Below are 144179 nucleotides of genomic sequence, written 5' to 3' on the forward strand. Positions count from 1 at the left end.
GGAACATCACACACCAGGACCTATCAGGGGGTAGGGAGGTAGGGGATGGATAGAATTAGGAGAAATACCTAATGTAGATGACAGGTTGATGGGTGCAGCAAATCACCATGGCACACATATACCTATGTAACAAACCGGCACGTTCTGCACATGTTTCTCAGAACTTAAAGTGTAATTTTTAAGAAAAAAGAAAGAAAGAAACAAGAGTGAGGTAGAAATGCCAAAGGGAAACAGAGACCCACTTCACTAGTCTCCACTGGCCAAATCAGGGATAATTTGAGCATCAAAAAATTATAATAGCAACAGATTATAACCCATTGAATAAAATAGTCTATTCTGAAATGAATAAACAAACAAATTGAAAGCTTGATGAGGAACAGAGTATTTACATAGTTTCAAAATACCTCCCCAACAAAATGCTTATAAATTACAAAGAGAAAAGAATAGCTTTGCAGTGGGAAAGCCTGGCAGACACTACCCTAATCAAGTGATCACAATGACCATCATCAACCGAGAACAATGTAAAATCTTGTGCTATCTGATAAGACACAATGAATAGAACACAGAATCACTCCTCTCTTATTTCTGCCAAAAAAAAGGCACAATCTGAATCTAATCATGAAAGAACATCAGACAAACCCAAATTGAAGCACATTCTACAAAATATCTGGCCAGTATTTCAAACGTGTGAAGGTCATGAAAATGAAGGGAAGACTGAGGATGTGGTAGTCTAGAGTCAACGAGACTAAAGAGATATCACAACATAATTCAACATGTAATCTCAACCTGGACCCTTTCGCTATAGAAAACGTTGCAAGGACAAGTGTTGAAACTTGAATGGAGTTGGAAGATTAGATGGTAATCATGTGCCCCTGTGACTGTCGTGATTTTAGAGATTGTACTGTGGTTATGGAGGAGAATATTTTTATTTGTAGGAAGGACACTCTAAAGCACTCTGGAACGATGGGCGTTCTATGACAACTTACTCCCACATGTGTCAAGAAACAAACTTTATTTATATTGCACTTCATACTTTTTCATATGTTTATCACTGTTGCAAAGTATTTTTAAAATCTAATTAACAAAAGAAAAGGCTGTGAGCTAGCTCATGAGCACCCAGAAGGGTAGAGACCATGAAAATTCATTCTGACCAGTACCTGGCACATGTCCAGTCCAGGTGAGTGCTCAGTACATACTTGTTGAATTTAAATGTTTGGAAAACTCTCTGAGATACAGAAGGAGCATAACAAAAGGGCTTCCATCAAGGTTTTTGTATTGTATTCTACAAGTACTTGTAGGGTTTACTATGTGACAGACATTGTTAAATATTTTACAAATAGCTCTATGATATTTCCACCTTACGGAGAAGGAAACAGAAGGACAAAGAGGTTATGGAGCTGCAGAGCCACTTTCCCAGGCTGCCTTTCCAAGATTCCACTGGCAGAAAGTTAAAATTTTTAACATTTTTCCGTTCAAAATATTTGATTCTTGATTATAAAATTGCATTCCGTATATTCTAAATTTACAAAATAATGCCACATATTTTATTTCATAATGGATAGAACCAGCCTGAAAGAAGCCATTCAGAGCTAAGCACTCATCTTTGTGAGCAGTGCTGGTCACCAGCTTTGGTCTTTACGTAAGTCTTAGTCACCCAAGCATACCTTTAGTTCTTATTATATCAACAATAGTTTATGTGGCCCCAATTTTTTCAGATTTTTATCTCCTATGCGTTTCCTTTTCTCCTATTTGCATCCGTATTTTTAAATGGATTAATATATTTGTGACACAGCTTATCTTCCTTGTAGCAAGGAAAATCTCACTGGCCACTGACCGGGGCCCTGCACTACAACATGGCACCATCGTATTTCTGTCCCTCACAGAAGGGAAAAGAGGCATTGACTCAAACACACCTCCTAATGGAATGAATATTTCCATATCCCCAATAAAACAATTGAAGATACTCTGCCTCCATGCAGCCCTCTCTGCCTCACTTTCTCCCTCCTGTGAGATTGGAAAATACATTGTTTTATGCTCATTTATGTTGCGGGGAAAAGAAGAACACAATCAACACCAAGGGAAGATGCTCGTTAGACTCTCCTTTGTAGCAAATGGCTCATAAAGTAAACCCAGTAAATAAATATTGTTCTTTATAATTCAGTGTAGCTAGTTGCCTAATAAAACTATAATAGGCATGACACAATGAGCTCTAGTTCGTGAGCATGGTTTCATGATTTTTGTGGCCTATGATGTTATCACAAAATGTATCACAAGCTTCAGTTAGGCTTAGAGCAAGTTCCACGTTGCCAAATAATTCCTGTTAGCATTTTTATCTTCAAATAATATTTAGTCATAAGAACAACATCTTCCATTTGCTACATCCCATTTCCAAAAGGGTGAAAGCAGTACAGATGAAACAGGAAGAAGGAAACTTATTTCGTCTTAAGTACTACTTATTTTTTCTTAAACAGAACCATAACCTTTTCCTATTCTTCTCTGTGCCAATTTCCACCCATTCAGGTATCATTTCCACAACAAATACATGCAAATACACTTTTTATATACATAAATATATGGGTGTATGTCCTCTGCTGTCCTATCCCCACCATAAATTCCTTTCAGTTGCAAAATCACAGTTGCTAATGCTATCAGCACACCACCCGTATCCACTCGCCCTGACCACATCTACCCAAATTTCTGAGAACATCTACCAAAATTTCAACTGCCAGCATGAGTCTTTCTTTACTTGAGTGTTTTCTTGTTGCCTAAGCCCACTTTGCTGCTTTGGAGACAAGCAAAGTATTGTGGAATTAATGTCCTCATGAATAGTCCTCAACTCATGACTAAAAAGAGTTGGTGCTCCCTTGCCCCTCAGGTGGGATGACTTTGAGTGAGTGTTTTCCACACTGGCTGCCAGATCTTCCCCAGAGGGATTGACTCCCAGTCCCTCAGGGTGGTAGCTGGCTTGATGACACTCTCCTTCATGCCTACCTTCTCACTTTCCTGTCTCACTTCCCCACTCTCCGACCGCTGTTCCCTAAATTCACTCTTTGCACTTTGATCTTTGACTTAGCATCTTCTCCTGGGGAAGCCCCAACTAAGCCAATCACTCTCCAAAGAATACGGAAGTTGACCGAAAGCCACAAGACAAGTAGCTGTTCTGTCTTCTATGAGGGAATTGACAACAATTGCCAACAATTCTCCCATAGAAGAATTTCGAAGCACAATTCATATCCAGTCCTTGATACCGCCTCTTATATCCCTCCTTTCCCCCCACCTTCTACCAACATGCAGCATCCCAATGATAGGCTTTCTCCTCCCCAGTTATCGACAGCCCTTACTCCAAAGTTTTACTTTCCTGTTAATCTATTGTCAGAGATGTCCACTGTTTGTGGCACTGACTCCTGTTTAATTGGCTCTTACAAATAGTGTACTTATTCTTCCTCTGTGAGCGACAGATAGAGCCTACCATATGTTTATTTCCACCGGGGTCACCCTGCCATCTGGACGATGGAAGCTTATGCCCGAGGGAGACGGAGCCATAAGCCAATTTACATTAAGACACAGATTCTAGACATACAGTCTAAGTTTGGACACAGAGCTGACTCCAGCTGACAATGCCACCAGACCCTGATTGATTTCACCCACAATACACAGAGGTTTCTGTGTCTCAGAGTCAGAGGCAAAGACTGTATCTAGGTTGCTTGACTAATCTGATTGTTTATTCCCTTGCTGTACTCATCTTTATTTGATTTGAAGACACCAAGTTCAGGATAATAGTTATTTTAAGTATATTAAGATGCCATTCCCCCAACCCTCTTCAGTGCCCTCGGGTTTGGCCTGGAAGGGACCGAAAGACATTGTGCCTAGTGATCAGCATTTTCTTTAGGGCTGTTCTTGGCATTTCCATAATCATTAATATTTTTTAAAGATTAAAGGGCCGGTTACAATCTTAAAAATAGCTTAGCACCAGTTTTTCACAATGTCTCTCACCACACCTTGCCCCGAAAAACACAATAAAGTATGTGCAGGCTTGATTTTAGTAACCTTCTGTCTATTGTCCAAAGCAAAATTTATTCTACTTTCTCTTATTTTTTTTATGACATTGGGTATAGAATGAATTGGTCAGTATTTTCAGCAGTCATCTCTCTTCCCTACCCTGGATCTTCACATGATATTATGGAAAATGTTCTTTTGGAGCCCAGAAGAAGGAAGGAGTACCCTGCCCTATCTACAGCCACCATCTGCTAGCTGCACTTTCAGAATCCTTTCTGCTTTGGAGTCTTGTGGTGAGGAATGCCAGTATTCCTTGTGCCTTGGTATGGATAAGATACAACTCTTACTAGCATCTCATTCTTACCACCCCATAGTCCTTGGCAGCAAAACTCTTAGGTAAAGAAGCCTGAGGCTGGCAGGCTGGAATTTGGGCAGATGTGCACAGAAGTGGTCAGAGTGAAGGGATCCGAGTGGTGTGCTGATAGCATTAGCAACTGTGATTTTGCAACTGAAAGGAATTCATAGTGGGGATAAGATAGTAGAAGACACACAGAGCCCAAAGGCAGCTTTGTTGATAGGTTTTCACACACACACACACACACACACTCACTTCATTTTTTAAAATTAGCTGGAAACTTTCACAAGCTTTTTCCAAATCAATCTTAACAAGGACCCTCCAGGGGGTCTTCTGTAGCATTAAATACGTCCTTGGTATCCAGTATAGTACCTGATGTATAGTAAGTGCTCACTAAGTATGTATTTCTTTGTCTACTGATCTACCAATATACCTATTTAAATTAGACATTAGGGCAATTCAGAAATATCCAGCAGAAAAATTCCACTCTTCAAAAAAAGCAAAAAGAAAAGATTACTTTATGAGAATTGCTATACTAAACAAAATATAGAATTAATATCTTCCTTTTCTCCCCAAAGCTTGATTTTTTTTTTCTTTTTCTCGCTCTGTCACCAAGGCTGGAATGCAGTGGCACAATCTTGTCTCACTGCAACCTCCACCTCCTGGGTTCAAGTGATTCTCCCGCCTCAGCCTCCCGAGTAGCTGGGACTACAGGCGTGTGCCACAATGCCCGGATGATTTTTGTATTTTTAGTAGAGATGGGGTTTCACCATGTTGCCCAGGCTGGTCTCAAACTCCTGACCTCAAGTGATCTGCCTACCTCACCCTCCCAAAGTGCTGGGATTACAGATGTGAGCCATCATGCCCAGCCAAAGCTTGATTTTTTTAGAGAACTTGTCCTTCAGGTCTGAGGTTAATTTAAGTATATTAAGATGGCTAAGAAAATCCACTCTATGTTATTTAAAATACAGTCTAGAAAAGAGACAATTCAGTTCTCTGATGATTTTGTGTGACAATTTAATCAGTGGGCAAGAAAGCTGTACTTCTCTAATAAGAACGGAATCTTGCTCTCATAACTCCATGATTATAAGAATTTGGGATTTCTTTGACTACTCAGGTACTTGGAAAAGAGACAATATTGATTTGTTTTTGTATCACCTGTGCCTGGCACAATTCTCATGCATAGCAGGCACTCCATGGAAGTTTGTTGAATGAATGAATGAATTGGCCAGTCATAGGAAATAACCATGTAACCTGTGTCAACAAGTTTTAAGGGCCAAAGCACTTACTTGGACAAAGTGGCTTTTTCATAGACGGTCCTCTCTGATTCTACAGTGGACTTAAAAACAAGCTAGAGGCTCACGTCTGTAATCCCAACACTTTGGGAGGCCGAAGCAGGTGGATCACAAGGTCAGGAGTTCAAGACCAGTCTGGCCAATATGGTGAAACTCCATCTCTACCAAAAATATAAAAATTAGCAGGGTGTGGTGGTGTGCAACTATAGTCCCAGACACTCAGGGGACTGAGGCAGAAGAATCACTTGAACCTAGGAGGTGAAAGTTGCAGCGAGCCAAGATCATGCCACTGTATTCCAGCCTGGGCAACAGAGCAAGACTCTGTCAAAAAAAAAAAAAAAAAAAAACTAGAACTTTATGAGGAAAGCCCTTAGCCAATGACGGAGGAGTTAGGAGTATGGATGCCTGAATTCCTGGCCTTGGGTTGGGCACACTCTAGGCCCAACACTCTAGGTCAATTTGGGCTGAACAAACTGACCTGCAAGTTCCTTTCATGATCAGGTTGAAGTCACTCTCCAGGGAACTTTTCCTGAAATTGCACTCTTTCCTGTCCTCCTCTTCCCTATCATGCTTCTCCCACTCCCATACCAGTTCCTCCAGAGAACACTCCCTTAATAAATTCATAACACAGAGAAGGAAAACCAAGTTAAAAGGGTGGATTCTGCATTAGGAGATTATACGAAGCCTATACATTCCCTAGAAGCACCCTGCTCTAGGTCAGGGACCCTTCCCTGGTCAGGGAACACCTGTTCTATCTAATTTTTGTCTTCTAAATCTCCTCCTTGAGTCCACTCAGTCTGTGTTTCCACTTATTCTCCCCCAAACTGCACCACTGCTGCTTCCTACACACGTTGCCATGCTTGAACTCTAACTTCTCCCCCTGACCAGTGACATTCTTTCCTACCACCATCAAACTTCTGTCACTCAGCTGGATGGATCTGGCCTCTCTGGATGGGCTGATTCTTAACCCCATTCTGTCTCTAGAGAAAGGTGGGAGAATAAAATGTACCTCCTTGGTGACACAGCAACCTATGTGAGCAGATAGACAGACAAATAAGGACACCTGTTAAGGAAAGGCAGCCCCTATTCTGTCAAATGCATGATACAGATTCAAAACAGGGAAAAGGCGCAAATGGAAAAGAAAACATGAATGAAGAGGTTAATGTTTTGAAATGAAAAGAAACAATGAGGCTATTTCAACAAATTTATTGAAAGAGGCAAGTTCACTCGGACAGATTCTAAGTTGTAAAACAGCTTTCTTAAGTCTGTCTCCATTCCCTTTCTGTACAAGGAGACTCTCCTTGTTAGTTTATGGAAGGTCCATGCTAGCTTAAAAGCAGCACATTGGCTGCCATTTAGTCACCTGAACTTAGGTGATAATAATTTCCCAAGCACTACAGACCCTGATCATCAGGAATACCATGGCCATACTAAACTGGTTTCGCTTATTTGATGAATTCAGCTTTGTGAGTGACTGCAGAGTCAATGATGATAGAGACAGACTCCGGGGCCCCTTCTTTCTGGGGTCACCTGATGCAGTCATGCAGATCCCTCCTGATTCACTCAGTCTGTTTCGGCTGCTGGGGTAGAAAGCAAAGCTGTATTAGAATCTAGTTTTCTTTCTGAACAGTGTTTAATATTCTTTTCATTTAGTACTTTATATTGATAACTGTAATATTTACAGGGAAGTGTAGCGAGTTTGCTGGTGGTCAATTTGCCTGCCGGCCATGTCTCTTTTAGACAGTGTGATCACCCTACCCCTCTGATTGAACAGCAGGCCCTGGGACTCTGGTCTCAAGTCACGTCATTTAAATCAGAAGTGAGCAACCAAGTCAAGCCTAGGCCCAAAAAAAAACTGCACTTGGAAATAGAGGGTGTCTTAGGGGGCTTTAGGAGTCTTGCCAGTCTCTCTTGCATGCTGAAACTGGGAAGTGATATAAAGTTGCAGTTGGGGCAACTATGTGAGTTCAAAAGAAAATAAAGGGGAGTTTTCTGGTAAGAGGCAGAAGGAATAGGCCAGCAGAGAGAGTCAGAGATGAGAGAAAACGTGGCCCCAGTGAGACAGAGTAATTATCCAACTGTACATGTCCCTCCAGATGCTTGCCCCCAGCTTCCATGACATACACCATATCTTTCTAATAAATTCCTATCTTTTTAAAAGTAACTTGAATTCCAGAAAAGAAAAAAAAAGAAACAAATTCATATCTATCATAATGGCCAGGCGCGGTGGCTCACGCCTGTAATCTCAGCACTTTGGGAGGCCAAGGCAGGAGGTCAGGAGTTCAACACCAGCCCAGGTAACATGGTGAAACCCCATCTCAATGAAAAATATAAAAATTAGCCGGGCATGATGGTGCATGCTTATAAACCCAGCTACTCAGGAGGCTGAGGCAGAAGAATCGCTTGAACCTGGGAGGCAGAGGTTGCAGTGAGCCCAGATCGCGCCACTGCACTCCAGCCTGAGCAACAGTGAGTGAGACTCCATCTCAGAAAAAAAAAAAAAAAAAAGATAGGGACAGAAAGGTATGGGGTCTTGGTTAGAGTTTGTTTGAATACCACCTCAAAGACAGGGAAACATTCAATTAACCGTTTCTGTCTGATTTCTCAACTTTACACTATTATCCTTTCTTGATAGATCAGGAAAATGGTCACCTACATTTAAAATAGATTGTGTAGCCTCTTGTCATCTTTGGAAATATTCTTAGATAATAGAATTACTGAATTTCCAGACAACTCAACAGGATCACATAGACTCTCAAATCAACATACCTAGTAATCATGACTATACCGTGTCATGAGCTGATAAATTCATAGAGCCTAAAGCATTACAGATGAAGGAGGGAGTGGAGAAGTGTGCTTATCTTCCTTGTGAGTTAGCCTCAATTTCAGAACAAACTCAGCAGTGCCAAGAATAACTGATGATTCTCCCTGTGATGAAATGTACTTTCCAACAATATTGAGTCCTTCCCACCAGTACTAGGTTACGATGTCAACATGGGTTAGTTATTCTCACGCCAACATGAAGATTGGCCTCATTATTCAGGTGCCAGCATGGGAGCTGAGACCTCACTGTCTCTCCCAGAAATGAGAGCATGACCACCCCAATAAACACGATACCCCCTCCTGCCACACATCCCTCCACAGGAGGCTGTGAACCAATTCCGTGTGAGCTGCAGTGCCGTCTCTTCCGGAACTCAATGTCGCATTTCACACATCTAAGCTGGTCGCCAGCCTTTGGCAATTTCCAAGTTTCCCACAGATGAATGAAAAATCCAGCTGTTTCCAACTATTTGGAACAAAACAATACGTGATAAAATGAGGAGAGAAGGGAATCGTTATCCAATTTCTCCAGCAGTCAGAGAGATTTGGAACATATTGGGAAGAAAAATTACAAGCTCGATTGTTCAAAGATTTAAAAAAAGAAAGAAAGCTTTGTATTAAATTTCTGAGAATGCTTTTTATTTACCATAGAGCGAGAGCTAAAAAGCTGTTCTTTGATTAATCAGGTATGAGCTCATTCCGCCTTCCTAATGCAGCCTGGGAGTCCTTTTAGTGAAAGGTGAGTAGTGATGGCTCCCACGAAGGACATTGGGACATCTTGGCTATAAATCTAAGTGGGAATGGAACTCGGGGCAGCAGTTAAAGGAAACTGTTGTGTAGGCCAGTCCTCCTCAAGCTTTCCGAGGGTCTGCCTGTGCAAGAATGACAGATACATGGAATCATCCATTATGTAGCCTTGGCTTCTTGGACTTGGCATAATAGATCTGAGATTCATCAACGGCTACAGAGTGGCTGTGGCAGCCAGGCCTCCCTTTTCAGTATCCAAATAAGGATAGAAAAAAAAAAAGAAGTTTCTGCTCATGAGACCCTCTTTTCATCAGGAAGGACCTATTTCACAAAAGCTCTCAGCAATGTGTCCTTAGGTCACTTTGGTCTGAACTGACTGTCCTGCTCATGTCAAGCTACGAAGGAGGCTGGGAAAGTGAGCAGTGGACATTATTTACCTTGGAAGGTGCCACCGACAGGAAGGAACCCAGGAGATGCATTAAATCTCTGTATTCCAGGCTGTCCCCTTCATCTCCCTCCTAGGCCAACAAAACTCACACTCAACTTTAAAAGAAGAAAGGCTATGAGTGAAGGAGGAGAAACAGAATACTAAGGAGAAATGGATCAGGAGGTATTCCAAATATATGTCTTTGTTAGAAAATCATCACTCACACTTAACCTCTCCGGACCTTAATTCCCTCATCTGTGAAATGTAAATGGGTATGCCAATGCCACAGTTGTGTGTTTCCATGATGAATTGTTCTGGGTCTAGAGAAATTTATTTGAATAGGACGTTTTGAAACAGGAAGAGGGCTTAGAATAGTGAGTGCCTGTGTGTCTTCCACAGTTATCATGATGCCTTGCCATAGAAATGCTTAATGTATACTTCAGAGGTGGATGGATGGATGGAATAAAATATCATCACTCTGAGTAATTACGGGTACAAAAAACAACTTAATTCTAGTATTTCTTCACATCTGGCTTGGCTTTATGGTTAGGTTGTTCAAAACAGCAACCAATAGTCACATACGCCTGTTAAAATTAAATTTTTAACTAGTTAAAATTAAATAAATAAAAATTTCATTGCACTAGGTACAAATTGCACTAGGTACATTTCAGATACTCAGTAGCCACATGTGGTTAGTGGCTGCATATTGAACAGCACAGATACAGAACACTCCATCATCATATTAAATTCTATTAGACAGTGTTATCCAGGGAGACTATGCTTGTCTTCCCATCATAGAACCTCTCATGCATGTCTCTGTGAGCATATTTCTTGTGCCTCGGTGATGAATTATGAGGAAACATGTAACTATGAACCCAACCGATCTCCTATTGGCCAAGGCCTTTCTTGCACACTGTGAATCCGTGAGGAGCTGGCCCTTTGGTGCCTGTTCCTACCTCACAGAGGCAGAGTAACTGCCTGCTCCACTGGGTCTCTCCACAGACCAAAGGTGCCATTGACATTTGGCTCCATTCAAACTATAAACATCTAACAAGCTCCAGATGCACACATAGTAGATTTAAAGTCCTGTCAATATGGACACTAGAGCCTGAAATGAAACACTTGGCATTCAATTTGACTAAAATGTTAAACTCACAATTTATTGGTTCAATAAAATGTGAATGCTAACAGCCAGTTTTTACATCGGAGCCTCCACATGTGTGTATGTGTGTGTGAATGTGTAAATGCAAGTTTTCAAGGCAAACCTAATAGCAGAGTTAAAAAACGGTCTTCAAAATAGAGCTTTGGCGATAATAATCATTTTTAATGGACCTGAAATGTTATTCATGATAAACGTGTTGCCAAGCAAAATCCTTTCCTGTGTTGGGAGATAAAACAAAATTGCTGATAAACTACAATGTCTATGAAGGGTGAAGACACAGACGGCAGAAGAAATGGGAGCTGTCAGAAAATATGAGCCTTCCCAAAGGCTGTGACATTATCTTCCAGTGTTTTCCTCTGCTAGCGCTGGCTGAAATGTGCAAAGCTACAAATGACCAACCTTGGTGAAAAATAAAACACGCAAGCTTTTGTAGCTGTAGAGGGAGTTTGGAAGGCAGTAACAGTTTTATTAAATGTTTGACTCAATAATGACAGATAAAAACAAACAAAACTTGTGTTTCCCAATCAATAGGAAGAAAAACATACTTTTTTCCCTGACATCAATTTCATCTCTCCCTTTCTGTTTAAAATGTAAACATGGGAAGGTGGAGTAGATATACTCTTCCCTATTCCTCCCACTAAGTACAACAGAAAAGCCTGGCCGTTACATATAAAACAAACAGAAGACTCTAAAAGGTGAAAAGAAGACAGAACTGTTAGGAACTGTTGGGAGACTGAAAAAACAAGATGGTGGGAAGTTTCCTTGGATGTCTTTTCGCCTCATATATCCAAGACTTGGAGATAAAGAAGCTGACAACCATAAATGCCATTGATCACAGGCAAAAAACAAAAGCAAAAACAAAACCCCAACAAAAGCTTGCTCACTTTAGCCAAAAGACTAGGAATCAGACAGCCTTGTAAGACAGAAGACTTTTAGACAATAACTACCCTGATACAACCACAGAAAAAGTATGTCCCCCGCTTCAGCCATGCCAACAAAGGCTTAGGGAAAGCCTAGATTTTTACCCTCTGGAGGCTGTTATGCGGTGCTGCTATAGCTTGAATCCACACATCCCAGGTGGTGTGGGAAACTTAATCCCCAATCCAACAGTGTTGGGAGTTGGGGCCCAATGGGAGGTGTTTAGGTCATGAAAGCTCCAACCTCACAAATGGATTAATGCTGATTATCAATGGGCTTGAAGCTGCAAGTTCCTGGTCTTGCTTTTCTTTGCTCTCTCTTTGCCCTCACACCATGGGATAGTTAATAAGGAAACCCTCACCAGATGCTGGCCACTCAAGGTCCCCTATAAGGATTTCCCAGCCCCTAAAATTGTGAAAAATAAATTTATTTTCTTTATAAATTACCCAGTCTGTATATTCTGTTATAGCAACACAAAGCAGACTAAGAAAAGCATGCACTAAGAAGGGAGCCAGGACTTTCTTCCCTGCTGATTTTTCACATGTCCCTCCCTTACTCCAAAATAGAGAGACCACATGGGGAACTTGAACTACTACCCTCACTCGGCAACAGTAAGGCATTCCTCTTTCCCTGATAGACTACTGTCATAGACCTGGTGGAGAGGCAGGATGCTCATCATTACCATTGTCACAAGTGGTAACAAGGCTACCTCCCCTCCTGTGCTGTCAGTGGAAGGCACATAGGGAGGAATAACAAAGCATGCCTACTACCCCTCCCAGCCAGGCAGTGTCAGAGAAGCCAGGTGGGGTGCTGGAGCTCCCAGGCCTGCCCAGCAGTTATGAGGAGGGATATGGTTTAGATGTTTGCCTCCTCTAAATCTCATGTTGAAACATGATCCCCAGTGTTGGAGGTGGAGCCTAGTTGGAGGTATTGGATCATGGGGGTGGATCCTTCATGAATGGCTTGGTGCCACCCCCGTGGATATGAGTGAGTTGTCACCTCTATTAGTTCATTCGAGAGCTGGTTGTTAAAAGGAGCCTGGCATCTCCTCCCCTCTCTCTCTGACTCCCTCTCTCACCTTGTGACATGCCTGCTCCCCCTTCACCTTCCGTCATGAGTAAAAGCTTCCTGAAGCCTCACTAGAAGCTGAGCAGATACCAGCGCCATGCTTGTATAGCCCGCAGAACCATGAGCCAAATAAACTCTTTTTCTTAATAAATTACCCAGCCTCGGGTATTCCTTTATAGCAATGCAAAATGGACTAACACAGGAGACCCCCCACAAGTGTTAATAGACGCCTGTGGGGAACCCAGACTTCTGTCTTAGTGTGTTTGTGTTGCTATAAAAAAAAATACCTGAAGCTGGGTAATTTATACAGAAAAGAGGTTTATTTGCCTCATGATTATGCAGGCTGTACAAGAAGCATGATGCCAGCATCTGTTTCTGCTGAGAGCTTCAGGCTGCTTCCACTCATGGTGGGAGGCAAAGTAGAGCCAACATGTGCAGAGATCCCATGGTAAGAGAGGAAGTGAAAGAGAGGAGAGAAGTGTCAGGCTATGTTTAACAAACAGCTCTCTCGGGAACTAACAGAGGGAGAACTCACTCACCTCCCCATCCTGGGGAGAGCATCAGTCTGTTCATGAGGGATCCGCCCCCATGACCCAAACACTTCCCAGTAGGGAAACCACCTCCAGCATTCAGGTCAAATTTCAACATGAAGTTTGGGGAAACAAACATCCAAACTATAGCAACTTCTCTCCCCATCGACTGGTAATGAGGTGCTTTCTCCCCTCTCCTTGTTTGAGTGGTGGCAGAGGAAGCCAGACAAAACACAAGGTTTAAAATTCACAGTCTCATAGCATAAGACCCAAAATGTCCAGGTTTCCATCAAAAATCACTCATGATACCAAGAATCAGGAAGTTCTTAAACTGAATTTAAAAAGACAATAAAAAGATGCCAACATTGGGTAGACAGATACCTAACACCTCTGTCAAAGAGCTTTATCTGACAAAGATTTTTAAGGCAGCCACCACAAAATGCCTCAATGAGCAATTACAAACACAGTTGAAGCAAATGAAACATAAAAGTTTTGTGAAGAAAACAGAAAGACACAGTAAAGAAATAGATGATATTAAGAGCCACAGGGAGGGTGTTTGTCACTTCATTGCTGAATTCCACTGTTCTCCCCTAGACACTCTATTTGATACGCAGTTATCTATGTGCTGTTTTGCCTTTGGAGGAGATGAGTGCTGGGTGCCTCTGGTCAGCCATCTTGATAATGCCCTTTCTTTCTGTTATTATTTATTACAACTGCATGTAAATCTATTATTATCTCAAAATAGAAGGTTTAATTAAAAAATAAAAACAGGTTGGATGCAGTGGCTCACACCTGTAATCCCAGCACTTTATGAGGCCAAGGGGGAGGATCTGCTAAAGCTAGGAGTTCAAGACCAGCCTGAACAACATGGTAAGACCCTGTCTCTATCAAAAGAAAAATAAAAAAGTAAACAGTGCACCTTCTAAGGCAAACAACTTCATAAATTATGACCAACTATCTAATGATTTTGGATGCCTTTTCCACCCTCCAATCTTATGCTCATTAAAGTACAATATTTACATTTAAAATTGTATTAACTGAGATAAAGTACAAAATTAATTCTCAGTTCAAGGAGACACAGTTCTGTTCTGTGGACAAAGGGCAGGAGAGAAAAACCTAAGAATAAACAACTGTACTATTTTTCTGGCTATTTAATTCAATTTAATGCTTATAATTCTTTAGGCATAAAAATGCTTAATCTTTCAGATTAAATTTATTAATTCAAATTCATTTACATATCTACCATATGGCCAGGTTTATATTTGTTTCATTTATTATTTTAGACCTTCTGGTAATAAAGGTCTCTCTGCCCAGAACTGGACAATCACTAAACCTCCTTCCTCTCCCACCCCCACCTCTAATATTAGTAACTCCAGGTCCAACTCCAGCTGTCATCTAAGAACAAACTATTATGAATAGAATAGTACCTTGTGACCATAACAAAATAATACCATGATTCTATCATTAACAAAATAATGCATTTTCCTTTATATCAACATTGCTGGTGTAGTTAGTACCATACAAAACCTAAGAGAGACACAGATGGGTTACTGGGCAAGGAGAAGATAAGAATTATTTGGAAATTACCGTTACTTTTTACTCATCTCCTACTCCCCAGAGCCAATTTGTGTGCTGTACTTGGGGGGAAAATGCTGAGTCATGGAAATTACTTTTTCATAGGTCTGGCAACTGTGTGAAAGACCTAGGGATGGGGAATAATGTTTTCTAAAAGAGCACGTGCTTTGTCAAAAGTTCATTTGGAGGCCGGGTGCAGTGGCTCATGCCTGTAATCCTAGCATTTTGGGAGGCTGAGGCAGGCAGATGGTTTCAGCCCAGGAGTTTGAGAGCAGACTGAACAACATGGTGAAACACCATCTTTACAAAAAATACAAAAATTAGCCAGGCACAGTGGCTCACACCTGCAATCCTTGCACTTTGGGAGGCTGAGGCAGGCAGATCATGAGGTCAGGAGTTCGAGACCAGCCTGACCAACATGATGAAACCCCGTCTCTACTAAAAACACAAAAATTAGCCGGGCATGGTGGCGCACACAGGTAATCCAAGCTACTCAGGAGACTGAGGCAGAAGAATCGCTTGAACCCAGGAGGCGGAGGTTGCAGTGAGCCGAGATCACGCCATTGCACTCCAAGCCTGGGTGACAGTGAGACTCTGTCTCAAAAAAAAAAAAAAATACAAAAAAATACAAAAATTAGCAGGGCACGATGGTGTGCACCTGTTGTCCCAGCTATTTGGGTGGCTGACGTGGGAAGATTGCTTGAGCCCGAGAGGTCAAGGCTGCAGTGAGGTGTGATGGTGCCACTGCACCTCAGCCTGGGTGACAAAGTGAGACCTTGTCTTACAAAGAAAATAAAAGAAAAAAAATTTATTTGGGGGTTTACCAAAACAACTGCCTCAAAGTCAACTGTGAAAAAGATGGTGAAAACTCACTTGTATTGTCCAGACCTTGTCACAAGAATCACGGATTTGGAATTGGGATTCTATCATAACCATCCCAAATCCATTTTTTTGAGTGCGGACATAAGGAGTGAAATTAGTGTGACATATTATAAAGAGAAATTCTCGTGAATTTCAAGGAATTCTTATAAGATATAACAGCTTTTAGTCAACACAGTTTTTGGATGAACTAAGTATAAACAAATATAAAAATGGCTATTAAATTTCCATTCAGATTCATGCACATGGGTTTAATATTAATAATTAAGAAAAGAAAGCTGACAAAACAAATGTAAAATTTAGCCAAACCCAAAATGCTTGAAAAATAAGTCAAAGCTTTCTGAAAACATAGAGCACTACTGGCTTACCCAGCCCTAGTGACAAGAAACTGAGAAATCGAAACTAACTCCATTTAAATATTCTCTCTGCTCCAACAGATGCTACAGTTCATTCCTGCCAAGGAGCCCAAGAGACTGGCTCTTTAGTGCCAAGAACAAAGCATAGGTCTTCACATGCCCCCCATTCTGTCAGGGCATCATGCTCAGATGCCACAAGGGTATTATTTTCTCTCTTCTACCTCCAACCAGATGACATGTTCTTGCTTTTGAGTCTTTCTTACCTCTGGTTCTTGAAAAATATATCAGCTCACAATTTGGAGTAAAAATAATTATCAACCCTCTGGAACCCTAGGCCTGTACCTATCCTGACTTGGAGTCCCTGCGGTGACATTACAAGACCTAATATGATTTCATGATAAGATTGATGCCCTGTAACTGCTATCAATTCAACACAGCAGGGCAGAAAAGGAGGGGTGGGGCAGACTTGCCATACATTGATAGGTGAGAATGTCGAGGGTAGGAATGTGTGTAGTTAAACCCTATCGATTCTTAGCCACACCTGCTTCTAACAGGGTTAACACAACTGTAATATGTGATATTGTATAGAACTCCACAGTTTATCAAATATTTTCATCCACATTATGTCATTTAATCTTCATGATAACCCTTTGAATAGAGTACTGCCATTCTCCTGATGAGGGGAACCGTAGCTCAGAGAGGAACCTTCTTAAGTCAGTAGTTAGTAAGGAGCTGTCAGGACTTGAACCCGGGGATTGCAAGTTCAGTGCTGTATCAGTCCATTCTCACACTTCTATAAAGAGTTACCTAAGACTGAGTAAGCATATCTTACATGGGGGAGCAAGAGAGAGAGAGAGAAAAAAAGGGAAATGCCACACACTTTTAAACAACCGGGTCTCATGAGAACCCACTCAGTATCACAGAAAACAGCAATGGGGAAATTCACCCCTATGATCCAATCACCTCCCACCAGGTTCCTCCCCTGACATGTGAGGATTACAACTCGACATGAGATTTGGGTGGGGACACAAATCCAAACCATAACAAGGACTTCGTCCACTACACTACTGCTGAGGTAGGGCAGAGCCCTACACGGCAGCCAATACACACTCAATGCTTTAAACACATAACCCATATGAACTTAAAAAACCACATGCTCTCCTGGAACTCTGCTGCTCAGATCCAAACTGCTAAGCCAGGAGCTCAACATTACCATGAAAGTGTTGGTATTTTACTCTTAGATGGCATGGATCAGAATGTTTCTATGTGAAGAACTTAGAATCTCCTATATGTTTAACTCTATTTTCTACCATACAAGATCCTAAATACTCCATAGATATCAAAGGCATCTCTGAAAAAATGTCTGTCAGAATGTTTTTAAGAAATGATGGTGCCTGATGAACTGAGGCTTTTATTGCATTTTTTACAGACAGAATAAAAGAAATATCTATCTGAATTTTAAAGAATTTGTGTAGTTTTTTTTTGTCTGTTTGTTTGTTTGTTTGTTTGTTTCCTTGAGACGTGATCTGTCACCCAGGCTGGAGCATAATGGCGTGATCTTGGCTTACGGCCAGGCTCAAATGATCCTCCCACCTCAGCCTCCCAACTAGCTGGAACTACAGGCATGTGCTACCACACGTGGCTAATTTTGTGTGTGTGTATTTTGTTGTTGTTGTTGTAGTGACGGGGTTTCTCCATGTTACCCAGGCTGGTTTCTAACTCCTGGACTCAAGTGATCTGCCAACTCAGCCTCCCAAACTGCTGGGATTACAGGCATGAGCCGCTGTTCCTGGCCTAGTATTCTTTTTCATTAGCCAAAAGATATCTAGTCCTCTCATTCAAACCTGGGCAAATAAATTAAGCTGAGATGCCGCTATATACCTGCTATAATTTGTATTTCATGATGATTGGAATATAAGACTATAACTCATTAAAGAAGTGTATTTTGTTTCATATTAACTGTATAAAATAGTTCCCTAGAAGTCATTTGAATGAGGAATGCACTAACTTAACCTTTATCCAAAAGCCAAACCAGCTGATTTTATAAGTATCAAAAACAGGTTTATTTGTATAATTTATGAAAATAGTTTTTATTTCCTTTCACTCTTGCATACTTTGGAAATATTTTATTGAAACTGGAAAGCCAAATGTTGAAAAACAACCAGAGTTACAGTTACTGTAAATTTTGGCCCAAACAAAAGCAGACAGATCAGCAAATTTCATGAGAAAACAAGCTCTGGTGAAATTTTCAGCTCATTAATCTATTTCTATGACAGAGTAATAGGCCCAGTAGATTGAAGAGAAGCAAATGACATAATAGATCTTGATTCAAAAAAGATTTTTTTTATTAAGTCTCACATAACACAAGAGTAACTAATAAGAAAAATATTCAGAACACAAAACTATTGGTAAGTACATAGGTAGCTGGAGAATTATATCCAAGAAGTAGCTACGAATAGGTCAATGTCAGCAAAACAAAAATATTTTCCATTTTAATCTATGGCATAAATATTTTACAGAAAAGCATGCTCACTAGGTTTGAGAACACTGCCCAGTAGACAGGGAAACCAGCCCCTTGAACAGGGATACCCCAGTGTGGTGAGACACAACCCTTGAGAAAGTTCCTGGGAAACACTGGAGAACAAGAGAGGAGGAAGAACCAGCAGGAGAAGGTGGGACAGGTGACAGGGGGAAAGAAAGATGATTCAAGCAAAAAAGGAGTTACTTAGAAGGGGAAAACATGAATAAGGAAGAAAAGGATCTTTGGGTCACAGTGGATTATAAGTTAAATGCAAGCCAATGCTATATCTAGAGGGGACTTTGTAAGGTCACTTGGCTCAGTATTTGTCAAATGCCAGTTTTTATCAGTCTTTGATGAAATGAAAATAGGACACCATAGTAAGTTGTTCATAGTAGGTGGTGCTTTGGTACTTTGTAAATGCTCTTACTTGGCAAAGAACAAATGTTAATAATCCTATGTCGGTCTCCAAAATCACTTTAGAAATTTTATCGGTCAGTGAAATTCAAAAATCAAGAAATTGCTAGCCAAGTCTATCCTTTGGACCTTTTCATTTAAGTAAATTAGTCTGTTAAGTATCCAAGTCCACTCAATTTGAAAGTTCTCTGGCAACTCATATAAAAATTCAGTCTCCAAATGTCCAGCTGGTCCAAGATTTACTCAGTGCCAACTGAGCCACTTGCCTTGCATTTTTAACTAATCGTAAAGGAAGGTGGTGTGATGTGGGTGTATTTTAGGTGTACCAGAGGACCTGGTTCTCACACACAATTGTGAAGGGAAGATATTAGCCCACATCCCTATACCAGAAACCAACAAATTAAAACAAGGAGAGTCCTGACCCAAAAAGGAAACATCAGGAAATGATTGTTTAGGATTAAGATTTTTGTTTCTAGACACGTGCAGTAAAATATTGTCTGGTTCAATTTTATTTGCCTCCTTTGACGAGGCCAAATTAACTTAAAGCAACTGTTAGAAGAACTGCTGGTTATGGACGCTAACTAATGTCACATATTCTAAAATATTCACCCTGGAGGCTTCTTGGTTAAAACATTTTAAAACCTCTTTGATAATTAAGAATCTCTTCAGCAATAATATTCATCAGGAATTACACCTTGGTAGGTTCTAAACTAATTACTACAGAAACTTCAAACAGAAAAGTCCTACCCAATTCTCCCCCTCCGGTCTCCCCAAGAAAGCTGCCTCCACTTCCAAATCCTTGGTTCAAATTAGTGAAGAAAAGTGCTAACCAGGGGTTGGGTCTCACTCATGTGGTCCCTTCCGGGAGCACCAGTCTACTGTGTTTCTCCCGCACGACAAGAGCAAAGAGCTTGTCCTAACAGGAAAAAGAGAAGGGAGACTCGTGATGGTGAATTGTATGTGTCAACTTGACGAGGCTAAGAGGTGCCCAGATAGCTGGTAAAACATTATATCTGGGTGTGTCTGTGAGGGGGATTTTGGAAGAGATTGGCATTTGAACCAGTAGACTGGGTAAATAAGATTGCCCTCACCAAGGTGGGTGGACATCATCCAGTCTGTTGAGGTTCTGAGTAGAACAAAAAGGCAGAGGATGGGCAAATTTGCTCTCTTTGCCTGGGCTGGGACATCCATCCTCTCCTGTCTGTAGACCTTGGCACTCTGGGTTCTGGGCCTTTAGACTCGGTCTGGAAGTTATAGCACTGGCACCCCTCATTCTCAGGCCTTTGGATTGGTACTGAAACTACACCACTGGCTTTCCTGGCCCTCCAGCTTCCAGACAGCAGATCTTCCCAGCCTCCATAATCGCATGAGTTAATCCCTCATAATAAATCTTTTTTTCTATAAACATATCTATATATATATATATATCCTATTGGTTCTGCTTTTTTTGGGAAACCGTAACACAACTTTTTAATTTGCTGATTCAGGTCACATTCAGGCAGAAGTAGAATTTAGCAGGTTTAAAACCCTGCTGATCCCCTTAACATATACTTGTGTGTAGACACATATACAAGTGCTTTTAATTATATTATTTTTGTATTCTCATTTCCCTCATAAAAGTCTCTGGCCTGAAAAACACATTGGGCTACATATACACATATAAAGCTGTCAATCACCCACACTGACCGTGGTGGTCAGCAGGTGTGTACAATATGCTGTTACACTATGTCATCCAGTAACAAGGTACCATTAAGAAGTAAAGAGCTCTGTCTGAACAGAGGGGACACTTTACCACTCAGCTCTGCCACTTGGTAGCTGTGTGACCTCAGCCAATTATTCACCTCTCCAGGCCTCTGTTTTCTTGTCTATAAAAAGACAGAAGTAGAATACTGGTGCTGTTAAATTCTCTTATAGCCATAACATTCAAGATTCTGTACAACTACAAATGACTTTAATCACCACCACCAGGAAAACCGAGTGTATGTATCCCAGCCAGAGGGTTAGCAGAATCTGTGGCTGACCATAGCCAAACTTAGACTTTAATGTGGGGTTCTTTTTACAGTTAGTTTTGGAATACACTCAAAAACCAAAAGGAAGTTGGATCCCAATCCCTAAGTCAGTCCAGCCGTTATTTTCCACGGGCAAAAGGCAGACCTGCAAGCCTTAGGAAGAGGAGGAGAGGTGCAGTTGTTGTGTACCAGCAGTTAGATTACACAGGAGTCCTAGGGATGGGGAGCCCCTGGTCAGTTATCCAGCTCAGTCTCTGAAAGCAGGCAGGATCAGGCACTGCTTCCTCATGGGCACCAGCTCAACATTACCATGAAAGTGTTGGTATTAAACTCTTAGATGGCAGGGATCAGAATGTTTCTATGTGAAGAATTTAGAATCTCCTCCATGTTTAACTCTATTTTCTACCATACAAGATCCTAAATGCATAACAGGGACTACCATATTACCTGCCATTCAGAATAAAGGCACACAAGTTCTGAGCTACCTACCCATCCTCATCCATATATTATGAAAATCAAGTTGCCCCCTAGACAAAGCAAAAACATCAGTGTTTATAAGAATACTGATGGGTTTTCAGAAATAGGCTTGCTCCCAGAATGGAAGAAAGCAGTTCTTTGAATAATATGGCACAGCTTGAGGGCCTGCCTGGGGTGAATGGGAATTAAAATAATCAAAATCAATGGTAATAATGTGCTCTAGAAGCAGTTCTGAAATGCAGATTACCCACTCAGTAGTCAACTCACTAATGACATTAGGTAATATGAAATACAAACAGGAGAAAAAACAATCTAAGCCAATTATGCTGATTATGCTTCTGACATCAAAAGGTAGGACAGATGAAGCTAAATTTCCATATATTAATATTTAAGCAAGTATAGAAAAGAAAATACTGCACATAATGAAGACCCACTAGATTTCAGTACACATAGCTAAGATCTCTAATCAAGCAAAAACAATTTTCTAAATGATAATTAGCAGTAATCATGTTCTTTAAGTGCAGGATATTATGGAGCACAAACTGCAATATTTAAACAAGATGCAAAAAGCAGAATTCCATGTATTAGCTATAGCTCAGCAAACGTAATAAACAGAGCATACAACAGAGCAGCCCTTTTCAGATCTTACCAATAAATACACCTCCAATCAAGGAAACGGTTACCTGTGTGATCGGTGTGACCAAAAAGTAGATTGATACTTACCAAAGAAAGACAACATTAACTAGGCAGTATGTTCCACACCAGAGAAAGAAAGGAGGAAAGAAGGAAGAGAGGAAAGGGGAAAGTAACAAGAATGGGAGATGGGAAAGTAACAAGAATGGGAGACAGGAAAATGAAATCTACACCTTCTGAAATGTCTTGCTGAAACAACAAACAACTCTGTCCAGGGGCTTACCTGGATCTTCTTTTTATTTCTCAATTGTAAGATTGTTTTGCAAATAATCATTTACATAGGGCAAGACAGAATTCCTACCAAGCAAGCAGTGAACAATATCAGCTTCATTTGTTTTAATACCTGTGTTCCTACTAGGAGTTAAGTAAACAGGGGGAAATGGATCATTAAAGCAATGACATACATTCACAACAACCTTACACACACATTTACACACACACATACACACCATCCAGAAAGTATTGAAAACTCTTGGTGTACAAGATACTTTATAAGAACAAAGCAGGTTTAGCATACATGAAATTTTAAAAAATTCTATTGTGCCAGTCTCATAGATCTCATGATTCCTTTCAGCTCTTCAGTAATGTGAAAAATGCTACTATTATCTGCAGAAGGAACCATGGTACAGGACAGAATATAACTTTCCTAAAATCCTGTGACTGGTCCCCAGGACCAACATGGGAGGTATAGGAGGACAATGTGTTTTCACTCACTGTTTTTAGGAGACACGTCAGATGAGCAGGAAATTGATCCCAGCCCAGGAACGAACACCAATTTGGAAAACCAGCTTTATTTTCTGACAAACATTTGATTCCTGAGGTTCCAAAGATGTTTTAACTGAATTGTCACATGAATGAAGTTCCCTTAACATCATATTTGATAACAAAGCCAGGTTTGATTTTTGGCTGTACAACTGTTACCACCACCACCACCACCACAATACCCTTTAAAAATAAAATCCAAATTGAGTTAGTCCAAAATTTTTAAACACAAATAAAAGTTTCAGGCTAATTTATACAATGCCAAGTGCCAATCTTTTCACTCTCCAGTTGCTTCACGGGCCTACGACAAAAAATCTTGAGGAGAAAACTCTAGTATCAAAAAATCCAGCTAAACCATGAATGTACTTGTGAGGGTAAATTTTAAGTGTCACCTGGACTGGATTGAGGGATGCCCAGGTGGTGGGTGAAGTGTTGCTTCTGGGCGCCTGTGAGGATGTTTCCAGAGGAGATTGAAGTGGGAGGCTTTGGACTGAGAGGAAGACCTGCCTACCATAACTTTGGCTGGGGGCCTGGCTGGAACCAAGAGGCAGAGGACAGGGAAGTCATCCTGTCTGCTTTCTCACTCGCTTCAGGAGTAAGACGCTTTTTCTCCTGCGCTTGGACATCAGACTCAGGTTCCTCCATCTTTGCACTCTGGGACTGACCAGCAGTCTCCCCAGGGCCGTCAGGACTGACTTGGAGCTGCACCGTCGGCTTCCCCAGTTCTGAGGCTTTGGACTTGGATGGAGCCATGCTGCCGGCTTCTCTGGTTCTCCAGTTTGCAGTCAACCTGTGGTGGAACTTCTCACCCTCTGTGATTGTTATGAGTCAGTTCCCCCTAATAAGCCCCTTCCAGATATTCTACTGGTTCTGTCTCTCTGGAGAAATCTGACTAATATAATTCAGGAGGTTCTTGAATAAGAATTCTTTGATCATTTTGATCAAAGTCATTTCATTACAATGTTGATGAGGAAAATATTGATTCCTGGCTAGGGCCACTGTTTGTGGAGTCTGCACATGCACCTGTGTGGGTTTTCTCAGGTACTCCAACCTCCTCCCCATGTCCAGAAAATATGCACGTTAGGTTTATTGGTATGTCTAAATGATCCCAGCATGAGTGGGTGTGGGTGTGAGTGCACCCCACAATGGGAGGGCATCCTGTCCAAGGTCAGTTCCCACCCTGTGCCCTGAGCTGCCAGGAAAGGCTCCAGCCACCCGTGATCCTGAACTGAAATAATCAGGTTGGAGAAAATGAATGAATGAATGATTACAAATTATTATAAAATAGAAAATTATAATTTATATGATAATCATACAAATGAACTACAATAAACAACGCTGTACAAAAGCATTCAGCAAGCCTACCTTATTTGTTCTTGTTTTTGAACTGTGTGGTGATAGGAGGTACTCCAGACAATTTTTGATTTGCAAACATTTATACCTTGATGTAACCCATCATCGCTCCGACTGCCGTCACTCACCAATTCACCAAAAATTGGATATATAATTTTTGCTTGCTTTTAATCTTTCTTTCTTAAATGTATGTATAGCTCACATTTGCTTCAACATTTAATATTAGAAGTGTTTAATATTAGAAGTTTGGTGATGTTTTTGTGACCAGAAATATGATTTAGAAACTTAACTCTTGTTTATATCAATTAACTTATGTTAAACTGGCTACATTATAGGTCATTTCACTTAAAGTCATAGTTTCCAAGAACCTATCAACAACATTAAGTGAGGACTTACCATACTCAATATCACTGAACAGGGCACTTAAAACGAGGCAGGTGGATCATCTGAGGTAAGGAGTTCGAGACTAGCCTGGCCAACGTGGCGAAACCCCATCTCTACTAAAAATACAAAATTAGCCAGGTGTTGTGCCGGATGCCTGTGATCCCAGCTACTTAGGTGGCTGAGGCAGGAGAATCACTTGAACCCGGGAGGCAGAGGTTGCAGTGAGCCGAGAATGCACCACTGCACTCCAGCCTGGGTGACAGAGCGAGACTCTATCTAAAAAAAAAAAAAAAATCATCAGAATGGTAAATTTTAGGTCATGTGTATTTTACCACAATAAAAAAAAAAAAAAATGGAAGAAAAGGTCATAAAAAGTTACACCTGTGGCTGAAAATAGAAAAGCCAAGAAAACAACAGCTGTTGGGAAAAGTAAATAACTGCACAGGATGTCAACAATGAATATCTCAGTGCTCTCTATTGGGACCTCATGCTAGTAAGTAAGCATATATTACTTGCTTTTTTTCTTTTTTCTTTCTTTTTTTTTTTTTTTGTATAATCATCCAACAAAGCTAGTTGTTGATTTCACAGTAAAATCTCTTTTCAAGCAGCTACATAGTGCTGCCCGGGACTTTTTCTGACCCATGGAAGTCAGACCTCTTTCGTACAACAGCCAGTCACTCAACACTGCCAGACCACAGAGCTTTCCTTCTCGTTTTACTTAGCTTTGCCAAATTGCTTTACTCACACTGTGTTGCCTAATTTTTCCAGTCTGTTGTAATGTTCTGTTATCTGTCTCCAGCCTGGAGCAGAAAAAGATAGCAAGATGCAGTGCTTACCCAAAAAAAGCTATTTTACAGATTTAAGGGAGACACAGCTATCTTATCTGTGACACAAAGTAGCAAGGTAAACTGCAACATGAATTGCTGTCTGCCTCTTCCTCCTCTCATCTGTTCCATCAAAGGTCCAGGGCCCCCAGGGCCACCTCGTAAGCATGCTTGGTATCGTTGTGAAGAACCAAGAGAGCCATGGTTGTTTTTTAAAAAATAAAATTCCAAATGTTTATAGACAATATTTTAAAATAAGAATTCAAAATGAGGCCAAGTACAGTGGCTCACACCTATAATCCCAGCACTTTGGGAGGCCAAGGCAGGTGGATCACCTGAGGTCAGGAGTTCGAGATCAGTCTGGCAACATAGTGAAACCCCCTCTCTACTAAAAATACAAAAATTGGCCCGGTGTGGTGGCCCACCTCTGTAATCCTAGCTACTCAGAAGGCTGAGGCACGAGAATCCCTTGAACCTGGGAGGCGGAGGTTGCAGTGAGCCAAGATCACACCACTGCACTCCAGCCTGGGCGACAGGGTGAGACTCTGTCTCAAAAAAAAAAAAAAAAAAAAAGAATTCAAAATGAGGCTTTAAAAATAGCCTGTGTATTCCATTGAGATTTAAGATTATATTTAGAAAGTTTACTCTCAACTGAATATAAAAAAGCATTAGGTTAAAAACAAAACAAAAAAAGCCAGGCACAGAGGTAGGCAGGGCAGGCAGTTCAACATGGGATATGGAATGAAGGTTTGTGAACTTACCAAGGGCTGGGTGCTTTTCATGGTGCTGTTATCATCTGCTCAGTATGACCTTTGAGAGGCCCAGTGGTTTCCCCATTTCACTTGGTGAGGTGGTAGACGCCTGTAGTAACAGCTACTCAGGAGGCTGAGGCAGGAGGATTGCTTGAGCCCAGGAGTTCGGGGCTGTAGTACACTATGATTGCAAATGTGAATAGCTGATGCACTTTAGCCGGGGAAACATAGCAAGACCCCAAGTCTAAAAATATGCATGTATCATTTTTTTAACTGAAAACATTTTTTAAAAGTCCTCCTGTTTTATGCAAAATTGCTAAGAAGAGCAATCTACAAAAGAAAGACAATTATAATCCCTTGGTATTTACAGAGCATCTATGATACATTCAGCAATTTGCTGGACACTGTAGATAATAGGGTAAAATTAACATGGCCAGGTCCCTTAAGGAATTCACCCTCTTTTCAGAAGACAAGCCTAATCCCACAAGTCTTTATTGATGCAAGATAAGATGTCATGTCAAACAATTAGCTTCCATTCTTAAGTAACGTGGGAGTTTGGCAATGGGAGTGGCCACTGTGATATTTGTCTTCCTTACTGTTGATTTGTTTGGCAGCATCATCAACAAAGGTGCTCATGCTATTTAACCCTGGGAAAGGGATGCATTTAAGGAAGGGATTGGTATATATTCACTGTGAAGTCTCAAATATTCTGACTGATTCAGTAAGTCTACCATGAAATCTGCGTCAAGTCATGCCTGCTGAGAAGTTCTATTTTTAAGTTGTATCATTCCCACAGCCTCAGGATGAGGAGGTAGCCAACACTCAGGTTGCAACCTCACATATCCTTCTTATGATCCTTCCTCCCCAAGAGATTATTTTTTCTTTTTTTTTTTCTTTTTTTTTCTTTGAGACAGAGTCTCGCTTTGTCGCCCAGGCTGGAATGCAGTGGCGCGATCTCAGCTCACTGCAAGCTCCGCCTCCCGGGTTCACGCCATTCTCCTGCCTCAGCCTCCCAAGTAGCTGGGACTACAGGCGCCGCCACCTCGCCCGGCTAATTTTTTGTATTTTTAGTAGAGACGGGGTTTCACCGTGTTAGCCAGGATGGTCTCGATCTCCTGACCTCGCGATCCACCCGCCTCGGCCTCCCAAAGTGCTGGGATTACAGGCGTGAGCCACCGCGCCCGGCCGAGATTATTTTTTCATTTATACAATAAGCATTTAATGGGATCTACTAGACATTATGGACTCAGAGATTCAAAGTTCTAATTTATAGTCTAGTAGGAAAATAGATGTGTTAATTACAGCACTATATGAAGCAAACTAAGAGAAAAGAAATAAACTTTTCATGAAATAGTGGGAAAATGCAATAGCTTTCTAAATATAAATGAAAGAAACCTTTAATGAGCAGGTGTGACTTAAAATTTGTTTTATTTATGAAGAGTTGTATCATAAACACTCACATATTTAACACCCATATTTAACAAATAGATATTTGCATTTGAGCACATAAAATGATGTAAACATCTGTCTACCAGAAAATACTCTAGGTAAAATTAAAATCAAACAATAGAGGAAAATCAGTTTTCAAACAATGTGATAAAGGTTTAATATTCTTAATATGTAAAGAGTTGCTATAAATTAATGGGAAAAACAGTAGCAACTAATGCAAGACAGATATATGCAATTAGATAATTCTCGAGAAAATATATCTGGTTAATAAATATTTAAAAATAACCTTACTAATTACCAGTCACTAATTATCATAGGTATGCAAATTAAAACTACAATGAGATACCACTATTAAGTACTAGTAAAAGTATAGAGAGATGTCTACTTTCATAAACTGCTGGTTTATGGAAGGTAAATTGGGTTGTCTTTCTGGAAAACAATTTTGAAATATATGCTTAAACGTTTAAGTACATACACTTTAACTCAGCAATTTTTACATCAAGAAATCTTCTCTAATGAAATAGTCACAAATGTGAATAGATTTATACACAAAAAGTTCATTGTAGCCTAATTTATAATTGCAAAAATTGGAAACAATTTAAACACTCAAAATAGAGAAATGGTTAAATAAAGTTTAGAACAGCAGTAAGATATGGCCCTGTAAGTCTGTGTAGACGTGAGTGATTTCTCTCTCTCCTTTGGAAGAGTGGGAGAAGTAGTGTACAATGTCACACAGTTGCCATCTCTGAGTAATGGGATTATGGGTACCTTTTTTCTTTTTACTTCTTTATATTTGTCTGTATTTTCCAAATTAATACAATGAACATGAGTCCTTTTATAAGCTGAAAATACTTTTTTTTTTTTTTTTAATAGAGACAAAGTTTCACCATGTTGCAAAGGCTGGTCTTGAACGCCTAGGCTCAAGTGATCTGCCCACCTATGCCTCCCAAAGTGCTAGGATTACCAGCATGAGCCACCATGCCTGGCCTGAAAAATATATTTTTAATTTTTAAAACATTATAAACCCTCTGGTGTGGGGAGGAGGTACTTATGACCCAGAAATAGTGTCAACTAATGGAGTGCTCAGGAAAGCCTTCCTGGGAAGGTCACTTCTGAACTGAATTTCAAGAATGAAATGTTTGCAAGATAAACAGCAAACGGGATGCCAGGCAGAACTCTAAGTGCCTCTTCCCCATAATTACAACCTAATCATAGATTGTATACCTCAAGCATGAAAACGTGTGTCCCTTTTGCTTCATTGTTTTCCCTCTGGTCATGAATTAAAATGTTTGAAACTCAGCAAGGCATTTTCTCATGTTATTCCCTTCTAGTCTCATAACAGCTCTGTAACACAGAACTTATTCAGGAGATCTCAGCCATTTCCTGCCTATCAGCCACTCCTTCCTAAGAATTACTGCCCGGTCCACACCATATTTCTAGGCAGCCATATTTCTACCCTGTGATCTCAGTTGCAACAGCAGTCACAGCTCACTGGACAGGGAATGGGCTCCTTAGCAAAAGGCAGCAGATCCATGACCAGTCAGCAATTTGTGTCCTAAGGGTAAAAGATAAGCTGGGCCCCATAGAATTCCTCTCTTAGAAATTTGAGCTAAAAGTTTAAAAAGAAAGCTTCAGTTGCTTTGGGAAGAGAGATGACACATCAGCATACTGGATCCTAGCGGTGTAGGAGCCCCAGTGTGAAAAACACTTCTGCTCCTGATCCCGAAAGTAGATTTAACTATAAAGTAAACCTTCAACTCCCGTCCCATGGAGCCCCTCTCAGTATTGTGTTGTTCCTGGTTTCCATTAGTTCCAATGTCTTCTTCCCTGATCTCCAGACCCCTACATCTAACCATCTGCTCATGGTCTCCATCTGGATTTCCAACAGGCGTTTCTATGTGTTGGAAACCAGACTCTTGATCTTCCACTTAAGCCTGCTCCTCTTGACGTCTTCCCCATTCAGTAAGTGGCCACCCTTCCTAGCAGTCACTCAGATCAAAAACATGGGTGTCTTTCCAAACTGCTCTCTCACACACGCTCCTATTTTATTTGTTGGCAAACTCTGTTGGCTTTTAGCTATGAAATACATACAAAGTCCCGCTACTTTTTCACCACCTGCACTACTACCCCTCCAGTCTAAACCATGGCCATAATGTCTCTCACCTGATTTACATGGATGGTCTGCTAATTAGCCTCCCTGCTTGCCTCCAACACAAAGATCGCGTCATTTCTGCTTAAAACCATCTCATTGCTTTTGATCTCCCTCAGAATACCAAGTTCTTATCTTGGCTTATGAGGCCCTACAGGATGTGGCCCCACTGCCCACCCCTGTCCCACTCCCCTTCCCACCCTCAGCTCTCAGCTCTCATTTCATACCAGTCCCTGCTGCGTACTCACATCCAGCTACCCTGGGTGCCCTCACTGCTCCTTGAACACACCAATCACACACCCACCTTAGGGTCTTTGAACTTATTGTTTCTTCCACCTGGGATGCTTCTCCCCTAAATGTCTGTAAGGCTCTTTCTCTAATTCATTCAAATCCCTATTCAAATATCACCCTATGAGAGAAGGCTTCCCTGACTACATTATGCAAAATAATACTTTTGCTGTGGTGGTTCTGTCACTTGAAGGGCTGCCATGTGGCTTTCAGGATATGCACTGCACAACTCCAGGGGCACCATTCACATCATAGTCATCAAAGATTTGTGTATTAATTAAGACATCTTTCAGCAGTAAAGTACCTAATTTGCACAAAAATGTTATGAAGGGTAGCAGCAGCCCTGCCCATACCCTGCCTCATTATCTTTGTAGTGCTCATCACCACCTGGCAGATGCCATCCATCTCCCGTCTGCTAAGCGCTGAGAGAGCAGGCACTTTGCCTGTTTTCGTTCATGACACTAGTTCCAGTGTCGAGAACAGTACTTGTGATATATATTGGGTGCTCAAGGTTTTTGAATGAATCAATCATTCAGTCACTTGATGATCAATTGATACTACGTTCTTGGAGAAAACCTCCCTTTAAGACTCTTTTGAATGAGTTTATCATCCTTGCAACTACACAAATCCAAAAAAAATTATAAGATAGCCTCATTTTATAGATCCATAAAATGATACCTCTAGATTTCAATAAATCATGCAAGTTCTGACAGCTAATAAGTGGTTTCCACAACTACAGAGGCCACATTTCTAAAACATATCCTGCCTCCAGAGAATGGCGTTTCTAAATACTACCACCAAATAATATGGAAGCTTCACATGTATTAAATAATGAAGCTTAACAGAGGAGAAAATTATATGCTTTAATGTTTTGTAGCAATGAATCACAATATTTATTAATAATAATTCCTTAATAATGGAGAATTACAGCAATTTGCCTTTTGACATTGCATCTAAAAGATAATGCAATAAACTTTTATTTTACATGAACTGATGAAAAAAATGTCAAGAAGGGTAGTATTTTTGGGTAAAAAAGAGTCACAGGGAAATTAAAATCCTAAAGCTTTATTTATACATTAAAAAGAAGAAGCAGCGGAGGAAATAAGCAATTACAGTAAGTTCAAATGAGATAATGGTAGATGCTTTTTCCAGCTATTTAATTAGGAGAATCTGCAGGCTAGGAGAGTTGTTTTGAAGCTCTGCATGAATACAAATGAGCACATCACATTACAGCAATGTCAATCCAAGAGCATAATATTTTAGTATTACCATTTTTTTCAGAGAGAGAAAGAACTGCTTTCTAAATACAATGGTGTACCGCTTATTAATATTTAGATGTCGTACACCCTCAGCTTTCCAGGGGAGCCTTGAAAGGGCATCTGACCATGAGTAGCAACCAAAACAGCCAAGATGACAGAAGATAGGCTGTGATCAACATACTCACTATTGCAAAGAAAGTGGCATCTCACTGCCCTGGTGGGGATGGCTATAAAAACCAGTATTAAAACCAATACTGGAAGGTGAGGATAAACTGGGATATTTTGCACAGAAACCAACAGTCCTGCCTGCCCCAGCCTTCTCTGAGCACACACCAAGGCACACACTCAGGATTAGCACAATAGTTTAGTTTTTCCCAAATCTGTAATAAGTGACTCTTAAACATTAAAATGTAATCTCAAAGAAAAATACATTTGGGAAACATTATATAACATATGTCCTCTTGGAGAGTCTCTTTAGGACAATAAAATCCTATAACAAACATTTATCTTTGTTTCATACTCACTTGTCATGGACTGAATTGCATCTTCCCAAAATGTATTGGTTGAAGCCCTAACCCTCAATGTGACTATTTGTAGATAGGGCCCTTAAGGAGGTAATAATGGTTAAGTAAGGTCTTAAGGGGTAAGGCTCTAATCCAACAGGACTGGAGTCCATATAAGAAGAAGAGACACCAGGAGTGTGCACACACAGAGGAAAGGCCATGCGAGGACATAGCAAGAAGGTGGCCGTCTTCAAGCCAAGAAAAGAGGCCTCACCAGAAACCAACCCTGCCTGTACCTTGATCTTGAATTTTTCAGATAAAAAATAAATTTATATTGTTTAAGCCACGCAGACAGTGTTTCTCTTATGGCAGCCTAAACAGATGAATACGCCAGTATTTCTCAAATTTATTTGAACACAGAACACTCAGGTCTCCAAAATCGTAGTAACAACTCTCTCTCTCTCTTTTCTCTCCCTTTTTTTTTTTTTTTTTTTGAGGCAGTCTCATTCTGTCGCCCAGGCTAGAGAGCAGTGGCATGATCTTGGCTCACTGCAACCTCCACCCCCCAGGTTCAAGCAATTCTTCTGCCTTAGCCTCCCGAGTAGCTGGAATTACAGGTGCGCACCACCATGCCCAGCTAATTTTTGTATTTTTAGTAGAGATGGGGTTTCATCATATTGACCAGGCTGGTCTCAAACTCCTGACATCAAGTGATTCACCCGCCTCGGCCTCTCAAAGTGCTGGGATTACAGGTGTAAGCCACTGCACCCAGCCAGTGACAACTCTCAAAACAGCTCAGAAAATGTTGTTCAAGGTAATTCAAAGAATTAGCTTACTTCTCTCTCTTCATACCTAGGAGTAAACACCTGGACTTTTACATAGAGTGTGTAAACATTTATATAAACTTAGAATAGGATTGTTTTCTCAATGTTCACTCTCTTTATTAAGAAGCCAAGTGAGAAATGTATCTATGAAAACTCTTTACTTTTTGTAACAATGCTTAAAAGATTTATTCATTTATCTAAAAGCCTCCAATATACAGAACCACTCTTTAACAACAGTAATATTAGTGCTTATTGTGGACACTTATTTAGGCACTATGTTAAGAACGTCATGGACACTAACTCATGTGATCTTCCCAACAGCCCCTGGCAACAGATGCATACAATAAATCCTTCACATCTGTAAGCTGCACATCTACAGATTCAATCAAGAGCAGATCAAAAATATTTGGAAAAAATAATAATTAAAAATAATACAACGGTAAACATAATACAAATTAAAAATACAATATAGCAACTATTTACATGTTATTTATATTGTAGTAGGTATCATAAATAATCTAGAGATTATTTAAAATATACAGGAGGATATATGTAGGTTATATGCAAATACTATTTTATATAAGGGACTTGAGTATCCACATATTTTGGTATCCATGAGGGTCCTGGAACCAATCCCCTGTGGAAACTGAAGGATGACTGTACTTAAAGAAACTGTGAGAAGGAAGAATGTGTTGACCAAGACTATACAACTAACAAGCAGCAGATCTGGGACTCAAATCCAGGTCCTTTAAAGCCACCGTCCATGTTCTTGCCCATGCTGCTCTATGCTGCCTTAATTCCTTCAATTCCTTCCTGGGGGAACTGATCTAAGTCAAGCTCGTCACTCAACAATGGTCAGTTCTTTAGGTAAACAGTGACAGCCTTCAGAGAGGAAAAGTGAAAAAGGATACATTAGGTTAGAATGAAAGCAATTTTCACATCAAATTGGGCCACCTATATGATATTGATTAGTAAACAAACACAAAAAATAGCCAATACAGCCAGTCCCTTAAAGCTGGGTAAGGTCTCTCTTCTTTGTCCTCAGGCTCATCAGCACACTCCTTGCATGAGAGGCTCACTCAGAGGTAGGCACAAAGAAACTCTAACAGAAGAATCAGCTAGACTCCTAGTTGGATCAGGCTCAGTAGAGTCCTCTGTGGGGCAGGGGGACATGTGGCCTGGCCCAATAGAGCTCTGCCTAATGCTATTGCACCTGACAGATTCTGATAAGTCATACTGATAAGGGCAATGGTGTCTGAAAAATCTCTTTAGCCAGCCAAGCATTTTTTAATATACTCTGTATCACCAATTTTAAAAAGTATTTATATTATTCTTTATGCTAATTAATAAACCTTTTCGAATAGATTTCTATAACATCTCACGAAGATGCTGTATCTGTCTCTGAAGTAGAGAGCCCTCACTTGGGTGCTTTGAATGATAACAACTACCTGTATTAGTCAGAGATTACCAGAGAAACAGAACCAAGAGGCATGCGCGTGTGTGTCATGTATACAGAGAGACAGAGAGAGGTTTATTTTAAAGAATTGGCTCATGTAATTGCAGAAGCTTGGAGAGTTCAAAATCTGATGGAGTAGGCCAGCAGGCTGGAGACTCAAGAAAGAGCTAGAGTTCAAGTCCAAAGGCAGTCTGCTGATGAACCAGGAAGAGATGACGTTACAGAAGCAGCTCAAAGGCAATCTGCCAGCAAAATCCCTTCTTGGATGGAAGACGTCAGTCTTTGTTCTATGTAGGCCTTCAACTGAGTGGATGGAGTCCATCCACATTATGTATACTAATCTGCTTTACTCAAACTCTACCTTTTAAAACTTTAATCTCATTCAGAAACACCTTTACAGACACATCCAGAATAATGTTCAGTCAATATCTGTGTACTATGTCCCAGCCAAGTTGACAACAAATAAAATTATCATGCCACCCTAATAATAACTATTCATACCTTAGACAGCTTATACTAAAGTATTTTAAATAAATTTCTACACAGTACTCATGAGACTAAACTAAGATCCTGTAACAAATACCGCTACACAGACACACTGAAATCCAGGGGCTTAAAGAACACATTTACTATCTCATGTAGCAGTCCAGGGTGAAGACTCTAGGTCAAGGGCTCTCTGCTCCATGGAATCACTGAGAGAGCCAGGACCACAGCAGCCATAACTCTGTACCAGCTTCCAAGACTACTCTGGCCACTAAAGCCCACAGGCATAAGGAAGGAGCATGGAGAAGGACGTATAGAGGCTCTGTTTGCCAGGCTGGGAAATGGCCCATATCACTACAAGTGAAACTGGGTAATGACATCAGCTGTGTTCCCAGGTAGGAGAATGGGAGAACTAGTGGTCTCCACCATACACACACGGTGTGTGTGATAGCTGGTGGTGGCAGAAAGTAAAAGTGCCATCAGTATATTAACTCAACATTAATACATTTCATTTTCTTCAGAGCACTTTTCTCTCTTCAAAATTATCTTTTTTGTGTACTAGTTTATCTGGTTTGCAGCGATTGGGAGGAGACAAAACAGCAGCTCAAAGTGTGAGCCATTAAAAATCAACTTCTTATTCTTTAAGCACCTGGATTTCAGTGTGTGTGTGTAGAGGGTATTTGTTACAGGATATTAGTCTACTCTTATGAGTACAACACAGATGCATGAGAGTCATCAGACTGTCTGGGGTTCATCATGACACCTCAACTTAGTACCTGTGTGACCTTGGGCATATGGTTAAACTCTAGGAGTCTCTGTTTTCTTGTGTAAAAATGGAGATAATACCATACTGAATGCTATGGGGGGCTGCCCAGACAGTCCCACTTCAGTGCTATTGCATCTATCCCCAACTGCTAGAAATAGTGACAGGTGATGGCTCTCAGCTGATGAGAAATTGTCTTCCCCATGGTAACACCTTCTGCTGGGGCATCTATATCTAATGACCATTGATGGGGTATGTGGGTGGGGAATGGGAATATATAAAAACCTACTCTCTTTGCCTCAAGAAGATACAACTCTCGGGTGGGTGAGGTGGCTCATGCCTGTAATCCCAACACTTTGGGAGGCTGAGGTGGGCAGATCATGAGGTCAGGAGTTTGAGGCCAGCCCGGCCAACATGGTGAAAACCCATCTCTACTAAAAATGCAAAACTTAGCCAGGCGTGGTGGCGCACACCTGTAATCCCAGCTATTCCGGAGGCTGAGGCATGAGAATTGCTTGAACCCGGGAGGCAAATGTTGCAGTGAGCCAAGATTGTGCCACTGTACTCCACCCTGGGCAACAGAGCAAGACTCAGTCTCAAAAAAAAAAAAAAAAAAAAAGATAAATTAAAAGAAGATACATCTCTCAAAGGCCTTCCCAGCTCAAGCACCCAGTGGGATCTGCTGAGACCTTTGCTGCAGTGACGTCTTAGTGCAATTCCTTCCTCTCCCACTGCCTCCCAGTCTCACTGCCTTTACTCCCCACAGGTGTTGATCACAAAGGCATTCACCAACAAACTTCCTGCATGTACATCATATGTCTCCAACTCAGTGTCTGATTTCTGGACAATTGACCTAAGGCTTGTGTGAATTAGAGGAGATAAGCCTGAAAAAGCACTCAGAACAGAGCATTGCACATAGTAAGTACTCAATGAATATTTGTTGAGTTGAAGGAATGAATGATGCTTTGTCCATATTGTAAATAAAAACCATTAAACAAGAGAGGTTAAGAGAACATCCATGACTACATAAACTTATCTATGTCTAAATTACATGGATAACAAAATTTAAAAGAAAGTTCGCACAGTTATTTGTAATATTTTGATGCTATTATTTTATAACCAGAAAAAGTCTTCATGATGTATGATTCTAGCTATAAACTGTGCAAGAGAAAGCTGTGAAATCAAGAGCCATGCATTATCAAAATTTTTTATTTTGTCCTAATTTTAGATCAGTTATGTTATTCTTCAGATCAGCATGACAAGTATTGAAATGGGAGTGACAGGCAATTTTTGTCACCCTATCTTTCTTGGAAACCTACACACTGTCTCATTTCTCACATTTGCCCTTCAATTCTGATTCTTGCTGCAGACTCAGTAAAGATGTAAAATCTCTTACATCTCTGCACCCTTGCTAGCACCAATGTGACAGACACACAAATATCTGGGATGCACTTTTCATTTTCCTGCCTCCAAGGCTGCTTACATCACCATTCAAGTCAGCTTGCTTCCTCCTTAGAGTGCTGCCTTCACTTTCAATCTTGTTCACCTTGGGGTTTTATTTCTCACAACGGTGTTACATATTCTGAATATGAAGAGGATATTAAATTAATGTATTCCCCAGACCACTCAAAGCAACTTTTAAAAAACAACCACTAAAAGAGTTCATCTGCCAACTCCCAAGTGCTGCGAGCACTCTGCATCCGCCTTTGCATTCATTTCCCTCCCATGCAAATATGCACACAGCCCACAAGGAAGGAGGCACAATTACCAGCCTTAACCAGATCAACCTCCCGAAATTCAATGTCAAAGAAACATCCCAGGATGTCAAAATTTACTTGCAGGCGACTCATCACCCCTTCTGAGATGGACTACATTATAATTCACAGGAGAGAATAACCTTCTCGGAGACACACATTTACATTACATAAAGCAGAGTTGAAAATAATCATGCTTCTCCACGAGCAAATGACAGTTACATAAGGATATTCTTCTACTTTTTGTGTGTCACTCATAACACTGCTTTCAAAATTACATCTGTGGAGAGGATACTTGGAAAGGCAGTGCTGTTTGCTACAAGCACTGTTCAAAACCACTCACAAATGCCTTCACCTTTTTCCTTCTTCTAAGTACACCTTGCTTAACTTTAGTATGTGTTATCCTCTCAAAAAAAAAAAAAAAATCACGTAAAATACTTTCACCCTAGAAAGGTTTCTCGGAACATTTCCCCTCTGAGAGCTTTAAGCAAAGATTGTACATTAAATGGCTTCATAAAAGATCCTGAATAAAGGCTATTATCTACATGTAACATTCACTCTCACTATATCTCATGATCTAATGACATAAAGCAGTTTATTGGTCAATATCACTGGCCAAAGACAGAGACAGAGGTATGACTCCAGCCATCTGGAAATCTATTATCAAGGTTAATGCATATGCCTTTCATTTCTAAAGATCTGGTTTCAGCTTCATCAGTTAAAAGTGAATTGGGTGGTCTTGTCTTACCCACATTAAAGAACCATTATGCAGTTTAGCCTAACAAAACACCATCAGTCATGAACATCATTTAGCAGAAGTCAACCTAGGCAAAATGTCCAGTCTGTTAAGTATGCCTCCTTCTCTAACCTCTCATTCCCTGATCAGGCTAATCGTGGGCAAAATTATAAAGTAGACAGAGTTAGTTTGAGGTTATTTTCAGTCTATTAGTCAAAAGCAGAGTGGGAGACACAGATATAGATTTAAGAATGGAGCAAGAGACAAAAATACGTGTCCTAGTCCTAGCTAGTCACTACCTCTCTGGGGCTCAGTATCTTCAGCTGTAAAATGGGGATAACAACCACCCTCAAACTTTGAGGGCTCTTGGAATTGAAAGGTTCCCTTATCCCTGTTGCAGGATGTTAGACGGAGGTGTGGCTCACTGCCCCACCACTCAAACCCCTAGGGGAGTGACACATATACACCATGGAATACTATGCAGCCATAAAAAAGGATGAGTTCATGTCCTTTGTAGGGACATGGATGCAGCTGGAAACCATCATTCTCAGCAAACTATCGCAAGAACAGAAAACCAAATACTGCATGTTCTCACTCATAGGTGGGAATTGAACAATGAGAACACTTGGACACAGGAAGGGGAGTATCACACACCGGGGTGTATTGTGGGGAGGGGGGAGGGGGGAGGGATAGCATTAGGAGATATACCTAATGTAAACGACGAGTTAATGGGTGCAGCACACCAACATGGCACATGTATACATATGTAACAAACCTGCATGTTGTGCACATGTACCCTAGAACTTAAAGTATTTTAAAAAAACCCCAAAAAACTGCAGAGGAAGCATGCAGATGGCAGGTGCAGAGGCCACGGGGAGTGTTTTGGGGCTCTGGCCCCATGGCTGCATCTCGGGGTGGGTGTCTGCGACTGCCGAAGCCCAAGTGTCAAGTGAGCGTGTGTTACAGTGTGCTCTTTCAGCTTTGCCATCTGCAGACGGCTTGTGTTAATCAGCTCAATGGACTCTCTGCCTTATTGCTGGGGCAGGGGACCAGTGTGACAGCCTGAGTTCTTGCCCATTGTATCAGAAGAATCGGATCACACGTGGGCTGGAAGGATGAGTGCAAGGTCTTATTGAGTAATGGAGGTGGCTCTCAGTGAGATGGATGGGGGGAAGGAAGGAGGGGATAGAGTGGGAAGGTGATCTTCCTCTGGAGTCAAGTCCCCAGTAGCCGAACTCTTCTCTGACCACCCCAGCTGAACTCCTCTTGGTGTCCAGATGTCCCTCCTCTTCTCTCTTTCTCTGCTGTGCTACCCTGCCACTCTCTGCCTCTCTGTTCCTCTGCTCCTCTCAATGTCCAGCCGCTTGTTTTTCTGCCCACTAAGGTCTCAGGTTTATATGGACACAGGATGCAGGGCATGATGGGCCAGAGTGATCTTGGAAAACGCGACATTTGGGCGTGAACACAGGAGTGCCTGTTCTCACTGAGGTCTGTGGGCACAGGCCCCAGGGTGGAGCCCTCCTCAGGGACCCTGCCTTTCTCTACCCAGCACTTCCCTGCCCCCCCCCCCCATATCAGAATGATCAAAAGAACATATGGCTATGAAAAGCCATACATCATTTGCAAGTAACAAGATTACTACTATCCTTTCTTGCCCTCATTTTTACTTTCCATATTTTCCATATGGCCCTCCCCATCTACAGAGACCCGGTGCTCTCCCACTGTCTCCTCCCCTACCTGGATTTAGCTGCCCTCAGTCCTGCATCCTGGATCTTGCCTGTCCCCTAAGTATCAGTAATATTTCCCTGCTAATTTCCCTTCTTACAAGGTGTGATCTCTGCTATGTGTTAACTGGTCAATCTGGGAAGCTGTTACTCCCTATGGTATCAGAAAAAGTGCTGCCTTGCCAGTCACTTATTAGAGACCCTGAATTTTCCAGAGCAATTTCAATTCTGGCACAGGATGGCTAGGAATGCATAGAAGTGAAGGTAGAGCTTTTGTCAGTTTTCAAACCTGGGCTGGTGAGGGTGGTGACTTACTCGATATCACTCTAGCTACCAGGCCTGGGAATCCAGGGCCAGCCTAGACCTAGAGAAAATAAAGGTGACTACCATACATCCATATCACACACTCAGTGTGACTCTCTACATTCCCAGACCACAGAGAACTCTGTAACAATGTCTCACCTGTGATTCTCAGAGACAGGCCCCAGTTTGGAACTTCCTACCAGCGGTAATGTTTTCCCTTTTATTTATCTCATGTTACCTCAGATACATTAGTTGGTTACATAGAAATCAGATCAGCTCAAAATTATCCACTTGTGGATTGTCGGTGAATTTTTTTTTTTACCCAAGTAGGTTTCTCCATATATCCATCAATGCTTCTGGGTCACTTTTCCATAGCCACAACTTGGTTTATTCTCAGGAAATGCAAGCTACGGTTTTTATAGATCTGAACCAAACCACTAGAGAGATAACCATACTGCCCTGAAATCATATCCAGTTAAGTGTGCATCTCGCTTTTTTTCTGTTTTTTCATAACCAGAAAAACTCTTCATCATTTGTGATTCTAGCTGCAAACTGTGCAAAATGAAAGCTATGAAATCAAGAACGGAAATGGAAATGTTTTCATATCAGCACCTGTATGGAATATCCCTGGCTGTTGCACTCCCACCTTCACCCCCACCATTCAGGAAGAACCAGTGTGATCAAGGTCATCCTATGAGGGCAGAGCCCTGGCACAAAAACACAAAACTCTCCCGCTCCCTCACATCAGCTTGTCGCCCAACACACACACCCATTCCTAAGTCAAGGAATGATTTAATTTGTAATGCACAATTTAATTTGCTTCACACATTACATCATTTCTCTATACACTTTAAGGAAAAAACTTACAAGAAGAAACCAGAAGGGTTTAAGACCTGGTGAGGAGGGAGATGATGGGTTCAGGTGCAGGGGCCACAGAGGGGTTGGTGCAGTGACCAGGGAAGACAGAAGAGCAGGAGTTAATGGCTGCTTGTGCATATGGGGACCTGAAAGCTTTCTTAGCACCAGACAGCCCCCACCCTCAACATTCCTTAGCTGAGAGCCAGTTCTCAAACTTTCTTAAGCATCAGGAATAACAATAATGATTAGGGAGCCTACTAAAAATTCAGATTATCATGCCTCATCCCCAGAAATGGGTCCCTAGGTCTGGATTTGAGGCTCTGCATTTTTAACAGGTACCAGGTACTCCAGGTTATTCTGCTGCAGGTGGCCGGAGACCCACACCTTGAGATCTTCTGCCCATTGGCTTCATTCAGTAGAGCAAAGCATGCAGTGAGTGACTCAAGGGGAAGGCTCAGGGCCTTATGAGTGGAAATCCCATATGCAAGCATGATTCCACGGGAAGCTGTATGTGAAAACACTCGAGAAGAAGGGTGTTACTCCAGAGCATTCAGCTGACATGTGACAGCTACACTATATGCATGCCTAAAAGGAGGTGTTACGGTGTCTAATTCTTACCTTTAGACAATTTTAAAGATGGATTCTACGATCCTTGATCACTTGAAATTTTGAACCAGGGGAAAGATATCTAGGAACAATCCCTATAAATAATAGCAATGAATAGGTGTGAAGAGTGACTATATTTGGCCACAAAGTGAGGTGATACAGGCATTTCCCCCAACTTTACAGGAGCACCATTTCTGTATTCTTTTTACTCCTACAAGATATACATGATGTTTACATTGTGCTTTGTGTTATACAAAGAGTGGATACTTAAAACAGGCCTAGAATTTTTGAAATATAAAATAAACGCCTATGTTGTTCATTCTATTCAGTTGACTATCTCAAGACAGAATCTTCCAGCAGTGATATCCCTCTTGGGAAACTCAATTTTGAAAGTACTCAAAAATAGTAATGTGAATCCAAAAAGATTCACATTATTTCTAATATTCTATAAAGGAAATCTTATTTCCCTAAGTTAAGGCCATATAGGCTAATAGTACATACTCTTAAGCATTTGAGTATATTAAAAATCTTTTAGCAAGATACAAGGAAAAATAATAGCAGAGGTCCTCAATAGAAAAAAAAAAAAAAAAAAAAAAACTCGGGAAATTTTATTTCAGAGGAATATCTCACTCTTCAGCTATATCCTGGTAACAAGTTTACTTAATAGTCAAATTCATTGCACAATTAAAAGGCTTTGGAAATGTTCTGCTCAAGATCTATCTCTGGAAGCACAAATCACTACATCTGCCATGGAATCACATGCAATGTCAGGTTGGATTTTTGTTTTTTAATGATTTTATTTTGGTCTCAACAAAGTAAGGCCAGAAAGATAGCACAAGACAGAGAAGCTGTCAGAAAAATGAGCTCATTCCAAAAACCAAATAAGCTGTCTCCCCAAAAAAGCATCACTTTCTTTGTTGTTTATCATATGCTAAAGGGATTTGCAGATTGTCTTTCAAGGTGGAACTTTCCACTGCATTTGCATTATCTCGAGAGCCAGTGGCTGCCCCTCTGCATGCTGTCTTGTTGCTATGGAAATGAGGGTGTACAGTAGGACAAGGAGCAAAGGTAATGGGCTTTAAACAGAACTATTAACAAGAGAGTCATCTTGCTCTGTCACCCAGGCTGGAGTGCAGTGGTGAAATCTCAGCTTACTGCAACCTCTGCCTCCCAGGTTTGAGTGATCCTCTTGCCTCAGCCTCCCGAGTCGCTGGGATTACAGGCACATGCCACCATGCCTGGCTAATTTTTGTATTTTTAGTAGAGACGGGGTTTCACCATGTTGGCCAGGCTGGTCTCGAACTCTTGACCTCAGGCGATCTGCCCGCCTCGGCCTCTCAAACTGCTGGGACTACAGGCGGGAACCAGCACACCTGGCCAAAAAAAATTAACTACTTTTGTAATCCTCCCTGTAATAATATCTAGCAATAAAGACACTTAAGCAAACTGATTTTATTTTTAAAAACCTCAATATAAAATCATAGAGTATCCGTTACACAGCTTGAATTTGATTTACTTGCTAAATGCCTTTAGCTTTTCATATATAAAGAGACTGGTTTAAAACTGACCACACTAAATTGGTAAAAGTCATGTCAGATTCCTGTCACCCATAGAGAAGTTTCTAAGACTCAAGTTATCAAAAGTGAGTGGTTAACCTAGAAGTCATTCTACTCTGCTTTGAAATGTGTGTGTGACCCTAGACAAGTATGTTGAACTCTCTAAATCCTTGTTGCCTTTTCTGGAAAATAAGATAATACCACTTACGTTACAAAATTGTATAGACATTTGACCTAATGAAAAGTCTGGCACATGATAGGCATTTAATAAAAACAAGCATGGTGGTGGCGTTAAAACCGATTTCCTCAGCACACATCAGCTGAGTAGAGGAGACAGTTTAGAGGATCATAGTGGGTGGCAAGACAGTTGGGAGAAAAGGATCCGGGCTTGGCCTAAAATTTGCTGTGAATAACCCATAAAGTGAGTTATCCACAGAAGCAGATCATCAAGCATTGGCTATACATGGAAAAGGGCTTTCCCTACCCATCCAAGATGAAGGCCCTCCTGGGCATGACAATTCCAGGTTGTGGTTTGACTCTGAGCACTGGGGATGTTGGCTTTCGCTGCAAGCTTGGCTATTCAGAGCACAGGAATATCACATTATAGTAACTGCCCTGTGGCAAAGACGATTTGAGAGCAGTGCAAACTCCTCCCTTTTTCTCTCCACTAGCATCCAGACTGCTAAATATTTGGTGCCAGTGGTTACGGTTGATTCCATTTCCAGAAATGCAATGCAGCTGGAAAATATTTTTTCTCATAGTGGAAAAAGGCTGGACTATTACATATCTCTTCAGCAAACACAGGAAACGGTTATGATACATAAAGAAATTGAATTTAATGCAATTTAAAGCACACTGTTTACCAAACCCCAAAATGGAGAATAATGTCTATGTTGGTACAGAAGTCCTCGTCACCCTGCTGCCCCATCCACTGTTTTGCTTTTTGCAGTTTCAGTTACCCATGCCCAACCACAGTCCAAAAATATTAAATGGAAAATTCCAGAAATAATTAATTTATAAGTTTTCAATGGTGTACTATTCTGAGTACTGTGATACAATCTCAGGGCTGTCCCTCTCCCTCCTGACTGAGACAGGAATGGTCCCTTTGTCCGACAGATCCACGCTGCCGACACTCCCTGCCTGTCAGTCGCTTAGTAGCCAGCTGGTTGTCCAATTGACTGTTGCGGTATCCCAGAGCCTGTGTTCAAGGAACCCTTATTTTACTTAGTAATGGCCCAAAGCCCAGGAGTAGTGATGCTGGCAATTCTGACATGCCGAAAAGAAACTGTAAAGCGCTTCCTTTAAATGAAAAGGTGAAAGCTGTTGACTTAAGGAAAGAAAAAAAATCATGTGCTGAGGTTGCTCAGGTTTCCAGTACAATAAGATATTTTGAGAGAGGGCACAGTCACATAATTTTTATTACAATATATTGTTTTAATTGTTTTATTGTCGTTAATCTCTTACTGTGTCTATTTTATAAATTAAACTTTATCATAGATATGCATGTATGGGAAAAATATAGCCTATATAGCAGGGGTCCCCAACTCCCGGGCTAGGGACCCTTACCGGTCTGTGTCCTGTTAGGAACTGGGCTGCACAGGAGGAGGTGAACAGTGGGACAGTGAGCATTACTGCCTAAGCTCCACCTCCTGTCAGATCAGGCGGTACTGGATTCTCATAGGTGCATGAACCCTACTATGAACTGTACACGTGAGGAATCTAGGTTGCACGCTCCTTGTAAGAATGTAACTCCTGATGATATGAGATGGAACAGTTTCATCCTGAAACCAACCCCTCCCCGCAACCACTCCACCATCCATGGAAAAATTATCTTCCACAAAACCAGTCCCTGGTGCCAAAAAGGTCGGGGACCGCTGCTATAATGTTTGGTACTATCTGTGATTTCAGGCATTCTCTGGGGGTCTTGGAACGTACCTTAGGGATAAGGGGGGCCTACCGTACTGTCATATAAATTTGCCCACATTTCATATTAGCATTTGTGATCACTAGCTGTGAGGAAAACCAGCCCTTTCTTCTATAAATCTGGCTGGGTGGATTTGGAAACATTTTGGATACGTAAATTTGTATTTCTTAGCATAGGTTCTTTCCACTCAATTCCTTTAAGTATTTTTCGAGAAAAAAAAAATGAGAAACTAAGCTGACACTGGCCCTTATACTTTTGTTGCTTCTATTTTTATCGTGTAAATGAGCTGGGAACCTAAACACTAGAAATATATTCAAAAGGTTTAAATAAGCCACACTTAGTTCTATTGTTTTTCTTCCAGGCTCAATAAATCTACTTTTAATTTAATTTATATTTGGAAGAAAACCTCTGCTTATAGACACCAAAAATGTGTCATGAAATGTGGTAGGTATGTTATTACATTATCATGTTTATTTCTCACAACAACCTTGTGAAGTAGGTATACGGCTATTAAACAAGGGAAGGAACCCAGTCTGGAAGAGACAACATCACTTGCCTAAGGTCATAAAACTAGAAATTGCTGGAGCCAGAATAGCTCTTTTGATTCCAAGCCAAATGCTTTTTCTTCTAGGACTAGGACACCTTATTGAACTTCTCTAAATGTTGGAAGCCAAGTTGTCCCATAACTTTATTAAGAGTCACCCTTAGTTGGTCTTTGATTACTATAATTTTTCCTTCCACTAAAGGCTGTAAATAACAATGGTTTCAACTCTTGGGGGCTTTTTAAATATAGATGCATATTCTCCCATCTCAATCAATTTAATATAATCTCTGAGGTGAGGACCAGGTATCTGATTTTTTTTAATGTTCCAGATGATTCTAACATTGAAAGCATTAGCCAGGATTGAAAACTACAGCTTTAAGATACCAGCTCAGCCAAGACCCTAGAAAGTCTTTGATTTTTATTGACCCTAGAAAGTCTTTGACTGTAAGTCACATCCCAGAGATGTTAACATTGGAAAATTGTTAAAGGGGATTATAAGATACCAGGGATTATATTTTTATATAAATAACATTTGTATAAATAGCTATATTACATAAATAACATATTTATATGACTAACATAAATAACTGTGATTTATATAACATAGTTATTTATATAAGTTTAATAAAAATCTATTCTCCTTGTACAGGATACAGTTGGAAACACTGGTTATATTCTGAAGGCATTGACTGGAATGTCATATTTTCAGATGTGACCAGACAACTTAAGGAACTAAGGTTGACTTTATGGTGCCAATAAAGCCTCTTAGGGGAAAAAAAACTGACCTGATACTCTGCATACATGGTTCTTATAAATGGTTCCCTTACATAGTTACAGGTGAGTAAGGGATGTCACTTCCTGGCAGGCCGAGGAACATCAGAAGATTTTGAGGACTTTGAGAAGAGAAGAATTCAACAAAACTATAGGTATTGCAGAAGTCTGATGGCCAAGTCCTTGGATGAGGTTCTTAACCTCAAAAGACTTTTAAAAATCTAGTCTGAGATTCCTTATGAAAAGTTCCAGCAAAGCAAACTTTAACAGAGCCTACATGGTCAGTCACTACCCTTCCTACACTTATGTATATAAACAGGCCAAGTTTAATGAGACTAAACTTAATTTGCAAGTGAATTTATCTACTTTGGTTATCTTTGGTAAAACTGGGGATGACCACAGAGAAATAAATTATGTTTCAGAAAAAAATTTGTAGTGTGGCTGTTATTAGATTCTAGCCTTGTTCATAGTTTTTTGAGGTTTTGTTATTTACCTGCAAACTGGATTGGATTCTAAATTCTTACAGTTTCCTCCAACATCTGGCTGCAACTCTCCAGACTAATGTTTCCCCACCCTTTTGACATAGAGTCACTGAAATTAAAACTGCCCCTTTCCTGAAGCCTTGTGAACTGAAGCTAGATGACTTGATATAGACTTCAGAGAAGTCACCACAATAGCTTACATATGGACAACCTTCATGACATTCAAACTGCAAACCAGAAAAATCTGTCAGAGTGCCCCTGCTTGTCCTCACTCCATCTGAAGATGCTTCAAGCTCATATTTAGAAACCTCCTCGACTCTCTGTCATCTGGATTCAGAAACTGAGTTTATAGTTTGCTCTAACCATTAGCTTTTGTTTTTCTTTGTTTTCATAGAAATGACTCATTTAAATACCTGATTGATCAGACCATATAGAGGTCTAAGTCTAATGGAAGCCGACCTGCCACACTAACTCCTGACATGAAACACAACTGTTAACTGTTTAGCTGAACTGGTCTATACCCACGACTAAAAGACAGGTTCAGTAACTTGCAGGACAATCCAATACCCAGTTTCTGGACTGTGAAACTTCTTGGGGAAGTTTCAGACAAGGAATGATGGGGTTTAAAACACACTAACCCCAAAATATGGCACCTTGGCATTTGAGAAAACAGCAGAAGCATGTTCTCTCTGGCTTTCTTCAGCCATTCTCCCTTGAAGCTGGCCATAAAAGAATTCTCTGACCTTCTCCTAAAGTAGATCATAAGACCGTCATAGACAGGTTCTCCCTATACCCAGAGGAAAGGAACAAAGACACAGGGATGCAGAGAAGAATCAGAGAAGAAACAGGCCTTGCTAAGTTCCTCTCCGTTTACTGCCATTAGATCATATCCATTTGTCTTTCATTCATACTTCCGCATGACTGTGCATAAAAATACACAGATTTCTCAGTTTCTCTGGGTCTTCATTTCTGAAGGCTTCCAGAAATTCTTTCTCCCCTATACCACTCAACAGTTATCACTTGTCTCCTTAATACGGAAGGTGAGAACTACACAGTATGTTGCCCCAAAAAGTTTACCCTGCAAGTCAGCCAGGAACATACCTAAGTCCTGAAGAAGGTAAGGGTGGAAGATAAGCATTCACCTTCAACCCACATAGAGCCCTTTTTAGGTGAGAATCAAGGGCAACACCCCTCCCACCCATTCCTCAGAGCACAGGGGTCTTTCCTTCAACATTCTTCAGGCCTGGCTGTTCCCTCTCTGGTCCCACAGATGTTGCCAATAGATTATTCAGTTTTCCCTCTCATGTTTACAGATGTGAACAGAGTGAACATGAAGGGTAACAGACGAAAATTCATTAAATGTGTGCATATCTTAATCCATATATAATAGAATTATATGGAGCCATTCAAAGTCATGTTTTAGGCCGGGTGCAGTGGCTCACACCTGGAATCCTAGCACTTTGGGAGACCAAGGCGGCAGATTGCCTGAGCTCAGGAGTTCAAGACCACCCTGAGCAACATGGTGAAACCACCTCTCTATTAAAATACAAAAAATTAGTTGGGCATGGTGGCAGGCACCTGTAGTCTCAGCTACTCGGGAGGATGAGGCCTCCTGAGAATTGCTTGAGCCAAGGAGGCAGAGGTTGCAGGGAGCCGAGATCACACCACTGCACTACAGCCTGCGTGACAGAGCAAGAGACTCTATCTCAAAAAATATGTAAATAAATAAATTTTTAAAAAATAAAGTCATATTTTAGAACAACTATCATGGAGGAAATTTTCATGATACATTAAATTTAAAAATTAGAGCTATAAAACAACAATCAAGACTAGAGAAATATACAGAAAATACTATTACATCAAAGTGCTGCAATGACAGATAATTTCACTTTTCTATGAACTTTATTTTCCAAATTTTTATAGCAAGTGTATATTTATGAAAGTGCTATATAAATATAAAGTATATGTGGTTATTATAAAAATTAGAATAATTACATGGAAAATTGTTAAGAGCCAATATTAAATAAAAAGAAAAAGATACAAAATTATAAATATATGATGAAAATTATTTTACTATGCATAGGTTAAAAAAAAGACTAAAAGGGAAAATACCAAAATATTATTAGTAATTATCTTCAGGTGGTAGGATTATAGATCACTTTTAATATTTAATTATTTGATATTATTCTTTGTATTTCTAATTTTTTCAGTGAGAAGGTGTGGCTTAAAATTTTCTTATCTTTAATTATGAATTTTTCAAGCCTATAACAAATATCACATATCCACTACTCATATTTAACAGATATTAATGTTTTGTCATATTTAATTTGAGTCCCTTTAAGGAATAAAACATTAATACAGCTAAAATCTAACCCCTCCTTCATTCTTCCCCCTCCCTCTGGTTTTAGAGGTAACCATTATTCTGTAGTTAAGATGTATCATTCATGGGCATGTTTTATAACTTTTGCTACTTATATATGTATCTTTGAACCACATGATTATGTTTGAAGTACAAAGTAGTATCACTATACATGTCCTTTTGCAATTTTTTTACTTCAAGATTTAGTCATGTTAATACATTTAGATTTAATACCTTTACTGCATACTATTCTGTTGTATGACTATACCACAATCTATCCATTTCTCTATCTCATTGGTCCTCAAACTCCAGCATGCATCGGAAGAACCTCAAGGCCCTCACAGTACAATACTTACATGAATGTGTGTGGTTGTGTTCCAATAAAACGTTACTGTGGATACTAAAATTTGTATTTCATAAAATTTTTACATAATATAAAACAATATTTGTCTCTGATATTTTTAAGCACTTAAAAATGTAAAAACTGGCCAGGCGCAGTTGCTCACACCTGTAATCCCAGCACTTTAGGAGGCTGAGGTAGGCAGATCACCTGAGGTCAGGAGTTCGAGACCGGCCTGGCCAACATGGTGAAACCCCGTCTCTATTAAAAATACAAAAATTAGCTGGACGTGGTGGCACACACCTGTAATCCCAGCTACTCAGGAGGCTGAGGAAGGAGAATTATTTGAACCCAAGAGGTGGAGGTTGCAGTGAGCCAAGATCGAACCACTGCACTCCAGCCTGGGTGACACAGCAAGTCTCTGTCTCAATCAATCAATCAATCAATAAAAATGTAAAAACTATTCACAAACTGTGCAAAGAGGGAGTTGGCTGGATTTGACCCCAGGAGGCTTAATTTGCCCAGCCCCCGCTCTAGTCACCAGAGAGTTTGGTCCGTTTCACTGTTTTGCTGTAACAAACAGAGTTCCTTTAGCTTTTGTGATAGACCCTTAGAGTAAATACAGTCATGCGCTACATAATGACATTTTGTCAACAACAAACCACATATATGACGTTAGGCTTATAAAATAATACCATATTTCCTCCGTCTCAAACAAAAAAAATAATACCACATTTCTACTGTAACACTGTACCTTTTCTATGTTTAGATATGACTAAGTACACAAACACCATTGTGTTACAGTTGCCTACAGTGTTCAGTACAGTACCACGCTATCCAGGTTTGTAGCCTGGGAGCAATAGGCAATACCATATAGCCTAGGTGTGCAGTAGGCTACACTGTCTAGGTTTGTGTGAGTACACTCTATGATGTTCACACAACCTAACCACGCACTTCTCAGAATGTATCCCCATCATTAAGCAATACATAACCATACTTAGAAGTGAAATAACTAAGTCATAGAGGACTCACTGGGTATCACCAATTTGCTCTACAAAGGAATACCGCAAAATCTGCCTTCTACCAACAACGCATATATGAGTTTCTATTTACCTAGATCCTTGACAAACACTTGGTGTTAGCAGGCCTTTTGAAGTTTGTCCGTCTGGTGGATATGAAATGGAACCTACTGCTGAGTTCATTTGCATTTCCTTGGTCGCTCATGAGGTTGAGTGTCTTTGCAACTGTTGTTCACATTTGCCCTTCCTCTCTACGAGCTGCCCCTTTATACTTTTTCCCATTTTAAAAATTGTTGGTGTGAAATCACTCATATATTTTTGATACCTATTGTTTGTGGAATTTTAGAAATGGAAAAATTTCCCAGTCTGAGTTTTATTTTTAGCTCTATTTACAGTGCTTTGTCATGCAGAAGTTTACTAATTTTAATGTAGTCAGGTGTATAAATCTCTGTTATATGTTCCTTATGTTTCACTTAAGAAATTCCTTTCTGTTCCAATGTCTTCAAATGTTAATCTTCCCTCTTTTTTCTCTAAAGGTTTCTAAGTTTTGATTTTCATATTTAGCTCTTTAATCCACTTGAACCTTATTTTTATACTGGTGAAAGGTATACTTTTTTGGGGTGGGGGGCAATATGGTTAGATAATTGTCTATGTTGATTTGTAACACCTCCTAGTTTAATGTAAATGTAAACGTAAATTTTTTTAATGGAGAAAAAACTTTGCCTAATGTTTATGCTAGAGGCATAGATATGGGAACAAAGTTAATATGCTACAGGATAAGTAGTAAATAATATGCACTGCTGTGTTGCTGTGATACAATATCCAATATATGCATCAGCAGTGCCAGAAAATATCTGTTTGAAAGAAAAAAAAAATTCAGCTACATGAGTATTTTACATGGAATTTTTTGATGATGCTGAGATAAAATATGAGCAAAAGCTTTGTACAAAAAAAAAAAAAAAAAAAAAAAAAAAAAAAAAAAACCTTCCTCCCACCCCCTGCCAAAAAAAAGAGATAAAGGAAAGCAGGGCGATCTCTTTAAAAACAAGTGGGGAATGACTGGATAGCTCTCTGTGTTAATAATAGCAGACATGCAGCAAAAGCATAATCTCTGAACCTGACATTGGCTACCCAAACAGAGAAGCAGAAAATCAAGTCCGGCGGACCTGGGCCATGGCAGGCACTGAAGACGAATGGTGCTGCATGAATGGGCAGAGCTGGTGCCCCATCTGTGTGAAATCAAGAGGGAGCTTCAATTTGTCTTATTTCAGAGAGCTCAATAGGAAGTGAAAATAACAGGCCGTAACAGTCTCATGAAGAATAAAGCACCCCTATATTTCACACCACTACTGAGTTTTGCTGACGTATTAGATTGGACTATATGAAATTGTCATTTCTGAAGTTAGAAAAAGAAGGTTGACTATCTTCACTTTCATACAGCTCAACATAATAGAAAAGAAGAATAGTGCCACATTACATACTCAGGTGTCTCCTGCTCAAAAATGAGTCAGTGTAATGAAACTGGACACTCAGATTCAAGGAGGACACTCACTGGCATGGGAATTACGGACTCTTCTCCCATATCATTACCAGGCCGGCAACCCTGGAAGTCAAGTTTTCTCAGACTAGGAGACTTGGTGACTTCTCTCATCAACCCATCAGGATAACGGTCTCAAGAGCATGCTCCTAGGTGTTCCTTTGTCTAAAAATCTCCTCTCCAGTGACACGAATAATGCTTTTCTCAACGATGGCATCCTGTTCTGCTCTCTCACACTCTGCAGTTAGATCACCCAGGAAATGAGATGAAACTCCTGAAATCAATTAAAAACATCTGATACACTAAACAAAGCCTCTTGGGTTGTTCAGAAAGAATCAGCAGAGTCAGTGATTTCCTCCCATGACGTCCTGTGAGAGCACCCTCTACAGTCATGTTCTCTAGTCCAGCTCTTCCTGCTATTTCATACCAAACTTGGGGCTCCAGAGCCATATTAGTTCATCTTTCCAGCTGCCAGATGGGCAGTCAGCTTACACTTGGTCACATTCCAGCTTCTCTAAACATATGTGTTTCTGATGTTATGCAGAATTTCTCATTCTGACACTAGGAAATCAGATTCTATTAGTGTACCAAGGAAATGTGAAGGGACCCAATGGGCTGTGAATCTCTCTGACTAAAATCCTAAAGTACGTACATTAGAGTAACTACAATCACTTTCAGATTTTCTTATTTCACTTTGTTCCCCATATTTTCAACACTTTCTCAGGCTGTTCCCTTAGGATCACAGATAATTAAATAAGAATATCCTAAATGAAGGAAATTGAATTGGAAGCTTTTAGAATTCTCTTCTCATCATCTAATTACATGAATAGCATGTATGGGCAGCCTGGCTCCTAACTAATTCTCTCTCTGAATTTTTAGCTATCATACAATTTGAACAGCAAATCCTAAAACCACAGGGTGGGTATTTTCCACTGCTTTGGTGACATACTTGTTTTTTCAAGTTTTCCTGAAGTGCACTTTGCCAGAAGACTGCCTTGAGGCTACCTCTGGTCCAGAGAGTCTTCAAAAACCACATTTAAACAATTGTTGTTGCTCTTATCCTCTTCAGCATCTTGCGAACCTCCTTTCCCCATCTTTACATCTACAGTCTCCATAGGGAGACTATTAACTTCCCACAGTGTCCTTTCAGCCAGACCACGAAAAACGTCAGGAAGAGGAACACTGTCAAGGCAGCCACGTCTGTTCAATTGCACTCATCAAGATTCTGGAGCAGTATGTCATAAACTCAGACTGAATGGAGCCAAATCCCATGGTCTGATGACAGAAGAACAGAGAAACTCAGGTTCTCTTACTTTACCCTCACATTACAGAATGCTTGTGTAACCTCTGGTCTCCAAAATGTGTGGGGATTTCTCCCCTCCAAGCAATTATCCAGCTGATCCCAGCTGGGTATCCCCTAATTTAACTCAATTCTGACATTGTCTACTTGGAGATGGTGTGAGATCCCCCAGGTTGAGGGCTCAGTCCCACAAGACTGCCCCCGACTTCAGATGCCAATCAAAAGCCCCGGGTTGTTTTACCTGAGCTTCTGAGCAACCACCTATAAATCGGGGGTTTCCACAGCTCCTTTCTTGAGTTTGATTAATTTTCTACAGCAGCTCTTAGAACTCAGGAAGACACTTACTTACATTTATCATTTTATGATAAAGGATATTGCAAAGGATACAGATGAATAGCCAGATAGAAGAGACGCATAAGGTGAGGTATGGGGAAGAGATGTGGAACTTCTTTTCCCTCTCCAAGAGCACCACCCTCCAAGAACCTCCACAGATTCAACTGTCAAGAAGCTTTCCAAATCCAGTTCTTCGGGGTTTTTATGGAAGCTTCATTACACTGGCACCATTGATTAAATCATTGGCCATTGGTGATCAGCTTAACCTTCCACCCATCTCCCTTTCATGGAGGTTGGGGATGGAGATGAAAGTCCCAATGTTCTAACCATGCCTTGGTCTTTCCTGTGACTAGTCCCCATCCTGAAGCCATCTAGGGGCTGCCAGACACCAGCTCTCTAATAAGAGAGCAAAAGATATTCTATGCAAAAGATACTCCTATTATTCTGGAGATTCCAAGGATTTTAAGGTCTGTGTGTCAGGAAATTGGACAAAGACCAAATGTATATTTCAGAATATCATAGTCTACCCTCTGGTTTTTTAACAGAGATCTGTTAAGTCAAAACAATATACCACTACAAAAGATGCTGGCTAGCACATTCCTGGAATCCCATCCAATCATTAATAATTAGTCCAGTCCATCATCATTATACAAAAATGTCTCCCAGGGTGAGGCCACTCAGGTTTGTAAGCTTCCTTATCACACATGGGTAGAACTGGCTTCAGACCATGAAGTGGCTTCAGACATAGCTGGATTCAAAGGTCAAATTAAGTCACCAGGAATTCATTTCTCAACTCTCTCCATTATGGGCTTCATTCTCAGCTTCATCTAAGAGATCCTAAGAATGCAGGTCTTCTGTGTCCTAAGCCAAGCCCCGACCTCAAGATTTGTTGTCAGGAAACCCCAGAGCCACTCCCTGTGTGTTTCATGGCTCTCTGCTCCCTTGTGATTTTTTTCCTTCCTCAGACAGACCCACAGCTACCAGCAATATTTCCTGGAAGGATGATAGCCTAGGGATGGGGGGTTTGGGTTGTGATCTCAGCTCTGTTACTCCTCTGTTGTGTGTTTTTGGACAATTTATTTTGCCTCTCTGGGCCTCAGTTTCCTCATCTGTAAATGACTCTTTCTCTGTGAAGCTTCCCCAAGGGCCTGCCCCTCCATCTAGCTGTGCACCTCCTCTGAACACACTACACTCTGCACTGTACTTACTCTGACACACAAATGCTGGATTGATGGCATCTGGAGAGCAGAAATTATCTTATTTCTCCTTGTAGCCTAGAACCAGAACAAAATGGATGCAAAATATTTCATTCATTGGTAGGATCAGAAGATCTCCAGGGCTCTCCTAACCTTTGAAATTAGTCATGATCCAATGATCATGACTTATCTGATTATTCCATCCCAACTTGGATTTATCCTTAATTGGCTGGACCAGCCCTCTCTGTGTCCTTCCCTTCTCTGGAGCAGCTCCCAAAATCCAATCACCATCTTTGAGAATTTCCAGACTAACTAACCTCTACCCATCTCCACACCCAATTCTCATTCTCCACATTACTCAATATGTTCCATACGATCCCAAGTATTCCTTCCCTATACTTGTGTACAATGAAAAGGTCTTAACTGCGATCTGATCTTGCCAATATACCAGTTCCTTCATGCCTGACTACTGCAGAACCATCTTAACTTACAAGGTGCCAGAAATCAAAGGCTGTGGATCCATCTAGACAGTGCCCCAAGCATATAGCTGTCTCCTATATGCGTTTAAAGATAATGAATGGTAATGACATTCAGATTGATTATGTTATAATATTCTGCAGTATGTGCTCCCACTCCAGATGAGTGTGGGGGTCCATTATAAAACTCTAATTCAGTGATTCCCCATGGGATGGGCAACTCACAAATGTATGATGAGGAGCATATAGTTTGAAGAAACATATTCACTATGATCATGTAACTTTACATATTTGGAAAATATTTTTAGAAACTATTATTATTGAAAACACACTACAGAAACAGCAGAGATAACATCTGAACTCAGGGTTACTTTTTTAGACCGCATTGTTTCTCAACAAAAGAGGCAGCAAGTGCTGCAAGCCTGGGCCGTAGCTGGTTTTGTAACTTGTCATTCAGTCTCCATGCTTGTTCTAAATGGGGAAGAGCTCTGTATAGGGATCTGGGTAGGGGACAGGCTGTGTATAGGGTTCCGTAATGGGGAAAGGTTCTGTATCCTTGGGGACACCAGAAAAAGTTTGTCCCACAGAATGAGGAGAGCAGGGCTTTCTCTCCTATAGTCTCCAAAACATTATCCAGGTGCCAAGGTTCGGCTAACACTAGTCTCATAGAAGAAGATCCCATGTCCTGTTTCCTATGTCAAGTGCCTCCTGGGTTCTTCCCTGAAAAACAAGGTGGTTGGATGATGCCCACTGAAAGCTCACAGCTCCAGGAGCTCTGCTCACTCTGTGAGAAGCCATCAGACAGTCAACAGATGCTTCTAAACACCCACTCTGAGCCAGGCATGCTCAAGACAGGGTTGCAATTTGGTTTTTCTTCAGAGTGGAGTTATTAGGGAGATGAGTGGAGTGTCCAATGACTTGAAATGCAGTAGGGATAACAGGTTATTTGCCCCCCAGTGGTAATCTGGTAATGGTTATTTTGTTTGAATCAAGAAAGTCTCATTTTTACAAATCCTGGCATTGTGTTCCCCGCTTCATGGCTGGCGGTTCACGTCTCCTGTCATCCTACATTTTGTGTAATGATTTTTAAAGAGTCATTTAAATCATCCACTCCTCAGGGTTAGGAATCACTTTCAAGAAAAAGGCTTTAGGGTGAGATTTCACTCTTGGCAAATTTTAAAACCACTGTAGAGGCATAGAAAGCAGAAGCAAGAAGAGTTTTCAGGGTAAATTAGGTTATAAATTTTGGTCAGATATAGAACTGACCTCAATAAAGACCTTGCTAAGAAAGTTGTAAACAAAAACAAACTGGCACATCACAGTGGTTCTGAAGAGTGTGGCACGCCCTGAATAAATACAAACTAAAGAAGTTCTAGTAAGTAGCTCCACCTCTAAGTACAGCAGAGCTGGCAATGGAAAACACTATTGATGGGTTTTGAGGGGGGTTTTCATTTGGTTTGGTTTGGTTTGGTTTGGTTTGATTTGGTTTGAGATAGTGTCTTGCTCTGTTGCCCAGACTGGGCTGCAGTGGTGTGATCATAGCTCACTGCAGCCATGCCCAGCAAATTTAAAAAAATTTTTTGTAGAGATGGGGCCTCCCTTTGTTGCCCAGGCTGGTCTCAAACTGCTGGGCTTAAGTGATTCTCCCACCTTAGCCTCCCAAAGTGCTGAGATTACAGGTGTGAGCCACTGCGCCTGGCCTGTAAACTTTTCTAATCACCGCCCATTCACCTTCCTTCTCTTACGGCCTTCGCTACAAACCCTGCCTCCCATTTTCCCATTAAAACTGTACTGTGAGGCTGCAATTTATGTTTAGGAAGAGGGCAAAAGACGTGAGAACAAATAAAGCAACCACATTTCCAAATAACAATTGTTGAAACTCATAGTAGAGACAATCATCTTGAAAACCAAGACCCTCTGATTTGTAAAACCAGGCTTTTTAACAGTAAAAGACTGTCTGAGGTCTAAAAGCTTGGATTTGAATATCAAGAGCCAAAGCCCTGAAGGAATCACTATATAAAGCTTATCCATGAATAATGGTTTAGAAAATCATTTTCTCTCCACTGGGGAGAGGGGAGATTACAAATCTTTCTGAGTGGGAGTAGAGTGTTGAGAATGAAGCAGGATAGCAGTAGAGTTACCTGCTCTATTCCCCATGCCCCACCCCCATGCCATGCCCCAGGTAACTTGAGTAAGGAGATCCCAGGGTCCCAGAGCAGTACGGCCTGTGCAGCAAATTCATTCCCCAGGGTCCAGCGGGAAGAAGCAGAAAGAGCCAGTCAGGTGTCTGTGGAGAGTCCTTCCCCCCACAATCGGATTATAGAAAGCCAGAGAAAGGGCCACAGATGTGAAGGGTCTCATGATTGGAACGAGATGAATGCAGAATGTGGGGGTCTGGTAAGTGGAGGTGACGCTATGATCTGAATGCTTGTATTGCCTCAAAATTTCTATGTTGAAATCCTAACCCCCAAGGTGATGGAATTAGAAGGTAGGGCCTCTGAGAGGTGATTAAGTCCGGAGAATAGAACTCTCATGACTGGGATTAAGTGCCAAAAAAAAAAAAAGACCCAAGGCCAGGCTCAGTGGCTCACATCTGTAATCCCGGCATTTTGGGAGGCCAAGGTGGGCATATTACCTCAGGTCAGGAGTTCAAGACTGGCCTGACCAACATGGTGAAACCCCATCTCTACTAAAAATACCAAAATTAGCCGGGTGTGGTGCCGGGTGCCTGTAATCCCAGCTACCTGGGAGGCTGAGGCAGGAGAATGACGTGAACCCAGGAGGCGGAAGTTGCAGTGAGTCGACATCGCGCCACTGTACTCCAGCCTGGGTGACAAGAGCAAGACTCTGTCTCAAAAAAAAAAAAAAAAGACCCAAGAGAGACTTCCTCTTCCTTCTGCCATGTGAGGACACAGACAGCAGGAAGTCACTGTCTATGAACCAGGAAGAGGGCCCTCCCCCGATATCAAATTTGCTAGCACTTTGGTCTTAGACTTCCCAGCTTCCAGAACTTTGAGAAATAAATTTCTGTTATTTATAGACCATCCACTTTGGGTGCTTACTTACAATAGCCCCAGTGGACTAAGTCAGACCATGTGGACCTAGTAGCACAATCCAGAGGGATTGAGGCCAATAGCCTTTAAAGAACAGAGGGCCAAAAACACCTCGCAGAGTGCCAACCTGGGCCAGAGAACCAGAGGATTCCTCAAACCCATTCTGCAAGTGCCACCAACCCCTCCCCATCTGTAAACTTAGATGCCACCCCTAAGAAAGAGAGGAGAGCAGAACCCTGCAAATGACTAAATCATTTGACTGGGTCATCACTACGTGGACTGTTTCCCTTGAGTCTGGAAGATTAAATTTTCAGCTACCAAGGAGAATGGATTGTCAAGGTAAAGATTAAGTTGAACTGTTTTTGAATTCTTATGCATTATTTAACTATTAATTAAGCCATCAAAAATTTTGGAATTTATATGTTCAGCAGAACAATAGATAAGTCTAGAAAAAGAATGTGGGTCGGGGGGAAGTATCTATAGTATTCTTTTCCAACTTCAGCAACACACAACAACAATATAACCCATTGTAATATTAGAAAGCTTCTCAGAAACTTAGAGTTCATCACTGAATACATGTCACTCCTTAAATTTTCCTAGAATTAAAAGTTTCTATTCCAGTAGTTTACCTGAATTATATAGTTATCTATAAAACTTAAAAGTAAATGAGGCTGAACTTTTCAAAATGCAGATCTGATCATGTCACTTTTACCCAACATCCACCTCTGGAGAGAGGGAGCCGGTCTACTTCACTCACCATGGTGATGCCAGCACTGAGCACACAGTGGGCCTTCATTTGTTGAATGAATGTAGAAATGAATGAATTAATATGATCAGGCTAGTGAACTCTTAAATATCCTACCTTTGACATTCTGCAGCTACATGAGTTGCATCTACTTCCCCACATAAAGGATGACAAAGAACCCCTTGAATTTCAGAGTTTAAACTGATGAATATTTGCAGTAATGTAGAAATAGTTTTAATATGTTTCTATTCCATTAATTGCAGTTCTAGTATCACACATACATTTATGCATATATATTAATTGAGCTTATTTAATACAGTTCTTGATCCCTGAAACTTAATTAACAAAGGCATTCAGTTATTGAAAACATGAACATTGTCACCTCTGGTGTAAATGTTAGAGTAGAATCAGGTATTGTTCTTTCATGTTGCAATTAAAATTTAAATTAATATATAGACTGGCTATGTTTTGTTTCTTAACAAAAATATATAAGGAAAAGACATTCTATTAAAATACAGTATTCCAAAAGAAAAATCTGTAGAGGAATTAATTTATGTCCATGACAAAGCTTTTGCTCTGAAAAGAGTAGCAAAAAACGTAAGCTTTGGGTTTTTATCACCTGATCCTTTGTTCATCTCTGTGCACTTTGTTGCACACATAAACAATTTTGTAGATTTATGGCTATCTATATAAACACCTTTTACTCTAGCAGTTCCCACATTTTCAGCAATTACAGAAATGTAAGATTCTCAATTCTCCATAAAATATGAGCAAAAACATTGCAAATTCCTGTTCCCCATCCACCAAAATCTCTCACACAGTAATTAAAGTCCTTATCAGCATCACCGTGTGCTACACAACAATCTAGTCTTCCTAAAAGTAAATTCACAAGGGGGAAATTCCTCTCGTTGATAAGCAAACAGCAATTATTATTCCCTGTTATTAAAATGTTCTCAGTTAATTGTACAGATACCAGCAGAGAGATTACCTTAAAAGGCTGGATACCAGAGGGGAGTTAGAGTTTAGAACCTTCTGGTCTAATTTAGAGGAGAGTTTACAAAGAGATTCAGTAAATATTTGTAAGGAACCATTAACATTGAGTAAACAATTCAATGCCTGCAAAGAAAAATGTATTTGAATAATTGTAAAAGAACCTCCCTCCGTACATGCTAGAAATGAATTATTTCAAAATGAAAATAGCTCAAATACATGCACAGAAAAATACTACCAGCCACGTTTTCTAAGCATGCTTTGTTGTATACATAGTGGATCATCCTGGACTGTATTTATAAGAAGCACATGTTCAAAAAAAAAAAAAAAAAAAGGAAGAAGAAGAAGAAGAAGCTGCTGTTTTCACTCCAGGCATAATTTTACAGGGAACTCAGCAGGCTCAGCCCTTCCTTAGCATTTTTTCTGTTTCCGTCCCAACAGCAATGAGATTTTAGTGTTTGTCTTTTATGCTGCTAATACCCAGCCTGCCAAGGCATCCCCGTTTGATGCTGGACTTCCATTGACGGAGTGAGGGAGGAAAGAGTGAGTCAACGGGGAAGCTCTGAGATTTCTCTTCCCCTCCAAATGGCAGAGATAAATCTAGCCAGTGAACACAAAGGCGCCCTGGCTCAATTAAAAACCAACTTTGATAAAATATTTTGTTTAAAGAGAAAAATGGTCTCTCCAGTGAAAACTGTTTAGGGCAGCTGCTGCAGGGAAAGCAGGTGTTGAGTCTACCCTGAGGGCTTCAGAAATATTAATATTTAAACCTCTCACATTTCACTAAAGTTCACGACAGCTTCCTAATGCCTGGAGGAAGACAGAGCAGGAAAATCACAAGCCACAAAGTGGGGAATGCCTTCTAATTTGGCCAGAGCAGGGCCTGATTGTCTGACTCCCCGACCCAGCCTCTCTGATTTGCTGCAAGCTCACAAAGACCATGCATTAGAATTTCAAAGCTGGCTCCTTCCTCTACATGCTGTAAAGACATAACATGTCATCAAAACACAGGGTTTTCCAGGCCGTGATTTGTTTGTCTAGACTCTGGCCATTGAACTCTGTTTATTACTAAACATCGTGTGGAATGGGCAACAAATCAAAGCGGGCTCTGAGAGCCCTGAGTGCAAGCGGACACTCTTCCTTCTCAGTTTCCACTGCTCTTAGAGGTCTATCTTTCCCAGGACCCAGGGGCTGATCACTAGACTAACGTTTCATCTTTTTTTGACCTGGGACATGACCCTGGGCCATTTGTAACCCTCAGATCCCCTCCCCATCATTGTGCAAGTAGGCAGCCCTTAATAATTATATTCTGGCGGCTGCATGGGGAGGTCATGAAGAATGACTAATGATTAACATTTGAAAATGGAACGTGATAGGAAAATACTACCAATCACGGCAAAACCGTCTGTCAAAAGAGCAGAGGGCAGGAACGACAAAACGCCATTTAAAGAATATCCTCTTCCAAGATGAGAATGTGCCATTCAGAAAAGATCTGTTTTCCAAAAGACACATAATTATCAGATACATTGTTATCATTTTAATACACAATTGTTAGCCTACTTATTAATGAATATGTATTTCCTACTTTAAAAGACTTGATGTACAGGATAAAATGGAGATTCACAGCTCTTTTTAGAAAATAGTGTACAACTTGATTCTTTGAAAGAAAAAGCATCTTTGTTGTCTATAAAAATATAATTGCTTTGTACAAAAATAAATTCTCTCAGCAGCATTTCTGAAACACATTGATTATGTTAAGAAAAACCTATGAGCTAAGAAAAGGCTTGTAAGCTCAGAGGCTAAGGATGGAGGTCTCTAAACGAAAAGGCTTAGGTACCAACTCCTGATGAACCTTACACTTTATCTAAATGGGCACAAGCTATCTAATCTGTGTTTCACTTCTCCTGCCAGAAATTGAAAGCTATCACTCCAAAGGGATGCTAAGCAAAACAAAATAATACTTCCGAAGAAGGTCTAGCTTCTGTTCTCTGACAATTTGGTGATCATTCATCAGATGGACAAAGAAGCCAAAAGGGTCAAACCAACCAGAACTTAAAACGATGGTCAGGAACTTCCGACCTACCCTTTGTGGCAGTTTCAAGGAGCCCAGTAGAAGATGTGGCCCCAGCCAGTCACTATGATCTCTCTACCTGCACCCACGGGCCAGGACTAGAGACCCATCTCATCCCAGAGGTGTCAGTCATAGGCCTATACACACTCTGCACAGTTCTAGGGAAATTTAGGTGAAAGGAGTGGGAAAGAATCAACCTAGATGTTCCTGGGACCGATCCTGACCAAGGCCCTTGGTTTGGCTTCCAAACCCCCAAAATGATGAAGAGGACCTTATGTTTGCGGCCCCAACAAACCTGGCGTAATTTTACAATAGATCCAGGTCTATTAACAAAGGCCTCTGGTTTAGTTTTAACCCTTAAAAGAACTGCAAGTGAAGTCAGTTACCCTAGTATTATTATCATCCCTGTCAAACGCTCCTCGGTTAAGGAAATTGTAAACCACTGTATCCTTTCTGTCTTGGAATACGATTCCATTTACCCAGCTGGAGCGGCAACACCCCTCTAGGTCAGGCACTACGAGTCTTCTGCCTGTGATTTCATCCTCCCCCCGCCTCCACCTCATCAGGCAGGTGTCTATCCATGCAGAAATGATGGCTGAATTAAATTGAATAAATGTTAGAACTCCAAAACAAAACAAAAACCAAAGAGTCATTTTCATCCACATTCACATATCAAGTTTTTTTCTTTAAAGGTTGAAAGGGATAGCAGGTGAAAGTAGAAAGAGCAGATGTGTGAGAAAACACCCCTCACCCAACCAACTTGGTCATTGATTTTTTTAAAAAAGGAGTCTTTATCTTTACACAGAAGGTAGAAGTTATAATTTAACTCTCAAGTTAACTATAGGTCCCCTTGCCTTTCAAGTCATATGAACACAAAAGGCCTTAATGATTTTTTAACTAAAGAAGGAAAAAACATACTACATGAAAATCACTTCTCCCCCCTAACACGAATACAGTGGCCACTCGAAGATAGGTCTGTGAGATCCTTATCCACAGGATCTATTAATAAGAATAGCACAGGAAACTCTCCACGATCACAATCCAAAGTTTAGTTTGACAAACACAGGAAGGCCACTAGCTTAAGAGGCTCTGCATACGCAGTTAAAACTTCATTTGAACACTTGAATAATAATTTCCCTCCTTAAAAAAAAAAAAAAAAGGAGAGTGGATTTTTACTTGTAAGTTCTCAGTTTCAAGGAGACCAAACCGAATGAACATCTTTTTCCACCACAATGAAGAAAAGAAAAAGGAAATTCCATGGACTCCAATAACAATCAAGTTTGCAGAAACACAAAATCATTTTTATAAGACACTCATCTCTTAAGACTATTCGCATACACAGGTGGCGAATTTTTACAGGCTAATGTGACATAAAATTTGTATATAAAGTCATCCCTTAATGCCTCAGAGGACTGACTCCTTTACAAAATCCTTTAAAAAAAAGAAGACAATGATTATCACTGGGTTCTGAGATTATGAGTACATTTTTATTGTTCTTTTTCACTTATTTTCAAGCTTTTATACAAAGTTCAATTTTTGCCTTTAAAATCAGAAAAAAAAATAAATCCTATGGTAGAATTCAAGATGAAGAATCTCTCTGAGGGCTGTGTGTGAATTTTTTTTTTTTTTTTAGAAGCAGGGTCTTACTCTGCCACCCAGGCTGGAGTGCAGCAGTGCCATCTCAGTGTAATTTCCATCGCCCGGGTTCAAGAAAATCTCCCGTCTCAGCCTCATGTGTAGCTGAGATTACAAATGCACAGCACCATGCCTGGCTAATTTTTTTTTTTTTTTTTTTTTTTTTTTGAGACGGAGTCTCTTTCTGTCACCCAGGCTGGAGTGCAGTGGCGCGATCTCAACGCACTGCAGGCTCTGCCCCCTAAAACGAATACTGCAAGTTCACGCCATTCTCCTGCCTCAGCCTCCTGAGGAGCTGGGACTACAGGTGCCCGCCACCATGCCCAGCTAATTTTTTTGTACTTTTAGTAGAGACAGGGTTTCACCATGTTAGCCAGGATGGTCTCGATCTCCTGACCTTGTGATCCACCCACCTTGACCTCCCAAAGTGCTGGGATTACAGGCGTGAGCCACCATGCCCGGCCACGCCTGGCTAATTTTTGTATTTTTTGGTAGAAACGGGGTTTCACCATGTTGGCCAGGCTGGTCTTAAAACTTCTGACCTCAAGTGATCTGCCTGCCTCAGCCTCCCAAAGTGCTGGGATTACAGGATGAGGCACCGCACCTGGCCCCTTTGTGTAGATGTTTAAAAGGCAATACCTCGGGGCAGACACATCCTCCAGATGCAGACTGGATTTAGCTCCAGTCACCCCTCTGACTAGCTCTACAAACTGCAGTCCTAGCTCAGTCCTGATTGTCCATCTTTCTGTAATCCAGATTTCTCTGATATCCAGTTGTGCTTACATATTCATGTGCACTTATGTGTGACTATGGGACCAAAGTCCTCAGTCTTCACACACTGACCAGGAATTTGATTCCTGGCACTGTGAAATCCAAACTGGCCCTGACATTTTACCCAAAAATCCTTTCTAAAGAAGGCATGACAGACAGTTATATCTTGAGACCCAGAGCAATTTTACTTACACGTCAGCATGAAGGAACAACAAGGGCCTCACCAAAAAAAATAAGGGTATGCCTATATGAAGAAATAAAGAGAAAAGGCCTGGCTTCATGTACCCTGTCTGCACGTGCAACTTAATCAAGATGGATCTTTACTCACTGCAGCTTTCAGGCTTCATCAGCTTCAACATCCCGTTCTATTTACTTTTACTTTCAAAATAATGCCCCTGACCACTCCCATCCCCACAACTCTGACACCTTCCTAAGTGGACGTACAGATCTTCATAGCTGTGGACGACACAGTCACTTCTAGTCTTCACTCCAAGACACACAACAGGTTCCCTGCAGAGGTGCCATGTGTTCCTGAGTATCAGAGCATTCTGCCGTCCACTCAAATCTGGATTGTGCACTCACAGCCCTCACCCTTCCCAAGTTGGCCAAACCTCCCAGCTAGCAGATAGAGGCTGTGAGAAGTGAAACAGTCATCTTCCTCAACAAAGGGGCACCAAAGTGACATATATGGACCAAAGAGGGAGGGAAGGAAGAAAGGAATTGCCACCTAGGCAGGCAAATGAATGGGGTAAGTCTGGCCATCAGGACTAACCACACAATTTTGGGGGCCCATTGCAAAATGAAAATGCAAGGCCCCTTTTTCAAAAAGTATTAAGAATTTCAAGATATCCTCAGCAGAGCATTAAACCAGGTATGGGCTGCTTTTAAGGATGGGGCCGTGGGTTACTACACAGGTCACACGCCCATGAGGCTGGTCCTGCTGGCTGTCAGTGGTAAAGTCACTGGCCTCCATGTCCAAATTAGCAGCAGTCAAATGGGCTAGAGAGGACAGTAGTGAAATAAATAAATAAACCTTCAAGGGGTCAAAAGCTGTGTATCTTAGGTCAGCTTCTTGTTTATAGATAGCTCTACACATTTTTCAAAATATTCTTCTATTTTTTTATCTGGAAAATGGAGCATCAGTAGTTACCAACATCACAGTGATAGGATCAAATTTGGCAGCTCCTGATCCTGCAAGTAACGAGAGTGTTAAATATACCATCTAGCCAATCAAGGAGAGCAGTTTTCATTGTAACAGAACTGGATGGAATTCAAATGACTTTGGCAAAAAAACACAAAGCCATAATTTTCTCCCACGGCGTACTCAGGTTCAGATAGAAGTTAGTTATGAATGAAATATCCCTTTATCTGGACTGCCAAAGACAGCACTGAAGGCCTGTGCTTCCTAGAAAACCCTAAGCCAAGCTGGGTTCATGCTCCCACCCAGATCAGCCTTTCCTCAAGGGCCCCAGCAGCGCCTCATCCCAGCCTTTCTGGGAAGTCTCCAGGTTCTGACATTCCCGTAATTCCTCCCCAGGTCTCGGCAGGGATCCCAACGTGTAAACTTATGTACATATTTTAAAACCAATGATTTTCTTTTTATGCTCAAAAAGTGGTTGGAGCTGAATTTTTGACAAAATTCATAGGATTGAAGATATCTCCAAGCTAGATTCTTCATCCTTCATAAACAGTTAAAGAAAAGAAATGTCCAGGCGCCCACTCCACAGCACGCCAAGGCCAGAAACTGCTCCGCAATGTAAATCACTTTTTCAAGGCGAAAAGAGAAAACATCAAAATTCTAAAACTGGCACTAAAAAAGTCATGCTGGGGTGGATGAATGGTTTGTGGAGCTATAAAAACATACTCAGGTCTTGTATGAACATATCCTTGAATTTCAAACATATGAGCCACATCATTATTAATGGCCTGGTATATACACTGCCCAGTTCTACCCGCTCATACATCGACCCCACGTACACTCACAGTTCCTCCCCTGGGGGACTAAGCAAACACATAAAATTCCTAGGGCCTGTGGCTAACACTTCTTTATTTTGAGTAGCTGTATTTCACATGGAGAAGGCAGGGCGGGAGAGCAAAGATTTATTGATAGCCTACTGTGTGCTAAGTCCTGTGTCAAGTGCTTTCATAAAGGTTAGCTCATCTTTTCTTCCGAGGGAAGCCCTGATTGAAAGAGGAGTGACCTTATGAAGGCCACACAGCCGATCCGTTGGGGAGATAGTGTTCAATCCCACTTCACCAGGGCCCAAAGCCTTCTTCTTTCCACTCTAGCACAGCGCAGTTCTGACGCTTCATGAGCCAGCAGCAGGTTCAGTAGCTGAGCTGAGGACACGGTGGGGCAGCACCCAGCTAACTGTCAAAGAAGGGACAACTGTGGTGTCCAGGGGCTCACAGCTTGTCCCCCCTCCCCACTGGAAGGAATCCAGCCCTGCAGATAGAACACAGGCACTGGAGGCTGTAATAATAAGAATAGTCCAGTAAAGCAGCTAGACAGAGAATCAGAACGTCCAGACTGGCGAGCAGAGCCCAGCCTAGCGGATGCAGAAGTGGGTGCCATGCAGACAGCCACATGGTCAGGTAAGCTGTGGCTAGGCAATCTCTGCAGGGCGGAGGCCTCGCCAGCCACAGCAGCCTACCAGTCAGTGACTATCAGTTGGGTGTACACCACGAGAAGTGGTATACCCCAGGCTAACACCTCTCTGCCTGGTTGAAAGGCTGGTTCTACCCTCTTTAAGCTGGGTCAGCTTGACCAAGTGACTTAAAGTCTCTGCCTCAGTGTCCAATACTGAACACAGGTTTTGCGGATTCAAAGGAATTAATACATGTAAAGCACTTAGAGCAGATGCTGGAACATAGACAGTGGGTGGTCATTGTTAGATATTACTATATACCAAGAATGTTCTGAAGCAGGCCTGTGACCCCATTAATTTTTTTGACTCCAAAGAGGCAGTGTCCTTTGTGAGAAGCCTTGGAGCCCCAAGAGTAGCCCCATATCCAGCAACCCCTCACACAAACAGTCCCAGCTCTGAGAGGGAAGAAGACAATCTGCTTTAAGACGCAGGCAGACCATGCTCCGTGGGCAGCAGACTGCAGATAGCGTGCGATAGCCCACATTTCACTTGACAAGACTCCCAATCCCTTCCCTAGGGCTCAACATAAAGAATGGGCACTATCATGGCAGAATAGGATCCCTTTCCCTCATCTGGTGCTTCTGAGAAAAGCCATCAAGTTGCTGGAGCTGAAAATATTTGCAAATTCCAGGAGAATGTTTCCAAAGGAGTACCATGCATTCCTGTTTGCAATTGTAATAAAATGCTTGGGTGCTGCCAGGGACTTGCCATCCCCCCAACCAGTCGCTGGAGCTCCCCCAAGGGAGGGCCACCTTTCTAACCAGAACTTTCCCAGCATGGAGCCTATCAGCATTTTCATCAACTAGAGAACTGGTTTTCCTTTAAGCCGAATCACAGAGATTAATGGTTCAATTTGCAGCTGCTTAATGGTGTTCTGTGGAGCCTCTCCCTTCTGTCATTTGCTCCACCTCCCCACCCCAACCCCCCGCCACCCCCCCGTTGGCCTGAAAATTTGCAGTTAATGGGGCAGCTAGGGAAGCCTTTCATTTCCCCTTGACTAGGTGTGTTAAAACGCTGATCCATCAGGTCTCTACTTCTTAATCTCAGTCTTGCCCTGATGGAATGTTCCCCTTCATGCTCTACCAAAGCCAGGTATTGAATATCTAGAAAGTGATAGCTTTGGCAAATGCCCTGCTTGCTTCTTCCAAGATACCAGTCCCTAAGGGGGTAGATATCTAAAGTAAGCTTAAAACAAGAACATGCTTACCCCTGCTTATCAATATGATTGCTATCTTTTGCAGTATTGATAGCTCCGTTTGCACCTTTGCTAGGGACATAAGATTAGACAAGAAATGGTTTGGTTTTGCTTGTTAGTTTCTCCCGAAGCCTCCTTCCCCACCTCCCCAACCCATCACTTTAGATTTCTGTTCACTCTCTGTGCACTCTATTTACTGAGACTCCTTTTGTATGTTTTGTCTTTTTCAGTAAAACCTTTTTTCAGTGACATAATTATATGTTTGCATCTGAGTCTACCAAACAGAATCCAGAAAATCCAGTACAAAGAGCCTGGAAGTCTACTCCCTAGGGGCTAGCCTTCTTGCCCAGTGACCTAGCCCACAAAACCAAGGTAGCTTTGCTTAGGGCCTGCCCCTGGCCCTGAAGCTTCCTCATGAGGGAAAGCTAACTGACTCTGGAGTCTCCTCACAACCATTTGCTGCACTGGAAGGGGGTAGGATTCCCAAAGTAGGCAGGGGAACCAAACAGAATGTTCCCAGCCAGGGACTTCCCACCACTTCTGCTGAGAGATTTCAGCTGCCTTTGCTCAGAGGGGCTGGAACAATTTGGCTGTTCACAATTTTCTTATTCTTTTTGGTGAATATTGGTTGTCTCCAGGGATTTGAGATGGTGAAAGCAATAGGACTTCTCCCTCGCACCTCATTCCTAGAGCCTATATGTTAGGCTATGGTTTGCATATTTGTCTCCTGCAAAACTTACATTAAAGTTTAATCCGCAATGTGACAATATTAAGAAGCAGGGCTAATAGGTGATTGGGTCATGCGGGCCCTGCCTTTATGAGTGGATGAATCCATTCGTGGATTAATGGGTAAATAGCTTAGCATGGGAGTGGGACTGGTGGCTTTGCAAGAAGAGGAAGAGAAACTTGAACAAAGATGCTCAGCCCCCTCACTATGTGATACCCTGCACCACCTCAGGACTCTGCAGAGAGTCCCTACCAGCAAGAAGGCTCTCACCAGGTGTCCCTCCTTGACCTTGGACTTCCCAGCCTCCGGAACAGTAAGAAATAAATTTCATTTCTTATAAATTACCCAGTTCCAAGGTATTCTATTATAAACAACAGAAAATGGACTTAGAGACAATTCTCCGCAATTCCCTCACTTTCTGCATGTCTTGTTAGCAAGACATTGACTGCCTTTATTCTGGACTACCTTTTCAAGAATGTTTGTATAGTGAATAATCTTGGAAGGCAGAGTCTCTCTCCAGAGTTTACTTCCCATTATAAGATATATAAGATCCAGTTTCCCTCAATGAAGGGGTCATCTCCTGTAACATAATCCACTCCATGTATTGGTGTCACCTGGCCCTCCCATCACACTTTGGGGATTGAAGCTTGAGAAACTGGTACAAAAATGCTAATACTCTGGCTACTGCTTTTGCTGTGAGGGATAAACTGTCCTTCATCTCTGACTGAAGAGTCTCATGTCTTCTAGCAACATCCGTGAAACTATGGCAGACCACTTTGTTAACTTGTAAGCAGGGTTAAGTCTCAGACCAGTCACAGTTCTTGACAATATATTATAATAACAATAAGTATCAAGCTACCTTTCAGCACACATGTAAACATTTATTAACAGCCAGGCCAAAAAAAGTCATGTAATCTGTTCTTTTAACGGGTGAGGTCCCACCTCTCTGTCCTTTAAGCATGTCAGCAAACACTTTTCATGAAAAGTTTACCTGAGGTAGATGTGGCCATATTCTAGTGGCACGATTAAGCTAATATTCTAGTTTGATTAGGTGACAGAAGCACCTATCAAGTGGCAGAACACTGGACTAGACTGAAGCTCTAAACCAAGTATCCCACCACTCCAAAGGGTATTAGGCTTTTGGACTCACCAGAGTCTTGTTTTCTGTTCATGCAATTGAATATTTCTACTCAAGGCACATAAATAGAATGTCATTCAGCTCCCCAATAAAAAATGTCTAGCATCCCTTATAAGAATTAAATTCTCTAAGGCAGATCTTGATGGGCCTAGTTCAAGTCTACTTATGGTAATGGCCTCTGGGTATGAATTCCAAATTAGGGTCTTTCAGATGCTCACTTACTACCCCTAGAGTATGAATTCCTGATTGGGAGATAACTTCAAATGTTTAATCTATCCTAGTTTATTATAACCAGCAAATCACACTTGGTTCACACTGTCTATTCTGAAGTAAGTTCAATTATAACACTTTAATGGAAGCATTTTGTTTTTTAAAGATACAGCTTCTAGGACACAGCTCTTCCCTCTTTCCCTTCTCTTGGGCTTTCTCCATTATAGGAAAACAAACAGTTGGTTAGTCGGTGCTTTTTGGCTTGAAGAGCCAAGGGTCTTTGGCACGCAGAGCCAAGGGTCTTTGGCACAAATGACCTCAGATAAGTGCCAGTCTCATGTTATTCAGTTGACTTATACCCTTAAGCCCAGTTTAAAACCCTAATAACTCTCTTTCTCCTCCCTTCAAGCTACCTAGCCCCTTTGCTAGCCCTTGTCATATGGTAGCCTCCAAGTACACTACCGGGCAGGCTATCCCAGGGTCATGGAATAGAAAGAGTCACAGACTCACATATTTGCAATAACATGCTCATATTGCACAATGTACTAAATTTATTTAAAACACATGGCAAGATGTAAGGGGAACTAGCCAGGCTAGGTTAACATACTTAGGGTAAGGTAAAGATAAGCCAATTGGGAGGACCACACTGCCTGATTCCTACTTACACGATTGTTCATATGCCTTGTCTCTTTCTCCTCCACATGAGTCTCCTCTGCTACTGATGTGGTTATAAGGACCCAAAATGAGATTTGAGCAAAGAGGCCCAGCAAATGTAATGTGCTTGGAGCTAAGATGTGCTCATACTCCACAGAGATCTGAGTTATAGCTATAACATGCCAAACAGTCTGCTGAGCAACTATAGATTTTTATTTGCATTTTTGGGGCCAAGCACACATGGGCCCATAGTGGGTATAATGGATGTTCCTATTGAGTGCCAATTTAGGGATGGCATAGCCGTCATCCCAGAAGTGACCAAATCATGACTTCATCTTTCTGTTTCTTCTTTATCTAAAAGTATTCATCTTATTTGTTCCATTATATATTCCATTCCATTTTTAACATGTCTTTCAGGTTACCCACTACCTATATTTAACATATACCCACTACGTAAATTCTGCCCATGTTGCACAGGCTGCTTGCTTCCTCACTATCTGCGAGCCTAACACAGCTAGTGAGTTTGGCCTGTATCACATGATCTACTTGCTTACACAGCAATGTGTGCTTAACACATCTTGTGAGTTTCAAACATCCTGTTTATTTTTCTTGTATTTTTTGAATATTCTCAATAATATAGCCAACAACCATCACAGATATCCTAAATGAAAAAGTAGACTATAAAATGGTGCATATGATTGCAAGTATATAAGCATATGAATGTACATGAATAATAATTGGAAGATAATACATACAAACAAAAAATATGCTGGGATAGTGGGATCATGAGTAACTTTTGTTTCAAAACTTGCTTTGACATCGTTTGTACAATATGTCCTTTTTTAACTTTTATTTTAAGTTCAGGGGTACATGTACAGGTTTGTTATATAAGTAAACTTGCATCATGGGGCTTTGTTGTACAAAATATTTCATCACCCACGTATTAAGCCTAGTACCCATTAGTTATTTTTCCTGATCCTCTCCCTCCTCCCATCATCCATCCTCTGATAGGCCCCAGTGTGTGTTGTTCCCTTCAGTGTGTCCATGTGTTCTCATCGTTTAGCTCCCACTTATAAGTGAGAACATGTGGTATTAGGTTTCCTGTTGCTGCATTAGTTTGCTAAAGATAATGACCTCCAGCTCCATCCATGTTTCTTCAAAGGACATGATCTTTTTTTTTTTTTTTTAATTGGTTGCATAGTACTTCATGGTGTTATTGTACCACATTTTCTTTATCTGGTATATCATTGCCATTTAGGTTGATTTCATGTCTTTGCTATTGAGAATAGTGCTGTGATGGACATACACATGTATGTGTCTCTATGACAGAATATTTTCAGTAACATTCATTATTTGTAAATAGGCTAAGATTCCATATAATCTATATATAATACTCCCTTCTGACTAAGCATTCAAATGAGGCGTATTTAACTGCAAAACCTATCTCAAGCTTATGGAATTTGAAGAATTAAACTGAACTCTTAAAGAAGAATTTGGACTGTAAACCATTTATTTGTATCTCAAAGAAAAGGCTTTAAAGATACAGGCTATTTACATATTTTACAGCACAGTTTTTAGGCAATAGATTTAGCCACAATTTTTTATTTTATTTAAAAGTAACTACTGAATACAACCCATCTAGCAATATTTTCTCTTCCTATTTACAAGCTCTTTTGAAGTTTCAACGTAATACAGAAAAAACCAAAATTATTTATGTGTTTTTGAGTAGAATGTTCCCCTTTGCTTGATTGACTACAGCAAAAACTAAGACTATGGTTCTAGCTCTATTTTGATTACCTTCTGAGCAAGTTTCCAGAGTGCCAACAGCCCTTAGTTATGATGCCACAAGTTCATCTCTTACATTCATATTTTACTGTAAATCAATGGGTCTCTCAAAATGGACAGAGATTTAAAGGGGTCTCAGAGCTTTTAAAATACAACTGGTTTCCCAATCTAGTGTTCAGAAATGAGAGCACCTCAGAGGATTCCAGCTGAAGATCTGCCAAACCCACTTGCAGTTTAGTGAGAACTGAGCTATCTCTTCATCAAATAGCCTGGCAATTTAGCGAAGTGTGATGACATGAATAGATAGACTCATTCACATCTTATCTTTTGAATTCTGCTGAACTGCCCAAGTTGAAGAGTGTGTAACTTGAGCAAGGGCAGACATCCTTAACTTGAAATTTCCAAATGCCAAGGAAAAAAAATTTAGAATGTTCTTGATATGTATGGGGGTTATCTAAAGCACTCAATTGCTCAGGCAACTAAAAGGTCCATTACAGGCAGAAATAATTTTTAAGTTAAGTTTGAGCCTGTTCAAGTAGAGCCTCTCTCTTAGTATTTGTCACTAATAGTAAGTGTCCCAGCTAATGTACATTAGGCTTGTTTTAAATCTTCTCACTCTATCAACATGTAGTGAAGAAAAGCTGTTAGTCCATCATAGTTGTTCTAACCAAAGCATTCATTCTAGTAAAATCATACTGCATTTTTGTTTGCTCAAAGCCAGTCTTTTTAATCACCTTATTTGTGTAAAGAACCTTATAAATAGGGAAACAGTTTGTTTTAGACAAAAAACAATTCTCATTGAGAACCATAAATTTAGTATTAGTTGGCAAATAATAGTAGGCATATGAATTATATATATGAGAGAAATAGGTTTAAAAAATAAATTAGCCACATTACTAAGGGGCTTATACATTGTCATGAAAATATTCATCTTGAAGGATGATTTCAACTGGGCTGCCATTTTTTGGAATCATTATTGTTGTCATTGCTTTCAGAGCCATTTACATGAAGAAAATAATATTAGGATATTACAATCAGGCCTACTTTATTTACTGAACCTGACTCCTAAGGACTGTGGATGGTCTTTGAGAATCAATTTACCTTCCAAGCATAAAGACTTTTCCTCACTGAATTCAGTCAGAAAAAATGACAGAGGGGCAAGGGGGGACTTTCACTCCACTTTGGAGCTACTTTGAAAGGGCTCACACTCACTTACTTGGAAGAGTATGCACTGGTGTGTTGTGTTGTTGAAAAATGAATTAGGTCCCTTACTTCATGGTTTCCCCCTCTCCGTGCTGAGAATAAGGGAGCTCTCCCAGCAGACTGGAGTCTCCCACAGAGCACCGTTTCACAGGACCATGAACAAGAACGTCACAAAGGATCAGAGGGGTTCCTACAGGGGATGCTGCCACTGTGGAGCTAAGGTACAGCTTTCTGGGGCTCCAGCCTTGCTTCAAAACAGCCTTGCGAGGTACTCCTGGAAAAGGGATTCTTCTAAGCCTTCTCTGCTTGTTTACTCACCATGCAAAATTGAACCTCCGGTGTGATGGAGCCCCACATCCCTTCACCACTTCCTTGGGGCCAAAAAGAAACCCAGGACCAGGAGGAAGAGGTTACCCAGTGCCCTGCAGATGGATCAAGAGTTATAATGCAGGTCAGAGAACATGCTTCACAACCTTTAACTAGTTATTACAGTAACAAAAAGAATAACCTGGAGAGACTACTAAACAAAAATAGTGTGGTCTACCTTGAGCCAAAGTGTCCAATCAGGGGCCAGGAAAAGGGCAAACTAAGTGTCCTTTGTTTTCCAGCCAGGATAGCATTCAATTTATAACTGTCCCAGGAACAGAGTAAACAGGTCAGTTCACAGGATCCATCATGCCTTCACAGTAGTCTGTTCCCTCATCTCAGGATTTTAAAAATCCCAAAAGCAGAATCCCAAACACATACTAAAGTCTTCCCCTAGGGGTTCTTGATATTGACTCCTCAACTCATGGCCCATTACTACCTAGAGAATAAGAAAAGGATTTGTCCAAAGACTTCCACCCCAGTCTATCACTCTCCCAGCCTAGGACTCTATTTCTCCTTTTTCCCATGGCTAGTCACATAAAAGCAGTGGAGGAACATCTCAGGGTTCAAGACTAGGCTAAGAGACACTGTTCTCTGCAATTCAGTTAACGGGACTTGGGCTTTCAGCATGAACCAATTTCCTTCCATGTACTCACATTTCCAGTCTCCTGCAGCAACGCCAGAGGATCATGCTTCTTTCCATCAAGTTCATCTATTTCCACTCCAGGCTTAAATTGAGCACTCTCTGAGCCTCCTTAGTCACAGAAAGCAGGGACCATTCTGCTCGGCCACAGGTCCACTTCTAGGCTTTAGATTCCTACACCTCCTGCCCAGCCTCTTGATCCCAGGATGGACAACATGCCCTGGATTCTGCCACAGAAACTCCCCCAGGGAGACAGCCAGGGAATAGAACAACTGCCGAGCTTCCTGAGCTGCCTCCTGCTCCCAACACATTCATTCCTCTGTCTACTCACTGGCCCTCTGTAAATTCTTCTTTGCAAATTTCACAACTTCTTCCCCCCAGGAATTAGCCTTCAACATCACAAACAGGAACACCCCCAAATAAATACAGGTCACCAACTATTCTATCCAGTGAATATCCCAATCTATGAAACCTACATACACAAAGACAGGCACTTGTGTGCTTTGCCCCTATTTCCTGGCATGTTTTAATTCCCAAAACATCCATTGATAAATATTTGTGGAGATGGAAGCCTCTGGATTTCCCCCCTGGTCTGACAGCATACTAAAAAGTATTAGGATTAAACGCTAATGATAAATACATCAGTAACTCAGCGAGACGTTCCATAAACATTGGGATTATATTTATTTATTCCACTGGTCACCATGAAGGTCATGCTATTTTTTTACCTCCCAATGCTAATTTCCCCACTTTGCAAACACACCTGCCACATATTTCTCATCTTGAGGCCTACAGGCTGCACACTTCTTTCAAATATCCCTTGACACTTTTCTACAAGATATGGCTACACTGCTTATGTAACACAGAATTGAAGGCTTTATACCCCAGGCTTAGAGCCTACATTTGCTCCAGGCCAAGGCTACTCAAACCACAGTATAGATCAGAATTACCTGGAGGGCTTAGTTTAAATGCAGATTCCTGGGTCCCATCTGCTTTGGAGCTTAAGAATCTCCTTTTGTAACCAACCTGTGATTCTAAGAACTACTCTTTGAAAAGCACTCCCATTTGGTGTCTTAGGTGTTTTAATATATTGAAAATCTCTTGAGGCCAAGGTTCACTCCTTGTTCTTCTTTGCATCTTCCGTAGGCTTTAGTACAGCTTCCAGGACACAACAGGCCTTTAATAGACCGAATGATATTGAAAATGTCATAATATTGACATTTAGTACTTCTTATCACTTACAGTATGTTACATTGATCCTCCAACATTATCGTGCCTTTTGTAAGAATGCTAAACAAGGAGCTGTTTAAGAAAAAAACAGGTGTGTTTGGAGGTACCGTGTGCAGGGATGATAAATTCGTCTTACCCCACTTGCCCCTCTCTCTTCTCATAATAAAGCTCCATGTGTGAAGCCTGGCCATTACCTTCTCAGCGGGAGCTAGTGAAATGTTAACTTTTAGCTAGCAATTAGTGGACAGGCCCCCAGATCACTTATCTATTTTCCCACTGTTTGATCTCTGTCCTCAGAGATGCACTTCTCACATTCCTTTAGAATGACCTGGCTCTTGAAAGCACGAATGCCCAGCCCTAAATCCAGCCATCCAGCTGAGGGATTTGTAAGAACCACTATAACCATCCTCCTCCTTCTCCTTTTTCTCCTCCTCCTCCTCCTCCCTCTTTCTTTTCCTTCTCCTCCTTGGGAAAATGTAAAAGAGCCAGTGTGAATCCTCACTCCAGTATTTCCTGGTTATTCCTAGCCATAGCATGTGACATGAACGCAGATGGATCACCCCACAGACACCAGTGCCCATCCCAGGATCCAGATAGGAAGAGACAACTCACTCCCAGAGGCATCACTCAGGCCTGGGAAAATGTTCATAGGTGTATCTGTTTTTTTGTTTTTTAATTTTATAGAGTTGTAACCCTTCAACTTCTACTAGAACCCTTATTCTCCAATAGCTGGTGGATATTTTAAGAATACTAAAATTTGGGGGGTTCTTTTACTTCAAATTTAAGTAAACAATAGGAATTTCAAAGTCTTTTTTGTTTGTTTTATTTTTTTGTTTTGTTTTTGTTTTTGTTTTGAGACAGAGTCTCACTCTGTTGCCCAGGCTAGAGTGCAGTGACACAATCTCGGCTCACTGCAACCTCTGTCTCCCAGGTTCGAGCAATTCTCCTGCCTCAGCCTCCTGAGTAGCTGGAATTACAAGCATGTGCCACCATGTCCAGCTAACGTTTTTGTATTTTTAGTAGAGGCAGGGTTTCACCATGTTGGCCAGGCTGGTCTCAAACTCCTGACCTCAAATGATCCATCCTCCTTGGCCTCCCAAACTGCTGGGATTACAGGCATGAGCCACCACGCCTGGCCCAGAATTTCAAAGTGTTAATACATATAATTGAGCATTTTACAAAGGAGTCCTAATGATTCTGTATAGTGCATTACATTATATATAGGATTGGAGCCAACATCTATTGATTAATTATACCAGGCACTATTGTAGCCCTCCATACATAGCGACTTATTAAAGCAATACAACAATCCTTGTATGGCAGATGCTATAATTATCCCCATTTTACACACAGGGAAATGAAGATTAGAGAACGTAGGAATGTTATACAGGATGCATTTAAGCAGAGCCAGACTTCTCTGAACACCATGCGAGTCATCTACTATGTCCTACTGATCTCCAGACCAAAAGCCAGAGGGCTAACCTCTGTCCCACATTCCTGCAATGAAACGCAGTCTTTGGGAAGACACATTCATTTTAAAGCAGTACCATGTTTTTCAGAGAGGGTGCAACTGATATTCTGATTAGGACCATTTTTCATTGTATAGTACTGTCTAGAGTATTAAAAGATGGTCAGCCTCCTTAATCCCAGGATATTAATTGTCAATACCACCACACAATCAGTGTACAGCCAAATGTATTGACAAGTAACTCCTGGGGACAGAAGACACCCCTTGCTTAGGATACCTGGAAAGGACAAAAACAAAATTTCACTTTAGTACTGTACTGTGTAAACCAAATAATTTGTTTGAAACTCATGACCTCCCAAGGATGGAAAATGAATGGAGCATAGATCAGCCATGTTTTGATGGGAGAAGAGCCAGGGACAGGCTTAATGTTGGTTTGATTCACCAGCTGCATGAGTAATGGAAATGCTGGTCATTTGTATTACAAGGCACAGAGGAAAGAACATGAGTGTGAAGGTCCCAAGGATGGGGCTTGGAATCTGATGAAGGTTCACAATTTGTCAGCACAAATTAATTTGCCTCTCCAACATCTCAACTCCCTCATCTGTAAAGTGGGGTGCTAATTCCTACCTCACAGAGTCAAATTTAATGAAATAGCTGACATACAAGTAACTAGAGCTCTCTCTGCTGAGGACAGAAAAGCTCTGAATAAATTTGAATCCCCTTCCCCCTTCTCTCCCTTTGGCACTGAATCAGTGGTCATAGACGTGGGTTCTAGTCCTGCCCTGCTGTATGACATTGGCCACCTCTCTTCACATCTCTGGACCTCAGGTCCTATCTCTGAGCAAACTTACAAGCTAAAACTATGATCTAAACTGGGTTGGGAGGGGGTGGTGTGGGCATGGGGAGATCCACAAGCCAGGGCAGGAAGACAGAAATGTGAGAGCATAAGAGCAGCCACCATGAGCAAACCCCCTCCAGGGCCCCGATCTCCAGGGACAAGACCAGCTCCAGCACTCCCAGAAAACACTCCTTCCGGCCTAATCACAAGCATTAATTACTTCAATGTAGAAACTGCCGTCTTAGTAGGATGTCCATCTGTCTCTGCCTCTGCATCAGCTCCTGTCAACAGCATCTCTCCTCCCCAGGCATCCTTTGCTTTCACAATTTTTCTACCCTCCATGCTATTTCTACCCTCTATGCTATTTCTGTTCCAAAATCACCCCTTCCTAGCTGGGTGCAGTGGCTCATGCCTATAATCCCAGCACTTTGGGAGGCCGAGGTGGGTGGATCACCTGAGGTCAGGAGTTCGAGACCAGCCTGACCAATATGGTGAAACCCTGTCTTTACTAAAAATACTAAAATTAGTCGGGCGTGGTGGTATGCACCTGTCGTCCCAGCTACTCAGGAGGCTGAGACAGGAGAATTGCTTGAACCCAGGAGGTGGAGGTTGCAGTGAGCCAAGATCACAGCACTGATTGCACTCCAGCCTGGGCAACAGAGCGAGACTCCATCTCAAAAACAAAAACAAAAAGAAAAAACAAAAAAAAAACCCTTCCTCTTCTCCAGTGCCCACCCTGCCCTACCCCATACTTAGGCCACTTCTCAAGACACTGCTGGAAAGACTGAGTCCAGTGAAACACTTAGTGCTAAGATGGCAATGATGATGACACCCCCAGGGCATGCCACACTCCCCGCGGAGCTGCCCCTAGTGCTGCTGTCAAACACAGGTGTGGTCATGGACTGTCTTCCTGTTTGCAGCTCTCTCAGCAAATCAGAAAGGCTGAAGCCCTTGGAACTCCAGGAGGCCTCTCTGTTCTTGCCCCGCCCCCCAGTCATGATAAATTCATTTACATAGTAATAAGGGGAGCTGATGGATTTACTTTCTTCAGTGACATCCTCCCTGACTGACCGTGCCTGCTCCACCAACTCACAGGGTTCTGGGGGCTTGCTCATCACAGGACTGCGCCTTCATCTGAGTACTTCTTGCTTTGTTCCTAAGTGGAAGCGCCAAGAAGTTGGGGTCGGGGTCAGGAGAGGAAAGGGGAATGGCCCACAGTCATTACAGATCCCCGATGGGGAATGATGGCCACAGCCCTGGGACAGACGAAGCTCCCATCCTAAATACAGGCGGTAATGGGGCTGAAATGCACTGACACCCCAAATCTTAGACATTGCCCATCCTGAGCTCAGAGGATGTTTCCAGCCAGGAGATATTTAATTATACATGCAGTTTGTAGGTTCCAAGGGGGCTGAAACCCCAGGCTGTCCAAACTGTGAAGAGTCCTAAAGATCAATTAGTCCAAACTTCTCATTTGCACTGGAGGGAACTGAGTCTCAGGGAAGTGGAATGACTTGCGCAACCCTGCACAGAGGTAAAACAGAACAAGACCAGAACCAGGCTCTGGGACCAGTGCTCATTCCTCCAGACCAGGCTCCCCAGACCAGGCTAACCTCCTTGGCCAAGGCAAGGAAAACAAGCACTGGCCCTTAGGCTCATGAGATTGGGGAGAGGACCTGAAGAAAACCAAGACTAAAGGAGAATCTTACACATGAGTTCTTTCTCTGTCTTCTTTTGGTTATTCTGTTTTCAAGGGAATTTTTCTTTTGGCAAATTATGAAATTATTCGGGGCTAGAAGATCATTGTGTTCTCATGATCTGGTGAGAATAATTGCCTAGAGGTAGAGAAGATGGGTTAGTGAAGGGTGGGGGTGGGGGGCAGGAGGAGGAGGAAGAGGAGAAGGAAGAAGAAGGGCTAACACATAGAGTTGACTATGTACTTCCTATGTGCCACACGCTTTATAGCCACCAATTCATTTGATCCTCAGAATTCCTTGAAGTAGATACTATTAGCATCTCCATTTTACAGATGAGGATACTGAGGCACAGAGAAATAAAAGTAGCTTGACCAAGTCACACAACTAGGTAGGTATTATTATAAATGAAAATTAGGCAGACTGCTCAGCATATCAAAGGATACTTCTAATTCCTTAAACTCATTTCAAAGAGCTTCCATGTGTCTACACCTTCAGGAAAAAGAATCTTCTAGAATTATTTTTATTCCAGAAAGTAAAACATCAACGTCAATTTTGGAATCTGTTTAAGGCCATAAATTTTCCAATGACTGTCCTCAAACCAGCCACCAGGTAAAAGAATTTCACAAAGGCAACTGCTCAGAAAGTGTCTCAGAAACATGATCCCTGCTCACCACATACACACCCCACAGAGAGGACCCTTGCCCTTCAGACTTTACTTCAGTGAGATGAGGTCTCTTTTTGAGCCCCTAAACTTCTACTTAGTGTTTTCTGCATTGTTTTTTGTTTTGTTTTGTTTTGTTTTGTTTGAGACAGAGTCTCGCTCTATCTCCCAGGCTGGAGTGCAGTGGCACAATCTTGGTTCACTGCAACCTCTGCCTCCCAGGTTCAAGAGATTCTCCAGCCTCAGCCTCCTGAGTAGCTGAGATTACAGCTGTGCACTGCCGCACCTGGCTAATTTTTTGTATTTTTAGTAGAGACAGGGTTTCACCATACTTCCCAGGCTGATCTCGAACTCCTGACCTCAGTCAATCCGCCCGCCTTGGCCTCCCCAAAGTGCTGGGATTACAGGCATGAGCCACTGTGCCCAACCAGCATTGTTTCTTGAATGTTCATGGAGGATACTAAATTTGTGTTAAAAATGAGTAAGTCCAGAAAGTCCACGGGAAGAAATGTGTTTCTTTTGCTTTTTTTTTTTTTTTTTTTAATTTACCCTCTACAAAGTAGGTGATGGGTGCTCAGTCTCTTCTAAAAAGAGCTGGCAAGTTTACCCCTTAAAAACTGAAGACCAGTGAGGAATCCCCACTTTAACCCTATAGTGGACCTCATACTGCAGTATTAAGTAAAATACTTCTTACTTCTTCATGATTATTCCAATAAATATGCCAATGTTTTCAGATGGTCTTTAAAGAAGCCCCTGGCCACTCCCAGTGTCTGTCCTGCACTCCCCGCCAGCACCACGCACAGCAGTCACTTGTTCTTCTGTCAGAGGGAAACTGGTACAATAAGAGCCTTGTTTCTGATAAGAATATCTGTCACTGACAAAGAAAAGGCAATGTGTTTTTTATTGAGCTGACCCCACACACACACAATAAGCAATACACAAAAGTTCATTAATCATAAGCCATCCTCTGTCTCAAGTGCACACACACATTTGCATTTTCAAAAGCTCCATTCTACCCCTTTGAAAAAGCTACATCCTGGTTTTTCTGAGCTAGTGAGGAAATAACTGCACCCAAAGGTACCGCCAGCATTAACTCTCAGGGCACAAGACATATATTTAAATAGCACAGGCTCCTGAGCTTCATGGGGATGGATGTTCACAGGGAGAGGTGGCACTATCCTTGATTCTCACCACTGTAAAAACAAATGTCAGCTAGGAAGAGTGAAGGCAACATCTGCACTCGTGGAGAAGATCCTGCTTTTTGTGCTTTTGTGACATGGCGTGAATACCACCTACACAGAGTTTTGCTGAATTTTGGGACTGTATACGAATGAAAGAAAATATCCTATTTAGAATAGCTCATTCTCCCTGGAAATATGTACTTACTTTTCAAACGAAAACAACTCATCGAAGCCACTTCTTCAGATGTGCTTTGTGTGCACCACACACAGACAATTCCTGTGTTTGTATTTGACATGATGCAGTATCTTATAAGGATTATTTGTTTTAAAAGAACAATGAGGGCGGGCCTGTTCGCCCCTGTGCAAGAGGTGTGCAATGTGTTCTGAAAGGCTGGAGGACATGCTATGTGTCTTTGTCACACTTGGGATTTGGAAAATGGGAAAGGTGAGGAGGGTGAGGAATCCTACCTGGTGAGCCCTGGCCTAAAATGAAGTCTAAAGTCTTCTACACAACTCATTCTGGTTTGTTGTTGTGTGTATTGTTTGAGACAGAGTCTCACTCCTGTTGCCCAGGTTGGAATGTAGTGGTGCAATCTCAGCTCACTGCAGCCTCCACCTCCCAGGCTCAAGCAATCTTGCCCCCTCAACCCAAGTAGTTGGGACTACATGCATTCACCACCATGCATGGCTAATTTTGTGTGTTTTTTGTAAAGACAGGGTTTTTGCTATGTTGGCCAGCCTGGTCTGTCTCAAGCATTCCAGCCTCCTAAAGTACTGGGATTACAGGCATGAGCCACCACACCTGGCACAACACATTCTTAATATCACCCTTTTATCCCTTAAATCTTACAATTTCTATCTTGTGTAATGCAATTATCAATAAAATGGCATGTTCCACGGTTGTTAATGGCCCACACTGCAAAGTGGGTGTGTACCTGTCCTGTTCAGCCACACCATATGATATGGTTTGGCTATGTCCCCACGAAAATCTCATCTTGAATTCCTACATGTTGTGGGAGGGACCCAGTGGGAGGTAATTGAATCATGGGGGCACGCCTTTTCTTTTCTGTGTTGTTCTCATTATAGTGAATAAGTCTGACAAGATCTGATGGTTTTAAAAAGGGGAGTTTCCCTGCACAAGGCCTCTCTTTGCCTGCTGCCATCCACGTAGGATGTGACTTGCTCCTCCTTGCCTTCTGCCATGATTGTGAGGCCTCTCCAGTCACATGGAACTGTAAGTCCATTAAACCTCTCTCTTTTATAAATTGCCCAGTCTTGTGTATGTCTTTATCAGCAGTGTGAAAGCAGACTAATACAGTAAATTGGCACAAATAGAGTGGGGCATTACTGAAAAGATATCTGAAAATGTGGGAGTGACTTTGGAACTGGGTAACAGGCAGAGGTAGGAACAGTTTGGAGGGCTCAGAAGAAGACAGGAAAACGTGGGAAAGTTTGGAACTCCCTAGAGACTTGTTGAATGGCTTTGATCAAAATGCTGATAATGATACGGACAATGAAATCCAGGCTGAAGTGGTCTCAGATGGAGATGAGGAACTTCTTGGGAACTGGAGCAAAAGTGACGCTTATTGTGTTTTAGCCAAGAGAGATTGGCAGCATTTTGCCCCTGCCCTAGAGTTTTGTGGAACTTTGAACTTAAGAGAGATGATTTAGAGTATCTGGCAGAAGAAATTTCTAAGCAGCAAAGCCTTCAAAATGTGACTTGGGTGCTGTTAAAGGCATTCAGTTTTAAAAGGGAAACAGATCATAAAAGTTGGGAAAATTTGCAGCCTGACAATGCAATAGAAAAGCAAAGCCCATTTTCTGAGGAGAAATTCAAGCCAGCTACAGAAATCTGCATAAGTAATGAGGAGCAGAATGTTAATCACCAAGACAATGGGGAAAATGTCTCCAGGGCATGTCAGAGACCTTTGCAGCAGCCCCTCCCATCACAGGCCTGGAGTTTAGGAGGAAAAAATGGTTTCAGGGGCCAGGCCCAGGGTCCATCTGCTGTGTGCAACTTAGGGACTTGGTGCCCTGCATCCCAGCCACTCCAGTGTTGCTGAAAGGGGCCAACGTAGAGCTCGGGCCATGGCTTCAGAGGGTGCAAGTCTCAAGCCCTGGCAGCTGCCATGTGGTGTTGAGCCTACAAGTGCACAGAAGTCAAGCATTGGGGTTTGGGAACCTCCGCCTAGATTTCAGAAGATATATAGAAATGCCTGGATGACAAGGCAGAAGTTTGCTGCAGGGGCACGGCCCTCATGGAGAACCTCTGCTAGGACAGTGTGGAAGGGAAATGTGGGGTCAGAGCCCCCACAGAGAGTCCCTACTGGGACACTGCCTAGTGGAGCTGTGAGAAGAGGGCCACTATCTTCCAGACCCCAGAATGGTAGATCCACTGACAGCTTGTACCATGTGCCTGGAAAAGCCACAGACACTCAACACCAGCCCAGCCTGTGAATGTAGCCAGGAGGGAGGTTATACCCTGCAAAGCCACAGGGCAGAGCTGCCCAATGCTGTGGGAGCCCACCTCTTGTATCAGCCTGACCTGGATGTGAGACATGGAGTCAAAGAAGATCATTTTGGAGCTTTAAGATTTGACTGCCCTGCTGGATTTCGGACTTGCGTGGGCCTGTAGTCTTTTTGTTTTGGCCAATTTCTCCCATTTGGAATGGTTGTATTTACCCAATGCCTATACCCACACTGTATCTAGAAAGTAACTAACTTGCTTTTAATTTTACAGGCTCATAGGTGAAAGGGACTTGCCTTGTCTTGTATGAGACTTTGGACTATGGACTTTTGAGTTAATGCAAAAATGTGTTAAGACTTTAGGGGACTGTTGGGAAGGCATCATTGGTTTTGAAATGTGAGGACATGAGATTTGGGAGGGGTGAGGGGTGGAATGATATGGTTTGGTTGTGTCCCCACCTAAATCTCATCTTAAATTCCCACATGTTGTGGGAGGGACTCCATGCTGTTCTTCTCATGCAGGTATTTCCTGTGCTGTTCACATGACATAAATAAATCTCACAAGATCTGATAGTTTTGAAAAGGGGAATTTCCCTGCATGAGCTCTCTTTGCCTGCTGCTATCCATGTAAGATGTGACTTGCTCCTCCTTGCCTTCTGTCACTGATTGTGAGGCCTCCCCAGGCACATGGAACTGTAAGTCTATTAAATCTCTTTCCTTTGTAAATTGCCCAGTCTCTGTATGTCTTTATCAGCATGTGAAAATGGGCTAATATGCCATGGTTGCTGATAGCTTTCCCAGCTATAATGGTGAATTAATGGGACAACCATAAGGGAAGCCCAAGCCCAGGCCCCTCTCCAGTTCACCTTTCTTTGTTCCTTATGATGGTTACATTCCAGTAGCAATATAAACTTCTCCCCTTCAAGTTCTTATCACTCCATTCAAGTTAGTTAGGAGGAAAACTTTAAGTCTCCTGAACCATTGCCCTGCAGAAGTTTTGATCCAAAATATACCAATTCTAGTTAACATTTGCCTGAGCAGTGTCCATTCCCCCACTGAGTTGTCAGCAATAAGCAGAGAGATCTGCTGAGGCACCAACATAGGGCCTGGCTTATAGTAGGTGCTCAAATAATAGTTATGGAACTGAAGGACATCAGTTGTCCTCTAATGAGAACAATATCATGTTCTTTGCCTCAGACAAGCACTTAACTCTTTGTTCTCACTATTGGAAAAAGAGTCCCTACAGGGATGGGTTTGCCCAGAATGTCGAATAGAATGGCAGCTGAACATTCAGAAAACAGCTTGCTCTGTTAAGAATATGACACTTATTGAAATGGATGCATCTGTACATGGTTGTAAAACTGGGGCCACCTTGGTGTTCCTGATAATTGAGATGTGTGAAGGAATCAAGGAATCTCATCCTTAAAAACAACAGAACACAAAAAAATATGGATGAGTTTAGCATAGGGATTAAGGGCATGGTCCGGATTTGAATTAATTGCTGTGGGACCTGAGGACAAGTTCCTGAACCTTGCTAAATCTCAGGTTCATCTACAAAATGCAAATAATAGAATTACCTCGTGAGGTTGTTGGCAGGATTAAGTGAGATCACATGCTAACAAATAGTAAATGTAACCTATTAATTACAGTGATCTTGATGGAATAAAATAATCCAAGGGACAAGACAAAAATTAGCTCAGAAAAGAACTGATTCAGGTTGGAAGGAATGAGGGTCTCAACCAATATCAGCTTTCACCCACAGTTTCTCCTCCTGCCAAGATAGAGGTTCTTTACTTGGGATCTACAGAGCCTTCTGGCTCCCTAAAACTGGACACAAACTTTTGTGCATATGTACATTCTTCTAAGAAAGGAGTCCATAGTTTTCATAAGATTCTCAGAGGAGTCTGGCACCCCCCAAAATTAGAAATCCCAGCCCTGGGCTATATCAGACTCTTACCACCAATCTTGTTTTCTCATCTAAATGTACACAAATCTCCCTTTCTTCTCCTTCTTTTGGTTCAGCTGACATATGGTGGGCTTTTCAAAAGAACTTTGCTAAGATTCTAAGGAGAAATTAGAAAGGGAAATAAAGCACACACAAAAGCTAGGTGAACATCAAAGTACAGCACACAAGTGATTCTAAGATTCCGCGACAGCATAGCCACACATTGGCTGGGCCTGCTGCAGGTGCGTAAGCCCAGATTTTTTCCCTTTCTTTTGTCCCTTGGAAGACTTGCTGCTTTCTTTTATTTAAAAGTTGAATTCATTTACAGACTGTCCTATCTTCTTAGACTTCTTAATATAGATTCAGACCATTGCTTGTCTCTTAAAACAAGCCCTAAATGAGAGTTTACTAAAAGCCAAGAGAGGCTGAAAATTATTCAATCTCTTGGGGAGTAGGTGATTGGGAAGAGATGCAGAGGTAATCAGAAAGAAAGAGAAAATGGGGAGAATCAGAAAAAGAGAGGAAAAAAATCAAGATTTAGCCTTATATTATCAATAAAAGGGTTTGTTTTGATAAGCAAGCATGCCATTACTAGTCATTAAGACCTTAATGTTAATACATTTCAAAGGTTTCACTGAATAATAGATTCTTTTCCTGGTGGGGAGGAGTCAGAGGTAGGTAAGGGATACAGATCCCTGTAGGGAAGTGTTAGATCCCTGAATATGCTCTCCTTTGCCTCTCTTATCCTTAACTTTGAATAGGCGAGGGTCTTCCAGAAAAGGGAGGCAGGGAGGGAAGCATGAAGAATAGGGACGTTTCTGAAAATCATTCACATCTTTTTCACAATCATTCGCTGAGCTTTTTTATTGGGTGCTAGGCTCTGGATGAGGCCCTACAATGTAACAAAGTGAGTAAAACCAAGGTCATGTCTTCAAGAAGTTCTTAATCCAGGAGAAGATATAAGTGATAAGCAAATATTATTCAAAATGATAAGCATATTATCTATTGTCATGAGAAGTCCAAAGAAAAATAAGGTTGGAGAAAACACACCTCATGTTAAAAACTAGATTGCCCTGCTTTAAAATTACCTTTAGGATCTGCCCTTTCCTGTCTACAACCACCCCATGTTCCTCCTGGATCCATAAGCCAAAGCTGACATGAAATGATATCCTGGAATCAAAGCATTTTATGGTAAAGTCCAGAGATGAGGTGCTCTGAGCATTTTGAGTACCTCTTTTCTACTTCCAAGGAAATAAGGAAGAAGACAAGGGAAGTTCTTTTTCCCCATAGACTTTTCCCCAAAAGAATTACAGTTCTTCCTTGGAACTGTAATTTTGCCCTGTGCTTCTAGAATGCCATGTTCTGCAAAACTGAGTTTTACCAGTAACTACTTTGCCAGAATGTAAAGAAATCTCAGGCTGTGAGCTCCGTAAAGGTAGGCAAAGTATGGTCACACGGTCTGGTGCCTTAGACTACCTTGGCACCAATCAACTCAATAAACAAGCTTGAACCAGATGTTACTTCTATTTCCTAGTCCCACTTCTGCCACCAAGAAAGCCAAACACTTGTTGTGTGGACCCCAGTCTAATTCTAAACCAAAACCATTCTCTCCACTATCAGAGGAACCTTTCAGAGGGTCATTGAAAGATGGAAACCTTGCAGGAGGCAACAGGTGTGGAGAGGGAGAAAGAGAACAAGATAGACCAGCCCTGGGGGGCACCAGAGGGATAAAGGAGGGAGAAGAGGAAACAGCACTTGTATTGGCAGGAGGCCTGGCCTCTTACGTCTGAACTTCTTGGAACTCTCACCAACCCACAGCCCATCATGCCCAGCTTGTCTCTCTCCCTAGGCTCCAGGCCCACCTTTCAGACCAGGCCTGCCCAGGTGAAATCACCAACCTGGACCAGGTTAGTCAGCATCTTAGTTGGTAGACAGATGTTTCCTCACTGGTGTGGCAGCAGAAGAGCTGTTGCTGGTCCAAAGTTAGGAACTGGAACCAAAGCTGAGCCCTCCAGCTAACATACACACACACACACACACACACACACACACACACACATACACTCCTGTCCCTCTCTCTATATTCCTTATCTCTGGTATGGATCCATTATTCTTTTAGCTCTCCATACCTGACAGCAAGGGCTCACATCTCACCCTTCCTCATGAATAGTCCAACTACTGAGTAGTCCAACTCCTGGAAACTCAAGCCATCGTCCCTTCTTGCCTAGATTACTGCGTCTTCTCTAAGTACCCTCTCCCTGCTTTGAGCCTTGTCCTCTCTCACACCCTTTTCCAAATAGTTCACCATGGAGCTGCCACAAAAATAATATGAAACTGTTCATGCTTAAAATCATTCAGAGGCTTTCCAATGCCTAGGGAATAAAATTGGGATGCTTCTGATGTCATATAAGACACTGTCTAGGCCAGGTGCAGTGGCTCACGCCTGTAATCCCAGCACTTTGGGAAGCCGAGGCAGGTGGATCAATTGAGGTCACGAGTTCAAGACCAGCCTGACTAACATGGTGAAACCTGTCTCTACTAAAAATACAAAATTAGGTGGGCATGGTGGCACATACTTGTAATCCCAGCTACTTGGGAGGCTGAAGCAAGAGGATAGCTTGAACCCGTGAGGTGGAGGTTGCAGTGAGCTGAGATTGTGCTGTTGCACTCCAGCCTGGGCAACAAGAGCAAAACTCCAACTCAGGAAAAAAAAAAAAAAAGAGAGAGAGACACTTTCTAGTCCGCCCAACTCTCTAGCCTCTCAACGACTTCCTTCTACCACTATGCATGTGCTGCGCTCCACCATGCTGAACTTCTTGCTGTCTCCCAAAATGAAATAGTTTTACCATTTAAAAACAAAATAGTATTTACTGAAATGATTTGAGGGTTGAAGCTTGCGAAAAGCTTGGGAAAAGGCAGGAACCATGGACACTTGGGAAGAAATAGAAAGTATAGCAAAAATGTTCTGATAGGAACAGTCCAGTAGGCCTGCCACCTTGCAATGAATTTCCTCCCAGGCTTCTGTCCAGCCTGGGATCAAGAGCAAAGTTTCAGCAAAAAGCATCTGAGTAGTATACCGCAGCTTGGTCCCATGGTTGTACTGAGGTCAGCTAAAGGAGAATGTGATTCTTTCAACTCCCTAGTAGGAGGAAGCGACCCCTACATTACCTCCTGCCAATAATACAACTATGGAGGACAGGTACAGGAAGAGGTAATTCCCCAAAGGAAGTTGGTGTGATATAAGGAAGGGGGTAAACTGGGAAGGGTTGGAGGTGGGAGGATGAAGAGAGGTTGGTTTGTGGGTATAAGCATACAGTTACACAGAAGGAAAAATTCTAATGTTCCATAGCAGAGTAACATAACTATAGTTAGCAATAATGTATTGTATATTTTAAAATAGCTATACAAGAGGTCTTGAAATGCCCCCCACACATAGGTATGATAAATGTTCAAGGTGATAGAAGGCCCAAATACCCAGATTTGATCATTATACTCTCTATGCATTTAACAAAATATCACATGTACCCCATAAATATGTGCAAATATTGTATATAAATAATACAAATTAAAAAAATAAAAGCACCATGTTAACATAAAAAAGGAAGAGGGTGCAGATGCTGGTCATCTGAAAAGTAATAATCATGTATGTCATGACCCCATTTTTCTCCATACTTGAAATACTGCAACTCCCCTTACTCTTACCTGCTACCACCATCCCATTCTGCCTGATGCATGCTTATTTGTCCATGAAAGGTTAGCTCTGACATTACCTCCTCTAGGAAGTCTTCTCTGACCTTCGTAGGCTGTGTTAGGGAAACCCTCACCTGCATATCTTTATCCTGTCTCTTACCATATGAATTAAAATTGTTTCTTTGTCCATTTCCACAATCATGTGTTAATATGGCCCCTTGTAACAAGGGGTCCTAACCACCAAGTGTAATGCTGGGAAAAAAAATGTAGATGAACTTCAAAGCTCAGTTAAAAATAGTGACCTGCCAAAAATGATTTTTTAGACTGCTTACCACACCATTTTTAATAATGGAAATTGAGGTTTCTCTGGAAACCCCTTATGTATTCTTGCATAATTTATGTGTCTTTATGCTGTTTCATGATTTGCATACTGCATTGCTAAGGTGATTCTAAACCCAATTCCCCTGTATCCCAGCCTCACCTCTGGTTCCTCGCTGATGTAATTCAGCACCATGTCATAACTGTTCTCCCAGAGGTGAAGCAAGTCAGTTCATTGAAAGCTTGGTTGGGATTCTTAATCTGTAGGAATTTTCTATTGTTTGTCTTCTTATTGGCAAAGGATCTTAGTTTAATCTGTGGAAAGATAGAAACCCATTAAAATATTTCTACAGCCATGTTGTGTGCTTTTGAGAATGATTCACTCATTTTTAAACCATGTTCCTTCCTAAATCAGTGTGGCGTTTCTCCAGATCGATTTCTTTAGAGAATATTGCAAATTTATTACAAAAGAGGTTGCTAAGTGAATCATTAATGAGCTTAATAAAGTCATTTAAGAGAGAATTAATCTATAGTGAATGGGCTTTGTCAGACACAGAGCCATTTTTAGGAGAATAATGCTTGTTAGATGGGAAACAAAGGACAATATTAATGTAGCAGTAGCGGTAATGGTAGCTGTCTCAAAGATGGCATCATAGGAACTGCTGCTATTTTCATCCCCAGAGCCTGCCTCTGCAGATCAAAATGACATTGTAAGCTCATGCTTTGAAGTCACTACCTGCACTCCAAACACTTAGCAATTATAAATAAAATATTTTAAGAACGAATTTAAAAGAAAGTTTTAAAAAAAGAAAACCACATGCCCATACACACATAAAGAAAAATAAATATCTATGTGCTAGAAACAGACCAGAAATATAACACACTAGTTACTAAAGCTGTGAGCTTGTGGGCTCTGGAGACACACACAGATAGGCAAGATAACTCCTCTGTAGTATTGGGAGTAAAGGGGCCCTAGATGGTTGGAGCCTGGATCCAGGCTTATTGCTTGAACCTAAATGCCCTAAAAAATGTGCAGCTGTTACCTAAGGTTAGGACTTATATAAATGTGCATCTAGAAAAGTAGAAACAAGCAGGTATAACCAAGACTTGGGCCAAGCTGCCTCCTGACTCAGTGACTAAATCTGTAATATCTGAATACCATCGTAAGATAAAAGTTCAGAGCCACCAACATAAAACCAGGTTGCGAACTGGGGCCCTGTGGCCAAGCAGGGAGGGAAAGGCATAACAAGAAGAGAGAAAGTGTGTGCGATGTCACTCAAAATGTACATCACACAAGTTAAAATTCTAAAACAATTAAAGAAAACTAACATCAAGAAAAGGAGCCAATGAAATCAATATTTGGGATACATTCATTTCAGATGAAGTAGAAATACAGGCATACCTCGTTTTATTACATTGCTCTTTGCAGACACTTCGTTTTTCACAAATTGAAGATTTGTAGCAATCCTGCGTCAAGCAAGTCTATCATGCCCGTTTTCCAACAGCATGTGCTAACTTTATATCTCTGAGTCATAGTTTGAAAATTCTCACAATATTTCAAACTTTTCCATTATTATCAGTCTGTTATGATGATCTTGACCAGTGATCTTTGATATTACTATTGTAATTGTTTTCGAGTGCCACCAATCACACCCATATACAACAATGAATTTAGTCGGTAAATGTTGTATATGTTCTGACTGCTCCACCAACCAGCCATTTTCCCATCTCTCTCCTCCTCAGGCCTCCCTATTCCTTGACACACAACAATATTGAAATTAGGCCAATTAATAACTCTATAAAAGCCTCTAAGTGTTCAAGTGAAAGGAAAAGTCCTGCAACTCTCAAGTTAAATCAAAAGCTATAAATGATTAAGCTTAGTGAGGAAGGTATGTTAAAAATTGAAACAGACTGAAAGCTAGGCCAAATGGTTAATCAAATTGCGAATGCAAAGGAAAAGTTATTGGAGAAAATTAGAAGTACTATTCCATTAACACACAAATGATAAGAAGACAAAACAGCCTTATTGCTAATATAGAAAAAGTCTGAGTGTCTGGATAGAAAATCAACCCAGCCACAATATTCACTTAAGTCATTCTATGAAGGCTGAGAAGTGAGGAACTGCACAAGAAAAGTTTGAAACCAGCAGAAGTTGGTTCATGAGGTTTAAGAAAAGAAGCCATCTCCATAATATAGAAGTGTAAGGTGACGCAGCAAGTGCTGATACAGAAGTTGCAGCAAGTTACCCAGAAGATCTAGCTAAGATCATTGATGAAGGTGACTACACTGAGCAACAGATTTTCAGTGAAGATGAAACAGCCTTCTATTGGAAGAAGATGCCATCTAGGACTTTCCTAGCTGGAGAGAAGAAGTCAATGCCTGGCTTCAAAGGTTCAAAGGACAAGCTGACTTCCTTGTTAGGCACTAACGCAAATGGTGTCTTTAAGTTGAAACCAATGCTTATCTGCCATTTGAAAATCCTAGACCCCTTATGAATTATGCTGAATGTACTCTGCCTGTGCTCTGTAAGTAAAACAACAAAGCCTGGGAAACAGCACATCTGTTTATAGTATGGTTTACTGAATATTTTAAGCCCACAGTTGAGACCTACTTCTCAGAAAAAAAAGACTTATTTCAAAATATTAGGGCTCATTGTCAATGTACTTAGTCATCCAAGAGCTCTGATGGAGATGAACAAGGAGATTAATGTTGTTTTCATGCCTGCTAACACAATATCTATTCTGCAATCCATGAATTAAGGAGTAGTTTCAACTTTCAAGTCTTAACTATTTAAGAAACATATTTTATGAAGCTATAGCTATCATAGATAGTGATTCCTCTCATAGATGTGAGCAAAGTAAATTGAAAACCTTCTAAAAAAGATTCACTATTCCAGATACCAGTGAGAACATTTGTGATATATGGGAGGAGGTCAAAATATCAACATTAACAAGATATTGGAATACGTTGATTCCAACCCTCATGGATGACTTTGAGGGGTTCAGGACTTCAGTGCAGGAAGTAACTACAGATGTGGTGGAAATAGCAAAACAACTAGAATTAGAAGTGGAGCCTGAAAATGTGACTGAATTGCTACAATCTCATGATCAAACTTGAAAGAATGAGGAGTTGCTTCTTCTTACAGATGATCAAAGAAAGTGGTTTCTTGAGATGGAATCTACTACACTTGGTGAAGATGCTGTGAACATTGTTGAAATGACAGCAAAGGATTTAGAGTATTACATAAATTTAGTTGATAAAGCAGTGGGAAAGTTTGAGAGAATTGACTCCAAGTTTGAAAGAAGTTCTACTGTGAGTAAAATGCTATCAAATAGCATCATATGCTACAGAAAAATCTTCTGTGAGTCAACTGATGCTGCAAATTTCATTGTTGTCTTACTTTAAGAAATGGCCACAGACATCCCAATCTTCAGCAACCAACACCCTGATCAGTCAGCCACCATCAACACCAAAGCAAGACCCTCTACCAGCAAAAAGATTACAACTTACTGAAGGCTCAGATGATTGTTAGCATGTTTAGCAATGAAGTATTTTTTAATTAAGAGACATACAATTTTAGACATAATGCTATTGCATACTTAGACTATAGAACAGTATAAACATAACTTCTATATGCACTGGGAAACCAAAAAATTTGTGTGACTAACTTTATTGTGATATTTGCTTTATTGCATTGTACTGAAAATGAACCCACAATGTCTCTGAGATATGCCTGTAATAGCAGAATCTGAAAGTGAAATTACAATTTGGGATTGTAGCCTGGGCAACATAGCAAAACCCCATCTCTACTAAAAGTACAAAAAATTAGCCAGGTGTGGTGATATGTACCTGTAGTCCCAGCTACTCAGGAGGCTAAGGTGGGAGAATTCCCTGAGCCAGGGAAGTGGAGGCTGCAGTGAGCCAAGATTGCATCACTGCACACCGACCTTGGCAACTGGAATAAGACCCTGTCTCAGAAAAATAAAAATAAAATAAAATAGGGATTGTTAGAACCATCAAGGAGAAAAAGAAAGGAGGAATATTCATAGAAATGAATAGTAAATTGTGAAAGAAAACAAGTAAAAAATGAAACAAGAGCAGGCTGATATGAAAAGGGACAAGTTGGAAATTCTGGTAATAAAAACCACAGTATTTGAGTGAAAAACTCAATAAACAGGATTAACTCTGTCTTGGATATAACAAGACAGAGAATTAATACATTAGAAGGTTATATAGAGGATCTTACCCAGAATGCAGCAATAAAGAGTTAAGGAAGGGGGAAAAAACAGGAAATAGCAATTAAGAGATGTGGAAGACATATTGAAAAGATCTAATATATGTCTAATAGGAGTTCAAGAATAAAATAGAGGAAAATGTCTGTGAATCAATAGTCAAAGAGATACTATGAACTTTTCAGATGGAAGAAAATGATATATGTTCTCAGAAGAAAAGGTTACATACACCAAGTGCCAAAAAGAATACATAGTAATGAACCTATAACAGGAAACATTTTTCAGTGAGACTACTGAACATTGAAGGTAGAGAGAAAATCTTGAAAGCTTCCAAAGCAAAAAGACAGCTAACCTGCAAGGAAAAGACAGTTAGACTCTCATCTGCAATGGGTGCCAGAAAACAGCGGAAGAATCTTTTCACAGCCAATTATCAACCAAGACTTCTATACCCAGGTAAACTATCATTCACAGAGGAGTAAAATAAATCATTTTCAAGCAAAAAGACTAAATGTGTTATCACTCACATGCTAAGTCCTAAAATTGAGAAATCATTGATAAATATGATTAACCATTTACTTTAAGTAACTAATGTGTGTTTTTAAAAGACAAATCTAAAAACCTAGATAGTAATACTATGGGAGTGGTATTCAATGAATAGAAAATGCATGGTAAGTTCCTTAACCCTTTCAGGAATATAGAGAGAGTTAATCATTCTAGATTTTGTTGGAAATTTTACAATAAATATATACGAAAATTTAGAGGTAATCTCAGAAAAAAAAAACTATAAAATAGAAGCCAGAGTCTTATAATGAACAGTCTTGAAAAATCTGTAGGCTAGGACTTGAGTTGTGGAGGTAACGGTTCACTGAAGGCCGCCCATGGCCTGAAAAAATAAAATTTCTCAATATTTTTTTCTTTGCTACTAAAGAAGAACTTAAGCACTAAAGAATCAAATGCCATGAAATTGAATTCAGATACAAATTTAAGTTTTTGCTTTTTAGTAACTAAAGGATTTAAAAGAGAAATTTAACATGGCCTCAACTCTTAAGTTCCTACTGATTATCAGATACAACATTTATGTAAAAAACAACTTTTTTCTTACTTAACCGTTGATGAGAAGGTGCCACCTGATTTCCAAAATCTTAACATTTTAAATCAACAAAATACATTAACTTACATGACTTTGAGCCAAGTAAAATGGTTCTCAAGCGCCTTGGACTCTTCCAAGGAAGCTTATTAAGATGCAGATCCTGAGGACACTCTAAGAGACTCGGATTCTGAAGATTGGAAAAGGCTAGGGATTTGCATTTTTAACAGATAATTCTGACACAGATGATGAGAAGACTGCAAATATCTGAAATGCTGACTTAGTAAAATCAAAATAATAGTAAAATTAGCCCTGAGGGAATCTTAACAGCAAACATAAAAATTGAGCCACCCATTCTGAAAGACATCCAGGTTGGAACTATGACAGTTCTAATTAATGAGTTAAATACTTGTTGAATACTAATCTAGAAATCAAAAGACCTGGTTTCTGTTCCAGTTCGGCTGGTAATTAGCTTTGAGACTTCGGGAGAAGTGGGGGGATTATTTTTCCTCTCTGGGCCCAAGTTTCCTCATCTATAAAATACGGTTAAATTATTCTCTGCCAGCTTTAATGTTCTTTGGCTCTATGAGTTCACATAATGGGATTGTGGGTCAGTAATTAATCTAATCTTTATAGGTTCTTCGAAAGAGGCCCCCCGCCTTATTTCCCCAGGAGATGGCAGTGGGAAAGTACAGCATAGAGAAACCACCATTATGATTTCTGCCTGGAGACAGCATTAATGCTGCAGAGAGGCAGGTTCTGAGTGAGACACCAAATTGACCCTCAGTATCTGATCTCCACCTTCCCGGTTACAAAACTTGTTCTTTAAAAGCTTACCAAATGAATACAGCAAAGGATGGGTAAAGAAAATGCAGTCGATCTCTTCTAAATGCAAATTACCTTGGCAATTATGCAAGCAATTTAAAATAACGAGTTGCAAGCAAGAACAACAACAAAGATTTGATTCCCAAGTTAGAAACTTTCAATGCAGCTGAAAGCTACAAATCCTGGGAGATGCAGGCCCCCAGAGCTGTATGGATGGTGGTAACAGAGACATATAATGAAACAAACTTCCGAGAAAAACTAGACTTACCTAGTTCTTCTAAGAAAAAAAGAGTTTTTTCTTTAAAAGCGGTCTTTTGTGAGGCTTGGATTCCTCCAGCAATGAATGTAGAGCCAAGCTGTGAACCCAAAGACTGGAGCCCTACACACCTCCCCAGCTTTTACTGTAGAAATCTCTATTTGTTCTGGAATCTCTTTTATCAACACTTCAGTTACTCCTACAGTGTGAACTCCAAACAGTCCTGCTTAAGAAACTATCTGCAAATACCAGAATGGCTAATCCTAAAAATAAGGTGTTAATTGGTCTCTTGGTGATTCCAACCTCAAACACAATAAACTAGTATCCCTTTTTAACCGTGGGGGTTTTGCCCCACTGCTAGTCTGAAGTACTGGGTCTTTCTTACCTGAATTTGGCTCTTTCTTTTTCTGCTGCTTTTCAGCTTGTGTTTTAGGTAAAAATAAAGGAAAAAGAAACTAGTAAGAAATACAGTGCATCTTTCTCTCTCTTCATCTGACAGTAATTATAGGGTGTTAAACCCAAAGTAAACCAGGTCATACTGTGTCTTCAGGAGGAGCCAAATTAGGAGGGAAGCTTGCCATTCCTGAAGTCTTCCTTATGGACATAGGAATCCAACAATTTAAAAATTTTTTTTTCTTTTTAGAGACAGAATCTATGTCACCTAAGCTGGACTCAAACTCCTAGGCTCAAAGGATCCTTCCTCAGCCTCCCAGGTAGCTGGGACAACAGGTAAGCAGTACACTGGGCTTCTCAGGAATTCACTTTTTTTTTTTTTTTTTTTTTTTTAGACAGAGTTTCACTCTTGTCACCCAGGCTGGAGTGCAGTGGCATTATCTCGGCTCACTGCAACCTCCGCCTCCCTGGTTCAAGCAATTCCCCTGCCTCAGCCTCCCAAGTAGCTGGGATTACAGGTGCACGCCACCATACCCAGCTAAATTTTTTGTATTTTTAGTAGAGACAGGGTTTCAGCATGTTGGCCAGACTGGTCTCGAACTCCTGACCTCAGTCAATTTGCCCACCTCCACCTCCCAAAGTGCTGGGATTACAGGCTTGAGCCACCGTGCCCAGCCAGGAATCCACTACTAAACAATAAGCACCTGTTAGTGCCTCTGGCCCAAATGCCCAGTTAACTGTGGCCCAGTTTCCCTGGGCATTGACTGAGTGGTTAGCTGGGGCAGAGAGCCAATCAACAAATTAGGGGCATTGATCCTTTTTATTATCTTTGTTTTTATCTGTCACTTCTGACCTGCAACAACATCCCATTGTCAGCTCAGATTCTGGAGCATTTAAACCTTTTGCCTCCCACTGAGAAAGCGTTTTTCTAATAAGGAAGTAGTGTGACTGCAGAACGGTAATACAGTAGGAGGGATCTCCCCCGGTACCCATCACTCAGGGACAGACTGGCTCTGGGTTCTACTCCTAACTTCTCTCATCATTTGTACTACTATCCACAACCATCATTTCAGAGAAATTTCTCTGCTTCGGTATATACAGGAATTTGACCTGGGATTTGTGTGAAATATTTATATTGTTTTTCATTTGGGTAGATGGCACTAGAACAATGCAGTTCCCAATTTCCTTGTGCTGTTCTCTTTTACTTGCAAGCAGGACAGGAGCGGAGAATTAGAGGAAAGGATTTCACTGAGTGGTGACAGTCTTTCCTCCAAACTTTCCATGGCAAACACAGTGTTGATATGTACTTGTGAGACCCTCCTAGGGCTGCATGTACTTCCTGATGGGCCTGGCTGCCAAGCTGCCTCTTGTGGGACTGGCCTGGAGCCTCTAGAGCAAGGGTCAGGAGACAGGATACAGGGTTTATGTCGCTGTCCGAACTGGGAGCACAGACCGAGCTGCCCTACACTGGGAACTGAAGGCTCAGACATTACTTCACATCTCAGCAGAATGATGCAATGATCGCTCTGCTGCAAGTTCTGCTAAACAGCTCAATGTTTGTTTCTCCATCCTCAGTAATATTCTTGTCACTGAGCCAATGGCCTCATCAAAGGAACTAAGCAAGGATCCTATAATAGCCTTTTTTCAGTTATTGGTAATAACAGTAATAATTATGGGCTCCCTATAACAAGCCCTGTGCAAAAGCCATAAAAGGGAAAAATGGCCCTGTTTTTCCAGCATCCCATCTTCCTAAAGATTAAGTATTTCTATATCAACCATTCAACCGTTCACTGAGCAGTCTTCATGAGCATGGCAATATGCTGGGTGTTGGGTTTGCTGGTGGATGAGTTCAACTCATCCCTGCTCTCAAGGAACTTACAAGACACCATAGAGGGCAGATGGATACGGAAAAACTAGATTGTCCTAAGTGCCACTGGGGAGACCCAGAGCCAGATGGAAGGCAAGTCCATTTCTGTTTTTGTTTGTGTGTGTGTGTGTGTGTGTGTGTGGTTTTTTTTTGGGTTTTTTTTTTTTTTTTTTGAGACAGAGTCTCACTCTGTCACCCATGCTGGAGTGCAGTGGCACGTTCTCAGCTCACTGCAGCCTCTGCCTCCCGGGTTCAAGCAGTTCTCATGCCTCAACCTCCTGAGTAGCTGGGATTACAGGCACACGCCACCTCATCCAGCTAATTTTTGTATTTTTAGTAGAGATGGGGTTTTCCCACATTGGCTAGGCTAGTCTCAAACTCCTGACCTCAAGCAATCCACCTGCCTAGGTCTCCAAAAGTGCTGGAATTACTGGTGTGAGCCACCGCACCCAGCCAAAGGCAAGTCCATTTCTAGCTGAGGAGGGGCAATCAGGAGTTGGGCTGTGTTGAGTTATCCTTGTGCATATCTTGTACTCAGGGCTTATTTATCTCTATTAGAACCCAACGAGCTGGTGGTGTAAACATCGTCTCTTCTCTATATCAGAATGTAACGGAATAAGTTTTTTATCTAAAACCTCACTTGGCGTAGTCTTTATGTTATTTCCACTGTGATAGATGAAAGAAAAAAGAGCAGTTTAGAATGACATCTACTAATAAACCTCACTGGTCATTCAAGATCTAGTTTCACTTGAAATCTGAAGAGGATTTCTGCCAGAGAATCAAGGCCTGTGGTTATCTTCATTTCTTTACCATAACTCCCCTGCATCCTTCTATCAGCAATGTACTCTCAACACACCCCCAGTTTCCTCTTCCCACTGCCTAAAACCTCATCTCCCAAAGACGTATCCTGACAACTCTGCCCAAGAGGCCCTTCCGACCTCTCACCCGTCCTTTCTCTATAAGAGCAGCCTACCTGTTTCATTCACAAAATATATCACCATTTGTAACTTTTTTTTTTGACACAGAGTCTTGCTCTGTTCCCCAGGCTGGAGTGCAATGCCACGGTCTCGGCTCACTGCAACCTCTGCCTCCCAGGTTCAAGCGATTCTCCTGAGTACCTGGGATTACAGGTGCCCGCCACAATGCCCAGCTAATTTTTATATTTTTAATAGAGACAGGGTTTCACCATGTTGGCCAGGCTGGTCTTGAAGTCCTGACCTCAGGTAATCCTCCCACCTTGGCCTTCCAAAGTACTGGGATTACAGGCATGAGCCACAGCACCTGGCTGTAATGTTTATTTTCTTATCAGCAATCTTCCAGAACACACTGTAAGCTCCTTAAGGACGGAGGTTCTTTCTGTCACAATGCCCAGCATATAGCAGATGTGAAAAAATTCTTGCATGAATAAATTAGTAAATAAATAAGCAGTAGCACTATGACTTGAGGAAAGTCCTCACAGCGCTCTAGACCATGGTTGCCACATCAGTCAAATAAAAGAACTCAAAACAAGGATCCAGACTGACTATACTATGATTCCAGGACTTAGTAAAATCAGCACTAGTGCTTCACCAGAAAATGTGGAGCGTCTCTGACCTCAAGGCAGTTTTCCTAGTAGAAAGACATAATAGGTAATGGATGGAAGGATGTTCGGTATTATTATCCCACTTTATAAAAAATGAAGATGCCTAAATACATTTTGTGTCTGTCAAGAAGCCAGGAAACTTAAAAAGAGGCTCCTCCACACATGCAAGTAGATTGATTCAACCTGTGTCAGCAGCCAGGGGCCCTGGAGTCAGCCCCTCCACTGGAGGACACTAGCAAGAAGATATTTGCAAAATACTTTTTCTGATGGAGTCAAGAGAACCTCTGGTCTAACCCATGAGCTTGCATTAGTGCCTCAGCTCAGCCTAACTCCAGCACCATCTTATAGATCCTGAAAGTGGGTGGTCTGGAGATTCACTTCTAAACTGCCTCAGATTCAAGCAAACTCCACATTCGTTTGAAAGACAGAGGCCAGAGGGACTGGCTAGATCAGGGAGGTTGGTAAACACAGTGCCTTTTTTTTTTTTTTTTTTTTTTTTTCTTTTATCAACAGGAAATACAAGCTCTGGTTCTGGATGAAAGGGAAAAAATCATTGAAAGTAATTTATATCTGAAGCTGTTTAGTGGTGTCATCCTAATTTACAACAGAACCAGTTTCAAATTAAAAAAAAAAAAAAAGCAGGCTTTTTCTGTTTCCTATTAGCAAAGAACATGGGGTTATTAAAAAAAAAATCCACTGGATTTTCCCAAGTGTTGATAAGGTTTGGAATCCTGCAGTTCTCATGAGAAGAATTCAAACCTCCTAATTAAAAGTTTTGTTCTCACAGTCAAATCTTGAGCCTGTGCCGTTTGGCTCCACTTCTCTATGGTTAATTCATTTTGATCTTCCTCCAAAAGATAAATTGACAGTGTGGGACAAACCCTTATCAGAAGTTTATTAATGATTATGATTTCTGGTTTTGAAAGGAGAAGTATTTTGCTGTAACATACTTCACCTCATACGGAACCCAGGGCATACCTGGCTATGAGTGAATACACGTTGAATGGAATCTTCCCTGGATTAGTGACAATTGTTCATCTCTAGGGCTAGCCAGGTAGGGAGAAATGGTTTATTAAATAGATTGTGTTTGGGCTCAGGTTGAATATAGTGACAGGAAACTGAAAATAGTCCTGACATTGGATGACTTGATATTTTTCATAATTTTAAACAGATAATTCAGATGCTGGTGTTTTGGAACGCTGCCCAAAGATCTGCTCTCCATATAAGCAAACTATAAAATGCAAACTAGGGCTATGATGAACCACCTACCTCTTTCCCTGAGGCAGACTTCATACTTCCTGAACCAAAATACTTGTCTGACCACAATATTTAATATTTGGAATTCGGACTCTCCCAGAAATCTGGGACATATGGTGAGGACCTGAAGCCTGTAGTCAAATTGGAGTTTTCTTAAATATTTGGTTAAAATTTGAATATTTTCAAGTCCAGTCCGCTTATAACTTAGTGTACTAAGTTGTACTCAAAAAAGATGTACAAAAAAAAATGGATGTACTCAAAATTTACATACCTAATACAGTGGTGGAGTTAGCTAGGTAACCTCCTTTTGTTAGCAAAAATGAGAGTCTGACTTCTGAGATCTTCAGAGACTATTTGGAAATTTCTGGAAGGGAAATGTCATGGTTGCCCTTTCTGCTACCAAGACTGTCAGTAGTTACACAAAATTATACTATTAAAAGTCCCCAGATGGGGAGTGGCTCATGCCTGCAATCCTAACAGTTTGGGAGTCTGCAGTGGGAGAATCATTTGAGCCCAGGAATTCAAGACGAGCCTGGGCAACATAGGGAGACCTCATCTCCACAAAAAATTTAAAAATTAGCCAAGCATGGTGGTGCACACCTGTGGTCCTAGCTACTCAGAAGGCTGAGATGACAGGATTGCTTGAGCTCGGAGGTTGAGGCTGCAGTAAGTCATGATTGTACTGAGGCACTTCAGCCTGGGTGACAAAGCAAGACCCTGTCTCCAAAAATAAAAATAAAATAAAATAAAATAAAATAAAGTTCCCTTTTACCTATATTAAATAGTACATCTGTGTTTGGAAAGCTTTGGGTAGAGGACACAGGTAGGAAGGCCATTCTTATGCCCAGGTGGCAGCAGCCATTAAGGGTCTGAGGGAAGTCCAAACTGAAGGTTAGCCCAGGACTATTCTCCTCAGAGACTAGAAGGTCTCTCCATCTTAGGACTGAGGCTACCTGAAACAATGAGGAAAGGTGATGCTGAATGGAATACGTGTTAATCAAGAGAAAGGCCTTTCCTGTAGTTTATGCCTCTCTTCATTACTCTCCAGCAGGTTCTGCTGGTGCCTGAAGCCTCTTCCAGTGTTTACATCCTTTTTGGCCAATTCTAGTAGTGTCTTTACAGAAAACAGGGTGGGGGAAGACATAAGAGGCGAAACTCAAATAGCCTACTTTTCCCAACCTTTACAACTAAAATATTTTTCTAAACAGAAAATGGGAAAGCTGTGGCAAATGATCATGCCTGATAGTTCTGTTCCCTTTGCCCATGCGTGACTGAAACTGAGCCAGAAGGATTGAATTTTCTTACTCCATTTTACCTTTTTATATATTTTTTTAAATCATATTTTGAGTGCACACAGGAACTTTTTTTTTAACCAAAGAGTAGCACCCTGTTATAGATATTCTCCAGTGACCCAACTCCCATGCCCTCGCTTTTCTATAAAAGGAGCCTGGCGTTATAGGAAAGACAGGGTAGCCCTCCAGACCAGGACGTCATGGAGAGGTCAGCCCACCCAAAGAAGAGGTAGCGCATGCAGGGCGTGGAGAGGGAAGTTCACGGGTGATGGGTGATGGGAGACACTGCCCTATACCACTAAATCCCTGCAGCCTCCTCCCCCTCATCCCTGGAAAGTAAGAGGAGCTCACTTGTCAGACTCCTCCCAGCTCAGAGTTGAAACAAGCTTTCCTTCACTCCATACTGCATAAGCCACAATGCTCCAAGCCTCCTCAAATTCATCCATGAAGCTCTGTGGGGCCTGCAGGCAGGCCCATTCCAAAAAAGACCTGAATATTTTATTGACAGTGGAACCCTAATTAGGTGGTTTCTGTAGTCGCTGATTTCTCCAGCACTTGAAGGCAGAAGTCAGCATTTTTGTCCCCTTCTAATTTGCCCTCTCTACCCCTCCCACCCCAAAGCCAGGGCTGCTGGCACTCCTGCTGAGAAGAATAGATGGGGAAGAAATATTTCCGGGATTAGTCTCATAAATCTTCCACTGGCTTCCCTGGAAATTCTCTACCCTTGAGCAAGGAGGGGGGTGTGGGTTGAGGGGGGGAGCCTTAGATCACTCCTGACTCATTAGCGTGTTTCCACAATGTGCCAGCTGGATCATCTAAAAATTATTCAGCTGCCCAGGAGGAAAGCCTTTTTGCCAAACTACAGGTTTATTCGAAGAACTTAATGCAATCCTCAGCCCCGGCATCCAACCACAAAGCCCAGCAAGCTCTTCAGAGCGCCATTTCCTGACCCCAGAGGCAGTCAGTGACCCCCTGGAGTGGATTTTTACATAGAGATGCTGTCCTTACCTGCAAAGCTTTCTAAAGAAGGGATTTGGGAAAGATAATCTACTGTGTTGCTGGCTTTGTGCATGTCTGGAAGAAGTCATAAAATCTTCGTGTTCTTGATGGAGTGAGTTCCAGGAAATATTACCTTTCCCTTATCAGGTCCCCATGAATTGAATCAGGCTGATAACGTAGCCTTCAGGTTTCCATGTGTGCATTCACCACCTACGTTTGCAACAACTCTTCCTTTTTCTGTTTTGTCCTCTCTCATATCTAAAAGATTTTTATCAGCACTCTCACTGTATCTGTGTCTGTTTTCAGCCCCTTGTTAGTGTTCTACATGGTGTGTCCAGTTTTATTAATAGCAGGAGGCTGGATGCAGTGGCTCACATCTGTAATCCCAGCACTTTGGGAGGCCAAGGCAGGTGGATCACTCGAGAGGCCAAGAGTTCAAGATCAGCCTGGCCAACATGGTGAAACCCTGTCTCTACTATAACTACAAAAAATTACCTGGGTGTGGTGGCACACACCTGTAGTCCCAGCTACTCAGAAGGTGAAGGTTGTGGTGAGCTGAGATCGCACAACTGCACTCCAGCCTGGGTGACAGAGCAAGACTCTGACTCAAATAATAATAATAATAGCAGGAGTTACCATTTATTGAATGCTGACTGTGTCAGCCACTGTGACCCTACATACATTTATTCATTTATAACTGACAAACTGCAAAGTAGATCTTTAAAAGCCTACGATCCAAATGAAGAAACTGAGGTTTAGAAAAACAGCTGGAAAGTACTAGTCAGGATTCAGAGCCTGCTTTGTGTGTTTCCCAAGCATTGTCTCTCAGCCACTTCACTGAAACACAGAGAGCCCGGGAGATGTGCATTGCCTTTGGTTAACACCCATATCCAGGCACATGCTGCAGAGCCTGAACGATGTCCTCACTGTCACTTCCCCAACCTCTGAAGATGGTGATGGAAATGAGTGCGCCATGACAATTTCTGCGGAAAGATTCTAAGAATTGTCAGAAATCTTGAGGCCAGGGCATGTCTAGCTCCCTAACCCACAGCAGGGTGCTGAATAGGTTTCTGATGACATGCTTTTGATAAAGAAAGAGAGTTCCTCAGGCAATGGAGACTGGAGATCAGTGAGGGGAGGGGTATTAGAGGAGCCCCGCAGGGAGCAGAACCTGCAGCGCCATCACAGGCAAGAAGACAAGTCAGAAAGCATAGACCCAGCACAATTATTAACAGAAAAGGCCATTGTTTGGAAGTCTGAGGTTTTGGAGAGGGTCAAAATTGTAACAGAAGTCCCTCTGCAGTGACTTTTGGACTCCAAGCTCTTTAGGATTCTCTCTTCCCCAATACTAACTCTCTTGCAACATGGGCTGAAAAATTGCTAGAGTCTAATGAAGTTTGAGTTCAAAAAAATTATTGGAGCTAATTAGAAAAGGCTTAGTTTTGGCATCTTTAGTCATCTTTAGTCCTTACTTTTCCCGCCGATCAAATATATCCATTCATTCCAATCTAATGAGGGCCTGCTGTACGTAGGGCTTTTCCCTAGCACTGTGAGAGATGCAAAATATATTAGACATGATCCCTGACCCTGAGTTGCTTGCTGTCTAGGTTGCAAAGCAAGAAATGTGCACATAAAAAAGGTGAATAAAAACATTTCAGACGCCATCCCCACTTAGATGTCTAGTAGACACCTTGAACTTTAACCTGTCCAAAACAAACCCTGGTTTTCCCAGGATCTCAAGCCATCCCTTTCACTGTTCTCCTAATTCTTCTTCAAGGCTCAGTTTGTCTCACTCCCTCTATGAAGTCACTATGAGGCCATCCAACTCCTACTGACTTTTCTTTCCTCTAAAACACTTTAACCTGTGCCCCTGTCAGGCTTCTGCCACTTTCACTTCAGTAAACAGCAACACTTACCACCCAACTTCCCAAGCCAAGACCAAGACCTCCCAACAACTACATCAATCACTCAACCAGGACCGCCATCTTTGTCTCCCAAACATACCCCAATTTGCACCCTCCTCTCTCTCTCTGCACTCACCACCATCACTCACTCAGACCGTTGCAATAGCCTCCTCACTAGGCTCTCTGTCTCCACTTGGTTGATCCACCACCATTTCTCCACACAGCAGACAGAGTGATATTTTCAAAGTTAAATCATATCATTGTTTGGCTGAAAATCCTCAAATGTCTTCCTGTCACACCTAAACTTAAATCTAAAACCTTCTGCTGGCCAGGCACAGTGGCTCATGCCTGTAATCCCAACACTTTGGGAGGCCCAGGAAGGTGGATTACCTGAGGTCAAGAGTTCGAGAGCAGCCTGGCCAATATCGTGGAACTCTCTCTTCTAAAACTACAAAAATTAACCAGTTGTGGTGGCGGATGCCCATAATCCCAGCTACACAGGAGGCTGAGGCAGGAGAATCACTTGAACCCGGAGGCAGAGGTTGCAGTGAATCAAGGCTGCACCACTGTACTCCAGCCTGGGCGACAAGAGCAAAACTTTGCCTCAAAAAATAATAATAAATAATAATAATAATAATAAAACCTTCTACCTGAGGCTACAAGGCTGTGCCTGATCTGAGGTTTCCCTGCCTTTGGGACCACCTCTCTCAACCGCCCTTCCTCATCCCCATAGGCAACAGGCCTTTTTCTCTTCTTGCAACCACTAAGCTTCTTCTATTCTTGAGGCATTCAACTTTCTATCCTCTTTACCTAGAAAATTCTTTCCCCAGATCTTCCCAGGGCTGACACATCTTATGACTCACATCTCAGTTTAAATGTTCCCTCTTTGGAAAATCCTTTCCTGCACAGCTAACTCAAAATAGACCATCAAACACTTTCAAGTCCATCAGCGTTAAATCTTCATCATAGCACTTAACACTAGATACCTTCTTGATTGCCTATATACTTATGTGATTGTTAACTACCTCTCTCATAGACACACACACAGACACACACACACAATTAGAATATAAGCTTTCTTATATGCCCTGTTCCACAGTATTTTCCCAGTCCCTAGGAAAGAGCTCGGTAAACATTTGCTAAATGAATTAATCTGGTCTGATAGAAGTTTTCTAACTAGGACATGGTAGTGTTAATACCCAAGTACCAATGTGTTTCAGAGGAGCATGAAAGCAATGTGAGCTAGCTGGGTCAGGGAAGCTGCGTGGAAAAGGGGAGGCAAACTGAGCCATAAAGGAAGATTAGGATTCCAGCAGCAAAAGGGAGCAGGCCATGCACTTGCAGCCAGGGGTTTAGGACCAGGACAAGCCCTTTAATTTACAGTAAGAAGCAGCAAGGCCTTGACACAAACCCAGGCAACCCAACTCCAAATGCAGAACCAAACCTTACCCTCTCCTGATGGGTTGGGGAATACGGTATTCATTCAGACTAGAGATGATGAACTAAATTGGAGTTGGAATGTAAATGGCATGGGAATGGAAAGACAGAAAAGTGTAAAGGACATTATGGAGAAGAGGCAACAAATTATTTTAGTATAATCAAATAGAGTGGGCAGAAATAGAAGTAGCAGGAGGAATCAAAGGTGAAATTGAAAACCAGAACCAAAGACAAACTTGAAAAACTGGGGCAAATGGTGGTGTCACTGATTGTGAAGAAAGTGACTCCAGGTTATGTGAGAAAGTGGATGTGATTCTAGTACAGTTGGGTCTGAGAGAGTGGCAGGAGCTTCCTGTGGAAATAGCTAGGAAGCCACAGAGCTGCTGTCTGAGGGTAAAGTGAAAGCCAGAGAAACAGGTCTGTGGATCATCTGCACAGAGATCCCAGAGGATGTTGCGATGGATTCCACGAGGCAGGAGATTGAGGAAGGGACATCAGCTCCCGCCCGCCGGCTTCATGAAGGGGGGATCTGCCCAGGCTAACAGTGGGTGGTGGTGGATCCCAAGCACCAAGAATACAGAACGCCCTCACTGAAGAATCAAGCAGTGAGTTGGAGCTCATGGGAAGCAGGTGTCTAGGCAAGAAGGCACCAGTGCAGCCGCTGGTGCCCAGAGAATGGCACATGTTGGACAGACTGAAAGGGTGGAGCCCAGTGGAGAGCAGGTAAGCAGGGAATGCATATTTGGCCCACTGGTGGGGATGTATAGAGAAAGGAAAGAAAGCCAACAAGGATATGCAACTTATATGGTCAGAAGGGCATGAGATGACCGGGGGTGGTAGAGTCAAAGAGCCAAGGGATGACACTTCCAGCAGCAGATGTGAGCAGAGTGTCTTTCGTGTTGCAAGGATGTGAAGGAGAATAAGGTCTGAGAAAAGGTCACCGGCCTTCCAATCAGTGAATGTGCATCAACTGTTGGGAATCATTTTAGTCAAGTGCCAGGGTAGAAACCAGATTGCTTTGGTTTGTGAATAAGAAATAGAAACTGCAGGTGCAGTTGGTTCAAGAGGAAGAATGGCAATAACTAGTTTTTAAGTGTTCCATAAGGCAGTGGACAAGGTCATTGGCTGAAGGGGAGAAAATGGAAGTAGGGAGTCAGAGGAACACGGGAGTGTCAGCATAGATGCTACGGAGACAGTGCCAAAGAGTCCATTATCACATGTGGTTATTTTAAAATAGAAATGTGGGGTACATTGTCATTTATTCACTCAACAAATACTTTTTCAGTACTTTCTTTGTGTTAGGCACCATCTTTGGCAAAGAGATACAGTCTTGAGCAGATAGCGAGTTCATGTCCTTTTGCAGCTCGCAGGGTGTGGCCAGGGAGGCCAGGATAACACTTACCGCTACTCTTCTATGATACTTTATAGTTGGCAAAGCACTTCCACTGTCCATTCAAACCTGACAACAACATCCCTTTGGAGATCATTGTTAGGAAATTCAATTAAAAAAAATAATAAACACCAAACCCGAAACTGAGATTTAGAAGATTATGTCAAAAACTCAACAACTAGTTATCATGAGACCAAAAACAAGAACGCTGGTGTCTGGATTCAGGTGCAGATACTCCCCAGCAAAGGGCTGGATGAAAAGAAAGTGACTAATTTCTGCATCTCTTTTCTTGGTATGGGCTCCCCAACACTGAAAGGACAATTTAAGTCAGCCCAACATTGAAAGGACAATTCAACTCAAACACTTTACTTAACTTTGGATTTGATTGCAGCCAAAGATAGTAGCCCCCAATTATTAGGTGATCACTGTGGAGTACATTGTTGAGGGACATTAACTCAAATCCTCATGAACCTGGCTATCCGGTGGGATTTCCTTGTCCCTTGAGCTCTAGTAAACTTGGCTTAAACTTTCCAACTCTAAAAAAACTGTGCAAGTTCAAAGCCCTCCTCTCAATTTCCATGAATTCCTGGAGTTTTAGAGCCTAATCTCTCAGCATCTGGTTTCTGCATTCACACTTGCTGCCTTTTCTTTCTGCCCAAATGGAAAGCCAGCCCCCCTTTGCTTGTTTCCACACCAATCCAGTGAGTTTAATCAAATTTACAGATTTGCAAGTGGGTAGGAAAGGGAGATGTTTGGAGAAATGCAGAAAGAGCCCATCAAATAACACAGCTCCCTCCACCTCTCACTGTTTCTCCTCCCACCCCATTTCTGTCCCACCTGCCCCAAGTTAGAAGCTAAATAAAGTCCTCCTTTTTTATCTAATGCAATTCAGTGTATCAATCATATTATGCACCTCAGCTTGCTCTTGGGGGTCTCGTCTTTTACCCAAAGTGGCTTATCCTTATCCAAGTATTCCTTCCAAGTAAGTGTATTAGTCTCTGTATGAGAAACTAAGGCAAATACAATGTCCTCGATTTTCTGACATTTATAATAACCCTCTGGAGTATATATTATTATTTCCATTTTGTAGATAAAGAACCTGAGGCACAATAAGTCTAAGTCACTTGTCCACATTTTTGCAGTTAAGTCAGAAAGCCCAAACTGGAACTGAGACCTGTCTGACTTTGAAGCCCATGTTTTTTGTAAGACATCGTGATCTTGAGATTGTCCCAGGAAAGTGTAGGTAAAGGTTCAATCTCAGAGGAAAGAAAACAGGAAAGGGCCACTTTCTTTCATGTTCAGAAAGGAATCGCCAAGCAGAGAATTATGCTTACGAAAGACATTTCTCTTCGCATATCCTAGTGAGAATAAGGCCTAAAACACCAAAATTGTATTTTGAAATGGTCCCATGCAGATGTGTCTTTAACTTTCAAATCTGACAGAGGAAGATATCTGAATATGTTTAATCCAAGTAGCAGAAGAATACTTAGGCCTTAATATTCTACATTTCCCAAACTAAACTCCATGCTTTAGAAAATTCCTACAGACTGGCCCCAGAGAAAGTGAGAGCATATCAGTCAAACGATCCAGTGGCTAGCCATAAGGATGTTCATGGATGACTGACCTTACTTGGGAAATGAACGGCTGGCCCCAGGACTCCCTTCCTGCTGACACCGTGAATCTAATAGTCTATGAGAATTTACCTGATCCAGCTGACATCTATGAAACACCTTGCATGGCAGTGTAGAGCCTGGAAACAAGGCCTATACAAACAGAATGAGCCACTGCATCTGACTTCTGAGTCCTTTCACAAATATTGTAGAAGGAAACCCTGAAAGGGTGTCCCTCCTCATCATCCAATATGTTTTACAAGAAAACATCAACATCAACGTCAACATCATCATCATCATCACCATCATCACTTGTTACCATAAGCCAGGCACTGTGCTAGGCACCGTAGGTAGGAGGGGAAGTAAAAGCAGAGTTGTTGCCCTCTCAGAATTCCCAGTCTAGTAGGGAGAGATTTCAGTTTTAAAAATCACAGGTACAGCACTTTGGGAGGCCGAGACGGGCAGATGACGAGGTCAGGAGATCGAGACCATCCTGGCTAACATGGTGAAACCCCATTTCTACTAAAATAAAAAAAAAAAATAGCCGGGCGTGGTGGCAGGCGCCTGTAGTCCCAGCTACTCGGGAGGCTGAGGCAGGAGAATGGCGTGAACCCGGGAGGCGGAGCTTGCAGTGAGCCAAGATCGCACCACTGCACTCCAGCCTGGGCGGCAGAGCAAGACTCCGTCTCAAAAAAAAAAAAAAAAAAAGAAACCAACCTAAGGTTACATAAGACTGGGATGTGACCTAGGTCTAAGTTCAAAGTCTTACCCTTAACCCCATAATTTTATGTATATCGTGCATCACTGCTAGCCAACATGAATATTATATAGTACTATAAATGTTTAACTGTGCTAGCACCTACAAATACACAAGTATGGTCAATGCTTGAAAAACATGCTTACAAGCGAGAACTCTAATAGCTTAACTAACTATAGAACATAACCCCAAACCTCCAACGCCAAACCTTATCCCCAGGGATATCAACTAGTACTTTAACTCCTTAACAGTACATAGCACATTCTATCATCCATCGGACATAGCACATATATATTAAACAAATCCTGGTCACCATGGATACCCACCTCAGATAGTGGTTTCTTGCTCACCATCCTCCATGAAATCAATATGCCGCACAAGCTACCCTCCTCGCTCTGGGCCCATAACACTTGGGGGTAGCTATAGTGAATTGTATCCGGCATCTGGTTCTTACCTCAGGGCCATAAAACTAAGATCGCCCACACGTTCCCCTTAAATAAGACATCTCGATGGATCACAGGTCTATCACCCTATTAACCAGTCACCGGAGCTCTCCATGCGTTTGGTATTTTATCTCTCGGTTGTGCCAGCATCCACATCGTGGAAGGCATGGTCTCACCACATCCTATGTCGCAGGATCTGTCTTTGATTCCTAGCACATACCATTATTGATCGCACCTATGTTCAGTATTCCAGCCGTGCATAACTACCATGAGGTGTTAATTAATTCATGCTTGTAGGACATAACAATAATTATTAAATAGGCTAACAACTGCTTTTCACACTAAATACTACAATAAAATTCCACAAATCCCCCCTCCCCCATCTCTGACCTCATTAACCCAGAAAAAGGCACCTTTGTCAAACCCCAAAAACAAAAGCCTCAATCCAATTCAGCCAGAGCCTAAATTTTTATCTTTTGGCTGTATACAACTTTAACAGTTACCCCTCAACTAACACACCTTTTTTCTTTTAGTTTTATTCCGCTGCCTACCAAATTTAACTCCCCCCTTTACAGTGACTTCACTCAGCCTATATACCCGCCCACTACTAGATCCATACCCTAAACCACCACAACCCCAAAGACAGTACTTCACAACTATGCGCACACATGCCCTCTAAAACCCAATCTGGCCCCGTTTATACAGCTTAACTCATCTAAAGCAAGACACTGAAAATGTCTAGATGGACCTACACTGCCCCATAAACAGACACGTTTGGTCCTAGCCTTTCTATTAACTCTAGTAAGATTACATGTGCAAGTATCCCCACTCCGGTGAAATCATCCTCTAAATCGCTATGATCAAAAGGAGTAAGTATCAAGCACGCATTAATGCAGCTCAAAACACTTTGCTCAGCCACATCCCCACGGGAAACAGCAGTGATAAACCTTTAGCAACAAACAAAAGTTTAAGCTATACTAACACTTAGGGTTGGTTAATTTCGTGCCAGCCACCGCAGCCATATGATTAACTCGAGCTAATAGAGACCGGCGTAAAGAGTGTTTTAGAATTACTCTCAATAAAGCTAAATTTCATCTCAATTGTAAAAAATCCTAGCTGATATAAAATAAACTACGAAAGTGGCTTTAATATCTCTGAACACACAATAGCTAAGATCCAAACTGGGATTAGATACCCCGCTATGCTTAGTCCTAAACTTCAGTAGTTAAATTAACAAAACTACTCGCCAGAATACTACAAGCAATAGCTTAAAACTCAAAGGACCTGGCGGTGCTTCACATCCCTCTAGAGGAGCCTATTCTATAACCGATAAACCCCAATCCACCTCACCACCTCTTGCTCAGCCTATATACCGCCATCTTCAGCAAACCCTAGTAAAGGCCACAGAGTAAGCACAAATACACACATAAAAAAGTTAGGTCAAGGTGTAGCCCATGTAAGAAATGGGCTACATTTTCCACCCCAGAAAATTTCACGATAGCCCTTATGAAATCTAAGGGCAAAAGGAGGATTTAACAGTAAATTAAGAGCAGAGTGCTTAATTGAATAAGGCCATAAAGCACGCACACACCGCCTGTCACCCTCCTCAAGTATATTTAAAGATTAACTTAACTAAATTCCCTTTGTATTTATATAGAGGCGACAAGTCGTAACATGGTAAGTGTACTGGAAAGTGCACTTGGATGAATCAAGGTATAGCTTAACACAAAGCACCCGACTTACACCCAGAAGATTTCAATATAATTTGATTACCTTGAGCCAATTCTAGCCCCAAACCTAACCAATATTATTATCAAAGAACCTCAACTAAATCATTTACCCAATCAAAAGTATAGGCGATAGAAATTTTACCCCAGTGCTATAGATAAAGTACCATAAAGGAAAGATGAAAAAATTAACCAAGCATAAAATAGCAAGGACATACCCCTGTATCTTCTGCATAATGAATTAACTAGAAATAACTTTGCAAAGAGAACCAAAGCCAAGACCCCCGAAACCAGACGAGCTACCCCAAAACAGCTAAAAGAGCACACCCATCCATGTAGCAAAATAGTGGGAAGATTTATGGGTAGCAGTGACAAGCCTACCGAACCTGGTGATAGCTGGTTGTCCAAGATAGAATCTTAGTTCAACTTTAAATTTATCTACAGAACCACTTAATCCCCTTGTAAATTTAACTATTAGTCTAAAGAGGGACAGCTCTTTAGACACTAGGACAAAACCTTATATACAGAGTAAGAAAACCCAAGTTCCATAGTTGGCCTAAAAGCAGCCATCAATTAAGAAAGCATTCAAGCTCAACACCTGAACACCTAAAATCCCAATTACATCACTGAACTCCTCACATCACACTGGACCAATCTATTATTTTATAGAAGCAATAATGTTAGTATAAGTAACATGAATAATTTTCTCCACTTCACAAGCCTACATCAGACCAGAATACTTCACTGACAATTAACAGACTAATATTAATAAATAACTAATAACCATTACTACTCGTACTGTTAACCCAACACAGGCATGCTCTTAAGGAAAGGTTAAAAAAAAGTAAAAGGAACTCGGCAAATCTAACCCCGCCTGTTTACCAAAAACATCACCTCCAGCATTACCAGTATTAGAGGCACTGCCTGCCCAGTGACATATGTTTAACAGTCGTGATACCCTGACTGTGCAAAGGTAGCATAATCACTTGTTCTTTAAATAGGGACTTGCATGAATGGCACCATGGGGGTTTAACTGTCTCTTACTTTTAACCAGTGAAATTGACCTGCCCATGAAGAGGCGGACATAATATAATAAGACGAGAAGACCCTATGGAGCTTTAATTTATTAATGCAAACAAAACTATATAAACCCACAGGCTTTAAATTACTGCATCTGCATTAAAAATTTTGGTTGGGGTGACCTCGGAGCATAACCCAACCTCCAAACAACCTATGCTAAGACTACACCAGTTAAAGCGAATTATTATGCACAATTGACCCAATAATTTGACCAACAGAACAAGTTACCCTAGGGATAACAGCGCAATCCTATTCTAGAGTCCATATCGGCAATAGGGTTTACAACCTCGATGTTGGATCAGGACATCCTAATGGTGCAGCCGCTATCAAGGGTTTGTCTGTTCAATGATTAAAGTCCTACATGATCTGAGTTCAGACTGGAACAATCCAGGTCAGTTTCTATCTATTTTATATGTCACCCAGTATGAAAGGATAAGAGAAATAGCGCCTACTTCACAAAGCGCCCTCTCCCTATAGATGATATATTCTCAATCTAATATAATATCACACACCCGCCCAAGAGCAGGGTTTGTTAAGATGGCAGAGCCCAGTAATTGCATAAAACTTAAAACTTTACAACCAGAGGTTCAACTCCTCTTCATAACAGCATGCCTGTAACCAACCTCCTACTTCTTATCATACCCATACTAGCTGCCATAGCATTTCTCATACTCATTGAATGAAAAATTCTAGGCTACATACAACTGCACAAAGGACTTAACATTGTAGGCCCCTATGGACTATTGCAACCCTTCACTGACGCAATAAAACTCTTCACCAAAGAACCCTTAAAAGCCTCAACATCGACCGTCACCCTTTACATTACCACCCCAGCCTTAGCTCTCTCCATTGCCCTTCTCCTATGAGCACCCCTCCCCATACCCAACTCCCTAATTAACTTCAACCTAGGCCTTTTATTTATTCTAGCCACATCCAGCTTAGCCGTCTATTCTATTTTACAGTATTGAAAATTAGGACCTAAACCGAGCATTTGACATTGAATTCTATGACACGTTAAAGCATGTCACTGTGTTAAGTTAACAGTGCAAGACAGGTGGAATGATTATCTGTTAAGCCCGTGGAATCTTCTTGGGAGCCCCTTCAATTTCTGCTGTCACATTCCACCAAGTTATGAATATGAACAATTCCTTGGATACTTTCTTATCCTGAACTCTCCTTGAAAGTGAGATGCTTTTAGAAACTACTTTTGATCACTCCCTTGTATCAACCAGAAAATGAACAAAAATTCTTAACAGGAGTAGTCCCTCATGACTCTCATTTGCTTGCTTTGGGAAAACCTTCCCCACCTACCACAGGTATTTCCTCCTTTGTGTTCTCATCTTTATTAAAAGATGCCTCATAAAGTATTTGTGCCTCATAAAGTATTTGTGCCTCACCAGATGCACCCTGAGTTTCTTCAGGTAACAACTGTGTTATATCCATCTTGACAGATCTAGCACCTAAGAACGGGCATTAGGAAAGTACTTGATAAATGTTCAGTGGATGGATGCATGAGAGAGTGAATGAATGATTGAACATCCTGTGACCCAGGGCTCTAGGATTCCAGACAGGCACAATTTCGAATCTTCCAGTAAGCCATTTCACTCAAGCAAACTAATAACTGGAAATCACAGAATATCAGCTCTGGAAGGCCCCTGAAATATCACATTCGACACTTTTATTTCTGAAATGAGGAACTCAGGTTTGAAGAGAAGAGACTTACCCAAGGTGGCTTCTGCATTCCTCTCCACTTACCCCTCAACCACTCTTGGGTACAAGTGCTTCATTCTTCTAACCTTGAGCTCTAATGTAGTTTCCAAGGCTTTTTAAAATTGAAATTAATGACTGATCTGCAAAGAAGCCTGTTAGTGTTACCATTATCTAGGGACCTTAAGAAACACTCTGGCGGTGGAGAGAGGCAGAGACAATGAGATCATCATGGTGTCTGTAGTTATCAATAGGGATCTTAGTTCTTTCCCTCTGTGAAGACTCTCTGCACTGAATGGGGAATTTTAAAAGCCTGTGGTTTGCAATAAGATCCATCACTGCGGCTCAGTCAGGCCTATTGTTCATTGCTGCTCACTGCAAGTACAAAGTGGGACTCAGATAAACGTGGGTTGATATTGAATAAATATACATATACCATCAGCAACATACAATTAGCTCAGTCACAGATAGTGCAACTCATACCCAGCTGTGTGCTGCAGCCAAGAACTTGGCAAAATCTCACCCCTGAAAGTTATTAAGGTGTTGAATTCTTTACAAAGAGGCTTTATCGAAAAAGATCTCTGTACAAAGTATGATTCACCAGCTTACCAGAGAGGAAGCAACCAGACATCACATCAGTGGTCCTGCCTAGGCTTTTTGGCTATTGCTCTTCCTTTTAGAAAGCAAGGATTTGAGGTTTGAGAGCAGAATTGTTTTATTTTTTTTTCTTTTCTTTGAGACGGGGTCTCATTCTGTCACCCAGACTAGAATGCAGTGGTACAATTATTCAATCATTGTTCACTGTAACCTCAAACTCTTGGCCTCAAGTGATCCTCCCTGCTCAGCCTCCCAAGTAGCTGGGATTACAGTTGCACGCCACCAACCCAGGCCAATTTTTTTAATTTTTTATTTTGCATATTGACAAAGTCTGCTATGGTGCCCAGACTGGTCTCAAACTCATGGCCTCAAGTAATCCTCTCATCTCAGCCTCCCGAGTTGCTGGGATTACAAGTACGAGCCTCTGTGCCTTGCCTTTTTTCATTTTTGTATCTCCAGTGCCTCAAACATAGTAGGAGTTCAATACATGTTTTATAAAATAATAAGTCAACAAATAAAAGAATGAGTGTACTCATTAAGATTAGGTTTACTGGTACATCACTGAAAACCAAAATGAGAGGTTCAAACAAGATACAGTTTTCTCTCTTCTGCACAAAAGAGAGCTAAGAAATCCAAAATGATATAATGTCTCTGCAGTTATATCAGGATCCAGGCTTATTTTATCTTTGCACTGCCTCCTTATTTACTCAAGTTTGCCTCCAGATCAAGGAGGCTGCTAGAGCACCGGTCATTAAATCTAGAATGAGGGTAGAAAGAAGAAAAAGAAAAATGCACCTAGTTAAGTGAATCTCTTTTTTAAAAAACTTAAGAATTTTTAAGGCCGGGCGCAGTAGCTCAGGCCTATAATCCCAGAACTTTGGGAGGCAGAGGCAGGCAGATGACGAGGTCAGGAGATCGAGACTGTCCTGGCTATGGTGAAACTCCATCTCTACTGAAAAAAAAAAAAAAAAACTACAAAAATTAGCCAGGTGTGGTGGCAGGCGCCTGTAGTCCCAGCTACTCAGGAGACTGAGGCTGGAGAATGGTGTGAACCCGGGAGGCGGAGCTTGCAGTGAGCCGAGATCACACCACTGCACTCCCGCCTGGGCGACAGAGCGAGACTCCATCTCAAAAAAAACAAATTTTTAAAAAATCTCTTGTTGTTGTTGTTTTTATTATGGTAAAATATACATAATAGAATTTATATGTGAACTATTTTTAGATGTACAGTTCAGTGGCATTAAGCACATGTCCATTATTGTGTAGCCATCATCATCATCCATCTCTAGAACTTTTTTATCATACCAAACTAAAATCCTGTACCCAATAAACATTCACACCCTATGCCCCTCTGTATTAGTCTATTCTCACACTGCTAATAAAGACATACCCAAGACCGGGTAATTTATAAAAGGAAGAAGTTTAGTGGACTTACAGTTACACATTGCTGGGGAGGCCTCACAATCATGGTGGAAGGTCCGGCAAAGGCACATCTTACGTGGTGGCAGGCAGGAAATTTGTGTAGGGGAACTTCCCTTTATAAAACCATCAGATATCATGAGACTTACTCACTGTCACACAAGAACAGCACAGGAAAGACCCACCCCCAGGATTCAATTACCTCCCACCAGGTCCCTCCCATGACACATGAGAATTATCTGAGCTACAATTCAAGAGGAGATTTGGGTGGGGACATGGCCAAACTGTATCACCCTCTCCCCTAGTCCCTGGCAACCATCATTCTAACTTCTGTCTGTAAACTTGAATACTCTAGGTACCTCAGATAAGCAGCACGATACAATATCTGTCCTTCTGTGGCTGGCATATTTTACTTCGGTGTGAGGACCTCAAGGTTCATCCATGTTGTTGCACATGTCAGAATTTTCTTCCTTTTTAGAACTGGACAATATTTGGTTGCCTATAGATACCATATTTTGTTTATCCATTCATCTGTCATGGATTTGGACCTTTTGTCTATTGTGAATAATACCGCTATCGACATTGGCGTAGATTTCTTTTAAAGAGCTTAATAGAAAGTCCTGCCTTCTCCTTTAATTGGCCACCCCTAACTACAAGAGAATTTAGGGTAAGCAGTATCTTACCTGGACATATTTGCAGTCCCAAATGATATACTCCACAAATAAAAAAGAGAGATAGAGGGCACATTGTATAGGGAACCAGCAGACCATGCCACTCTGCTAAAGAGTATGAGTCTCATCAAAGTATCTATGGATTCTTAAGAAATTCCCAATGCACTCCCATGCCTGAACTTTCCTCCGAGACAGTTTGTCTGTGGGCAAAAGGACTATATCTCCAGAAAGCCTTTTCCCTTAAAAGACTGGCATGTTCATGCCTGAATAAGCAATTCTGCTGTATGTTTTAGGAGCATTTTCACATATCTGTTCTCTCATCTGAAGACCTACATTGGCAATGCCCTGTTTAACATCCCCTCTTGAAAATCCACTGGCATTTTTACTCAACAGATCAGAAAAAATAATTTTCTTCCCCATGCTCCTCACCTCCCAACCGGTTCTTCCCTCTGACTTCTTTATTTCAAGTCAAATAGATTCTCTTCCTATAACCATAAAGAGTCTTTAATATAATAGTTTATATTGTGAAGCTCCAAAAGAAAGATTTAGACTAGAACACTTTTCAAACATATTTGTCCAAGGAACCCTTTTCCCATTTATGAATCAACTCACGGGACAAGTGTGCTGAGCAACACATTATGGGGAAACAGCCAACAAGCCTGGAAATGCAAAATCATCTTCAAGTTCTTACCTTTAGTGATTTCCAAGTCACCTCAGTTCTGCCATCACAAAGTCTCTCTCACCTCTCCATTCCCTCCCTTCTCTGCCTTCCATTTCGACAGCCACCATTCCATCTTTCTCAGTATGACTTCCACCCCTGAGCTAGGGTTTTTGCTTCATTTATCCATTCCACAAACCATACACCAGCTACTGTGTTGGGCACAAGGGATGCAATGGTGAACAAAGCAGTGGTCCCTGTCCTTGTGCTGCACACTGACTACACTCCAACGAGCATGGAGAGACAGATATCTAGTCACCCCACAGTAAGTGTCAAATGACAGGTGTGATCACTGCTGCAGAGGAGAGGAGCAGGGTGCTATGTGGCTCTCTGGGATGGTCCCTGGGGAGTGATGTTTGAGCTGAGAGCTGAGGGATGCCTAGAAATTAATTAGGCAGATGGGAGGGAAGAGTTCACCAGGCAGAGGGGAACCTCATGGAAGGCGGAGTTGTGGCACAGGCAACCTGGTGAGGAGGGCTGAAAGATGGCCCAGAAGCTGCAGAACACAGAGGAAGGCTGAAGTGGAGATAAATGAAAGGGGCCAAAAGAGTGAGAGGGGTCTTGAAAGCAGCCTTGGTAAGAATTTTAATCTTTAGTCTCTAAGCCTGGGAGTGACTTATCACCATTTCCATTTTGAAAAGGTGGCTTTGTCCACTATACAGAGGACATGGGACTGTAGACAGGGAAGGACAGATGCACAGAGACCACATGCAGGTCATTGCAAGCCTCCAAGTCCGTGATGATGGTGACTTGGGCCAGAGAAGGTTATGGCTATGGAGAAACATGGACAGATCTTAGTGGCATCTAAGAGATAAAACCAACAGGACATTGGATCAGATTGGATTAGGTCATCTGTGGATAGGCTTCATTGTCACTAAGAGATTTTAAATTCCTTGAACACAAAAATCTGTATCTTGCTTATTTCTTGGTTTATCACACTGAATTGCAAACCTCATGTTTAGTAGGAGAAGGTTGCTAAATGTGTTGAAGTGATTACTCGCATTGAATATCCAACCTACAGAGAGCAAAGGTCTAGGAAATCTAACCCAAATAGGTACATTTTGAGGTAAAAAAGAAAAGGGACACATCCATCCTGCCAGACAGTCCCTGAGGAGGGCCAGCTGAGTTGGCTACCACAGAGGAGCATGTCTGGGCCTATCATGGGGACACAAAAGGCAACGTTATCTCCCCGCTGCTCTACCTGATAGCACAGACATGGAACCACTCTGTGTCAGGAATGTGATAATGATCATGTTCCTAATGCATTAGGGAGACAGACAAAGCCCTACTGCAGCACACAGCTGCAACTATAGAAGAAGAATCGAAGGTCTTTCTTCAAATTTACATTCTGCAACACAGAGCAATTGCTGGGCCATTTCAATTCACGTGGCAATTATTGCTCTTAGATGTCGGTTGTACCTAAAAATTGGAAAAAATAAACGAACCCACAAACAGTAGTCTAAAGAGCTTTTGAATTAATTGCTATAGTTCCACACTCAATGTGGACACCAAATAATGGTCAGCATGATCCACCTCTCTTGTGAAGACTGGAAGTAAAGAAACATTTTGTCCCAGCCACAATCAGTTGATTTGTTATCTCTGCCCAAGATGCTAAAGAAAGTTTTACGCTCAGGGTTCAATCCTTGCCATTTTCTTCTGTGCTGAAGTGATGCCACGTCAGAAACAAAGGCCTCCTTGTCCTCACTTGTCTCTTTTTTAACTCTAAGAAACATTAGTGTTCTCCCCAAATCTTGGTCACTGACCCCACACCATCATTACAGCCCAATCTGAAAACTGTCTAGAGTTCAATGGCTGGCACCCAAGGGATACACTTAGAAATAGAAAAAGATTGTCTTTGAAACACCACAATGCCGTCAAAGGCTGTGCTGCTTTGTAACTGATGAGACAGCACAGGAACAGGGATGGAATGGGGGAATTGTGAAATCGTAACTGGTCATGGCATAAGAGGAGGAAAAGGCAATGCCTGAGGGGAATTACTGCTGCTAAGTCAGGACATTTTTCTTTTCCTTTGCTCTGCATTTTCATTAGTTGCTGTCTGGATCTGAAAAGGTCATAGGCCTAATTATACCTATGGATGCTACATAATAGCAGCATTGACATGGTGCCCAATGACCCATCAGGGTGCCCCTCCCCACCAGCCTGGAAGTTCCCAAACCAATTAAGTCAAAAAATCCATGAAATGTGGATGATATTAAGGAACTATTGTTGGAATTTTTTAAGCGTGATAATGATACTGTGGGCATGTTCAAAAAGGAGAGAAAGAAAGTCATAGCTCTTAGAGACACACAGTAAAGTATTTACAGATTAAATAATATGATGTCTGGGATGTGCATCAAGATAATCCTGTTAGGGGTGGGGAGCGAGGGGCGGAGAGTGAGTGAAGCGCTGTCTGCTCATGTGAATCGCTGCTGACTCTGAAGGATGAGGAGATGGGGTCAGTATACTGTGCTCTACTTGTGTATGTGTTTGAAATATTCCAGGATTAAAGGTTTTAAAATACCCTAGGCATTGTCTTCTTTTTTTCAGAGACCCCTAAGAAAGCCAGGCTTTGACACCCAGAAATCCCCTTTCTTGAGACCAGGAAACCAATATAAATGTGTTTGTGTTACTGCATGATCTTTGTGTTTCTCAGCCCTTCAGTGTTGCACTCTTTGCCCTCAAAGGAGGGAGGGAAAGCTAGAAATGAGGTGGAGACCCACTCTCACTCCATAAAAATATGAGACACGTTAACATTTTTTTCCTCACTTCTAATCGCATGTGCCCCACGGCCTGCCAGATGTTAGCCAACTGATTCGTTTCAGGGGAATTTTTGAAATTCTACTACTGTCCTCATCAGACACAAGGCGCTGTGGGTAATACACTCTAAACAGGAACAATGCTGTTATCTGGTTCTAAATTCCATGTCCACAATAGCTTCCCCTCAGAAGGTATATCCACAGTCTCCCTAGAAAACCTCCCCTGTTTGGATTTTAAGGATTTCTTGGCCCAGAAATCCAGCTCTTGAAGTTCCTCTCGGATGGCTCGCTTCTCAGCCCTCTTCGTCTCCTTTCGCAGCAAGAGACTGATCGGTCTTCTGGAATTTCCCTCCCACCCTTCTGGCTTCTCCTTCTCCTGCAGAGCGGCGCAGGACAACCTCCTTCAGAGATCCTGCTACTGCCACTATTCCCACAGGACACACTGCCTCTGTCTGCCCAGGCATTCTCCTCACCCAAATCAAGCAAGAGCAAAAAGTATTGGTGCCTTCTGTGTAACCAAAGCTCTCCTATGTCCTGAAAGAAGGAAAGGAAGAGAGTGGGAGGGAGAAATATAGAAAGAAAGAGATGAAGGGGGCGGGAAGAGGAAGAGCAGAAAGAGGAGAAGGAGGAAGAAAGAGAAGGAAGAGAAAAAGAAAGCAAAATGACTTCGTAATAACCATCTTCCTTGTCTGCAGGACATGAGATAACTTTTTTCCGGAAAATCTCTTCTTCAGGTTGGCCAATACAGAAACTTCAAGAGAGAAAGAACTAAGCCTGATTTTTAAGATTTGTTTCTTCTTTTTCTCTTTTCATCTTCAGTCACCTTAGGTTCAGAGGCTATTTCTGTAAGCTGCATCAGCTGGACCTGGACCATATGGTGGAGGCACCATCTACACTCGATGATTCAATTGACCCGGTGGATGACTAGATCGTTTTAAAAGCCTTTTGTGTTCTCGCAGGTCATTTGTCTATATCAGATGCAAAAGGAAGCACTACAGCCACCTCAGATCGCCCTGGAATGCTCTCTCAAATGGGCCGGACTCCGTGCTTTGTCAAGGAAAATTGAACATTACCTGGTAAATTTCTTCCTAAACCATGGGCCCAGATGTCTGCTTGACAAATGTCCCTTATGCTTGTTTCAATTTAAAGAGTGTGGTTAAAAGTCTTTGGCGTGATTTACTTTTAGTTTGGCATATTGGTGGAGTAGAGGGAAGGGGGCAGAAATTATATGGCAATTTAAAACATAACAGATTTTGCTTGGCACTCCTTAGTGGGAATGTGAAATCAAATACAGTAGCAAAGTCATCTGTCAAGGGCAACTTGCTCTGAGGTCCAAGAGAACCTCCTTAAAAATCTATAAGTCATTGAGGTAAGAAATAAATGACATTTTCATTCCTTCCATTCCTCATGTCTTGGGGATATAAGATGCAGGGAATGAGATCTTAACTTGTAAATCATGGTGACCTGCTGTTAAATCTAAGACAAGGCACCTAAGTTAGCCTGCGTGTTCAGCTTGGTTCATTTCTAGTTTTCTCTCTCCCCACTCTCTCTCACCTCCCAGACTTCTCAACCCCTTTAGGCTTGTTATACACCTTCATTTATCTTGGTAAGGAAGACATAATGGAAAATTGTTAAGGTTTGAAGGAATTGCAAAGAAACAGTCATCTGAAAGATTAAACATAGTCATGCCTTCTTTCTTGAACTTGTGATAAAACTTATGACAAATGAGGGTGGGGCGAGGCAGAAGGAATTGAATTAAACCAGCAAGTTTTTCTCAGACTGAAAAAAATACGTTTTTTGTTTTTCAATTTTTTGATCTTTTTTTTGGTGAATGTGATTCAACAATGGCATCTGCTTGAAAGATCTTTAATAACCTGATGGTACAACTAAGAAGATAAATTCCAGGCTGTTTATGTCCTTGCACCTAAATGAAGTCAGGTTGTATAGGTTTACCTAGAGTACAATGGAAAATAAATTTGCTTTGTTTTATACAACATCATCACAAATGCGGCCTTGAGTCCTACTTAGAGTAGTGTTTGTATGTGTACATGTGTATATATGTGTGCACAAAGGTGTGTGAGAGTGTGTATGTGGAGGGGCACATGCGTGTGAGTGTGTATTTGTGTATATGTTTGTATTGTGAATGTGTGTGCCTATATGTGTGTGCACATGTGAGTGTGTGTGCATGTGTACATATGTGTGTATGTGTGTTGGAGGGGTGTCACGGGAATGTAAGGAGAGGATTAAGAGGTTGTGTCACTCTGACCAGAGCCCTGGCCTTTTCCAATAATGTGTAGCTGGAGCCCTTCTGCTGGGACTTCAAAGCTCCCATGGAGACCTGGAGCGTGTGCCCCCAGGGGCTGCCAGCGTGGGTCTCTGCTCCACTCAGTCTTGGGCACAGTCAAGAGCAGAATCCAGGAGGGGCTAGGGCTGGGAGGAGTAATTATCTCTTCCTGCAGTGTCGAAGAGCACACTGCTTTTCCATCTCCCCGGGAGCACGAGAAGGCACTGGCTGACTCCATCTTTTTGCAGAAAACCTCTTTTTGCAAAAGGAAAAAAAAATGTTATTTTAGTCAAGAAACTGACACTTTGATTTGAATTGGTTCTGGCAGGAAACTGGCAGGAAAGTCAGTTTTTACAAATGAGCAGTGGCTGCTGTGGCCCTTAAAATGGCCTACAGCTATCAGTCATCCCCAGCCCCCACATCTAAAGGTGCCATCCCCATGAGCAGAAATTTTATTTTTACATGCGATTACTCAGGTTCTCTGAGAATAGTAAGAGAGCAAAGGGAGTCAAAATAGTGGGTGGAAAGAAATGGAAGTCAATTAAAATACACACGAAACTGAAGCACAAGCTGGTAAATGAATGCAGAGTCACTCTCCAAGTCCGGTCTATAGAATGAGAGTGGCCAACAGCTCCCAGGGAAACAGAGCAGCCCCCAGACCAATCGACAGCAGGTTCTCTTCAAGACCAGGAAGACTCTGGCTACCAGTCATCCTACGTCTCAGGTCAAGAGGAGAAGTGTGTTCCTCTACACCCCTTTCCTCTTTCTCTCCTTGCTCTGAATGCTGTCTATGTCATTTTCACTGAAATCACAGGAGATTGGCCAGCAATCCAAAATTCTAGTGTATTACTTTAGGAATAAACATAATGGCCAAAATGACCAAACTTCTCACGTTAACCTCATAGAGCCTTCTGTTCCCAGTAGGAAAATCAAAATAATAGCAGAAGGCCAGGCACAGTAGTTCATGCCTGTAATCCCAGCAATCTGGGAGATCAAGACAGGTGGATCACTTGAGACCAGGAGTTCGAGACCAGCCTGGCCAACATGGCAAAACCACATCTCTACTAATAATACACAAATTAGCCAAGTGTGTTGGCATGCACCTGGAGGCCTGCACCTCCCAGCTACTTGGGAGGTTGAGGCATGAGAATCCTTGAACCCAGGAGGTGGAAGTTGCAGTGAGCTGAGATCATTGAGATCGTGCCACTGCATTCCAGCCTGGGCAACAGAGTGAGACTCTGTCTCAAAAACAACAACAACAAAAGAATAATAATAGCAGAAGCTTGCTTAATGAATAAAATTGTTGCTAAGAGGGTTGGACTTGAGGTATATTTTTATCAAGGTATTACAGCTTGGGAAATCATCTTTCTCCTCTAAAGGAATTCATCTGCTACTTGGACCAGAATTGGTTTGTCCTTCCCTTGAGTTTACAGCCTGGAGAACTTTAGGTACACCCCAGTTCATCCTGCTGAGAAAGAAGTCAGGAATTTGGGGTACACGAACAATCTATGCAGAAAAACTTTCAGCCACATGCAGTGGCTCACGCCTGTAATCCCAGCACTTTGGGAGACCAAGGGGGGTGGATCACTTGAGGTCAGGAGTTCAAGACCAGCCTGGCCAACATGGTGAAACCCCGTCTCTACTAAAAATACAAAAATTAGCCAGGCGTGGTGGCACGCACCTGTTCTCCCAGCTACTCAGGAGGTTGAGGCAGGAGAATCACTTGAACCTGGGAGAAGGAGGTTGCAGTGAGCTGAGATTGAGCCATTGCACTCTAGCCTGAGCAACAAGAGCAAAACTCCGTCTCAAAAGAGAAGAGAAAAAACTTTCTCTCTCAGAACACCAAATGAGAATAGACAACTCTCAAAAGAAGATATACAAATGGCCAACAAACATATGAAAAAATGCTCAACACTAATGATCAGGGAAATGCAAATCAAAACCACAATGTGATATCACCTCACTCCTTCAAGAATGGCCATAATCAAAAAATCAAAAAATAAGAGATGTTTAGTGGGGATGTGGTGAAAAGGGAACACTTTTACACTGCTGGTGGGAATGTAAATTAGTACAACCACTAGGGAAAACAGTGTGGAGATTCCTTAAAGAACTAAAAGTAGAACTACCATTTGATCCAGCAATCCCACTACTGGGTATCCATCCAGAGGAAAAGAAATCACTATACAAAAAAGATACTTGAACACACATATTTATAGCAGCACAATTTGAAATCGCAAAAATTTGGAACCAGCCCAAATGCCCATCAATCAAATGAATAGAAAAATTGTGGTATATTTAAACCACGGAATGCTCCTCAGCCATAAAAAGGAATGAAATAATGGCATTCGCAACGACCTGGATGCAATAAGAGACCATTATTCTAAGTGAAGTAACTCAGGAATGGAAAACCAGACATCGTATGTCCTCACTCATAAGTGGGAGCAAAGCTATGATGATGCAAAGGCATTAGCATGACACAATAGACTCTGGGGACTCAGGGGAATGGGTGGGAGAAGGGTAAGGGATAAAAGACTACAAATTGTGTAGAGTATATACTACTTGGGTGATGGGTGCACCAAAATCTCAGAAATCACCACTAAAGAACTTATTCATGTAACCAAACACCACCTGTTCCCCAAAAACCTATGGAAATAAAAAATTTAAATTAGAAAATTTAAAAGAACACCATGAGGCAGGAGTGTAGAGAATTATAAACACAATAATGGTTAAGAGTTTATGCTCTGGATACAAAGCCTGACTCTACCACTCACCAGCCATGTGACCTTGATCTGGTTCTGCATCCTCTCTGAGCACAAGTTTCTTTGCCTATAAAATGGGATAATAAGGTTGCTGGGAGGATGAAATGAGCTATGAAGCAATTATACACAGTGCCTGGTCCATGGTATATGTTCAATGCATGTGAGCTAGTATAACAATAATAATTATTATTATTATTTTGAGATGGAGTTTCCCTCTTGTTGTCCAGGCTGGAGTGCAATGGCACGATCTTGGCTCACTGCAACCTTCACTTTCTGAGCTCAAGCGATTCTCCAGCCTCAGCCTCCCGAGTAGCTGGCATTATAGGCATGTGCCATCACACCCAGATAATTTTCTATTTTTAGTAGAGACAGGGTTTTACCATGTTGGTCAGGCCGGTCTCGAACTCCTGACCTTAGATGATATGCCTGCCTCAGCCCCCCAAAGTGCTGGGATTACAGGCATGAGCCACCATGCCTGACCATAATTATATTTATCATCAGCTGTCTTGATTTTGCCATTTTCACCTTATACACTCTCAACCTTGCTTTCGATTTATCTATTATGCAAGTAGATAACTACATAATTATAATTGCAAATAGATAATTGTATATTTTCTTGCCTTGGATTTATCTATTACGCTTTCTACTTAGAAATATGGGTTTCACTGACCCGCTATATTGTCAGAAATGTTCTTATCAAAGGTGAACATAATTTAAATATTCCATTGGAAAGGAGAGAAAGGACTCACCTTAGCATTGCATTCCTTTTTCCTCAAAAAGGAAGTCTGTGACCACAGTGACCACTTGGCTGGTACCAGGAGACTTAGGTGCCTCACTCTGGGGCACGGAGACCACAAAACCACCCCTGGGGCATGGAGACCACAAAACCCTGTCCTCCGAGTAGGGCCTTCATTCCACCCAGAAGCCAGGCCTTTCATCACCCAGTCCGCATTAGCTCCTGAGAAGATTATATACATGGCCTACCTCCCCCATTGCCTCATCCTCAGCCACCTCTGCCAACTCATAATGGGGAGAACAAAACATTCTCTGGCTTTCTCCAAGGCCAGGGTAATTTTATGCAAAGCAGCTTTCTTTCCAAAGGACTGTTCATTTGGGTGTCTCTGTGCATTGTTCAGTGTCCAAGGCCCTGTAACCCATGTGCTCCTGGGACAGAATTATTTTGAGTAATAGCATATTCGTCAACTATAGATGAGGACAGGTATAGCCTCCAAAGGGGACTCAGGAGGAAATGATTATGAAAATAGAAATAGAAACCAAAATATCTTTTATCACAAACAAAATAGATACACTGTAATCAACATGTAACTTACTACTACCTTTCCCTTCGTTCTAGAAAACAAAAATCTTCATACCCTTCTACCCAAAATTTCCACTTATAAATTTGGCCTGTGTAAGTATATTCATTGTAGTATTGTTTCTAATTAAAAAAATTAGAAGAAGTCTATGAAACCATAATAAATTGTACTCCTATATTTTAGAATACCAGCTAGTAGTTTTAAAAAATGATATAGATCCTCAGGTAGAAACTTGGAAAGATCTCCAAAACATATTCAGGGAATAAAGAGCAAGTTGAAAAGCAAACATAACCCCATGTATGCTAAAATATATACACACATACCCAAAACAAAAACAAAATATACTTTTTTATATGCACATATACACATATAAATGTAAATAGATAGAGAAAAGAGGGGAGGCTGGGCACGGTGGCTCACACCTGTAATCCCAGCACTTTGGGAGGCCAAGGCGGGTGGATCACTGAGGTCAGGAGTTCGAGACCAGCCTTGTCAACATGGTGAAACCCCGTCTCTACTAAAAATACAAAAATTAACTGGGCGTCGTGGTGGGCGCCTGTAATCTCAGCTACTCTGGAGGCTGAGGCAGGAGAATCGCTTGAACCCAGGAGGTAGAGGTTGCAGTGGGCTGAGATCACCCCATTGCACTCCAGCCTGGGTGACGGAGCATGACTCTGTCTCAAAAAAAAAAAAAAAAAAAAGAGGGGAAAGTGGGTCAGAGTCACTGGAGAGAGAAGAATGGGACAATTTGGCAAGAAAGCTTCGATTTTCAGTATTATTTTATTTATTTATTTATTTTATTATGCTTTAAGTTCTAGGATACATGTGCACAATATGCAGGTTTGTTACATACGTACACATGTGCCATGTTGGTGTACTGCACCCATTAACACATCATTTACATTAGGTATATCTCCTAATGCTATCCCTCCCCACCCCACCTCACCCCACCCCACCACAGGCCCTGGTGTGTGATGTTCCCCACCCTGTGTCCAAGTCTTCTCATTGTTCAATTCCCAACTATGAGTGAGAACACGTGGTGTTTGGTTTTCTGTCCTTGCAATAGTTTACTCAGAATGATTATTTCCAGCTTCATCCATTTCCCTACAAAGGACATGAACTCATCCTTTTTTATGGCTGCATAGTATTCCATAGTGTATATGTGCCACATTTTCTTAATCCAGTCTATCATTGATGGACATTTGGGTCAGTTCCAAGTCTTTGCTATTGTGAATAGTGCTGCAATAAACATACATGTGCATGTGTCTTTATAGCAGCATGATTTACAATCCTTTGGGTATATACCCAATAATGGGATTGCTGGGTCAAACAGTATTTCTACTTCTAGATCCTTGAGGAATCGCCACACTGTCTTCCACAATGGTTGAACTAGTTTACAGTCCCACCAACATTGTAAAAGTGTTCCTATTTCTTCACATCCTCTCCAGCACCTGTTGTTTCCTGACTTTTTAATGATCGCCATTCTAACTGGTGTGCAATGGTATCTCATTGTGGTTTTGATTTGCATTTCTCTGATGGCCAGTGATGACGAGCATTTTTTCATGTGTCTGTTGGCTGCATAAATGTCTTCTTTTGAGAAGTGTCTGTTCATATCCTTCACCCACTTTTCGATGGGGTTGTTTGATTTTTTTCTTGTAAATTTGTTTAAGTTTTTTGTAGGTTCTGGATATTAGCCCTTTGTCAGATGGGTAGATTGCAAAAATTTTCTCCCATTCTGTAGATTGCCTGTTCATTCTGATGATAGTTTGTTTTGCTGTGCAGAAGCTCCTTAGTTTAATTAGATCCCATTGTCTATTTTGGCTTTTGTTGTCATTGCCCTTGGTATTTGCCCATGCCTATGTCATGAATGGTGTTGCCTAGGTTTTCTTCTAGGGTTTTTATGGTTTTAGGTCTTATGTTTAACTCTTTAATCCATCTGGAATTAATTTTTGTATAAGGTGTAAGGAAGGGATCCAGTTTCAACTTTCTACATGTGGCTAGCCAGTTTTCCCAGCACCATTTATTAAATAGGGAATCCTTTCCCCATTTCTTGTTATTGTCAGGTTTGTCAAAGATCAGATGGTTATAGATGTGTGGTATTATTTCTGAGGGCTCTGTTCTGTTCCATTGGTCTATATCTCTGTTTTGGTACCAGTACCATGCTGTTTTGGATAAGCTTTTTGATGTGCTGCTGGATTCGGTTTGCCAGTATTTTATTGAGGATTTTTGCATCAATGTTAATCAGGGATATTGGTCTAAAATTCTCTTTTTTTGTTGTGTCTCTGCCAGGCTTTGGTATCAGGATGATGCTGGCCTCATAAAATGAGTTAGGGAGGATTCCCTCTTTTTTTATTGATTGGAATAGTTTCAGAAGGAATGGTACCAGCTTCTCTTTGTACCTCTGGTAGAATTCAGCTGTGAATCCATCAGGTCCTGGACTTTTTTTGGTTGGTAGGCTATTAATTATTGCCTGAATTTCAGAGTCTGTTATTGGTCTATTCAGGGATTCAGCTTCTTCCTGCTTTAGTCTTGGGATGGTGTATGTGTCCAGGAATTTATCCATTTCTTCTAGATTTTCTGGTTTATTTGCATAGCGGTGTTTGTAGTATTCTCTGATGGTAGTTTGTATTACTGTGGGATCAGTGATGATATCCCCTTTATCATTTTTTATTGCACCTATTTGATTATTCTGTCTTTCTTCTTTATTAGTCTTGCTAGTGGTCTATCAATTTTATTGATCTTTTCAAAAAAACCAGCTCCTGGATTCACTGATTTTTTTGAAGGGTTTTTTGTGTCTCTATCTCCTTCATTTCTGCTCTGATCTTAGTTATTTCTTGCCTTCTGCTGGCTTTTGAATATGTTTGCTCTTGCTTCTCTAGTTCTTTTAATTGTGATGTCAGGGTGTCAATTTTAGATCTTTCCTGCTTTCTCTTGTGGGCATTTAGTGCTATAAATTTCCCTCTACACACTGCTTTAAATGTGTCCCAGAGATTCTGGTATGTTGTATCTTTGTTCCCATTGGTTTCAAAGAACATCTTTATTTCTGCCTTCATTCTGTTATGTACCCAGTAGTCATTCAGGAGCAGGTTGTTCAGTTTCCATGTAGTTGAGTGGTTTTGATTGAGTTTCTTAATCCTGAGTTCTAGTTTGATTGCACTGTGGTCTGAGAGACAGTTTGTTATAATTTCTGTTGTTTTACATTTGCTGAGGAGTGCTTTACTTCCAACTATATGGTCAAATTTGGAATATGATGCTGAGAAGAATGTATATTCTGTTGATTTGGGGTGAAGAGTTCTGTAGATTTCTATTAGGTCCACTGGGTTCTGAGCTGAGTTCAATTCCTGGATATCCTGGTTAACTTTCTGTCTCATTGATCTGTCTAATGTTGACAGTGGGGTGTTAAAGTCTCCCGTTATTATTGTGTGGGAGTCTAAGTCTCTTTGTATGTCTCTAAGGACTTGCTGTATGAATCTAAGTGCTCCTGTATTGGGTACATGTATATTTAGGATAGTTAGCTCTTCTTGTTGAATTGATCCCTTTACCACTATGTAATGCTCTTCTTTGTCTCTTTTGATCTTTGTTGGCTTAAAGTCTGTTTTATCAGAGACTAGGATTGCAATGCCTGCTTTTTTTTTGTTTTCCATTTGCTTGGTAGATCTTCCTCCATCCCTTGATTTTCAGCCTATGTGTGTCTCTGCCCGTAAGATGGGTCTCCTGAATACAGCACACTGGTGGTTCTTGACTCTTTTTCCAATTTGCCAGTCTGTGTCTTTTAATTGGGGCATTTAGCCCATTTACATTTAAGGTTAATATTGTTATGTATGAATTTGATCCTGTCATTATGATGTTAGCTGGTTATTTCGCTCGTTAGTTGATGCAGTTTCTTCCTAGCATCAATGGTCTTTCCAATTTAGCATGTTTTTGCAGTGGCTGGTACTGGTTGTTCCTTTCCATGTTTAGTGCTTCCTTCAGGAGCTTTTCAGTGTTATTTTAATATTTTACAACAAAAATGTGTGGATTATTGACATATTTAAATATAGATTTATTTGTAAAGAGTTCTTAGGAAATTTAATGAAATAGTATAACCTAAATTAGATGAAAATAATATATCTAACTGCAATGTCATTTTACCACAGGAGAGTTCTTTTGTCATTTACCAGTCATTTCAACAACAGAAGCAACCATTTTGTTTGGCATAGAAGAAAAGCCTGAGGCAAAGATTTAAGGGAATCAGAGGACTACATATTTTAATGAAATGAGGTTTAACAGTCTGGTCAAATTAACAATAGCCCCTCACTTGTTGAGAGCCACAAATCATTTACTAAATATGAACCTACCTACCATGCAGGCAAAAATTAATTTGCCAAGCCCAGCAGTGATTCAACCAAAATCACTGCTCTCTTGCTAATAATGCCTTTACTAAATAATTTTCTGTTTCTCTTATGTTTATAAAGTAGAAGCAAAGAACTGAAGTCACATCTCACACAGCAGGGTAGCCAACATGCATTAGGGAAGATGAATGATTTACATAAGATTTACATAAACTCTGAACTCTTCATTCAGTATCTTGGTGTGGAATAAAATAAATGTATGATTGATGCTATAAACATGGAGATAACTGTTGAATTATAAAGTTTATATTCATCAGCTTATTTCTCAGCCATTTAGCTGCAAAATCTCATATTTTAAAAAATAAGCCTTCTTGATAAATAAAATGATAAAGAGACATTCTGTATAAAGTTCACACTAAGGCCTGAAAAACACAAAGTTAAGTGTTGCCACCCTCCTACCTTACGCCCTCCCTAAAATTGGCAGATTGGTGAAGAAGTATCGCTTATATGGTGAGTAGCCTACTTTTGAAACTCATTTCCCCAAGGCATTGTCAAGAAAAGTTTGAATAAATTCTAAGGACACAATGAGCATAATTGCTTTCACTATTGTCAAAGCATTTTCACATCTATTACTGGTTGCTACAACAACCCTATGAAATAGGCATGCTGATAATGGTGTTCCCATTGCCCAGATGCAGAAATTATGAGAAAGTGAATTTAAAAGTCCAAGATGGTACAGCTAAACACTGACACAGCCAGGGCTAGAATCCAGGTATTGGTTGACCCTCAGTCAAGGTCTCTGGAATTGTTCAAGTAAAATATCAGTTTCCTAATTCAAAAAAGTATACTTAATTCTCTAAAAACGACATGACTGGTGATTTAATCAAGTTTTATAGAAAAGACCACCTGCCTAGGGTGGGACTTCAAAGTTCCTTAGAGAACAGTAGACCCATACTTCCCCAGTCTGACTTCGGCTCTTACTGTTTTGCAGGTCAGCCTTGTGCAGAAACTTCAAGTTGTATTCAAATATTTCTGGCAAGCCATTGTCATTGCCTGTAATGTTTCTATCCAAATCATGTCAAGTCAAAACGTGGGCACCAGAAGCACATTGGAGAACAGGTGCTATCTGCTTTCTTATTTTAAGATCCGTGTGCTGCCCACAGGATCTCTGGGTAAAAATTTCAATACATCTCAGAATAAGCAGCAACTTGTCTTGTTGATCTGTCTTTCAAGCTTTTCCACTAAGATGGCAATCTGCATCCTATTACTAATGCTTCTCCAAGTCTCCCAGCCCCTAGAAACGAGAGCTTCATGACTTTGGAGAGGACTATAGCTATCTAGTGACATCATCCTTGATGCTATTCAGCAGCAGCTTTTCCTTCCCTGGAGAAGTGACTTGCACAAATGACTTGGGGCTGTTATTGCAGGATCAATGACCTGAATATATGGGAGTAAAACTCCCCTAGAGAATTGGATTCAAGAGACTTGGAGCTTCCCAGGAATCCAAAAGAATGGCATTTAGGTTTTCATGGCCCACTAGAGCCGGTTAAAAGGTCAGAAATAAAAGGTTATTGACCTGAGAGATTTTCTTGAGAGGAGGAGGGCACCAGGACTGTGGCCCCTGGGTCCCTCCAACTCAAGGATCATAAAGAAGCCCACAGGTCACTGACTCCAGAGAAAATGAAAGTGGAGAAACAAATGGAAAAAATCGACTCCCCTTTTTACTTGATTTTTACTTGAGTTACTAGATGAAGTTCTGCTTTCAGAAAGAATAGACCAGCCCTGGAATAAGCTGTATCAGTTTGTCCTGGGTTTATCATCTAAATTCATATTCTTTTAATAATTCCTGCATTGGGACTTCCTGGGGTCCACACAGTTGGGTTCATGGTCTCCAATTAAGTGAAGAACTGTGTATCTGGCTGATTCTCTACTATCTCCTAAAAATTACCGCATTGACTTGGAACTAGTAAACAAAGCAAACATAAAATCCTTCTTAGCTTTGATCAAGACAAAATGCCAGTCATCTGAAACTGCATTCGACAGAGTGAATGTGCAATAGGAAGTGAACTAGTAAACTGGGCTATGAAATTGGAGAAAAGGAAAAAAGAGAAAGTTCACTCATCAAAAAACCATCACAGCAACTAAGACAAAACATCTCCAGCCATAACACTAGACACCCTTTTGGAAAGATTAGCCTACGGAAAGTGCAGTTGTATATTTCCTTAGCATGTCTGAAAACACTCCATTTCAGAATAATCAGGAGCCTGTGAAAATGCCACTTTCCCTCAGAATCCACAACAACCTGGAAATGCCCTGTTCCTGGCAATTTATTACACCTGGCCTGAGCCATTACCATGCAGCTTCATAGACTTCTTGGAGTTTGACACTGGTTGAGCTTGTTTTTCCGGTCCCCTGGAGCAAAAAACAAGCAATAGCCAATAGTAATTTTACATTTTAAAATGTCCTTTCCGCTCCTAAACTTCTCCCCACAACCACAGTGCAGTACCTGAGCTCATATTTACAGGAGAAATAGGAAAGCAGATTTGACACAGCTCAGCAACCAACACATCACAATGAAACAATAAGGCCATTGGTCATGGACAGTTGACCACCAATGACTGGACTGAGACCAGAGAACCACTTTGCACAGGCCTCGGAGCAGCCATTAAATGGAAATGACTTGGAGCTGAGTGAGGCCTGAATCAAGTGACTTGTTAAGGCATTTTGGTCTGTCATCAGTCTCAAACATTATAGTTCCCTGTGCCTTTTGATCTTTTTTTTTTCCAACTTTTGTTTAAGATCCAGTGGGTGCATGTGCAGGGTTGTCATCTGGGTATGTTGTGTGATGCTGAGGTTTAGGATATGAATGATCCCATCACCCAGGTACTGAGCATAGTACCCAATAGTTTCTTCCCCACTCCCTCCCTGCTCTAGTGTCTGCAGTGTCTACTGTTCCCATCTTTATGTCCAGGAGTGCCCAGTACTTAGCTCCCACTTACAAGTGAGAATGTGCAGTGTTTGGTTTTATGTTCCTGGGTTAATTCACTTAGTATAATAGCCTCCAGCTGCATCCATGTTGCTGCAAAGGAATGATTTTGTTCTTTTTTATGGCTGCATGCCATTCCATGATATGTATATATATACTACATTTTCTTTATCCAACCTGCCATTGAATGTGTACCTATGTTGATTCAATGTCTTTGCTATTGTGAATAGTGCCACAATGAACAAACAAGTGCACATGTCCTTTCTGAGAACAATTTGTTTTCTTTTAGATATATACCTAGTAACGGGATTGCTGAGTCGAATGGTAGTTCCATTTTAAGTTCCTTGGGAAATCGTCAAGCCACTTTGCATGGTAGATGAATTAATTTACATTCTCACAAATAGTGTATAAGTGTTCCTTTTCTCCACAGCCTCACCAACATCTGTTGTTTCTTGATGTTTTAATAATAGCCATTCCGACTGATGTAAGATGGTATCTAATTGTGGTTTTGATTTGCATTTCTCTGATTAGTGATATTGAGCATTTTTTTTAATATGTTTGTTAGCTGCTTGCATGTCTTCTTTTGAGAAGTATCTGTTCATGTCTTTTGTCCATTTTTAATGGGGTCATTTATTTTGTGCTTGTTCAATCATTTAAGCTCCTTATAGGTTCTGAGTATTGGGCCTTTGTTAGATGCATAGTTTGTAAATATTTTCTCCTGTTCTGTAGGTTGTCTGTTTACCTCGTTCATAGTTTCTTTTGCTATGCAGAAGTTCTTTGATTAGGTCCCATTTGTCAATTTTTGGTTTGTTGTAATTGCTGTGCAGAACTTAATCATAAATTCTTTCCATGTCCAATGTCCAGAATGTTTCTAAGTTTTCTTATAGGATTCTTTTCTTTTTTTTTTTTTTGAGACGGAGTCTCTCTCTGTTGGCCAGGCTAGAGGTCAGTGGTGTGATCTCGGATCACTGCAACCTCTGCCTCCCGGGTTCAAGTGATTCTCCTGCCTCAGCCTCCCAAGTAGCTGGGACTTCAGGCACCCGCCACCACACCTGGGTCATTTTTGTATTTTCAGTAGAGACGGAGTTTCACCACATTGGCCAGACAGGTCTCGAGCTCCTGACCCTGTGATCCGCCCACTTCGGCCTCCCAAAGTGCGGGGATTACATGTGTGAGCCACCGAGCCTGGCCTCTTCTAGGATTCTTGTAGTTTGAGGTCTTATATTTAAAACTTTTAAAAATTTTTGTCTATTTTTATTTTTATTTTTATTTTTTGTGGGTATGTAGTAACATTTAAATTTCTAATCCATCTTGAGTTAATTTTTTATTTGATGAAAGGAAAGAGTCTAGTTTCTTCTGCATACGGCTAGCGAGCTATCCCAGTACCATTTATTGAATAGGGAGTCCTTTCTCCATTGCTTGTTTTTGTCAGCTTTGTGGACAATTAGGAGGCTGTAAGTGTGCAGCTTTATTTCTGAGTTCACTATTCTGTTCCATTGGTCTATGTGTCTGTGTTTGTACCAGTACTATTCTCTTTGGGTTGTGGTAGCCTTAGTATAGTTTGAAGTCAAGTAAGTGATGCCTCTGTCTTTATTCTTTTGCTTAAGATTGCTTTGGCTATTTGGACTCTTCTTTGGTTCCACATGAATTTTAGAATAGTTTTTTTCAATTCTGTGAAAAACAGCATTGGTAGTTTGATAGGAATAGCATTGAGCCTGTAGATTGCTTTGGGCAATATGGCCATTTTGATGATATTGATTCTTCCAATCCACGAGCATAGAATGCTTTTCCATTTGTTTGTGACATCTATGATTTCTTTCAGGAGTGTATTGTGGTACTCCTTGTAGAGATCTTTTACCTCCTTGGTTAGATGTATTCCTAGGTATTTTATTTTCTTGTGTGGCTATTATAAATGGGATTGCATTCTTGATTTGGTTCTCAGCTTGAATGTTACTGGTGTATAGAAATGCTACAGGTTTTTGTACATTGATTTTGTATCCTGAAACTTACTGAAGTCATTTATCAGTTCCAGGAGATTTTTGGTAAAGTCTTTGGGTTTTCCAGGTATAGAATCAAATTATCCACAAAGAGAGATAGTTTGACCTCCTTTTTCTATTTGTGTGCCTTTTGTTTCTTTCTCTTGCCTGATTGCTCTGGCTAGTACTTCCAGTACTGTGTTGAATAGGAGTGGTGACAGTGGTCATCCTTCTCTTGTTCCAGTTCTCAAGGGAAATGTTTCCAGTTTTTGCCCTTTCAGTATGATGTTGGCTGTGGGTTTGTCGTAGATGGCCCTTATTATTTTGAGTTATGTTCCTTTGATGACTCATCTATTGAGGGATTTTATTATGAAGGGATGTTGGATTTTATTGAAAGTTCTTTCTGCATCTATGGAGATGATCATATAGGTTTTTGTTTTTAATTCTGTTTATGTGGTGAATCATATTTATTGATTTGTGTAGTATGTTGAACCAACTTTGCATCCCAGAAATGAAGTCTACTTGATCATGGTGAATTAACTCTTTCATGTGTTATTGAATTTGGTTTGCTAGTATTTTGAGGATTTTTGTGTCTATGTTAATCAGGCATATTGGCCTGTAGTTTTCTTTTTTCATCGTGTCTTTGTCAGATTTTGGTTTCAGAGTGATCCTGGCTTTACAGAATGAGTTAGGGAGGAGTCCCTCCTCCTCGATTTTTTTGGAATAGTTTCATTAGAATTGGTACCAGCCCTCCTTTGTGTATCTGGTAGAATTTGACTGTGAATCCATCTGGTTCAGGGCTTTTTTTGGTTAGTAGGTTTTTTTAAAATTATGATTCCATTTCAGAACTCGATGTTGGTCTGTTCAGTGTTTCAATTTCTTCCTGATTCAATCTTGGGAATTGTACATTTCCAGAAATTTATCCATTTCCTCTAGATTTTCTAGTTTGTGTGCGTAGAGGTACTCATAATACTCTCTGAGAAGCTTTTGTATTCTGTGGGATTGGTTGTAACGTCACCTTTGTCATTTCTAATTGTGCTTATTTGGATCTTCTCTCTTTTTTTCTTTGTTAATATAGCTAGTGGTCTATAAATCTTGTTTACCTTTTCAAAGAACAAATTTTGGTTTCGTTGATTCTTTGTATGAATTTGGAGGTCTCAATTTCATTCAGCTCAGCTCTGATTTTAATTATTTCCTTTCTTCTGCTAGCTTTGAGGTCAGTTTGTTCTGGTTTTTCTAGTTCCTCTAGGTGTGATGTTAGATCGTTAATTTGATATATTTCTAACTTTTTGATATAGACATTTAGCACCATAAACTTTCCTCTTAACACTACTTTTGCTGCATCACAGAGATTTTAGCTGTGCTGCCTATTTGTTTTCATTTACTTCAAAGAATTTCTTTATTTCTGCCTTAATTTTGCTGTTTTACCAAAAGTCATTCAGGAGCAAGTTGTTTAATTTGCATGTGTGGTTTTGAGAGATCTTCCTGATATTGAATTCTACTTTTATTCCAATATGTTCTGAGAGTATAGTTGGTATGATTTCAATTATTTTGAATTTATTGAGACTTGCTTTATGGCTGAGCGTGTGGTCAATCTTAAAATATGTTCTGTGTGCAGATAAAAAGAATGTATATCCTGTGGTTGATGGGTGGAGTATTCTGTAGATTTCTATTAGGTCCAATTAATCAAGTGTTGAGTTTAAGTCCCTTAGATGGCTTCTGATTAGTGCTACCTGTCCAAGGGGAAAAAGGTAAATATATTATTTGTATAGCACTATATCAAAGTATAACAGTCATGTAGGTATAATTCCTAAAGCAGCACACCTAGGAAACTTTTAGAGAGAAAAGTCATCATTGTGTGTGTTCACAGCATACCTTTCTTTCCTACAGGCTTTTAAAAAAGTGGGCTTTGCTCATTTAGCTCTGCTCTCTGTACTTGTATGATGCAGAATCAGGGAAATGGAAAGAGAACTGGAGAGCAGAAGGAATGGAAGAGACAGGAAACAACAAGAGAAGAAAAGGAGCTGGATATGGTAGAGTTTTTGTTTCTTGGGGTTTAGAGTTGCTTATTGATTGGGAACTAAGGGTGCTGGAGAGAGATATAGGGAAGGACAGCTCATTTCTGTAAAGACCACCTTAAGAGTGGCTGAAATGGAAAAACAAGATTTTGAAGATAATGTATTTCCTTCTCTCCTTTTACGGTTTCTCTAGACAAGTTAAAAATAAAGTTGGTATTAGTCATATTTTTCTATTGAACAATGACTTATTTGAAGCACTTTGAGATTGGACCACATGGGGCCCAAATTATAATCAAGCCCTTGAAACCAGTACTGGCTAAAGGAAGCTCAAATAGGATCCTGTAGTCATGGCTGATTCGGGTTCTATTCAGCAGAGACTAATTTTGCCAACATTAACCATTCTTACTGACTGATAAGAAGGACACCTACATGACTATTATCCATTAATGAACTTGAAAGATAAAAGTATACCAGACTAGCATCAACCATATCATTATACTAATAAAAATGTTCAATTAACCAGATGTCTATCTTTGAGTAAACAAAAGATGTAGATGATTAACTAGACTTTTCATTTCATCTCAATACTTGCTGTCAGGGAGATATGGTCATTGACTCCTTCAACTGTCAAAACTCTAGTAGGTCTGGTACAAAGCAGGCTGGTATTTCAGTAGAAAATAAACTAAGAATAAGGAGACCATGATAAATGATGGTGATGGGGTTCAGAATATGCTACCCCAAAATAAGGTGCCTTGGCATTTGAACAAACTGCAAAAGCAGGAAGCTCACTCTCACATTCCCGTCACCCTTCTCTCCTGAAGCAGGTCATGAGACCCTCATTTCAGAGACGCTCTCCCCATACCCACAGGAAAAGAACATCTTTATCTCTGAAGACACGGGGACAGAGAAGAATCTGAACAAAACAGGCCTTGCTAAGCTCCTCCAGTTTGTTACCATTAGATCATACCCTCTTTATCCAATCACCCATTTCACAACTGTCCACTCTTCATCGAACCTAAGCATAAAAATAGACAGGTTTCCCTGCTTCTTCGGGGCTTCATTTCCTTCTGAAGGCTCCTATACCACATAAAACTTACACTGAATACTTTGTATGCTTTTCTCTTATTAATCTGTCTTTTGACAGAAGGGCCTCACCATGAACCTAGCAATGGGAAAGAAATATTTTCCCCCTATACTGGAATGAGTCCACTGGGGAAAAGAATGGCCTATAATCCAAACCACAGTGCAAAAGAAGTAGTGTGAGCTCGGACTCAGTGTTGTAGCCAGAGTATTTAAGACCTTAAGTGAACTATTTTTAACACTCTCCATAGAAAACAATTATTTTTTAGTAATAATCATGAAATAAGTTTAATAATCATGTTTTAAAAAACACGCTGAAATTTTTTTATTGAACTGCTTATGTATAATCAGCCTGTTAAAATAATAATAATAAAAACTAATAAAATACATATTAAAATATATAAAAGGAAAAAATATAGTAATTCTTTCTAATTTACACTTATGTATTTTTTGAAAGGAGAAAAAAACTTGTACATACATATTGGCCTCTTGTAGTAATGAATCTTGCAGTTCACATTGTTTCTCTGTTTAAAATTATAAACACACATAAAAACTCCAAGTGATCATGTTCTTCATGTCACTGTTCTATCACTTTCATTTTTAATCCCCTGGTTAAATGCAAGAATATTTGCTCCCAAAGGAATAGAGAGACAAATTTGAACCCTAACTGAACTCAAATGCTTTTGAATCATTACAAACATGGGTCTGAGTGTGCCCCTGTTGGAGACCAATTGTATAACTAGGAGTCCTTAGAATTAGATTCCATGGAAAGTACAATGTGTAAAGGACAATAATAAAAATTGCTCGTTTGAAGCTTATGTATAAGCTTATTATAATTATTAAAAGTCAGTTGTTTAGAACTTAGACCAACAAAAGATTTGGCAGAGCATGGGAGCATTTTGTCACTGACATTGTTTAGGATGATGGTCAGCTCGTGGTGATAATAGAAGACCAACTTTTAGTTCCTTTTATTATTATTTTTTAAATGTCTACAATATGCCCCCTTGTTTTCTGCACCTTGCCCTTTTCCCCCTGCCCTTAAAATGCAATTGTCCAACCAACCTCTTTTCTGAGCGAAGATTGTCTATTTTGATAAAGGGAGCACAGTAGTAGAAATGTCTAAGTCAAGGGAAATGGAGTAGAAATCAGAAACTAAATGCCCACAATGGGAGTTGGATGGCCACAGTTCACCGGGCACTTAACACTGACCTCATACCTTACCTGCTCATAAGAATTAGGTGTTTAGGCCGGGCACGGTGATTCATGCCTGTAATCCTAGCACTTTGGGAGGCTGAGGCAGGCGGACCACCTGAGGTCAGGAGTTCAAGACCAGCCTGGCCAACATGGTAAAACCCCAACTCTACTGAAAATACAAAAATCAGCTGTGCATGGTGGTGCATGCCTGTAATCCCAGCTACTCGGGAGGCTGAAGCATGAGAATTGCTTGAACCCAGGAAGTCAAAGTTGCAGTGAGCCGAGATCACACCACTGCACTCCAGCCTGGGTGACAGAGCAAGACTCTGTCTCAAAAAAAAAAAAAAAGAAAAAGAAAGAAAAAGAATTTGGTGTTTAATTTTCTGCCAAGTTTGTTCCTGATGGTTCAGGACCAACTGGATGGACTAGGGATCCAGAGACAGTTATTTGATCTCTGCAGTGGAGTGGAGCTGGAGCAGGCAGGTGCCAACTCAAAGTGGCCCTTCAGGAAGTGTTTTATCAATACCAGATGATGATTGGAAGCCTGTCAAAGCTCTTCCAATCAAACATGTTCACATTATTATTCCAAAATCGTAATTCTTTATAAAGAGAGTGTTAATTTTGAAAAGTCCTTATCTATCTTTTTCACTAAATAATCGAAAAAATAAAATGGCTAAATAAAAAGATGCTATGGCTATCATTTCTTTTGCTCTTTCTTTGGGTTTCAGATGTGGCCACTTGAAAAACGTTCACAGCCAGGCACAGTGGCTGATGCCTATAATCCCAGCACTTTGGGAGGCTGAAGCAAGCAGATCACTTGAGGTCAGGAGTTCAAGACCAGCCTGGGCATCATGGTAAAACCCTGCCTCTACTAAAAATACAAAAATTAGCCAGGTGTGGCAGCACATGCCTGCAATCCCAGTTACTGGGGGAGCTGAGGCAGGAGAATCACTTAAACCCGAGAGGTGGAGGTTGCAGTGAGTCGAGATCGGTCCACTGTACTCCAGCCTGGGTGACAGAGTGAGACTCCATTTCAGAAAAAAAAAAAGAAAGAAAAATGTTCACAACTTTCCCAAGTTATTAGGTGACTATAGTGCTTCAAAAATCACTTGTTCAGCAGGTTCCTGTGCAAACCTTCATTTTTAATTATTATAACCACCATTTATTGGGCATTCACTGTGTTCCAGCACTGTGTTAAGCTACATCTATAAAAGAAATAATAATAATTGGTCTTTTGGGTGCAGATTTAAAAGAGATAGCTCCCCATCACAAATAAGAACAATAAGCAGAGAATAGCTCAAAGGAATGAGTCATAGTCCCAGCTGGTAGATATAATCATGCCAAAGTATGTCAGAGTCAGGAAATGCCACAAGGTTAAGACTACAAAGTACGAAGATGACTATAATTACTCACCTTTAACTGAACAGTATAATTGAATCACATAATTCATTTCCATTATCTGAGTTCCCAGCTTAGGCTCTTTGAGTACCACGAATCAGGAATGACTATGCTCCACTTCACCCTTCACTAGTCAAAGACTGCGGGGAGGCCCGGGGTTGTGGAACTCAATGTTACAAACATAAGGCCCTCCT

At 41.2% G+C, this 144179-nt stretch overlaps 1 protein-coding gene and 1 long non-coding RNA gene across 2 annotated transcripts; one reads left to right on the forward strand and one right to left on the reverse strand.

The window, feature by feature from the left end:
- Nucleotides 1-72264: 72264 nt before the first annotated feature.
- On the reverse strand, nucleotides 72265-97793 carry LOC103885178. The gene is made up of 3 exons (XR_648108.4): nucleotides 97050-97793; nucleotides 90801-90952; nucleotides 72265-74556 (listed from the first exon to the last, which is right to left on the reverse strand). It is a non-coding gene; the product is annotated as an uncharacterized LOC103885178 (long non-coding RNA).
- Nucleotides 97794-111499: 13706 nt separating this feature from the next.
- Nucleotides 111500-115313, forward strand: LOC116274910 (humanin-like). The gene has a single exon (XM_031666222.1). The coding sequence runs from the start codon at nucleotides 114709-114711 to the stop codon at nucleotides 114781-114783; it is 75 nt and encodes a 24-aa protein (XP_031522082.1). The 5' UTR covers nucleotides 111500-114708; the 3' UTR covers nucleotides 114784-115313.
- Nucleotides 115314-144179: the final 28866 nt, after the last annotated feature.

Source organism: Papio anubis, chromosome 5 (genome assembly GCF_008728515.1).
Source record: "Papio anubis isolate 15944 chromosome 5, Panubis1.0, whole genome shotgun sequence".
NCBI lineage: Eukaryota > Metazoa > Chordata > Mammalia > Primates > Cercopithecidae > Papio > Papio anubis.